The 134,203-nt window shown below is 33.9% G+C and overlaps 10 protein-coding genes, 2 long non-coding RNA genes and 1 pseudogene across 25 annotated transcripts; 8 read left to right on the forward strand and 5 right to left on the reverse strand.

Annotated features, from left to right (window-relative positions):
- Positions 1 to 7,169: 7,169 nt before the first annotated feature.
- Positions 7,170 to 9,451, reverse strand: LOC132616795 (protein FAR-RED IMPAIRED RESPONSE 1-like). The gene is made up of 3 exons (XM_060331460.1): positions 9,301 to 9,451; positions 7,382 to 9,263; positions 7,170 to 7,257 (listed from the first exon to the last, which is right to left on the reverse strand). Exons 1-3 carry the CDS (start codon positions 9,449 to 9,451, stop codon positions 7,170 to 7,172), a joined length of 2,121 nt encoding a protein of 706 aa, XP_060187443.1.
- Positions 9,452 to 16,342: 6,891 nt separating this feature from the next.
- LOC132621937 (ethylene-responsive transcription factor ERF003-like) lies at positions 16,343 to 17,344 on the reverse strand. Its single transcript, XM_060336458.1, has 2 exons — positions 17,144 to 17,344; positions 16,343 to 17,057 (listed from the first exon to the last, which is right to left on the reverse strand). The coding sequence occupies exons 1-2, from the start codon at positions 17,224 to 17,226 to the stop codon at positions 16,586 to 16,588; spliced, it is 555 nt and encodes a 184-aa protein (XP_060192441.1). The 5' UTR covers positions 17,227 to 17,344; the 3' UTR covers positions 16,343 to 16,585.
- An 11,158-nt stretch (positions 17,345 to 28,502) lies between these two features.
- Positions 28,503 to 31,303, forward strand: LOC132622014 (uncharacterized). Its single transcript, XR_009575802.1, has 3 exons — positions 28,503 to 28,845; positions 29,645 to 29,719; positions 31,094 to 31,303. It is a non-coding gene; the product is annotated as an uncharacterized LOC132622014 (long non-coding RNA).
- Positions 31,304 to 36,761: 5,458 nt separating this feature from the next.
- Positions 36,762 to 41,581, forward strand: LOC132598905 (uncharacterized). Its single transcript, XR_009566726.1, has 2 exons — positions 36,762 to 40,624; positions 41,416 to 41,581. It is a non-coding gene; the product is annotated as an uncharacterized LOC132598905 (long non-coding RNA).
- Positions 41,582 to 41,713: 132 nt separating this feature from the next.
- LOC132598885 (deSI-like protein At4g17486) lies at positions 41,714 to 45,195 on the reverse strand. Of its 3 annotated transcripts, none has more exons than XM_060312032.1 (3): positions 44,609 to 45,195; positions 43,013 to 43,300; positions 41,714 to 42,277 (listed from the first exon to the last, which is right to left on the reverse strand). In XM_060312032.1, exons 1-3 carry the CDS (start codon positions 44,739 to 44,741, stop codon positions 41,880 to 41,882), a joined length of 819 nt encoding a protein of 272 aa, XP_060168015.1. In that variant the 5' UTR covers positions 44,742 to 45,195; the 3' UTR covers positions 41,714 to 41,879. The 3 variants fall into 3 exon arrangements, with proteins under 3 accessions (XP_060168015.1, XP_060168021.1, XP_060168030.1); XM_060312038.1 differs by having other exon boundaries at positions 41,714 to 42,262; positions 44,609 to 45,192; XM_060312047.1 differs by having other exon boundaries at positions 43,013 to 43,304; positions 44,609 to 44,748.
- Positions 45,196 to 53,395: 8,200 nt separating this feature from the next.
- LOC132598912 (zinc finger protein 1-like) lies at positions 53,396 to 54,483 on the reverse strand. Its single transcript, XM_060312064.1, has one exon. The coding sequence runs from the start codon at positions 54,306 to 54,308 to the stop codon at positions 53,685 to 53,687; it is 624 nt and encodes a 207-aa protein (XP_060168047.1). The 5' UTR covers positions 54,309 to 54,483; the 3' UTR covers positions 53,396 to 53,684.
- A 7,476-nt stretch (positions 54,484 to 61,959) lies between these two features.
- LOC132598936 (large ribosomal subunit protein uL30y-like) lies at positions 61,960 to 65,899 on the forward strand (annotated as a pseudogene).
- A 3,425-nt stretch (positions 65,900 to 69,324) lies between these two features.
- Positions 69,325 to 71,239, reverse strand: LOC132598921 (probable CCR4-associated factor 1 homolog 7). 3 transcript variants are annotated; one of them, XM_060312082.1, is made up of 2 exons: positions 70,740 to 71,239; positions 69,325 to 70,406 (listed from the first exon to the last, which is right to left on the reverse strand). In XM_060312082.1, exon 2 carries the CDS (start codon positions 70,309 to 70,311, stop codon positions 69,484 to 69,486), a length of 828 nt encoding a protein of 275 aa, XP_060168065.1. In that variant the 5' UTR covers positions 70,312 to 70,406; positions 70,740 to 71,239; the 3' UTR covers positions 69,325 to 69,483. The 3 variants fall into 3 exon arrangements, with proteins under 3 accessions (XP_060168065.1, XP_060168057.1, XP_060168073.1); XM_060312074.1 differs by having other exon boundaries at positions 70,849 to 71,238; XM_060312090.1 differs by lacking the exon at positions 70,740 to 71,239 and adding an exon at positions 70,522 to 70,652.
- A 19,238-nt stretch (positions 71,240 to 90,477) lies between these two features.
- LOC132616802 (classical arabinogalactan protein 4-like) lies at positions 90,478 to 90,840 on the forward strand. The gene has a single exon (XM_060331474.1). It carries the CDS (start codon positions 90,478 to 90,480, stop codon positions 90,838 to 90,840), a length of 363 nt encoding a protein of 120 aa, XP_060187457.1.
- Positions 90,841 to 90,900: 60 nt separating this feature from the next.
- LOC132616806 (uncharacterized) lies at positions 90,901 to 91,893 on the forward strand. The gene has a single exon (XM_060331488.1). The coding sequence runs from the start codon at positions 90,901 to 90,903 to the stop codon at positions 91,891 to 91,893; it is 993 nt and encodes a 330-aa protein (XP_060187471.1).
- Positions 91,894 to 91,922: 29 nt separating this feature from the next.
- Positions 91,923 to 93,397, forward strand: LOC132616812 (uncharacterized). The gene is made up of 2 exons (XM_060331492.1): positions 91,923 to 92,960; positions 93,080 to 93,397. The coding sequence occupies exons 1-2, from the start codon at positions 91,923 to 91,925 to the stop codon at positions 93,395 to 93,397; spliced, it is 1,356 nt and encodes a 451-aa protein (XP_060187475.1).
- Positions 93,398 to 93,484: 87 nt separating this feature from the next.
- Positions 93,485 to 95,260, forward strand: LOC132616816 (uncharacterized). The gene has a single exon (XM_060331504.1). It carries the CDS (start codon positions 93,485 to 93,487, stop codon positions 95,258 to 95,260), a length of 1,776 nt encoding a protein of 591 aa, XP_060187487.1.
- A 1,666-nt stretch (positions 95,261 to 96,926) lies between these two features.
- LOC132598943 (sister chromatid cohesion protein PDS5 homolog C) lies at positions 96,927 to 112,866 on the forward strand. Of its 10 annotated transcripts, none has more exons than XM_060312142.1 (20): positions 96,927 to 97,272; positions 98,762 to 98,968; positions 99,087 to 99,268; positions 99,931 to 100,057; positions 100,139 to 100,306; positions 102,378 to 103,025; positions 103,126 to 103,215; positions 103,603 to 103,688; positions 104,073 to 104,124; positions 105,195 to 105,278; positions 105,672 to 105,785; positions 106,361 to 106,446; positions 107,590 to 107,641; positions 108,310 to 108,393; positions 108,788 to 108,901; positions 109,478 to 109,563; positions 110,824 to 110,875; positions 111,497 to 111,580; positions 111,682 to 111,725; positions 112,444 to 112,866. In XM_060312142.1, the coding sequence occupies exons 2-20, from the start codon at positions 98,783 to 98,785 to the stop codon at positions 112,490 to 112,492; spliced, it is 2,388 nt and encodes a 795-aa protein (XP_060168125.1). In that variant the 5' UTR covers positions 96,927 to 97,272; positions 98,762 to 98,782; the 3' UTR covers positions 112,493 to 112,866. The 10 variants fall into 10 exon arrangements, 8 of the variants coding, with proteins under 8 accessions (XP_060168125.1, XP_060168109.1, XP_060168092.1 ...); XM_060312126.1 differs by lacking the exon at positions 96,927 to 97,272 and adding an exon at positions 97,279 to 97,459 and having other exon boundaries at positions 112,411 to 112,866; XM_060312109.1 differs by lacking the exon at positions 96,927 to 97,272 and adding an exon at positions 97,279 to 97,459.
- Positions 112,867 to 134,203: the final 21,337 nt, after the last annotated feature.

Genomic DNA, 134,203 nt, shown 5'->3' on the forward strand with positions numbered 1-134,203 from the left:
GTATATTTTGATTTATTATAACAATTACTTTCAAGCACAAAGACCAGATAAGGGCATAATATGGTCATATTGACACTAACCAAACTCTGAGAAAGGTTAAACATGACCAATTGATCCATGAGCCACAAAAAAAAGAATCAAGTACCAGTCCAAGCGCAATAGAAACAAAGGCATACATGATATTCAGAACTAGAGAGCTACAACTGAGTAAGAACATAGACTTTATCGTATCATTTTAGAGTAGGGTTTATAGTTAACCAGGTTCGATTCACATAGAAGGACCCAACTTTTATAACTAAACGAAGAAGGGAGGACTGGGAGTAACAACTATGTTCACACTTAGTTTCTTCAACATAAAATGAGATATAACACACCAAATTCAGCATTTTAACCCTATTGATGCATTAGTGAGAGAGATTGCACCCCACCCCCATGATTCCACATAAGCTTCACATTGCAAATACAACTCAAATAGGCAAACAGGTGAAAGACTAAATGACATCAATACGCCCTTATTTCTAAATCAACTAAAGGGAATTAAACAGTCCGTTGAACAATATTATACAATTTGTTCAAAGCGTTCAATAGGAATTCGATATATCTACTAGTAAACCATTATTAATCATAATCATTTAGCGATTAATATCCTATCCTAACAGCTCCCAAACATCAAACCAATCAAAGAAACTACATAACTACTACAAAAATAGCAGAAATAAGCTAAAATTTTGACTAAAGCAGAAATTAAACACCAAAAGCAATAAATGTATCAAGGTTTACCTTTTTTGTGTGCAGTGAACAGGGTATGAGTCTCGGATCTATGCTCGAATACGACGAACCCGAACTCGAAAAAGTTATTCGAATCGAAATTTCAATATCAGCAAAAAACAGTATGCTTTTGTTTGAAAAGAAATTCTATTTATCTCAAATAATTTTCCAATGTCAGTCCCCAAGTATAGTGAAAAGTGTGAATATTTTAGGAAGGGTTCATGCGGCTGAAAAAAATTCTGCCTTTGTTGGATCAAATAGTGAATATTTATAGGATGATTTAGGGTTTGGCTTGGTTCCAAATTGGGCGGGATTCGAATTTTGGGTTTTGAAAAATGAATCAAAATGAGCCGTTGAAATCTGAGCAAGGTTCACGTGATTTGATTCGGTGTTACCGAAAATGGTTCAGCCATTTATGGTCTGTGAGGATCAACTCGTGTTTGTAGCTAGAAAAGGAATCTCTTCCTCTGTCAATGACAGAAAACTCGGGTAAAGCAACATAGGGACATTTTTTTTGTGTGAAAATAGTGTGGACAGAACTGTGTAAGGTTGAAGGGGGTTAGGTTTTAACCCTAAATGGTGAGAGGAGAGGAAGAGTTGAGAGAGAGGGGAGAGAGGACTGCGGGTTGGGAGGGAAGTGAAACCCTAGTGGTTCACTTTTGTTGAAAAGGGGATTGGGTCGGGTTGACGAATAAAACGTGGGCTGGTCGGGTAGGAGCGGGTGATGGGCTGGTTGGGTTATTAAAAGGATGTGGGTTGGGTCCGAAAGTAATGAATTGGTTGGGGCTTGATTGTTTGGGTCATTAATTGGCTGAAGATATGGATCTTTCTTCCTTTATTTTGATTATTTTTGGGCTTCTAATTTAATAACTAGTACAACATACACTATGATAATTAGTGATTAATCTGTAGAAAATAAAGGACCTGATAAAGTATAATTAATTTAACGAGTACAAAATCTGAAAATAAAATGATGACGAACCCTTTTGAAATTTGTGATAAAGTAATGCTAGTAATGTTGATAGTAAAATAGTGAAAATGAAAGTAACGATATTAATAGTAGTAGCAATAAAAAATAATAGTGAAAATAAAGCGTTTAGCTCGTTAATAAATTTAGAAGCTCCGGGAAATAAATTGAAATAAAGGAGGGACAAAATTGGGTGTCAACAATGATGATTTTCATTACTCAAATAACCCTAACGACAGATTCAATCGAGAATACAATAATAAAATGAGAGAGGAGTGGGATTGGCGTGTTGGGGAAACTGAAGCACTGGAGCACAAGTTAGCGTCAGTAGGGCTTAAACGCCCAAAAAACGTGCTATGTCAATGCCTCGTGGAACTACACAAGAGTTTAATTTGGCTCTTAATCATTTTCGCGAAGAGAACAATCGGATGCAAATACGTTACCATAGAGTAGAATATGGTATACATGGTAGCACAAGATTTAGATCCAAGTGGGATTCGGACTGTGAAATCTCCGATGAAGATTAATATTTTTCTTACAATAAGGTAAGTAGGTAGGGTCATAAAGACCCTCCCCCCCCCCCCCCCCCCCCGCCTTCCCCGAGGGTACTTGGGGGTTTGCAACTATATAAGTAGCCCTTTCTTTTGTTATTAGACTACGCCATATTCAATGTCGAGTAGTAGAAACTCAGCTTGGTCTTTACTCCTTCCAAAAGAACCAAATAGCAGTGATGATGAGAGTTCAAATCACAACAGTTTTTCGAGCGATACCAGTGATTTCAAACTAGATGAGCTAAATCCCCACCTTCTTATATAGCGTAATGATGATTTCTGCAGTGTGAAATATTCAGATCCGCGGGAATATCATTGCGGTTTACGCCGAGAATGGTCACATCGGCTTGCCGAATCATAACATCTTGTTCGTGACTTGGAAAATCTCAACGCTCCAATCCCAACAAGGTACTCCTTAACCATGCCTCAAGTAGGTCCAGAAACTTGTGAGCTTGCCGTGCAAAGGATTAGAAAAGAAAACAACAGAATGGTGGCAAGATGATGTAGATTTTACATGCTAAAGTTGGCCGAAGAACAAGCATTATCAACCGGTAGAGAACTAACTGCTACTGAAAAAAGATGTGTATTAAGAAACCGCCAATATTTTTCTGAGGACGATATTGAAGACTTGTACTCTGATGATGATTAAGAATGTTGTGATTTTAGTTTTAAGTTTAATTTATGATTATGCTGTTATTTTGAAGAATATTAGTATGTTAAGTATTTTCATCTACTCAAGGTTATGAATGAATGATGCAATTTAATTAAGTTTTTTTTTTTTGTATGAATGCTGCCATTTTGACTAACTTTTGATTAATTATTAATGAACAAGTTTAAGTATTCGTAAAGAACTTCAAGCTAATGACATCGAGCCTTCAAACGAAAATGGCGTTCGAGCACTTTTCAACCACTAAAATGGTCATCCAAACTTTTGTGTATCCTTGATGTATTGATCCTACCTTATTAATCGCACAAAAATAAGTAGGGTTCTATATAAAATATTGAAGTTTCGGGGTCCCGAAGCATGATTAATCTATGGTCAAAGTACGTTAAAAAGTGCAATGGAAGAAGGGTTAACCAAAAGGGCCGAAAAAAAAGGGAGGGACTATAGCGCAGTAATTTACTGCGCTATAGCAGTTAACGGAGCCGTCCCCGTTAACTGCTTTAGCGCAGTAAATTACTGCGCTAAAGGCATTTTGGTAACATTTTTTTTTGTTGGGGTATTTTGGTTCAAAATATTTTTTGGGGGGGCATTTTGGTTCCGGAGCCTTCCACCAAGCATTGGTGGTCCATTTGAATCGAGTTGGATCTCAATGTTGAAGTGGTTCTAGTCTCTATTTAATTTTGTTGACTTTTGTGTTGACTTGCTTATGTTGGATCAAATTGAAGATCAACAACACTTGACCTTGATATAATTAGAGTCATACCTTCATTCCACCAAGCATTGGTGGTCCAATTGGATCAAGTTAGATCTCAATATTGAAGTGGTTCTAGTCTCAATTCAATTTTGTTGACTTTTGTGTTGACTTGCTTATGTTGGATCAAATTGAAGATCAACAACACTTGATCTTGATATAATTAGAGTAATACCTTCATTCCACCAAGCGTTGGTGGTCCAATTGGATCAAGTTGGATCTCAATGTTGAAGTGGTTCTAGTTTCAATTTAATTTTATTGACTTTTGTGTTGACTTGCTTATGTTGAATCAAATTGAAGATCAACAACACTTGACCTTGATATAATTAGAGTCACACCTTCATTCCACCAAGCATTGGTGGTCCAATTGGATCAAGTTGGATCTCAATGTTGAAGTGGTTCTAGTCTCAATTCAATTTTGTTGACTTTTGTGTTGACTTGCTTATGTTGGATCAAATTGAAGATAAAAAACACTTGACCCTGATATAATTAGAGTCACACCTTCATTCCATCAAGCATTGGTGGTCCAATTGGATCAAGTTGGATCTCAATGTTGAAGTGGTTCTAGTCTCAATTCAATTTTGTTGACTTTTGTATTGACTTGCTTATGTTGGATCAAATTGAAGATCAAAAACACTTGACCTTGATATAATTAGAGTCACACCTTCATTCCACCAAGCATTGGTGGTCCAATTGGATCAAGTTGGATCTCAATGTTGAAGTGGTTCTAGTCTCAATTCAATTTTGTTGACTTTTGTATTGACTTGCTTATGTTGGATCAAATTGAAGATCAACAACACTTGACCCTGATATAATTAGAGTCACACCTTCATTCCACCAAGCATTGGTGGTCCAATTAGATCAAGTTGGGTCTCAATGTTGAAGTGGTTCTAGTCTCAATTCAATTTTGTTGACTTTTGTGTTGACTTGCTTATGTTGGATCGAATTGAAGATCAACAACACTTGATCTTGATATAATTAGAGTCACACCTTCATTCCACCAAGCATTGGTGGTCCAATTGGATTAAGTTGGATCCCAATGTTAAAGTGGTCGTAGTCTCAATTCAGGGTTTAGGGCAGGTGAGAAGATCAACCAACATATTAAATGCTTCTACATCATTAAATACCAAACCCTAACAAGGAAAATCCATTATCTACTTTCATTTTCCTAAAACTTTCCGAAAAAAGATGTCTTCCCAAAACATAAGTTCAACTACTCAAGGTTCTTCGGATGATCCAGTACCAGCTCCAGTATGGGAGATTGCGGCTTTGAAGGCTGAAGTGAAAGAACTTAGGCACATTGCGAGGAATCTTAGGAATGAACTTTGGGAGCTGAGGCGCAGGTTTTGGGCTTACATTGAAGAAGTCAACAATATTGATCTTTAGTATGGATGATATAGTTTTTCTACTCTAGCATGTTGGTGCTTTAGTCGTTAATCTATGTTTTGAAAGAAGTTGTTTTGATGTTAAGATGGTCTACTTCTGTTATATGTCTTAGTTTTTGTTTTGAAACATAGTAAGTTGGTTAATGTAGCAAAAAGCATGCACAATGTAAGAATTTGGCTCTATTATGTTGCTACTGTCTTTGTGTTCTTGTTGAAGGCTTTTTTTTTTTTTTTTTTTGGTTTGGTACACAAAAAATACTTAAAGAAAGTCTAACATTACTTGCAAATTCATCCAGATTGGGTCACTATTAGAACAACAAACTTGAAAAATATGATTGGTATTTAAATAGTCCAGGTTAATTATTTTATTTTTATTAAATTTAAAATAATCACGAATTTAAGTGATATTGTTTTTAAAGTTAAGTGACATTGTTTTTAAAGTTAAGTGGCATTATTTTTAAACTTATTACAAATTTAAGTTTTTTCACAGGTGCAAAAACTCTTAAGAACTTAAAACAGGATTCTATAAACCCAAATTCATAAAATATTGATATTGATATTCATAATTAAGAGCATACAAAGTTCAAAGACGTTTCAAACCAAAACGTCTGGTAATGCATTTGCAAAAGCTACGAACAATGGGTCGTCATTAACAACCACAAATTTAACAAATTCATCAGAGCTCCTAAACAATACAAAATCCAGCACATCTCCTTCTTCAAAACCTGCCCCTTCAACGAATTTTTTCCATCCATCCTGGATTCTCCTTCTTTGACCACAGGGTACAATTTTGGTTGTCCATACGACATTGTGATGAACAATCCTAGTGGTAGTGACTCGAGGTGGAATGTATTGAGATACAACCGTTGGCAACCACTGTAAAAAATAATAATTATAAATACATTGTAATTTTAACAAAGAAAAAAATAATGGAAATGTGAGTACTACATCATCCAACGTTGCATAAGATCTACTCAGCCTTATTCTGAAACGGGGTGGGGACAGTGACTCGGATGGACTTGAGTGAAATCGGCCATTTATCAACAAAAATTTTTGGTTTGCAAAACTACTTTGTATTGAAATTTTTTAGGGTAAATAATAAGTTAGTGCTGAATGTTCTTAAATAGGAGTAGTAAATTGGAGTGAGAAGGCACCTTTTCGCCTTTTCATTTTCCCTTCTAAACGTTTTTCAATCCCAAAAATGTTGAATTCCCTCCATTAAGAAAGAATAATTGAATTTTCCGAATTTTAAAATGATATTTTACTACGTTTTCTCAGATTTCTAATAATTTCTATTGAACAAGTAATATGGGAGAATTTATGAAACTATTTTTTTTAAAGACAATTTTTTCAAAATTTTGGCAGAACATTCCCAATTTTGTGATCAAATCACATGTTTGAAGTCAATACAAATAGAAAACTTCTCTTTGTTACGCAATACGTACAAAAACTTGCAATACTAACAAACAAATAATGCATCATCCAGTACATTAACATTTACACTATTTTGAAACACATAATAAAACTTCCAATTGAATCAATACATACAAAAACTTGCAATACTAACAAACAAATAATGCATCACTATTTGAAACAAAAAATAAAACTTCCAATTCAATTAAACGACTGGTTGGTCTGTTTGAACATCACCACCACTACTTCTATTATAACTACCGCCACTTGTACCACCCCCTACACCTCTACCTCTTGTTCTTGCACTCCTACGTGCAGGTCTTGTTGAACTTGTACCACCATTATTATCACCTCCACCGGCATTGTCACCATTGGCATTAGGTCCAGTTCTCGCACTCCCTTGTGCACGCCTTCGTGTACTTGTACCACCATTATTATCAACTGCATTAGCATGATCACATCCATTCTCATTATTTTCATTGGCATTAGGTACACATCTAGCCCTATACCCTGCTCCACCCCCTCGCCTAAAGACGTTTACACGTCCTCCTCTACGTCTGTTAATTGGTGGCCTTCCACGTGGACGAGTCTCTCTTGGGTTTCTTATGTATGTGAAATTATCATCGTCTGAATCATCTCCCCCAACGTCTAGCACCAGCATATCATCATCCTAATCTAAATAGGCAGCCAGTCTGGCTTTCATTACATTTTTAAAGTCTCTAATTTTCACTTCACTATCCAATGCAACATCAGAGACCCTGTCAAACCATTTGTTCAACATATAATATCTTTTGAACTCATCAGTCATGGTTGGGTTGCCACCAGGAAAGTTTCCTCAAGTGTGGACGAACGGCATCTCTTCTCCACCTTTTAATTATATACCTCTCAGGGATTATGTCAATCCGCTTTCTTGACATAACTTCTAGTATATGGCAACACAAAATATAAGTAGATTCAAAGTGTTTGCAATTACATTCCAAATATTCGCCGTTTGTTCTGTATTCCACCAAGAACACAAATATATTGCCATGAAAATCATTCTTATTTGAATAATCTGCAACGTCGAACTTCTCTACACCTTCCACCACTTCAGCATCTTCATGAATGCTCGTTTTACAGTGATACTTTTTCGCTACCTGGTCCATAAAAAGATTATATATTGTACGAGTGTAATGAGTTTGTATTTGTTCCTCCCACAAGAATCTAGAGAAAACTTTTGCTTCTGTATACCTAGAAATAAATTCAGAAGTTAACTCTTTATCAAACTTTGGTCTCAAGGCTATCTCGTATTGCTCAACAAACAGCTTTAGTGTGCTAGAACCACTGATATAGCCATCAAAGAAAGCATGCATACCCTCACACCTTTGTGTGGACAGCATACCAGCCCAAAAATAGTGTTTTAGGTATACAGGAACCCACTTCTCCCTTTCCAAAAACAAATTAGATAACCATCTTCTGTTTTGTAACTCATATATTTGAATAAATGCCTCCCATTTTCCAACAAATTCATCAATAGTAATGCTATCAAAGATTACTGCTTTAAATTCCCTCTTGGCAATTTTAGCATTATGAACTCGCTTTAGCCTGAAAGGCAACTTTGTGAAAATGTGCCAAATACAATACCTGTGGATTGCGTCTGGCATCACCACTCTGATAGCTGCCTTAATACTCTCACATTGGTCTGTCATAATAGCGGTTGGAGCTACACCATTCATGGCTCTAAGCCAAGTAGAGAAGACATATTTGTAAGTGTTAGCATCCTCGCTTGTAATCAAAGCACATCCAAGAAGTATGGACTGCTGGTGCTGATTCACATCAATGAATAAAGCAAACAGCATATGCCATTGATTCACAAGGTAGGTAGTGTCAAAACATATCACATCACAAAATTCAAGATATGCATACTTAGAATGTGTATGAACCCATACACAGTTACGTACCCTGCCAGAATTATCGTGGTCTACTGCATAGAAAAACTCCCTATCCTTAATCTGCATGTCAAGAAAAAACCTGTTTATTGCTTCTGCATCGGTGGAAAAGGTTCTCAACCTCCTCTCCCACAAAATATAGTTTCTGCAGTCCTTGTGGGTACATCCCAAATTCTCAGGACCACCAACTTCAACTTCTAAGAGTCTTATGCTCGTTGAAGGTCTCAAACCTGCAATGTCGTGAGCAACAAGCTGCCTCTTCAAACTCCTGCTCATTTCCCTGTGTGAAGGCATAAATCGTGATAGTCTGGCATCCAACACATGATTATGCTCACTTTCAACCTTAGTGACACGCCATGATGATCCATCAACCATCATAACAGCATTAACACGAGCTTTACATTCAATCCTTTTGCTCGATTTCTTTTGTTTTCCTTTCCTTAACCTATCACAAGCATAGACAACATAATTAACAAAATCACTATGTTTTTTTAACTCTATTTTTTTCACCACACCAAACCCTTTCAATCTGGCGCGCTCTCTGTAAAATGAAAACATTGAATCTTTACTTCCAAATGTCATCCCTTCAAGAGGACCTTGTAAAAATTGTTCATGTGTAAATCTCTCCCCATTCATTCCTCCTCTAGCTTCATCTTCATCTGTCACATCATGCTCAGGTTCATATTCATTCGTCAAAGGATCCTCTTCGTAGTCCTCAAAGTGATCAGGAGTATTTACCTCTTCCTCTACACACACCAAGTTGAGCCCTTCATCTTCGCTGTCCAAGTATGGGTCTGGACCTCCACCATTGAAATCCTCTGAATCTTCATCTTCATCTTCTCCAACATTAGAGAGCAAACAAACGGTCATTACCTTCAATCCCTAAAACATTATTCAAGGTTGCCCTTATATCACCGTCTTCAATGTTGTTAACGACATTTTCACCGTTGTAATCATCAGTTTCACTGTTGTAATCAACGTTTTCACTGTTGTTATTATCAACATTGAAAATGTTTGGGTCCATTTTATGTTTGTGATTTTGGCAAAGGAAGAAGAGAAAAGAGTAAGAGGCAACTGTTGTGGAAGATGAAATAAAATAAAAAAGAGGCACCTGTTGTACGTAGGAAAGACTTTATCCCAGCGAATAGAAGATACTCAGCTCCGCACAACATAGGGATTAGCACACTTTCGGGAAGAATAACGTAAATGTATAACGCCTAAATGTATAAAAACGAGATTGCTCATCTTCTCGAGGTGTTTGAAAAACGGAAAAGTTGAGCATGCCTAAGTGTAATTATGACTTAGTCTTGGAGGGAAAAAAAAATAAAAAATTGTTTAGAGCCATATTCATTAAGGGTAATTAGGACTTTTTAAGTGGGTTGTGCCAAGTTGTGCCATTTCGAGTTGTGCCAAATAGCAGCACCCAAATATTTATTCATACACGAAATTATACCAAATCACTGAATTTAACCTTAATTGTTAAAAATTAAATTGAGAATATACATCACTTAACCATGATCAACTGATAAACAAGTGTCGAAAAACATGTATCTTGCATTAATTGGTTTGATATATATATACCTGGTAAGTTCTCAATGAGAGGATATTGATACAGCTCAAGTATAATATGCATTATGCATAAGCGGTCCAATTATTTTCTTTAAGTTGTTATTTAGTATTCATTTAGTATTAGGTCGAAAGTCAAAGGAAGACAGATTGTTTAAAGAATCATTTTGCGGAATTTCAGTTTATTGTTGAAGTGAGAAAACCAGAAAGGTGTTGGGGGAAGAATGAGCATGCATGGGAACGTACAGTTTGCTGTAAAAGAGTTGGCTGATGGATGAAAATTAATTGTGAAAATTGCCTTGCTCTATGTGCCATCATTAAAGTGTAAATGAGGAAGACGCGTAGAATTAGTTTGCCTGACATTTATCTTCCAGTTGAGTATAGAAGGATAAGTGATGGCTCTTTCGGGATCTCTCTCTTCTTGTTACAAGTCCCCGTTTTGATTCATATAACATTATTTTTTTTATTATTGAGTTTAAAAATAAATAATATATTTTTGAATTTATAATTTTAATTTTTAAATTCTACTTTACATTTAACAAAAAGCTTTAGCTATACAAATACTTACTCCATTCCTTTTACTAAACTTGACACTCTCCTTAATTAAGAAATCATTTATTATGACATTTTTAAATCATAAATTTCAAAAACCTCAGTTTTTTCTTAAACTTGATCGGAAGTTTTTATTTAATTACTTCTTAGAGTATCAGTTTGCTTTGTTAGAAGCGGTTTTCTTGGTTCTGTAGAGTGTTTGTGTTGAGCAGCTTAGGGTCAATAGTACCAGGTACCACAGATTGGACTTGTAAAGCTTCTGTTTTTGTTTTATTTTCAATGTTTTTTTATGTCCAGGCCAGTTTCGCTGGGAGCTTTTTAAGTTTAAGTTATAAACCGAAACAATGAAAAACCGACTTAATTGATTTGATTTCATTCTAACATTTGAAAAATCGACAAGTTTATTTGATCATCGTTTAGAGGATAATCTATTCGAACCGAACCATGAACACCCTACCTCCGGGTCTTCTTCTAGGGTGGTTGAATATCTAAATGAAAATAGTCCGATTATGTTGAAGTGAATGAGACAATTGCTGACACAAATTCAATTTCTAAGGACAATATGGTGGGACCATAATCAGTCTTTTCAGGACAACTCCAGTGCTTTGCCCAGGTCTTTCACAGTGCCAAATTTGGTTTCTTCGGTCCTAGACCAGTCTTGTTGAAAATATAATTTTGAATATTATAAGTTCATGCACTTTGATGTTATCTATGTGGCTTTTAGGATATCTATGTGATTATATGCATAGAATTTAAATGTTATTAGGTGCATGATTTTGTGTTTATAAGATGACCAAGTTCATACTATGAGTGTGAAAGCATTTAGTAGTTTTCTGTCTAGAATTATAGGGCTGCTTATCGGGCGGTTAATTATGTTTAACGGTTCGGCTTATCGGTTATCGGCTTTTATATGTGCTAATCTGCTAGCCAACCGATAAGATATCGGTTGGTTCGGTATCAGATTAGCAATTATTGGGCGGTTAATGGATGGTGTATCGGCTAAATCTCAAAGACAATGAAATATTGATGCAAATTTGAAAAATACTGGAAATGAAAATATTGATGAAATTTATACGAGCTCCAGTGCCCCCAGCCTTAGCAATCATGGTTCTTCCTGTATAAGGAGGACCAAACAAAAGAATCAGCGCCTTAAATGACAAAGTTCAATTAGAACAATTTAGCACTCTTTTTTTAAGCTGAAATTAATTTCAAGTATATTGCAGGAGACTGAATAATGTTTATCTAATGGCAGTTATTACAAGTGAAAAAAATAGTGAATGGGGCTTTAGCATTAGGGTTTACGGTAGATATTTTATATATCTAGGACTAAAAAATAAATATAATAATTCTTAACGGGTTAACGGTTAACCCGATAAGGAAATTGAGTAATCCGCCCCCACACCGATAAACCATTAACTGTAAGATTTTAATCCGTTCACCATCCGTTAATCCGGTAACCCAATACTAAAAAGTCAATAAGCCAATTATGCGGTTGGGTTATTGGTTACGGTTCGATTTTGAACAGCCCTATAGAATTATCCTTTTGCACCTATATATACCCCTTTTGTAATGTTATTATGAAAGAGTGGAGTTTTAATATATAATGAAGTGAGCATAATGTTTCTCTCCCTCTTCAATCCTCTTTGTGCCCTATGATATTATCAGGGACCCATCTTATATTTCCAACAAGTGGTATTAGAGCATTGGTTCGATCCTGAAAGGTGTAAAGGTGAAATTTTGGTAATCTCCATTGAAGGTGTGTCTCCAGGTTTGATGACCTGTTGAGAGGCTGGCTATTTGCAAGAGAAGAGTGGATCCCTTTGGGTTTGTGAAGAGATGAATTAATAACCCATCGAGAAGGTGTGAGCCTTGAAGGACTTCACAAGATAATAAAGAAGACGAGAGAAGTCTTTCGTGAGTTTGTGTTTGCAAAAGCCAAAAGTTGAAGAAAATAGAGATCGAACCGCATGTATCATGTGATTGTTCAGTATGAGCCAATTTTGAAGGAATTGCTAGAAAAGTTGAAGTTATAACGAACAATTTGTGAATGTGGAAAGTTATGCCTAGATCACCTACCTAGATCATGGAAAGATTATGTTTGAAGGCAAATTTGGAAGGCGTACCAAAAGAGGATGTATTGGAAATGAAGCACAAATCATCAAAGAGCGATGAAGGATCGATATGAAAAGAAAATTCAAAATTAAGGGGGAGTGTTGAAAATATAATTTTGAATATTATAAGTTCACGCACTTTGATGTTATCTATGTAGCTTTTAGGATAACAACAATAACAACAACAACAAGCCTAGTATAATCCACCATGTGGGGTCTGGGGAGGGTAGAGTGTACGCAGACCTAACCCCCACCTTGAAAGGTAGGGCGGCTGTTTCCGAAAGACCCTCGGCTCTATGTAGCTTTTAGGATATCTATGTAATTAGATGCATAGAATTTAAATGTTATTAGGTGCATGATTTTGTGTTTATGAGATGACCAAGTTCATAGTATGAGTGTGAAAGCACTTAGTAGTTTTTCTAGAATTATCCTTTAGCACATACATATACCCCTTTTTAATGTTATTATGCAAGAGTGGAGTTCCTCATAATGATATGAAATGAGCATAATGTCTCTCTCTCTTCCATCCTCTTTGTGCCCTATGATATTATCAGGGACCCGCTTTATATTTCCAACAGTCTTCAGTGCATAAAGCGGTAAAAACCCCACGCCAACTATTACCTCAGTCAAAGAATAACTCCGTTGCTGTTATAAGTTGGTTTTATGCGATTTTGAGTTAACCTACTAAAATAGCTGAACATTTTTTGTACTAATTCTTTTGATTTTTTGAATCATTGTGAGGTTTTGGAGTTTTGATGTTCTTTTTAATACATTCTTGCTTCTGATGAAACGTGTTCTTGTCCTTTTCTTCAACCCATAGCTGTGGCATTTCCTCGTCGCATGTCATGTCATTTAAATTCAATGAATGAGAAACAACAAAAGAACGTGCATGCGGAAACAACTCCGTTTGAACCGTATGGTGCCTGCTATAGAAATTGATTAAGCTACATATATTGCTGCAAAAAAAATTTATATCATCAGATCATCTTTATTTGTTATAACAGTTAATATATCTTATTTCTATATTACAAATCTCTTATTTTACGAAGACTTATTACATATAAACATATTTTTAAGTGACTTAACAGTATTTTCTTTTTTTTACAAAACTAATGCATATAATTTAAACTCCAAAAAAAAAAAAAAAAAAAAAAAGTAAAGTGAATGCCATGTGCGGGAAGCCTTAGACAACATGGGGTTTGCACATGTGAGGAGATGGGACTTAGGAGCAGACAACACTTGCCCAATAAACACTGTTCATCAGTCAAAACTCATCACCCCCATCTGCTCCACATATTGTTTGAGTGTCGATTTTTCACCATGCATAAACTCTATGTATCTTGAAAACGAAATGACATAGAGGAATTACATCAAGATTTTCAATATTCAACCAGTTTGGCAAAAGATAATATCAGTTTATCACTGTTTAAACAACCTCTAAATCTTTCAATTAGGATGGTGTCGACGGAAGTGATTAGAAATAGATATTAAAATTAACTATATTAAAACTAACTGAACCTCAAATTAACTAGTGAAGTGCGAATCGCCCGAAATTAAAACCAAGTCTCCATCAACAACTACTGCAAGAAACTGAACATATCTCGCAGGTTGAGGCCACCAACTGGAGCATTGATAATATAAATATGAAAGTCCAACATGAAGGTTCTTGAAACACATCATACAAAAGTAACAATATGTTCAAGAAGGAATATTGAAAAATGAAGTGGAGTGACTATTCTTATTTTGGCTTTTCTATTCCCAACCGTACATGAGAGTTTTTTGGATCTCTATCTTTTTAGTGTTAGTTAAACAACTGTGTCATTGAATTCGATGCTCTTAGAGGATCAAAGTCAAAATGTCACAATCCAAATACAAATGTCATGACCTGAGTTTTAGTAATGGCCCTTTAGTAATTCTTTGGCAGCTATTATCTAGTTACTAGTACATCAATCTTTTTATTCCTTAAAAGACAGAGAAAAAGGAGAAGAACAAGATAGCACATACAAGTCTATGATGCCCATTTAAGTCATAAGAGAATAAAATTATACTCCCCATCATTCGATTTAATTGTTTTAGTACACTTTGGTTCGACAACGTATCTCAACCATTTCGTTAATAAGAAAAGTTCTCCACCACACAGAATTCAACTCAATTATACCCCCTATTACCCTAATATAAGTAAGCAAAATAATTTTAAAACTCCTAATTTGTTCATACTTTAAATGGGGAATTTATCGGGTCAAACCTCCAGATTTTGATTCGTATCTTCAACAAAACTACAAGTTGGAATATATGGATCAGAAAATAGAAAAGCACAAGACTATCTTGGAGTTTTTAGTGTTAAGAAATAAGTAGAGCGTATATAGCCTGTCCATCTCTTTAAACCTTTTAGTATTGTTTTGCCACGTTTCCAACTAATTGCCACAGAATATTTCTTTAACAAACTTATCCCTTATTCCCCTATTATCGTCCTTGCTAAGATTATTTCCCTGATTCCATACAAAGTCAACCAAGAAAAGCGAAGAACCGAGTGTTCCATAGTTGAAGATCTAGTATATACTATTCTATTCTAGTAGTAGTATTCTTTTGCTTGTCCTTTCTTTCTGATTTACTCTTTATGGTCCATATATTAGTTGTTATTACAAATTCTTATTATTGGAAATCAAGAAATATTTGTTACTTTTTCCTTTCAAATTCACCCTTTAACTCCAACTTGTAGTGGAGTGTAAATTAATCAAGAAATTGTCAGTAGAAAATAGTTGAGATCAATACTCTTATGAAATAAAAGTTGTAACATATTTTGTTTTGGAATTGTGCAAAATCTTTGAAAGACAGATAGACTTGAGGTGTAATACGTTAATTTTTAGGCTGGATGACCTAAAGATATCGTGCAACTTAGGTTAGCAAAATAAGGATGCAAAATTGTCGCGATGTGAACTCAACCAAACAGAAGGGACGCGACTTGGAAACGAAAAGGCAAAAGGTGATCTGATGGAGAATCAATAAATATGTTCACTAATAAAGTATTAATATAACAATTTTATTTACACTAACCAGCAATTTATACAAAACCAAACATCATGCGAAGCTGTCTACTACAATCAATTTAATGAAAGCTGGATTATTGCATTAATCTTTAGTTCTGAATTCACCAGATCATCAATTCCAGATAGTCCAAAAAAGAAACAACCAAATTTTGCAGTTAAACATATACAGCCTGCTTGGATGGGGTTAAAAAAAACAGCTTATAAACTGCTTTGGATAAGCTAAGTCAAATTGGCTCAATTAATTTTTTGGATTTATTTTAAGCACAAAATGACTTTAAGCTGGCCAGTCAAACACTCAAAAAAACTAAAAGCAGCTTATAAGCAACTTATAAGTCAATCCAAACGGGCTCATAGTCAAAAAGTAGCTGCTTTCCAAGGAATTTGTGTCGTCTAAATTGCGCCTCTTGTAAAGAAAGTTATTGTGCAGTAGTTTACTATCTATCAGTCCTAAAGCAAGTGAGAAAATGATTTAGCAACTTATAGTAGAAGTTCAGATAATTTGAAGAATATCGGCGTAACTTTATCAGTAGATTTGTAGTAGGTCGCTGTCTGCCTGCTACGAATTACGAACAGTTACTTATTCTTATCTTTTAGGTGAATTAATAGTGTAAAATAGAAAAGTTAAACTCCGTGAGAAAATTATGAGAATTCAATTTTCGTTTCTATACTCTGGAACCTATTCATTCTAACCCGTCTAGGAGTTCGAACAAAAAAAGGTCCAACTAATATTATGGGTACTGAAATGCCTGGAGTAGTTTCATCTTATGCAAGCCACTGAGTACTAACTATACATTAATAACTTGGTACAGAATGAAAAATTAGAGGGAAGAAGTAGGGAAGGATTTCATTACAAGGTAACAGTGTTACATTCGCATTCATGGCCTATTCTTGAAGAACAGAACATAACTCAATTGATCCATAATCTAACAACTCCTCAATCATCTGTTCAATATGGTGATCTTCCAGTGACTTGAATTGTTGTGTACTCTCCGCTTGGCCTTCATTATAACTTACCCGATTCACTGGCATTTCAACACCAATTTGCCCATTTTTTCTACCAATATGGCCAATGTCTCCCCTGTTGGAAGGCGCATATAACTGATTGTCGTCTTGAACTTCTAATTTTGTCGTTCCAGGTCTATTATTTGCCCTGCTAACTGACTTCATTTCGCATCTTTGTAGTTTAGCTATTAAAGCTGAAGATAAATACTTCGTTGATGATGATTGAGAATCACTATCATTAAAAGCAAAATTTGTGCGCGCTCTTGGTCCACACATGAGCCTTGCAGCTTCATCGTATGCTCGTGCAGCATCCTCCGCTGTCTCAAATGTGCCTAACCAAATTCTCGTCTTCCTGTTTAACAAAAATCAATCAATTTTAGTTCAGAAAAAAATTGACGACAGAAACTTCAGCAAAAAGAGAAAGGGTAAGGAAATTACAGTAAAGGATGTCGAATTTCAGAAACCCAAGAACCCCAATGTCGTTGACGGACACCTCGATATCGTTGTTGTGGTCTAGCCATGGAGAATTTGGCAGCTACAAATGTTTGATAAAAAGTGTTTGTGATATGTCTAAGAGAGAAAGAGGAGTCCCCAAAGCAGAGGTGATGCAGGGGATGGAGTTGAAAGGCTTTAAAGGGGTTTATGTAAGCGCTCTTTTCGGCCTTCAGCTGGCAATTGATAAAGGGATTGGGCCCACAAGGCTTTCTATACCTTTCTTTCCTTCCTTCCCAAAACAAAAACAAGAAGGAAATCTAAAGAATTTTAAGTTATGTACTGTACTGATAATATAAAAAATGTCACACTAATGTGTGTAGTTTCTTTTCTTTTCTTTTTTTCTACCTCACCTCTTAGGGAAGATTAGTAATATTCTCACTTACCCTCTAGCATGATGGTAGTCACAAAAAAAAAAAAGTTCTATTTTTCCGTTCAATGGCTATGTCCCAGTGAGCTGGTTCGGTGGGAATGAGGTGGGAAAATTATATTTTATAGCATAAATTTCCTGCTAAATGTTGGTGAAAAAGCCCTTTTTTTCTAGTAGTGTGTGACGCAAACCTTTAACCTACCGATTGATGACGGAGATGCTCAACCATTAGGGCTAGCCTCACTTGTCTATTGGATGTAGTTTAACAAGGGATAAAAGATCGATGAGTTATCATTTTATCAAGTTATCAATTGATAATTATCAAAGAGATTTACTTATAATAATATCATAATGTCTGATCAGGGGGTGCAAATATAGTTAATATCGATAGAGCATAAATCTTAACGGTTATATATAACAACTTACAATACTTTTTAAATGCAAAATTGGAATTATTACAGACAGTTACTTGTTATTGTATATTGTGTTGATTCGATAAGATAAAAGTATATTACTCCTATCGATTAATAAAAAATTAAATCGATAGAGTAGATAGTGCGGACATAATAATACCTATATATTTAAGTAATCAAGTATATTTTGTTGGCGAATGATAGTAGCAAAATATAGAATTTAAAAGAAGAGTAGAAAGAAATGCGAATAGTTGATAGAGTACTCGATACTAAGTAGTAATTACAAGACTAACGTGTTTTGGCAACTAGTCAATTACATATGCATGTGTGTGCATGATTGGCGGTATAAATTCTGATCCTTTAATACAAGTAAAATCCTTAATTTTTGTTACGTGAATTATTGTTTGTTTTTGTTGGTCAGCTTTTGAACGTTATTGCTAAATTATGTAAATGGAGTAATCAATATGTGAATGGATAGCTACGTCTCTCATGAATGATAATGATTTCAAAAAATAGGTGGAGGTACCTTTCTTGAGATTAAAGTTTCCTAACATTACTGGTATATATGGGGGAAAACTTAGGGACTTTTGTAGTCCTCCCAAGAATTTCCAAATTTTTGTAAAACTTTTTAATTAATTATTTTTAGGTCCTAATCTTATTTATTTAAGTTAATTTTTGTTTTTTGTTTTTAAGGACTACCTTTTAAAAGCTATCGAACCTCCTACCTCATTTTTCATGTTTTTTGGTTTTCTGTTTGGTGCTCGATATCCGCATTTGAGCCCAATTAATCCAAATAATTCGCACTGTATCGCGCTCATTCGGGGGAAGCGCTCCCTCCAAAGATTTTTTCCATATTCATGTTCGAACCCCTAATCCCTAATTAAGGGAGGAGGAGCTTCATCTGCTGCACAAGTTAAATTATGTATTTGTCTTAAAAGTTCATTAACTATGTATAGATTATTTATTTAGAACTAAATAACTTCAGAATATTAGGACACATAACTTATAAATGTCAAATTCTGGCTCCGCGTTGATTTGAAGTAAATAATTTCATCAAAATGGAAGTTAAAATATTAAAGGAGTGGAATGAAAATTTTGTTTTCATATATTAAAAATATACTTATATGAAATTTAATTATTACTAACATAATTACCCACTTGTGGGACTACAATGGATATATGGTTGTTGTTGTTGTACATTTATACTAACACAAATTATATTTCTTTAATTAAAATATTTACTTTTATATCTTGAATTTGGGTCCGGGCTTAGCACGGACCTCACATAACTAGTCAGATAATATATAGTGACCTTACGATACCACACAAGAACAATAATACTCGTAGAAGATATACTATAGGTATTTAATTGAGGACAGGATGACATGGGCACATCACATTTACTAAACATATGACATCTGTAATTATCTCTTGTCGTAAGGTCAAGATTTTCATGGCACAAACTACGTACTGGACTGCGTGATTTCTCAAAATATATCTAGTTATATTGCTGTCACTCACTCTCTCTCTCTAGTGTGTAGATCTGCAGCTGCAATTTTTGACCGTCATTTTTCATATGACCACTAGATTACGCAATATAAAGAGTAAAACAAGGATGTTGACATGCATGTTAGGGGAAATCTGTTTCCTCCCAGCTATTCAGGGTTAGGTCATTCCCACATGCATGGATGATGCAAGTTATGTGCCACTTAAAATGGCAACCGTCAATGGCAGTTGTTCTATATATGTTCAAGGTTCGAAAAAAAAAAGCTGGCAAGCAAGATGACATTGACCTCAGTGGCGGAGCCAGGATTTATGTCAAGGGGGTTCAAAAATATAAAGAAACCATAAATGAAGAAGCTAAGGGGGTTCAACGTATACTATATATACATAAAAAATAATTTTCACCTTATATATACAGTGTAATTTTTTGCCGAAGGGGGTTGAACCCCCTCGGCTCTATCTACGTCCGCCACTGATTGACCTGCTACATCATCTTTGCAAATGGCAAGTTGGGTGATTTTGGCCCCTAAAGAGCCAACTCTCAAGCTGTTGCAAAAGGCAATGGTGTAACATTAGAAATATTTAAAAATAATTAAAAAAATAAAATGGTGTAGCATTAATGTGTGTGTATATAAGTAAAAAAGGTGTCAAAAGACATTATAATGTCACGCTTAGAATTCGATATGTAACTAAAATAAAATTTTGAACCGCTTTTGTCATTACAAGATGGTCATAAACTTTAACAAGGAGATTCAACAGTTTCTATATAATAAAAAATAAATAAAAAAATCTCTGTTTGCGCTACATAATTTTTTCGGCTAAGGAGATTCAATTGAAGTAGCCCCTTACTCGCACGTAAATGTACACCTAGTAAGAAGGCTATCGTACCAAATTCTAAGGCGAAGGCTATCGTACCAAATTCTAAGATTTTGTACGCTTATCCGCACGGTGGTTTGCTTTATTTCTCAAGGTAACGAGTTTATTTATTATGAGCACTTATTTGTAATTAGTTACTCATCTTTTAAGCGACTTGATAGTATAACAAATCTTTTACAGTCAGATTAAACTCATAATTTATTTTCTCAAGTCTTATTGATCTTTCCGTAAATGAAAGGAAATTTAAAAGACCATTAAAACTTTAAGAGAAGCGTGGAAAGATTCTATTGGAACAACTGGCATTCCGTCCCTAAAATTCAGAGATCAGCAAGGTAAACCAAACATCATTTAGTGGATGTCTGCTCCAAAGGATTAAATGCATGTTTTGAAGCTAATCATTGTTGGCTTCAGTGGGACTCAAATGATCATTTGTGTCTTTCCACTTTTACAAATTGCAAGAAGTTAGCAAAGATGGGGTATTCATGCTCCCATAGTCTCAACTAAAATGTAGCATCCAAAACTAATCTGGTTGGAACGAGGTGCCCAACTTTCTTTCCTATGATTAATCTAGCACGAGCAATTTTAGATTCAACAAAAGGGGCTGAGGCATTCAATTGGTAATCATAGATTCTATATTTCCTTGGGTAGAAAATGATTTGCGTTATGTTTTATTAGGTCTTTCTTGGGTATGAAAAAAAAAATCTTTCTTTTAAAATCTTTTGACAATCCCAAGGCAGACATAAGAAAACATATTTCACTATTTTATACTCATGTTCCAATAAATATTATATTGGATTAAATTTATATAGACAGTATATAAACAATTTTACCCAATGCTAACTTAGCATGTTATCGCAGGTTTCTTACCTTAATTTCAAGGTAAGCTAGTTAATACTCTACCTATTACGGACATCATATATGCTTGGTATTTCCTTAGTCCCAATTAATATGATACTCTTTCTTTTTTAATTAGTTTAAAAAGGAATGACATTTTTTTTACATTTAATTTAGTAATAATAAAACTTTAGAATACTCATTTCCCCGTTAATGAGATGATTTATAGTCACATAAATAGCTATGTCTTAATTTAGATCACAAGTTTCGAAAATCCTCGATCTGATCCTTTAATTCTTAAACTCTGCACTCAATCAAACACCATCAAATTATGGGGTTATCTTCTAGTTGATCTCACTATCAATAACTATTACTATGTGGTTCATTGCTTACCTTAATTAGTTTTACTCTCGTAGTCCTAATATTCTAGAAATTACTGAACCTTTGTTAATAGGAGTAGTAAAAGATGCCATAAAAGGCCAGCATAAACCGGAAATGGTGTGGGTAAAGTAGTTTAATGATGAATGTGAAGTTTTACACAGGCAAAATGATGCAACTCATGCACAAATTTTCATGATGGGGTTCCCAACTAGTGCGAACTTTCCTCATGGTCTCTGTCTATTTGCCTCAAATGTGTGTCCAAACCTTTCAACTCCAAAATATTTGCCAAATCTTCATGTGATAATGATATATCACAGGGGTTACCACATTTTAAAATTTTGAAATATTCACCTTATTCACTTTTTAAAATTTTTATATTTAATTTATAAGGTGTTAAATAGCTATTATCTCTTGAGCTATAGTCACTAAAAAAAAATAGAATTAGCTACAAATTCCTTGTTAATTCGTGCTAAATTGCTCGTAGCGAGCAAATTTTTTTGATAATCCGCCGCTAAATAGAATTAGCAACAGATTTGATGTTTAGCTACAAATTTGTTCATCGATAATTTCCTTTTTTTTAGTAGTGAATATTTCCTAGTTAAAACTTCTCTGGGTTGCTAAGGGGTGTGTGTTAGCTAAAAATTAGGCAAAAAATAATAGCTACTTGGTAGTTTTCTTTTATTTTATCTTATTTAATTTTTTTGTTATTTTTTCTTGTTTAGTTTTCATGATTTCTTTTTTCTTCTTCATAACTCTATAACTTTGCTGATAATAGTAAACGAAATTGAAATCCACAACTTTAAAATAGAAGCAACATGACCAAAAAGAAAATAATTTAAAAAAAAACACACACAATACGATTATAAACCATGCATGAAAGCATCAAAATAAGTAATAGTTACTTTAGAAATTACCTGATTATGTAAATATAATCTACATTGTTCATGCACAGAACTTGACTCTTTTCTAAAAAGTAAAATCAGTAAATAGTTTTTCCTTATGAACTCTGGAAAGATGCACATTTCACGACTAGTTTACATTATGGAGTCGCGAAAGTTGAATTTAGTCGTAAACACTAGTTAGCGAAGTTGTAAAATTTTAAAACCTCACTATATCATCTTCTCACACTAGTTATTTCATCATTATATCATCTTCTCACATAATTAATCTGGGAAGTCAGATATGTTTCAATTAAGTAAAAGACTTAAATTAATTTGAAGTTTTGAACCGGTTACCTTATACAATAAACTTTGAACACTAAAATATGAAGATTGAATCTGCATATTTTCTCAACATATATAGGGCGGAGGTGGAAGACTGAAAAGCCTAAAATGGAATTATTCGACACCTATAGAGAAAAAGGTAAAGATTGCGCGTGCTTGGGAAAATCAAAAAAGATAAGATCAAAAAAATACCCATCATATGTTCCTGTCTTCACATTTACTCAAACTAAAGTTTCCCTTTAGAATAAAAGGGTTGATCCTCCTCGTTAAAATACATAGAAAGATATGCTAATTAACCTAGAATGTAAATAAATGATTATTAAGTGATTATCAATGATAATATTCTCTCTGTCCTTTGACGAAACTTGCTAGGGTTGTGTAACCAAATTGAAATTTCTAGATGGTGACAAGGCGAATCCTCAAAAGAAAACCACACTTGTTATGCAGTTGTGCTATATATTAACATTCCTAGGGAAATCATGACTCGGTTATGTCCGAGATTGCATTCATAATATTCGATAACCTACACCCTAAAGGCCTAAACCTATTACAAAGGAGCATACAAAATGCTATGGTCAAATCAAATAATTAGGAGTTGCAGAATTGTTCTCTTATAAAGCTAAAGAAACGAGTTTGCCGCTTGATAATATAATTTTAGTGTAAAATTACTTTGACTTATCACAAGCAACGGTAAGCACTACTTGTCAATTATCTCCTAAAAACTTTTGATAAATCTTTGCGGCCAAACTAGTACATACTGCTTACTAAATTTTGTTTATAAGAAGTTTGTAATAAGCCCTAAAGAGTCGATATTTGGAAATAGCCATTCACTTGTGCTTGCATAATTCGTTACACTTTTATATGAGTTGAGGCTTAGCTCGTTGGTTACTTTGGTAACTAGACAGCGTGCAGCACGGGCCCAACACTTTGGATTATAGTGTATCTATGTGTATGTAGTTGTGTTTGGGTAGTGATAATATATATATATATATATATATATATATATATATATATATATATTATATTGCTAATAAACACACATAAGTTTGCACTATTTTTATGCATATATAATATTATGTTCAAAACATGATTAATATAACATTATAGTTTGTGCTCCGTATCCAAAACTTTATTATTTTAATATTTGCTACGAATACAAAGTTGGCAAAAATTTATTAATACTTTTTACAAGAGAAGACTTGCTTAAAAGAAAACTATTTTCCTTTCTTTGAGATAAAACAATAGCAATATTTAAGCATCAATTGATACTTTGAGTTTTAATTTGATTAATTTAAAGGTGTAAAATATTCTATTGTTAATCTATGTAGATTGGACCTAAAAAATACTTATTATTTTTTATCAAATTTTGATTTGGACAATTGTAATTCAAATTATTAAAATAATTTACATGTTTAAAACGAAACAAAGTGATTTTCTATTTAAACGAAGAACTACTATTTTTTAATTTTTGGTAAATATTCTTGGTTTAGATCATTTTACTTGTTATGTTATCTTTTGCATGATTTTTTAAGGAAACGTCAATTAGAATTAAAATTTAACTAATTTACCTTATTAATTACTTGATCTCCATTTAATATTATTTTTTCTTTTACGACATTAATCTTTTTTCACATTTATTAAAGTAAGAAAAAAAATGAAAAAGTAATTAAATTATATCTTATTTTAAAATATAAATTAAGTTAACTAGCCCAAGCTAATTTGCCAACTACTGTACAACTCCACACAGCTAACTCCTATGTACGTACAAGCACAACTGGTTAATGCACTGTGGTGCAATTGGTCAATTCCTTCACAGTATGGTGATAGGATTTGTACAAAGGGATCACTCGTTTTAACACACGTACTCAATGAAGAGGAGGTTTATGATGTGAAAGGCGTCGCTGGTTGAAAATTATAAGTAGAAAAAAGTTATAATTCATGCCACACCAAATTTACGTGTGTCAGGACTAGAGGTGGCAAAATGGGTAAAAAATATGGTTATTCGTCCGATTCAACCCATTTTAAATGGGTTGGATTTAATATGGGTCCAATATGAGTCAACCCATACTATCCACTTAAAATATGGGTAAATTAATAGGTAAAATGGATAAAACCCACAACATATAGTGTGTTTGGTATGGAGGAATTGTTTTCTAATTTTTCCATATTTGGTTGGTCAAAATATTTTGAAAAATATTTTCTCTAGGAAAACAAGTTCCTTAACCACCCCCTCCTTACCCCCCCCCCACCCCCCACCCCTATACCCTCACTGCCCTCGCCCTACCCCACCACTTAACCACCCCCTCCTACCCCCCACTACCTCGCTCCCCACCCCTACCCCTATCACCACCTACCCCAACCCCTACCTCTCACCTCCCTACCACCACCCCCTATCTCTCAACTTTGCAAAACTACACATTTTGTGAAAGTAGTGACTTTCAAAAATAGCAACTTTACAAAAGTAATCACATTACAAAAGTAACCGCTTTTTCAGAATATTACTTGCGAAAAGTAGCTACTTTTCAAAAATAGTCATTTTGCAAAAGTAGTCACTTAAGAAAATAGTCATTTTGCAAAAATAGTCACTTAAGAAAATAGCCACTTTGTGAAAGTAGATAATTTTTAAAAATAGTCACTTTTTGAAAGTAGTAATTTTCATGAATAGTCATTTTATGAAAGTACTTACTTTAAAAACTTACTACTTTGCAAAAGTAGCCATTTTTTAAAATAGCTTCTTTGTGAAAGTATTAAAATAATCATTTTTGCAATGTGTCATTTCTAAGATAGTAGTCACTTTTGTAAAGTAGCCATTTTTTTAAAGTGACACAAAAATGGCTACTTTTGTAAAGTGGCCATTTTAAAAAAATGACAAAAAAAGTTGCTATTTTTACAAATTTGCATTTTCGGTCATTTTGCAAGAAATATATTTTTGCAAAAATAATTATTTTTATGTCACTTTTAAAAAATGGTCAATTTACAAAAATAGCCATTTTTGTGTCACTTTTAAAAAATGGCTAATTTAAAAACATAGTCACTTTTTGGGGTCGTCTTCAAAGTGCAAAGTAGTCATATATGAAATAGACGCTTTAGGAGGGGGGTGGGTGAGGGTTGGGTGGAGCGGTGGTGTGGGATGGGGTGGAGTTGGGGTGGGTAGGTGAAGATGAAGTGCGTTCGAGGGTGGTCGTTGGGTGGGGTTGGGATTTGGTTGGGGAGTGGGTGGTGGGGGTTGGGGTTGGGTGGATAGTTTCCAAAAAAGATTTTCTTTGAGGTCGTGTCATTGGAAAGGTTCGTAGTTCTATTCTTCCCAAAAATGTTGAGCAACTATGTACTGGATTTGTGAACAAAATGGTAAATTAATCTTCTTCATATTGGCTACATGAAGCCAACATCTTTGAAGTAGCTTTGGATAATATGGATATTCATATTATCCGTCGGATAACCCATTTTTTAACTGTGTTAAATATGGGCGGGTTGGGTAATTGATCCGTTTTTTATCAACCCATTTTCAACCCGACCCATATTCGACTCGACCCGCCCATTTGCCACCCCTAATCAGGACTTTATTTTCTTTCTGTTCCGTTTGAATTCTTCATTTTAACTTTTCCCTTTTCACCTAACTATGAACTAGCACATGGATTGGAAGAATTTAACTCCATTATAGTTGTCACGTTTTTATATATCAATACTAGTTTCATGTGGCCGTGATAAGTCCGGGCCTGAACTCTTAACATTTTAACTTTCATTGTTTTTTTAGCTTTCATTGTTAGTTTTACTTCAATTCAGATGCAGAGCCATGATTTAAAGTTTATGCGTTCTGAATTTTAATTTTTAAAGTTATTTGGTGCTAAATTAATAATCTATAGACAAATACAAAGTTTGTGAACCAAAACTACCGGATTAGATTGAAACCGTCACGGACACTCTAGCTCCGCCCTTCTTCAAAGTCATTTTGCCCTTATATAATAATATATATTTTATTTTACCTGTATTAACAAAACTCATGTTTCATCTTCTAGAATCATCGAACATGAAAAAAATTCAATAACTTCAAATCACTACAATATTTACAACCTTAGTTTAGAATATTTACACAAATTAGTCTAATGATCCTATAATTAGTAAATAATAATTATAGTACATTAATAATATAAAGGATTTTAAAACTATATTTGAAAATAATATTAGGACAGATCTTTATAAGAACATATGAACCCAATAAAGAAGCAAAATATTGAAAGTTTAAGGATAAAATATATTACAATATCTCATAAATGCTTTAGTTGTAAAAAAAGATTGACTCCAAAATTGTCAAAATTTTACCAAAACATATAAGGACAAATAATATATTCTCTACATCCCAAAATATAAAGACAATTCAACTAATTTCGAAGCTAAATTAAGTTAGATTAATTCAATATTTTAAAATTAAAATTTAGATATTAAAAAAATATACAGAAAATACTATAAATTGCAATTCTCCAATCAATATAATGTAAAGATTCTTAAAATATTTGTTAAAATTTATATAATTTGACTCTCAAAAAGTGAAATGTGACAAATATTTTGAGATAAAAGGAGAAAAAAGAAATTAACCAAAAGTTACTATATATATATATATAATATTGACCAATTACCAAAGCCCATCACCTGACACCAATTATAATGGCCCGGTGAATGGTCTTAAAAATTGAATGAGGGCAAAATGAGAATAAGGACAAAAGACAAAGCCACGTGTAGAAGTCTTATAGGATCAAAATTGAACGTGGGGACTACAAAATTCTTTGGTTCTCCCTCATTACATATACTGGTTTCATGAAACTCAAATATAAAAATAAATATTTTAATTAAAGAAAAATATAATTTATGTTAGTAATAATTAAATTTAAAATAAATATATTTTCAATATATAAAAGAAAAACTTTCATTTCATTCGTTTAATATCTTAACTTTCATTTTGATAAACTTATTTATTTCAAATCAGATGGGAAGCCAGAATTTGAAGTTTATAAGTTCTGAATCCTATTTATTTTTAAAATTAGTTCTAAATTAATAATCATACATATTTGATGAACTTTTAAGACAAATACAGAATTTGAACCAAAGCGCTACTGAATTCGATCAAACCCGTAGCTGACACTCTAACTCCGCCCTGCGTCAAACTCATTTTGTGTTTAAAAGATTAATTTTAGTTAACCAAACAAGAGATTTTAAAGATAAACTGATCTTGACTGATAACATTGTCTTCATTTTCAACACTATATGACACCATTTAATAATTTTTTAAGACTATCTGAAAATTGTTCTAGTACAAATCTTTGTAAACACACGTGAGTTCATTAAAATATAAATATAAAGTAAAAGAAATTGCTACATGTAACTAAAAATGTAACGACCCGTTTGGTCGTTCAGCACTTTGGACTCTTTTTCGTTAAAATACTTTTTCCGTAGCCTTAAATGGTATTCTTAACTTATAGGGAAAGGGGCACGGTTATATAATTGATGGGTAATTTTTGGATTCATTAATTTCTAGAAAACATGTCCCTTAACATTAATTATGGTATTAGTATTGGGTGGAAATGCACTTAATTAGTAATTTATTTTCCACTTCTGTTGGTGCTTAGCCGTATAATACTAGGATACAAAGTTAGTGGTTCAATCAATTTAAGGAATTAAGTGGAAGGTTGATGTTGCCAGGAATGAGTGAAAGACAAATAGTTAGTGGAAGTTTTTTTTTTTATTAGAAATAAATGAAGTGGGCAAGCCACTTTCATGATGTTGCCAGGAATGAGTGGCATAAAATAGAAGTTTTTTTTGGTTTACACGGAAAGAAGGCAAAAGATAGAAAAGAGAAGGAAACAGGCGAGAGGAATTGTGAGATTTCTATTCCAAATTAGGATGTGTTCTTGAGTATACATTTGTTTCAGTGCTTGCCTATTTTCCCATTCCCATATATATAAGTAGGGTTTGACATGCCAAAATATAACATTAAAAACAAATTAGAGCAAAAGTGACTGGACGGCGTCAACAACAAACAATTGAAGGCTTCAGGTAAGAGCTTAATTAAAAGCTCTGTATTTAGATATTTTGATTTCTCAAGTTTCAGTAGATGGGGTAGTTGGTTATATACCTACACATTAATTTATATTATATTATTGTGGTAGAATGAAATCAAGTCCTATGGTCTGTTGCACGAACAGTGACATTTGACTATTTTGAGAAAGGTGACAAGACTAGTGGATCATTATGGCAAATGATGATTAAATAATTGAACTTCTATTTGAGATAGTCATTGAGCAGTTATGATAAATGGGTGTATGGCTAGTTCCTATATTTTTCTAGTTGGCAGAAAGGTGAGAAAATTTGCATAGGAATTGATTCATACGTTTTTCTTTCTTTTACAAGGACGCTGAACAAATTGTAATTTGCTAATCTAAAACTTCTTTTTATGTTTTTCGTGTTTCAATTTCAATTCTTATATATAGGGTCTATGTATTTTTAATATTAAGTGTATTGGATTATATGTGTATTTTCAAATCCAGGGCATTTGAAATGTGAAAAGTTAGATTTTTGTCCGAAGTTAAAGATATTGGAGTAATTAAAGGTTTCGAGTCCTAATCCTAAGAAAGGAGAATTAATGATTAGATAGTCTATCTATGGATGAAGTTGACCAATTTTAATAATATATGATCCTTAGATAATGGGCGAAATTATTTTTCAAATAAAATTCCAATCTTGCCCTTGTGGGCCCAAGGCCACTTTTTGGGGTGCGTTTTCGGGTTTTGAGTATAAATATAACAATATGGGTGTCCTTAGATTCGTATTCTAACGTAGATCGCATATTTGATAGATTTTGATCATTCAGAGGCTCTACGCAAAGGGAAGGCATTAGTTTGATTGTTCGTGGCACCCGCTCGGCATTGAGGTAGGTTACAGTCTACTTTAGTTAGACTCTGATTAGAGAATCGTATGTAGTTGTAGAAAGTGACGGGGATAGCATATAGGCCTTCGGGCATGAAGTGGAGGTGGATTCCAATTAGGTTGGCTCTGTCAGCGGTTATGTGGGCTTGTCGCCATATGTGTTATTTTCTGTGATTATCACCTGTTTGTATCTCTGTCACATACTAGCTCACTCATCATATGAAAAGGAATGGTAACATTAATATGACTTGTATTTGTTGATCGTATATTAGTGATATTGATATCATGCATGACATGCCTTTCATATTATTCTTGTGATGATGGTGAGTTAAGTGATTGAGAGACTCCGAGGTTTTTGCCAGAGATTGAAAGTGACAGAGAGACTCCGAGGTCTTTGCCGGAGATTGAGAGTGAATGAAAGCCTCCGAGGTTTCTGCCGGAGATTGAGAGTGAATGAAAGCCTCCGAGGTTTCTGCCGGAGAGCACGAGTGGTACATGGACTTCGCGGGTCTCCCATGAGTCATGGCTTTGAGGCTCTGCTCTTGCATGTGTGTACGAGAGTGAAGTGAGAGAGGTGACTATTGCATTGCATTGCATTGCATTCATCCACTCAAATATGTGACTGATCATTTGGTGAGCTATATCTGTCTTGGTTGATTTCATGATTCCTTTATACTTTACTCGTATATGATACATGACCATACCTGTTTGCTCTATATGCTACTTGTTGGTTTCAACTTCTTCATGCGTTATCTAATCATTGTCGGCCTATGATGCTTACCGGTACAAGTGTTGTACTGATACTACTTGATACAAGCCGAGTTGCCTCAAGGACACTTCAAGGACCGTCCCGTGGAGTCAAAGTTTGGATAATAGCATGGAGAGGACGGATGGGAGATGGAAGAATATTAAAGTGGCCAATTCAAGATTTCCATCTCCACAAGACTAGCCAAACAAGGCCCTTACTTCATTAAGGGTATAATTGTAATAATGTTAGTCTTCTATTAGTTAGTTAGTATAAATAGCTAGTCTTTCATTTCATTAGGGACTTTTGACATTTGGAAGAAAAGATGAGTGATTTTTGAGAGAGTTGTCTCTAGAGAGAGAAACTTGTAGAGAGGCCATGGATGGCTCTTGTTGAACCTTTGATTGTGAGAGGATTGGTTGCTTGGGAATTCAATTCCCTTGAGGTCATCCTAAGAGGTTGGTGCTTGTTTATGCTAATTAATTGAGGTCTTTAGGTTTGATACACCTTTAGGTTGCTTTTAATTCCATTTTCTTGTGTCAATCTATCTATCATTTACTTTCCTTGTCATTTTATTGCTTCCGCGTATCCGTTATTGTATCACTACTTTTGCTGCACTTTTGTTGAGTGCAGAGTACGATCCAGGCTCCAGTTCTACACCCCGTGGCTGATACGCGAGGGTGATATCTTTCAATCATTCAGGGTGAGATACTTGTCATCCGTGGCCCCTGAAGGACCTCCTCTATTTCTTTCTGTTTTTGTGTTCGACAGACAATATGTAGCCTTCGGGTATTTTCAGACTTCTATTCCGTACTATGTTAGTGCTCTTGTACCCTTGACCAGATTTTTGGGATTGTCATGAAATTTCTAGTTATGATAAGTATTTAAGACTTGATAACTTATTCTTATTTAATTTTTCGCTTATTTAACGTGTTATCAGTAATGTGGTTCGCCTATTCGGAGGGATAGTGTAGGTGCCACCACGACTCGCGAATCGGGTCGTGACAAAAAAAAAATCAGAAATTCTCAAATTTCATAATACAAGTAAAAAGTAAAAGAAATGCTCATATGTAAAAATCTATAATAAGCAACAAATGAAAAAGGGAAAATGAGAGAGCAACAAGAAGCAAAAATATCTTGCGAAGAAATGACTATTTTTAGGTTAATAGATAAGATCAATAGAAGAAAGTAACATGAAAAATAAAGTGCAGCGGATGGAGTTGTTCCTCCCTTAATAAGGGGTCTCGGGTTCAAGCCTGTGTGTGAAAAAATCCAACCAAGCGCTTCCCCCAATTGGGCCCTACGCGACGCGAATCCGAATTAGTCGAACTCCAATACGGATACCGAACACGAAAAAAAAAAGAGGATAAATAAGATAGGAGGTTCAATAACTTTTGAAAAATGGACCATAAAAAAGTAAATTTTGACTTTAAAAGATAAGACCAGGACCTAAAAATTAATTAATTGAAAATTTTGACATTTTATTGAAATTTTTGTGAGGATTGCAAATGCCCGTTGGTTGTCCCTTATATATATTAGTAAAGTAAATAGTAATATCTTCTCTGTTTCCAAAATCAATATGAAACAGAGCAGTGTAAAACCATGGGTGAAAAGTAGGGGTATCAAATATGGCCCAAAAGATGATGGCCCGCTCAATCCGTTCAAAATTTTATGAGTTGGGCTCAAGATAATTTTGTATTGGGCTGATTTTAGCCTAACCCAATATAGCCCATTTTAAAGTGATCTCTAACTTAGCCCAATTCTAGCCCATTTTTTAAATTTATTTAAATTTGAGTTTATTGCTTGAGACTTACTTTATTTTTTTCCTATGTATTCACTTTTCTTGTATCATGTATCTTATAAGTTTGTAGTGTGTTTGATATGAAAGAAAATATTTTTCACAAAAATGTTTATCTCGAAAATATTTTCAAAAAATATTTTCCACGAAAAATCCGCGAAAATGTTTTTCGTAAAAACTATTTTTCTAGATAATATTTTCCACGAAAAATATTTTTCTATTAAATAGTCCCTTAAAAAAAATTGGGTCAAGTTGGGCGGGTCATGACCCTGTCCATTTTTAGCCCATTTCAACCCAAATAACTTTTGGGTCAATGTTAGACCAACTCATTTATTACCGGCGAATTGCCCTTCTTTTGGGGTGGTCTTTAAATTTTGCCCTTCGGCTAAAACCCATGGGTTCCAAGTTCGAACCCCCACACAATCAAAATTTTTAAAAAAATTCGCAAGGCAGAGTTTAAATTTCGCTATGCCCCCACCGGCATACACTTGTGAAGGAATTACCAAAGTTATGTCGGACCCGACATACTTATGCCTTATGGCCAGACTTGGCATAAGTATGTCGGGTCCGACATAACTTTGGTAATTCCTTCACAAGTTTATGCCGGGTCCGGCATAAAAGTTTGCCCATTAAAAGTTTGCCCCCACTGGCATAAACTTATTAAGGAATTACCAAAGTTATGTCGAACTCGGCATACTAATGCCAAGTCTGCCCATAAGGCATGAGTATGCCGGGTCCGACATAAATTTGGTAATTCCTTAACAAGTGTATGTCGGGTCCGGCATACACGCGACCCAAACCTTGCCTTGCAAATTTTTTTTTAATTTATGCTTGAGCGGGGGTTCGAACTCAGAACCTCATGATTTCTGCGTGAACGCTCAGAGTTGCAATGCGAAGAGCAAAAATTAAAGACCAGCAATATGAGGGGCATAATTTAAAGACCACAAATATGAGGGGCAAAATTTAAAGACCACCCCAAAAGAAGGGCAATCCGTGCAAAAAAACGTTATTACCTCAACCATTTTGATTGAGTCAATTTCAGCCCAGCCACCCATTTGACACATTTTTTTGCGCGGATTGCCCTTCTTTTGGGGTGGTCTTTAAATTTTTCCCCTCAAATTTGTGGTCTTTAAATTTTGCTCCTCATATTTGTGGTCTTTAAGTTTTGCCCTTTGCTTGGAAAGGTGGGCGAATACATGAAGTTCTGGGTTCGAACCCCCGCTCAGGCATAACATAAAACAATAATTTCGCAAGGCAGGACTGGGGGAGTGTATGCCGGATCCAGCATACAATCTTTAAGGAAAAGCTAAAGTTATGCCGGATCCGGCATAACTAAAAGTCTGCCCCATAAGGCAGAATTTTTCCTAAGACATAGTTTAGTTATGCCTTATGGGGCAGAATTTTAGTTAAGGCATAACAAAATTATACCCCATAAGGCAAGAACGTTTCTTAAGGCATAGACTTTTCCTTATAAGGCAAAGTTTAAGTTATGTCTTAAGGAAAAGTTCCGCCTTATGGGCATACTTTTAGTTATGTCTTTGGGGCACACTTTTTAGTTAAAGCATAACTAAAAGTTTACCTTGAAAAGTAAAAAAAATAAAAAAAAAATATATATATATATGCCTCAAGGCAAAGTCTGCCCTCTCCGGTAGACTTTTAGTTAAACATAACTAAAAGTCTACCGGAGGGGGCATAGCAAAATTTAAACTTTGCCTTATAAGGCAAACTTTTAGTTATGCCTTAAGGAAAACTTACGCTTTATGGGGCATACTTTTAATTATATTTTATGGGGCACACTTTTAGTTAAGGCATTACTAAAAGTTTACCTTGAAAAGTTAAAAAAAATACATATATATGCTTCAAGGCAAAGTCTGCCCCCTCCGGCAGACTTTTAGTTAAACATAACTAAAAGTCTGCCCCCTCCAGCAGACTTTTAGTTAAACATAATTAAAAGTCTGCCGGAGGGGGCATAACAAAATTTAAACTTTCCCTTATAAGGCAAACTTTTAGTTATGCCTTAAGAAAAACTTACGCCTTATGGGGCATACTTTTAGTTATGTTTTATGGGCACACTTTTAGTTAAGGCATTACTAAAAGTTTACCTTGAAAAGTTAAAAAAAAAAATACATATATATGCTTCAAGGCAAAGTCTGCCGGAGGGGGCATAGCGAAATTCAAACTCTGCTTTGCAATTTTTTTTAAAATTTTTGACTGAGCGGGGGTTCGAACCCGAAACCTATGAATTTTAGCCGAAGAGCAAAATTTAAAGACTACAAATATGAGGGGCAAAATTTAAATACCACCCCAAAAGAAGGACAATTCTGCGAATTGCCGACACCCCTAGTGAAAAGGATAAGTTGGGGACAGGGTGGCTAGAGCCTAGAGGTTGGGGTATTAAATGGACCTCTTGATTTAAATTTTAGAAGATCCAAAACAAATTTATTCGCATCATTAAATGAATTCGTTGCGTTAATTTGGGTTTAATCAAATACAAAATGATTTTTATGTACTTATGTCGTTCTTTATAATCTATTTAGTTACCAAATGGAGAAAATGAAAATGTAGAGAAAGAAATATGCATTACATGATATTAAAAAAAAAAAAAACCTTTTTGGCTAAAATTCTCTTTTGAATCATCTTGAATATACCAATGGACTCATCAATGAATATATCCTTATAATAACATTCATGATTGGATATAGCATGTTACTTTTTGTGAACTAAATTTAACACCTCTTAACCACACGAAAAATGTGGGAGGTTTCTTACTCTCTAAAAACAATTATAAAGAGCACGTTGTTAGTATTTAACTATATATTTGTCTATTCATGTGTGGATCTGATTCTCATATTTTTTATAGCTAAATTCTTTTAATAATGAATAACGGTGAGATGCGAAATTTGAATTTCTATCTCTTTTGTTATCACATATGTTGAGCTATGTAATCATGCCATGTAAAATCTTAACTAGTCGAGCTCTGCTAGGTGTTGGAGCAAGCTATGGCCCATGGTTCTATTTGCTTCAAGGTATTTAGATTAACATTTATATGTGTTAAATTGAATGATTATATTTTACACCAAAGAGGAAGGATGAGTTGCTTTGTTAATGAGAACAAGTGAAAAAAAAAAATTATCACTATATAACTTAATTTCTGCTTCATGCTCAAAATACTTGGTAATTTCTAGTAGAGTAAAAATACTACTGAAATACCATTGTTGTACTTCATTAGATACATTCAAGAACTACAATAACTTAATCTTAATTATTATTGAATAAATACTTAATACTCCATCCGTCCCAATTTATGTGTCTTAATTTGACTGGACACAAAGTTTAAGGAATAAAAAGGGACTTTTGAATCTCGTGGTCCTAAATTGAAGATGTGTGTAATGTACTAAAATGTCTTCTGAATCTTGTGGTTTTAAACTTGCTATGTAAGATGTTTGAATTGTCAACTTACTAAATATAGAAAAATTCACTTTTTGAAACAGACCAAAAAAAAGTACGATACTTAAATTGGGATGGAGGAGTAATAATCTAGAAGTAAAATTTTAAACTAATATTAATCTACAATAATTACATTATACTACCATTTTGGCAAAGTAGTTTCTATTTCCCATAATCTCCTTTTCGTTTTAATAGAAAAGTAAATGGTGCATATGCAGGAACTTTTTTTTTTTTTTTAAAATAAAAATAAAAAATAATAATTAAGGAATCACGTGCTTTCCATGTGACGCCGCTCGGCGAGAGCCGGAAGGTCGAGAAGAATGAAATGAGGAGGAAATAGTTAAAAGGATCTTTACAAAATGAATAGACGTATATGACCTTCTGTATATATAGGCGATTCTGACGTAACACAGAGGTGGGCTTTGGGAGAGGGTCATTTAATCAAGGGAAAACACCACTAATTGTCCCCAAAATACAAAATATTTACCCGCTCATGCCCCCTCCCAAACTATTTCGCTTCTACCCACCGGCTGAAAGTATTTACCGGACATACCCCTCGGCCAAATCCCTTTTCGTGATACCATCGCAGTATATTTATATATCATGATGGTATCATGGAGGATTAAGAGAATGACTAAAACAGTCCTCCATGATGCCATCTCAATATATTTATATACCATGATGGTATCATGGTCATGAGAAGTGTCTCATTGAAGGATTGAAGCAGTCCTTCATGATACCATCACAGTATATGTGTATAAGACAATGTTATCAGAGAGGAGTGTTTGATTGAGGACTAAGACAGTTTTTCATGATACCATCACGGTATACGAACATGATCATCCATAATACCGTCTCAGTGTATTTATATATCATGATGGTATCATAAAGGACTAAGAGAAGGAGTATATTTATATGGGAAAATTTCAGAAATATACAAGTTGGTCTCTTACATTACAAAAAAATAGCCCAAAAATTACATTACAAAAAATAGCCCAAAATATACAAACATATACAGACACTTGTACCAACATATACAAAGGCAGAGAGAGAAAGCGAGAGCGAGAGAAAGAAAAGTTTGGGTCATTTTTTGTAAGAATTAAAAAAATGGGTCAATTTTGGTGGCGATGTTGCCCCAATTAACATACAGTGTAATTTTCTCTATTTATATAACATGATGGTATCATAAAGGGTGAGAGAAAACTGAATCATGATATCATTTCAATATATTTATATACCATTTTAGTATCATAACGGGGTAATTGAAGCATCTCGGGTAAATATTTTTAATTTTTTATGGGTACAAAAGTAACGGCGGTAGGGGCAGGACAATTTTTTTTTTTAATTTTTTTTGTTTGAAGCATCTCGGGTAAATATTTTAACTTGGGATTTTGCTTCAGCTTTTCGTCCACTCCGTATGAATTCAACCAAGTAATCGGTTATTACCTTGTCTCGACTCGCTTTATTTCACCTTTTTACTCGCCCTGTCCACAAAATTGGTTAAGGAGGTAAATTTTGCATTCCAAGATTAATGATATAGAATGGCATTTCTCATTTTATCTATTAAGTCTTCGATCAATCAATCCCAAACTAGTGAGTGTCCGTTATATGAATCCTCTGTTCAGCCAGATTTCAATCGACGTAAATAATTTGCTTTTTAAGGCACTTGTAAGTTGTACCTACACTGACAATCTGACACAAAAGTTTATGACCAGACAATACAAGGACTAAGCCTTATTACCAAAATGGATCATATCGCGTTAATTGGTTACAAAGCACTTATGAGGAAGTAGCTAACAAGTGTTTTGATTCAATTTGGAAATGGAAGTTGATTTGAGGACTCCCGACCAAATATTATCGCATCTGAATCTCTTAACGAGTTAAAATACTGTTCAGATATTATCAGACAGTGAAGCTTCTTCGCTTTCCTTCCAATCTTCTAAGTTCTAAGTACTTGCTTTACTGAGCGTTGGTTGAGTTAATTGGACATCCGACAGATTATGACTCCAGGATATTGCAGCAGAGTCAATGCTTTTACTGTTGGAGGTTTGATTATGGATTTGTTGTCTAGAGGAAACTGATGTTAGGTGGATCAGGTTTAGATCAAATCATTAGTCTAATCGACATGAGGTGGCTATATATGAAGATGAACATGACAAGCCTCCAATCGATCTGGGCTTAACAAACCAGCTGAAGTAACAATCAGCGACCAGTCTTCAGGGGAAATACGTGAAAATGTTAAAGCTTAAAACAGAGAGATAAGTAGTCGTTCCCTGTTATGGCCACTTTGAGATATTCTCTGGGTCTTAGTCAAATATGGCCAAGGAACAGAATGAATCATCTCCTTCATGCGGTTAACACGGGACCAAAAGCTTTGACACGACTTCCTACTTTTGCGAGAAATACTTTGGACCAACTAAATCCACGAAGTTCAGCGGGTTTATCGCGTTTGATCCATCAACAGAAAATGGAAATTCTTTCAGCATTTCAGCAGGTTTGGTTTGATTGAAGACGATGAAGAATATCTCAATGGATGATGTGTCTCTAGAATTTGAAAATCCTGTGGATATGGATGGAGGAGACTTTTCTGTTATTGACGAAGAAACCACCTCGGTCTACTCTAGTGACCTTTAACATTCCTACCAGATCATCCTTGACTTAATCCGGCCATGATGAAAGAAATGACAATGGTGATGTTTCTTGCCGAAAAATGAAGTAGGTATGATGGGATACTCTTAGATAGAAGATGAAAATTCGGTAAAGAATCCTCAAGAGCACTTTTGCAGCATGAAATGCGGATAGTTAACCGTCCCCACACCCACACCCCTTAACTAGAAAGACTCATTTAGTATTGATTGAAGACAAACATGGTAGCTTTAGTTTTAATTGAATACAAACATGGTAATTTTACTTAGGCACACCTGGGTTCATTTTGATGACCCAACAGAATAAGGATGTGCTATTCTAGAGACAGAAAAGGCTAAAGGTTTTGAGCTGGATTGCAAGCAGCAAACAACTATAAGTGGAGGCCACTCTCGTGTTCTATGCAACATTGTTCACGGAATAGATCTAGAGTTGGCTGGCTGCCTAATGGTATTCTCATACATTCTGGTGTCAGTTGGAGGACATTGCCAATATACAGCAGAACACTCGGAATATGGAGGCTTGCAACTTCTGTGCTGGATTCCAAGTCAGAAATTGAAAATTGAGACCTGGAAGCTGGAAGATTTATTTTGTTTTATGGAGAAGTTCCTTTTAGTAAGCTTGTGGTCTTATGATTCAAGTGGTGTGAAATTTCTCTTCAGATACTCTAATTGCAGATTTTTCTTTAAAATCTCTCTCCCTCCTAATTGTCTGGAAGTTTTACCATGTTGAACCAAACTTTTTTTGTATAGGTCACCTACACAAGCTGGTGGGTGACATTCTTGCATCCATAGATGCACACAGTGAGGAAGTATGGCCCCAACTATTAAGTTTGATAATGCTAGTTGCTGGATGTACATCCTGAAACAAATGTTCTTCTGTGAATCTGATTTGAGATATGGGATGCCCATGTTATTGGATGATAGAAAAACTGAATGTCCTTGTAAGTAAGCTGCATTTCTAGGTTTATGTTATCAAGTTGTAAATGTACCATCAGAAGGCAGCATACTGATAAAGTGAAGTCTTCCTTCGTAATTGGAGCAAAGTCTGTTTAGCTGGATTTGACCTGTATGGTTGCTCAATACTGCCGATAAACAGTTTCCCTGTTACCAGTGGGTTGAACGTATTCATTTTCTTGCATAGGGCAGAAGTGAATTGAAAACCTTTTTTTTTTTTTTTAATTGACAAAGCATTCTTTTACTGGTAGGAGACTCCTGAAAATAAAAGTAATCCATTTGCAGACTTCATTATCTGCTTAAACGAACATTTGGTTGTTATTATAGCAGATTGCCTGTTGATGCAAGGTAATTCTCATTATCGAAACATTGGACTAGCTGGTTTACCGCTTGTGTCTTCCCCGTCCAGCAAACCTCTAAAGCCATATAACATTCGTGTCATGTTCATGTTCCTAACACTGGATTCTCTTGAAGTACTCCGCCCGAGCTTATCTTGACAGAGCTATTCTGAGGCCCTGTACCCTTTGCATCAAAAACCATGAATAGTTTCCTTTTTGTGATTTTGCTGTACCAGTCAAGATATTTTCTGAAATCTCAATCCTTAAAACTTGTAAAGAAACCAAGAATAATAAAGACAATGATTAGGATAAATTGGAACCTTACTTAGTATAGAAATTATGGTATAGTAATTACAAATAATCTTCCTTGTTGAAGATAAGTTAGTTCAACAAGTGAGGTGGAAAGTTATTTATTCTTAATATTGCTAGATGTATGCTAATATGTGTCTAGTAACTTCTCATTCTGTAACCTAGTTCAGAAATATTTAATTTCATTATGGCAGGATTGGAATGGGGACTGGGACTACTATGGAATGGAACCGGATCTTTATTTTATGTCATTGGATGATATAAATTTGAACGTTCTATCTCACATATGTCATGGTGAAAGCATGCCAGTGTCACATAAAACCTTCTCATGTTTGATAGATTATATTGTATCAGCTTAGAGAACTTTGTCCTTGGTTTACATTGAGGCAAAGTATCCCCTGAATTTTAGGTTTTAACAACATGGTTCGCGTGGATCCTGGCATTTACTGTTACCAGGAGTCCAGAGCTGTAAGTTGTAACTTGTAACTCATGGATGTTTGATTCCCTTTAGGTTGGTTTATTGTGTCAAGGCTGAAGAGAGATGCAGTTTGCTATGTCTGAAGATAGTGGAAATCAACAAATCAAGTTTAGCAAGCTGGTGTGATACCATATTTAAGTCAGCTAAAGCTAAAGCTTCCATGATTCCACATTTAAGGCACCCATCCCTGAAGAGGTCAGTATATGCGATTTCCTGGATGCTCCCTGTTTTTACATCTATAACTTTCAGTGGTAGTATCATACCTACCTATTCATCAAGCTTTGCCCATTCTGTTTTACAGCGGAAGTTTGCACTTGTATATGTAATGGAATTTTGAGAATACTCTAGTCATTGCTGAATTTCTTATCACCTTCTCCAGGACTTCTTTAATGTTTTTATTTAGCATTCTTCCCTTCCCCCTCCTTTTTGAGTGCTATTCATTTGCTTTTGTTGCTTTTTCACAGTTATGTACCCTTTTCCTTGTAAATAAGTTAGAACTTGTGATGTTTCCTTATCCTTTCTTAATAGGAAGGAGAAGGGGAGCCATTTATCTTAGATTCCTTTCAGTTCCATTAATAGCTTTTGTCTTTTTCTTTTTGGTCTATTACATGCTTTTAGGTACTCATGCGAGAAATGTTGAACATATACTATAGGATAAATGATATGAATGAAAACATTAACAGCACCAAAAATGAGGTTGGAACTTTTGAATAAAGTGATTGATGATATCTTTTGGTCAATTTAAGGTCACCTCTCAGGTATAGTATTGGCCTTTGGGACTAAAGAATAGGTTCACCAGAATAACAATTGGAGACAAATGTGACTGTTTGGAAATATCAAAAGAAAAAGTGATCTGATTTGTCCAAAGCTGCTGAAAGGCAAATAATATCTCTTTGCAAAAACAGCTCTCTAAAAGGAAAAGCACATAACATCACAGGCTTTCTGTCTCAATAGTATAACATTTTTTTTTCTTCACCCCTTTTCAGATGGATTAACAGTGACTTCCTCATCAGTGTGACCACATTGTGATTTGTGAAAGTTTCTCTTCGTTTCAAGTGTCGTCTTGGTTGAAACATGTATTCTCCCCAAGATTGTCCATAAATGAGGAGAATTGTTGAGTGGTTAATCAAATCGATTATGTCTTAACTCTAAGTAAGGTTGATTGACACTATATTTCTCTACGTCCATTCCGCTCAATTCAGGTTCATTTGAACTCAAGTAGTTCAACTATTTTTGTACGATGATTGTGATAAGCCTATTGATAGATAAAAGAATTAAAGTTCATTTGCTTGTTGCTGCATATTTTAGATTTTCATTTCACTGAAAGCATTTGCACATACAATATTTGAACTTTTGAAAGGCTACTCGAGTGGTTGTTAGCCCTATGAAGGAACGGGCAAAAGAATAAAAGTGAATCAAATGAAGCATGGCCTTTCTGCATCAAGAAATTTTATGATGCATTTGAATCTGATGTCAACGGCGAAGATGGAGGTAGCGGGCTTCTGTTTTTTTTACTACTTGTGGATTTGGCAATTGGAGGAGATTGCGAAGAAGCTGTTGAAGGATTTGAAGATGGAGTTGGCTTATTCGAGCTGCTCTGAGGTTTCTTCTCGTTGTCCCCTTCACCTGATGTATTTGAAGACGGAGTCAGGTTTTTTGAGCTGCTCCGAGGTTTTTTGTTCCCTTCACCTGATGGATTTGAAGACGGAGTTGGGTTATTCGAGCTGCTCTGAGGTTTCTTGCTGTCCCCTTCACTTGTCTTGTCCTCCATCCGATGGTGGCGTACTTTAGTAGACTTTAAGCTCATGGGAATGATACAATGGCAAAAGAAACCTACACCAATAATTACTAAAGTCACTCATATCAGCAAGTTGGAGAACACTACATTTTCAAACTTGATAACAATATAACCCGTAGAATTAAATGCGGAAGACTAGTTCAACCGTCAACGACTGCCCATACTCATGTTGAATATTCCTGTCGTGTTAAATGCTGCAAAAAATCTTCAACATGAGTTTGTGCAGCCGCTGAACTTGGTAGGAATCTTTCAAAATGGCTACGAAAAATCATGTCATTTCTCACTATAAGCAAATTTTATTACCGCATGCATTTCTATTAAAGTTCCTGGACTTTGTTTTCCTACTGTGGGTCCTTCAATAGGTTCTATTCATTCTCAACTTGATTACAAGTAAGAACAAACATCGAGACTTCTATGAAACTACTCAGAAGCTTCCTGATTCAACTACATATTGACAAACAAAGTAACAATAATGCACCAAGTCCAACAAAATATCAATCAACCATGATTCAAATCCAACTACTTGTAGTTGGGTCCCGCTATAATCAGTTCATTTTATTTCGATAGGCAAAACTTCCTCTACAATTAGAAGCAATCTGTTCTAAAAAAGTTAGAAGTATTTCGAATTGTTTGTTGATCCGGATAAAGTCAGTAAAAACCTTTGAACTAAACTGAACATGCTAGTTTTAAACTAAACTAAAAATTATTCTTAAAAAGGTGTAATATAAGTGAAGCAATAAATCTTACTGAGAGAGACATAAAATCTGAAAATCTGAAAATCTTACCAATCCTTGCAAGTCGATTAACCCAACTGGGAATTGGATTGCTGGTGAGTTTAACACAAGCATCACTACAAAAATGGTTGCAATTCTTTGTAATAAGGTTGTAAGCATTTCCTTTGTACTTATCAGCAAGTTCTTCCATAACTCCTCTTACTTCCTCAGTTGTCTTCTCTGTCCATCCAATCAAAATTGTTTTCCTGAAAATAAATCCCTCGCACTTTTTCGGCTCCCCTTCGAAAATTCCCGTAGTTGGATACTCATGAGCTCCAAATGCATACTCTACTCCATGAACTAGCTAACATAACCCACCACCATTAACAAATCTTTTACTGACAATAATTAAGTCTATTTAAGTAAAGAGATAATTGTTGAAATCACACCAGAACTCTCACTTTTTCATGTTTCCTTTTCATGTCTTTTCCTACCTGAACTATCATCATCTATGTAATGTTATCATTAAAAAACTACCACCATCTATGTATTAAAATACACATCGAAGATTTTTAGGCCAACTATCACTTATTCATTTTTCCTACTTAAACTATCATCATCTACTTAACTAGGTGTTTTTAATACATGCGAAATTGACATATAGGTACAAGTCGTACATAAAATTGGTATTCTATTGACCCAAAACGTATTTAGCAAAAGTAGGCCTAAAAATAATGGCACTGTGTAGCCAATCTGGTCTAACCCCTAAAATCATGCTAAGTGGAATGTCCTTTCTCCTCATTCTGACCATAATATTTTTCCCTTGAAATCACGCAATATTGGGCATTCTTAAAAATTAATATAACGTAATAATAGGGGCACAATCCAAAGTTAGTTCACCTTCTTATGAGTGAAATTAATACATTGTATACATTCTATGAATTCACAATATATATAACAATGTATACATAGTACTTCACAATACATATCAGAACGTATACATGGTACTTCACAATATATAGCAGAATGCATATATGGTACTTTAAAATGTATATCAGAATGTATACATGGTATGTCACATGTATTAGTATACATGGTATTTTAAAATATATATATATATATATATATATATATATATATATATATATATATATATATAAATGTATACATGGTACTTTAAAATATATATCTGAATGTATACATAGTATTTTTCACAATATAAATGTGAGTGTATACATAGTACTTCACAATATATATCAGAACGGATACATGATACTTTAAAATATATATCTGAATATATATATGGTACTTCACAATACAACAAATTAAAAAGACTGAAACTCGCCAAAGCCTATATCAAATCCGCGTTATCAGATGCCAATTAGTATCCCGCGTTGATAGTTCATGTAGGAAAAGAAAACTGATAGTTTAGATAGGAAACTAATAGTTCAGGTAGGAAAAGGGATAGATGTTGGTCGCTCAGGTAGGAGAAGGAAGCCGATAATTGGGGTATGAAACTAGCAAAAAAAAATGATAGTTAAGATGTGTTATTTACATTAACTCTCAAGTAAAAGATAAAATTAGATTTATTTTAACTCAGCCAAGATTTGAATTACAGATCTGATAAACTATGAAAAATTGATTAAAGTACAAGATTGAGTAACAGACCTTGAACACCGGAATGGTAAACCCCAAGACCAAGCCAATAAGCATAACCATTCATGGGAGTTAGATCGTATACATTTAAGTACACCGGCACCGATCCACGCACATTTTTAACTGAATTCTTGCAGCAAAGCATCTTGAAAACAGAGCAAATTTCAGCTTCCACTTTACTCTGTTACCCACATAGTGGAGAGAGAAATAAAAGACTCTGAATTTGGATGATTGAATTTCAAATATATATGTTGGTAGTACTAGTACTTGGTAGGTAAATAATTGAAGGACAAATGTGGGTTCTCTTTCCTTTTTCTTTTTTCTTTTCTACTGTTTTTTTCACTGGGTACCACCGGCGGTGAAACAGTGGCAGTACTTACCGGTTGGTGTAAGAAGAGGAGTAGGTTGGGTATATAAATATGTTGTGAGAAAAAGAGAGTAGAGATTGGTTGGAAAATTGGAATCTTTGCTGACACTGTTCTAAACTCAAGTGTGTGTATTATAATGGTGACTGAAGCGTATTATGGAATGATGATCTGTGATTTCTCTTGTTTTTTTTAAAGACATTTCTGTCTTTCCTTCCTGTGCACTGTGGACTCTACACAATTTAACAAAAAATTTGTTGGCATTTGGACTATTTTTGAGTTCAAGGGTGTGTCTGGTACCGAGGAAAATGTTTCTCATGAAAGTGATTTTTTGAAAATAAGTGAATTTCTTATTTATTTTTAGTATTTGATACATAAGTAAAAATATTATCTCAAGAGCATTTATATGTATTTTAGGGCAATAATATGAGGGTGGGGTGAGGGGGGAGTGGGAGGTTGGGGTTCTCGAGGGGTGAGATGACCATGGGTGGGGGTTAAGGAGGAGACAATGAGCTTAGAAGATCACTTATCAAAAAAAAAAAATCTAAAAAAAAATGTTTTTCAAAATAATATGACTAATCAGACAAGAAAAAAAGTGAAAATACTGAAAGACACCCCAAATTAGATATAGAGTATTGAGGTTGAAGTGGAAAATATGTTGGTAAAAATTGAAATATTTTGTAAATGAACTTTCTCTGGAAAACACAAAATGTGATATATAATTGAAGTTTTGTGTGTAAAAACGTCGAATCAAGTGAGTTGAAATACATATTTAAATTAGTACTTTTATGTTTTACTTGAAGTATAAATATTCAAGTTCTCTCTTCTTTTTTTTTTTTTTTTTTTTTTGGTATTTGCAAATTTTCATCAAACAACTAGTGAAACAATCCAAGGAATGCCCTTGTTTACATTTTCAAGTTCCATAATTCTACTATAATTATTTCTTTTGTAATCTATGGACAAAGTCGTATTCATTCCATCTCAATAAGAATGAAGCCGATGATAAATACATCTAACTTTCTAAAATTTGGATTTTGATTGTTTGAATCTTTTTAGGATAAAACTACATAATTAGAAGAAAAAAATACATATACAAATAAAATATTCTTACAAGTAAAAACATAAAAGAAAAAAACATGTAAAAATTAGACATATAAAACAACGTACTTGAAAAACCTATTTGATTTACCCCATAACAGTAAGGCCATTTATTTGGGACAAAGAAAGTACTTATAATTATCCACCGTTATTGATTAGTTTACACCCTGTCGTTTTCTTCCAAAAATTTCAAGGAGAATGCAACATATTTGTCCCCGTCTTCTCGTATTCTTCTTCTCTCTTTCTTTCTTCTTTTTTTTCGCTTTTTTCCTTTATCGCATATATATAAATTAAGAGGGAAGAAAGTTTTTAACCTGAGAAGTCATAATTCTCTATTTATTTTATTGATTACTAGAATAGACCCTGAATGTCATCATTTTCCTTATGATTAGTAAACTTTAAAAAAAAAAAAAAATCTAGGGCTTTTAGCATTTTTGTTTTACTTAACAAAAATATTTTCTTTTCCACCTAAAACATCAATGGAATACAGCCTTCATCGCCTAAGGTTTAGGGAGTGAAGGGGAATTTAGACTTTGTTACATGTATACGTGTGAATGGTCTTTTGATATTCTTGGTATTCGCTTTATTCACTTTGAAGGAATAGAATAATCATATATATATATATATATATATATAATTGCAAGACATAGGTCCGATGACGTGGCATGTCTCAAAAGCTTAAAAAGGCATTTATCTTTTTTTTCATTTTTTGCCTTTAGTCTATTTTTAAAAATTAGAAAATATTAAATTCGCATCCTTTCGGAAAGATTGAAACGTTGCCTAACTGAACGGCATACTGGAATGGTTTCAACGTTTTGAATAATTGCGATAACTACATTTTTGTTTACTCCTCTTACTTTGGACCTTCTTTACCACATGAGTTCTTCCCTGCAAAGGTTGCTATGGAGTGCACCGTTATAGCATATGGTAAATTCTCTTCAAATTTACAGTTTTTGTTGTATAATTCTCATTCTTTATTTTTGTATATTGCTTGATTCTGAAATTATTCATGTGATACTGATTTTTTTTTCCACAAAAGTAAGTACTTTTATCTCTGAATATTTTGAAATAATTGAGAGTGTTCAACTTCAGATTTTGGATACCCAAGGTAACTGCACAAAGATCCTTTCAACGTAACTGCACAAAGATCCTTTCTACTTTTAGTCTTACTTCTAATTAGACGTTCATTTTCATGTTGTAGGCTTTAGCAAAAAGGTTATCTAGATTTCAGTTTATCAACAGGTAACTTTCTCTTGCTAACAGAAAAGTATTTCGTCAAGGTTCAACTTCAAATTTTGGATACCCAAGGTAAATGCAGAAAGATCATTTCTACTTTTAGTCTTAGTCCAATGATTTGACGTTCATTTTCATGTTGTAGGTTTAGCGAAAAAAGTTGTTTAGAATTTAGTTTTTCAACGAGTAACTTTCTCTTACAATCAGAAAAGTATTTCGTGAAGGCCATAGTTAACAGAAAGTCTAGAGGTTTTTACAACCTAAGGTAGGGGTGTACAAAGTAAACCGATAAACCGTACCAAACCGATAAACCGAGTCAAATCGAGAAAAAAAACTCGACTAGTGGTTTGGTTTGACTTGCTTTGGTGTTGGAAAAAAAAAACCCGATCATAATTGATTTGGTTTGGTTTTAGCTAAAAAAAGTCAAACCGAACCAAACCAACCCGACATTACATGTATTCAGTTTTTAAAATATTTTATACATAAAAAAATTTATTTGTAATGTAATTTATAAATATTTCTTAATTTTTTTCATAGTTTTTCATCTATTATCATATTATTCAAGCTTGAACTTAGGATTTTGAATGTGAATAAGTTTTATATCCTATGGAGGTTAGTAACTCATATAAAGTGCAAACCAAAACCAACTCAACACTACTACTAACAAAAGAATTTCAATTTACCCATAGAAATGACAATAATGTTGGATATTTATTCTTTAGTTTTGCATAATTGGTTTAGAGAGTGAAAATACAAAACTTAAGTTTTTTTTTCTTGTCATGTAATTAATACTTATTAGCCGTACTTATTTTAGCATGACTTAGTATTTTTAGATTATGATCATTTTCTTTATGGCTTATTAATTAGCAATATTTATTTTAACCGATTTTATTATCTTTTGTTGAATATTTTAATACAATGTCATCACTCTTCTCACATTTTGTGTTATTTTCTTATGAAACACCTCAATTACATAGTTATATCTTATTAGGACTAAAGAAATATTTGACGTAAAAGTTATATGTTTTGTATCAAGATTAGTCTAAAAAAAAAACCCGAATAACCCGAGAAAACCCGAGGTTGAAAAACTCGAAATTGGTTTGGTTTGGTGTATAAATTTAAAAACTCGACGCAGTTGGTTTGGTTTGGTGTTTAAGGAATTCAAACCAACTCGGTTCATGTACACCCCTAACCTAAGGTCATACATCTTAAAAGTTGAGCCAATAAATACAAATATTCAATTGGCCATTTAAAAAGTAATTAATGAGGCATTAATCTATAAATGCATTGAAAGTTTGTAGGTATCTCTAAGTTAACATGTAATGTGTTAATTTAAGAAAATAATGTTACAACAGGCTATATGATAATTATAGAGCAATTTTTTTTACACTATATGATCATATAACTTAAAATTTTGATTTTAAAAAAATAAAAAACATCACTTATTACATCAATAAATTCAAGAATATTCTGGTTTAGAGAGAGGAAATCATTTATTGAGAATTATTAGGCCTTTTTTAATGGCAAGTTTGGTGATTATTTAGACTGGGTACAAATAAACTTATAGTCTGAGCTTTTAAAATTAGCTTATTTTAAAAAGTACTTTTTTTTAAAAGTACTTTTCAAAAAAATATTTTTTTTTAAAGTACAGTTTGTGTTTGGTCAATTGATTAAAAAAGCACTTTTGAGCAGTCATTAGTGTTTGACCAAACTTTTAAAAAGTGCTTCTATTTGTATTTTTCTCATAAGTACTTTTCAAAAAAGTGCTTTTGAGCAAAAACTGTTTTTTTTAGCTTCTGAAAAGTTGCTACTGCTACTCCCCAAAAGCACTTATTTTCTCCCAAAAACACTTATTTTCTCCCAAAAGTTTGGTCAAACACCTCACTTTTTTTTTTTTCAAATAAGCACTTATTAAAAAAATAAATACTTTTAGGGGAAAAATAAGTTTGGCCAAACAGGCTATTATTATCATATATGTTAACTGAGTGGGAGGAGTAAAAGCTTGAGAATTTCACCTTTTCCTTCGTATTATTTCTATATTCAAACATCTTCGAGGAGTTTTTCATTTCAAAATCACATGTTCTTTTTGTTAACTATATTCATGTCTCATGAAAGTGTTTGTATGAGAAATGTATCGACTGCAAGCTTTAGTAATGTTATTCATTCCTAGAATAATAGTTTTGAAGTAAATTTATGAATTGAAAAGTTAACCCTCCAATAGTGCTAAATGATTGACTCCTAAACGCTAAATCCTTAAGATGATGGTTTTTAATCATGTCCTCGCAGTTCTCTCGACTCTTTTTCTATCATAATAATAATAATAATGTTGAAGATGCATTCTAAATTAACGATTGAGCTCTGTTTTAGGAGAGTAAATCATAGTTATTTACTATATGCAATCTATTTGTCTTCTTTTTCTTAGTACTTTGCCTTGGTTTTTTTTTTCCTCTTTGCATTTTGCTATTAGCCAAAGAATTGAACTAATGCTAAGATTCAAATAATGACTTGAGGGGTGAAGATTGTGCCTAGAAATTTCCGATCAAGATAATCATTAACTTAGTTTTTAGTCAAAATTTCTTCTGTATCATTTATTAACGGGTCGGACTTATTTAAACTTACCATTAATTTTAATTGATGATAATCTTAGAAAACTTTAACATCATGAAATTCTTGAAAAAAAGAAGAAGAGCATATTGTACCTATATTAATGCTATGCTTTTCGTGTATAAAAAGATAGAAAAAATGATGATTAATTATTTCCTGAAAGATCAATCAATATTGAGAATAAAGATAGCTATGTCAATAAATAAATGTTACGCTTCGAAAAATATGTAAAAGACAAAATTGATAGAAAATCAAAACTTTTTAAATCATTCATTATATATGTACAAGTCTTAAGATATGTAATAATGTCAAATCATCTAAATTTTATTGAGTTGTTCTTAATATCTTTAGTTTTACCGATATTTACCTTAAGCTTATTGAGGTTATTTATGACGGCGCGAAGGGCAGATAAATCAACTAGTAATCTCTTAAAAGTAGAGACCAGATAGCATGACTGGTTTTGAGAGGAAACTTATGTCTCTAACTATCCTTTCTAGTACCTATGAAACAAACATTAGGGTGTTTAATTATTAGCAATTTTACAACTAAATGACTCCAAAAGGAATCTGAAAAATTGTCGTGTGATATCAAGAAATTAAACAGCATGTATATTTTTTGGTTTGATCTCAAAATCCACAAGATATAAGTCTGTGAATCCTTCGAATAATATCTCAATTTTTCGGCTTAAACATCTTTGTCAGGGAGACACATTGATTGAAAACAGCGAACTTCGATGGCTTTTTTTTGGATAAGTACCTTTAAATAATTCCTGTCCAGAAGAATAATTATCGGTACCTGCTTTTGACTTGCTTAAGGTGAAATTATGACAAATTGAATATCATCTAGTCTGATTCTCACAATTTTGACATGAAATTGTTTTAATTGATCTGAAGCAGGTAAATAAAAACAAATGAGTATTTTACTAAATTTAAAATAACTAAATTTATTAATAACTAAAGGAAGCCGATAATATTGTCAGATAAAAACAAATGAGCTAAATTTATTAATATTAATAAAGTGTGAAATTACACTGAGTATGTTGTTGTTGTTGCAGCTGCTTAAAATGCCCATGAAAGTCAAATGCTTTTCGTTTAGAACCTAAGACTAGTCTTCTTTACCTTTACTTAAAGAGATCTCAAGAGGAAAGATCCAATTTTATCTTGTCACTTAAAAGATGATTAATGCAACCACATTTGGTTCTATGAAAATTCCCTACTTTGAGCTCTTTTGGATTGACTTATTTTAAGTGTTTTAAAGCCAAAATAGCTTTTAAGTACTTTTGTAGTGTTTGAGTAAAATAAAAAAATACTTTTAAAAACTTGTTTTTAAGCCAAAATGACAAAAATAAGCCAAAAGTCATAAGCTACAATTCATAACTTATGACTTTTCATTTACAAGTTAAAAGTCATAAGCCCTTCCAAACCGGCTCTTAGTTACTCCATCTTATCAAATCTTATGTTTTACATTTTCCATACATTATTAGTGAGTGTACTGTGCATATATATGTTGTACATATACATATATTCAAAATCTGGTGCAACTTCTATGGGACTTTTAACTAATGAAGCATCGAATTTTTTTCCTGGTATAGTTTAATTGAAATCCCTTTTTCTCATTTATCTAGGGCAGAGGAGGGGGGGAGCAAGAATAATGAATTAAATCAGGCCAAAAAAAATAAAAAAAATTACAGAGTGAAGATATTTTGTAAAGCATGCTTAATTTTGGGAAGACCAATACATTGGATCAGCCGTTTATGAACTGGTACTGACCATACGTTTGCTGATCTTATGTGGGAAATGAGCAATAAGTTTAATCAACAGAAAATATGGAGAGCATAAGCTTATCCAAATCTTGATTACTCCTAATTAAATCCGTAATACAGGAAAGGGCTGGAATTAGGGCCATTTGGGCGAAGAATTAAGTGATGGATTTGGACATGCATTTTGACTCAATAGGCCCAAATGTGCCAAATTGGGTTAATTATTCTAGAATGCCCAAGACAAAATTGGGTTTTCATGTACTGCAGAAACAGAATCAAGATAATAAAAAAGCCTCAATACAATTATTTATACACAAAATCCAGGCCAACGTTATCATTTGTGCTCTTGAAAACACAATTATGGAGGAATATATTTCATTACTTCTCTGCAGTTTCCGTAACCCACCAACCCTACATCATGCACGTCACCTTGATAGACATTCTAGATTTTGATTTACATATATAGTTTGATCTTAATAGGACTCCCACCGTCCCAATTTAATCATGGGACTGGGTATAAAATTTAAGAATAAATGAAGATTTTTAAACTTGTAATATAAACTAAATCAGATATTTGTGTGACTACAAATAATTTTATTAAGAATAAATTGTCCCTTTTTAGTCTATTTTTGAGATGGACTAAAAGCGAAAGTTTCATGTGAATTGAGAGTGAAGGAGTAATAGATTTGATTGTCACGTACTCTTTACACAAACATATCTTCTGCTGAGCTGTACGCAGTTAGTGGAAGTCGGTTGATTTTGTTGTTCCTTGTGAGCTAGATTAGTACTATAAAATATCACATAAGTTTGAAATTTGGATGGATCACAAGGCTGATTGGTCCCACCAATTTGTTGAGAATGACTACTCATGTTTAAAATCATGCAATAAAGTTTACAAGATTATGACATGCTCAAATTAAGGATCATTATTCGGTTTTTTCGATTTTTTTTTTTGGGGGTGGGGATAAGGGAGCTAAGGTAGGGTCATTATTCAACCTCCTTTTCACACGTCTCCACAAACCATGATGAAGACCTCTCAATAGATGGTCTATTTTAACAACCACAAGGTGGATCATTTGAATGCAATAGTACCATTTGAAAGAATTCAGAGGAAACATTCTCTGCCCACCATATGCATAATTGCATGTATATAGATGGTATCGAAAATTAATATTGGTCCTACTAGTTAATAATTCATCAAACAGTACGCAGGGCGGAGCCAGCCCTTCGGGTGGGGTTCGGCCGAACCCAGTAACTTTTGTCCGAACTATATATTTGTATTAAAATTTTTGTCAAATATGTACAAATTATTAATTAAGAACCCAGTAACTTTAACACTTCTATGAAGCTTCTTACAAATTAAAGTTAACTCGTTGTGTCTTCAAGAAGCTAGCTGTAGCTTTGATGCAAGATTTGAGCATCAAGTCTTTTGCATACGAGAGAGAGAGGCTAAACTAGGATTCAAAATTTATAGGTTACGGTGATTTCTCGATTGCTACTGAATCCATAACTTATTATTGCTATTAGACTTTGAGTTTACTCTCTTCGTCCCAATTTATACGAGGGTTGACCTATTTAAGAAGTTAAATAATTTTTTTTTTTATTCAATTTCAAACATAGATTCTTCGAGTATTTTATAATAAAATTTACATATTTGAAAATTACATAAAAAGTACGTTCACAATTTATGAAAAGAGTTAGGAGAAAAGCGTAATCAAATTAAATTGTTAACGTACAATAAATTGTCAACTCTCATATTTATTACATATAAATAAATATTTACTTAATTTCTCAATACATATACAGCCCTACAAGTTCTGCCAAACCAAACCCGTACTACATGCTCTGCATTCCCCTTGGCTGACTGCAGCCAAAATAACATTTATAATCCGCCTAGGCTAATAATGAACCATTAATACCACTCTAATAGCAATTTTATAGGAAGAGATATCCGAAGGAAACTACAGTCCAACGAAAAGGAAAATATATATAAAAAATTACTACTACTACTTCAACGCAGTAACTACTCTCAGAGTTTGAGAGATAAATCCAGCTTGTTCAGATCCTCTTGATTAGTCTTCAAATGAGAACCAACAATTGCTGGAATTTTGTTCAAGTAACCAACATTCAACCTAGCAGCACTGTCATCCAATGATGCCATTCCCACGCGGTAACTTTCCGGCATAATCAGGCGACCTATCGCCGGCAGCTGATGAAGCCGCCTTCTGGACCACCCAACTGAATGCATATATAACGGTGGAATTGCGGGTGAACCAAAGATGGGAGCCTTTTGAATCATGGAGTGTGCTTGAATGCCATGAGACCTATGGAAGGAACCATGCATAATAGGCAGAGAAGCCATCATGCTAGAATTAGCAATATTCTTCTTTCTCTTGGCCATTGTAATTCTCTCTCGTTTATGTGCGTTTTGATGACCGCCAAGGGCTTGTGAACTTAAAAAATTCCTATGACAATAGTTACATGAATAAACCTGGTGCTCTGTTTCATCATCATTACCTTGCGAATTATCACTGGTTTTGAGTGCTTGATCTGCATGTTCCCAATTACAGAGGAGGCTTAGATCAAGAATGAGGCCATTGTTTTCTTGTCTATCATCTGGTTGTGGCCCTGATTGATTTTGGGAGTACTCCATGTCTATCTAGTGATGTAGTAGTACTTTTTTTAGGGAAGTAGGGGGAATTATAGGAATGGTGTTTCAACATTGGTAGAAGTCACATGGCTGATGATTTGATGGGGGAAACTTCATGTGGAGGATTTTGGGGAACTGAGGTGGGGCAGGGGTGGGACTATCCACTTCGGGTACTGTAAATAATCGATGAATATAATGTTGAATCGTGAGAATTATTGGTTTAATACATACCACTTCTACCGTCTCAATTTAAATGTCTTACTTTTAATTTTTGGTATGTCTCTAAAAGAATGTCTCTTTTATATGGCAATTTTATTACCATAAGATTCAAAGGACATTTACACGTCTTTAATTTGGAACTACAATATTCAAATTAAAATTTTTATTTATTTTTTAAATTTTGTCTCTTGTCAAACTAAGACACTTAAATTGGAACGGAGGGAGTAGTATACTAGCAATTGCAAGAAAAGATATCAATGTTTATTGATTAGGAATAAGACCTGCAGTTACAATGACTTACTATAGAAATTTGATGATACATAGGGATGCATGACAATTATAGTACACTTCTAGGTATGGGTATTTTTTCAGTAGAAAACAACCTCGAAAGATATTATGCCATAGAGAATCAACGTTAATCATGCATATTTTTACGCCTCTTACGTACTTTCCTTGTTCCACTGATGATGACTACCATTCTTTTTTGGTGTTTGGTATAAGCATGCTAAACATGTTTTTCCATATAAAAATGAACCAGAAAGAGTTGAACTTATATTAAGGACTGTTAATGGGTATTACTTACTATCTGATACCTAAAAAGAATTAGAAAGGAAGAACCAGCTGGCATAGGAATCTATTCACAGTATTGTCATTGTCTAATCATCTTGCATGATTTTTTCAAGATATGACTATCATGTTGCATTCTCTAGTATTTCAACTAGAAACGTAACAGCGCCCGCTATCTCTTTCTTTGTCTTGTCAACATTACACAGTGTAGCGCTGGCATATTCTAATTCAAATTTGTTCGACTCGTCCAATCAGCGCATCGCCAATAATTTGTATTCAATCTGTCGATTTAAAATTTTATGTCCATACATATTACTACGACACAGAGAAAAATATCCAAAATTGATCGTACTAATTTAAGTTTTCGATTTGAAAAAACTGATTTACTAACTAATTTAGAGTCGCGATACTCTAGTATGACATATTTCAGTAACAATTCATGATCTTTCAATTTGTTATAGAATTTAATAAGAAGTAATTTGCTGCACTTATGTCTTATTGATAAGTTAAGATTACTGTAATTTTAATTTGAAGACCAATCAATTTAGAGTGAGAATATCTGATGCAGTTTGGAGAAGACAAGTGGGGGACAATTAGATGGGAAACAGATGCTGAAAAGGGATCCGTAATGTGTGAGTTAAGTCTTACACTCTCGTTGTCGTCCTAAGGACACTCGAATACTCGATGAAAGATGATAAAAAAACATAACATGATCATTGTTTTCTCCTAAAATAAAGCCGTCCCAGATAAGCATCCTAAATATCTGTAAGGCGTGGGCTTCCTTAGTCTAATCATAGCATATATAGGGCTGAGACCCCAGATCTCTCAAGTCGTTTTAAATTTTATTGTTTGTATATCTTTGTACAATCAAATGCTTGGAAAGAAAGAAGACATTGCAAGAGATAACAGCACCAATATTGTATGCCATGGTTGGATCCATCAAATGACCTTATCAGCTTCCAAATATCTTTACGAGTAACACTTATCTTTCATCAGACTTTTGTTTTCTTGTATATCATGTGCACGCATAAGATGTGAACATTTGACCAACCATATAATTTTGAGAAGTTCTTTTCAATGGTTCTCTAATTGCTAGTTGTTCAATTATAGTCATCTCTATAAATTGAATTGGTCCACGTTGGCGCGCATCAAACATTTGACGTTCAAAAATGACCTCGTAATTTTGAATTAGTAAAATCAATCCCCCAATATAACTCCTTTCTAATTAGTTTTCTTTCATTACACAAATTCTAAAATCATGTTCGGGACTCTCAGGAGTATATATAACTGTAAATTTTCACAAACTAATTGGGTTTTCTTATATTCGTTCTTATTATCATTTACTACAATTACTAGTATAATACAATTTATTGATGATACAAGTTATTTGGCACGCAGAAAATGTACTTGTCAAGTTGGGGTCTGCTTTTCCCTTTTCTTAATGTAACAGGTAGATCAAATATATCTCAAATTAATTTTCAAACTCTTTGGAATATACACATTGCCTTTCAAAATTACAGCATATTTCAGTGGCCTTAGTTTACACCCAAAAAGTTGCTTATGGGTGCTATAATTATGCGTCAAAACTCTAAAATTATAAGGGAAAAGGACATATATGGCCAGTCGGGTGAAACTAATTCCACCCGGTGGCCAAAGTCCTTCTAAACCTAAATTATACCCACTAAACTAATCCATTCATTAGCCAAAACTTAAATTAGACAATTTTCAAATAAAAACCCAAATACAAAAATGTTTGAGGCGATTTTTATATATAATACATATCATTTGTGTATAAAATATGTATCAGTACCTATCTGTAATGTATAGAAACTGTATAAACTATGAATCACTAAGGTATGTATCATTTTTGTATATAATATGTATCATTTGTGTATATAATGTGTATCAGCACAGTGCAACTGCCCTGTATAGAATAGAAAATTGTATCATTTTTGTATATAATATGTATCATTTCTGTATAGAAAGTGTATATATAGTTCCAGCATGTGTATATAAACTGTATCAGTCTTGTATAGAAAGTGTATCATATGTACAAAAAAGGTATTATAGAAACCGTATCATTGTGGTATATAATATGTAAAAAAAAAAAATATCATATCATTATTGCATAATACGTGTATAATAAATGTATAATTAACGTATAATTTATGTATAATAAATGTATGATTAATTCCAGCATATGTATATAAACTGTATAATTCTTGTATATAAGTGTATATATAATTTCAACATATGTATATATGCTGTAGCAGCTATTAAGTTGTCACAAAAAGTCTTTTTTTTTTTAAGCGCCCGGGCTATTAGGCTGGCCAGCCTTGGCATTATTTTGGGCAAACCGGCCATTTTTTGGCATTAATTTGGGCCGACCGGACACCTAGTGGGATTAAGCCCAAACAATGATTAAATGTGAGATTAGTTTGGCTGAGTGGACACACCGTGTCATTTTCCCAAATTATAATTCCAATCTCCAAATGTTACAAATGAAACACACGAACAAATCGCTGGCCTTGAGTAGCTATTTTGCTAAATGGTGAACAATTGGGCCTTTGGTGTTTGGCCCAATAAGTTCCTATCATTTTCACAATTAATTGTTTTGTGCGGAGTGTCCTTCAAATGCATTGGTCTTTAATTTTTGTCCCTCAAATTGGTGGTCTTTAATTTTTGTCCCTTTCGCCTAATACCATGAGGTTTGGGGTTCGAACCCCGACTCAATAAAAAAAAAAAGACAATTTCTCAAGGCATAATTTTGTAGCAAAGTTAGGTCTATTCGGGCCAAAGTTAGGCCTTAAGGCAGAGTGTCTTTAAGTAGAGTTTCAGCATGCCTGAAGGCAACACTCTACCTTAAGGTAGAGTTAAGGTAGAGTTTCAAACTCTGACAGAGTATTCCAAACTCTACCTTGCGATTATTTTTTAATTTTTGACTAAGCGGGAGTTCGAACTCGAAACCAAGGGGCTCTAACAAAGGAAAAAAAATTAAAGACCACCCCAAGAATAAGGGCATTGCTGCCAATTGCCCTTCACAATTCTGTGGCGTAGCTTGCGGGAGATTGTACAAATAACCAATTTTAAGACCCCTATTTAAATAATAGTCAAAATTTACAAAAAATAAAAATAAAGTTTAACTGTCTCAGAATCAACGTGGCAAAGGCTTGAATTTTCAAACTTTCGGACCTTCAAGTATGAGATTAAGCTCTGTCAAAGCCTATATTTCAGACTAGGGGTGTACAAAGTAAACCAAAAAACCGCACCAAACCGATAAACCGAGTCAAACCGAGAAAAAAACCCGACTAGTGGTTTGGTTTGACTTGGTTTGGTGTTGGAAAAAAAAAAACCCGACCATAATTGGTTTGGTTTGGTTTGGTTTTAGCTAAAAAAAGTCAAACCGAACCAAACCAACCCGACATTACATGTATTCAATTTTTAAAATATTTTATACATAAAAATATTTATTTGTAAAGTAATTTATAAATATTTCTTAAATTTTTTCGTAATTTTTTTTATCTATTATCATATTATTCAAGCTTCAAATTAGAATTTTGAATGTCAATAAGTTTTATATCCTACGGATGTTAGTAACTCAAATAAAGTCCAAACCAAACCAACTCAACACTAATCCTAACAAAAGAAATTCAATTTACCACTAGAAATGACAATAATGTTGGATATCTATTCTTTAGTTTTGCATAATTAATTTAGAGAGTAAAAATACATAACTTAAGTTTTTTTTTCTTTGTCATATAATTAATACTTATTTTAGCATGACTTAGTATTTTCAGATTATGGTCATTTTCTTTTATGGCTTGTTAATTAGCAATATTTATTTTAACCGATTATATTAGCTTTTGTTGAATATTTTAATACAATGTCATCACTCTTCTCACATTTTGTGTTATTTTCTTAAGAAACTCCTTAATTATATAATTGTATCTTACTAGGGCTAAAGAAATATTTGAAGTAAAAGTTATATGTTTTGTATCAAGACTATTCCGAAAAAAACCCAAAAAACCCGAGAAAACCGAACAACCTGAGAAAACCCGAGGTTGAAAAACCCGAATTTTATTGGTTTGGTTTGGTATATAAATTTTAAAACCCGACGCAATTGGTTTGGTTTGGTGTTTAAAAAATCCGAACCAATCCGGTCCATGTACACCCCTATTTCAGACCTTGAATGCAGTTCAATTCAAACCTTTGATATGAATTAAATTCTGGGCCTAGTTTCATATTCGACAGTTTGAGTTTACTTGAAGGTCCGAAGAGGAAATAAAAGTAGTAGCGACATGCATGTTCTGGAATTTGTCAAAATTGACTAGATCTTAAATATATGTTTTGTTAAAAAATAATTGAATATGTTTTAAATACAGGTGTTCAGAGAGGCTAGCTGATGTCATTTCTACTAGCTTGCCTAGATGGAATAACTCTACTTTATGAACTCCATAAAGTTACATGTTTTGTCCCTAAAATGGGATGATTTTTAATTTTTGGCCTTAATGATCTTTAATTTTTTGCCTTTTAGCAACCAAATTTATGCTTAGTGGTACATAAATTATTTAAAAACATAACTTGTAAAATATTATGATACTAAAATATAAACTCATGTCTTGTGATTTTATTTTATTTTATTGTTACAAGGGTCATAAGGTATGGACCAACACAAAATACGACAAAAGTACAAATGACATTATGGCCTTTTTTTTTTTAAATAATTTTTTAATTACTTAAGGAGCAGGAAAGGGTAAAGGGAAAAGGGCCTGATTTACTCCTCTACTATTGGAAATAGTTCATATTTACCCCCCGTTATACTATCAGCACAGATTTGTTCCTGCCGTTACATTACTTGCAATATTTGCCCCCATTTCTAACTATGCACCAGCAAGGCTATTAAAATTCCACGTGGCTGACATTTGGATGAGGTGGGTGCCACATGGCATGCCACCTCACTGCCCTCTCCCCTCTCCATTTTTTTCTTCCACCTCCAACCACCATTAAAGCCACACAACCCCAAATCAGATTCAAGTAACTTAAAATTTTGTGATTTTGATTTTAAGCCACACAACCACCATTGAAGCCACATCAAGAAAGTTGTAATAGAACTCTTTTTCCTGGGGACATTTTAAGTTGGAACAACAAACCTAGAGATGACAATAAAATAAAACCCAGAATACTACTCCATAAGTTTTCTCCAATATTTTATTTTCAGCAATCAGCATCAGTCATAACAAGAGAGATTCAGTATATTCAGTATACAATCATTAACCAGCAAAATCACTTTTTTTATAAAAAATTAAACAACAAAATAACTAAATATTGGGGTTCCTGGTACATTACTTACATCATAGACCAAAACCTAATATCATACCAACATTTCCAGAGAGAAAAATAAAAGGATAAATTAAACCTACTACCCCATTTTTTCAGAATTGAAAAATAATCGCCACTAAACTCCAATTAGATTTGTAGATCACCAAATTCCAGATTTTTTTTATCTCTATTGTTGGCATCTTCAACATTGAGGGAGGTCTCTTTTTCTGTGGATTCAGTCAAGCTAGTCTCCGTTTGAGGGGTTGGTTCAGGGGTGTTTTGATTGGATGAAGAATCATTTTTTGATGAAGAGAATAATCTAATCTTTGAAGGAAAATTAGAAACAACTGGGCCATGAGTGATTTTACTGCTATTGAGATAATTGGGATTAGATTTGAAGTTTTGAGAGGGATGGAAATTGCGCGAGCAAAGAGAAAGAGCTCGTCTCATGGTTTTAGGGTGGAAGAAAGAAATGGAGAGAGGAGAGGATGGTGAGGTGGCATGCCATGTGGCACCCACCTCATCCAAATGTCACGTGAAATTTTAATAGCCATGATATAGCACAGTTAGAGATAGGGGCAAATATTGCAAGTAATGTAACGGCAGGGATAAATCTGTGCTGATAGTATAACAAGGGGTAAATATACACTATTTTCAATTGTAAAGGGGTAAATCAGGCCCTTTTCCCAAGGGTAAATGAGGGAGGTGAAAAGTTCATTTAACCAACCACGCGAACTACTAAGATCCTATGGACTCGTATTCGAAAAGCCCAATAAAATTTATCTGGAGCGACCCAAATTGAAATCCAAAACCCTATTAAAACCTTGGTCAGCTTCTCTCCTTTGAATTCTCCGGTGAACTCCTCGCCGGCGTAATTGATTTGTAAGTTCCATTCTTTCTTTGACTCTCTCTCCAAATTTTAAATCTTTCATGAGACCAAAATTCTATTTTTTCCTGGAATTTTAATGTTTATAACGGAAATTATAAGTTGGCTGGTACTGCTTTGTGTCCTATTACCGAAAGAAAGCGTCAATTCAGTTTTTTTTTTTCATGATTACTTGTGAATCTTCACTGTTTACATATAAACTAATTAGTTTCCCATGTGATAATGGCTTTAAAGATAGGCTATCCGTTTGGCCACGAGAATTATTCACTTTTTTTCCAGACTTTTGTTTATTCACTTTATTGAAAATCAGAATTTTGCGCTGAAAAATAACTTTATTTGTAATTTGAAAAACAACTAAAACCCTGTTTTCACTTTTTTTTTTAATCCCACTTTTCCACTTCAAAGAACCAAATATTCTTTGAAAATACTATAACCAAACACAACTCCATCTTCAAAAATTCCAAATAAAGTGAAAAATATTTGGTTTCTATGGCCAAACGCGTACCTAGTATCGAGTATTACTTCCACCCAATGTTCTGGACATGTCTCTAAACAAAATTAGAAAACAGAATAAGGCTATAAAAGAAGCTCTTTTTTTGTTTGTTAAAATTGTGTGTTAGAGCGATCCGACGATTATAATGTTGGCCGTTGTTTCTCTCAAAGATATCGTAGGTGATTATGGCGGATGAGGTGCCACATGCTTTGAATTATATACCAGAAGTGATTCTGAAGAAGAGGAAGAATAATGAAGAATGGGCAATTAGAAGGAAGCTCCAACTGGAACAGAAAGCTCAAATCTGATAGTTTTGTTATCAAGAAGCCCGAACAGTTTATTCGAGAGTATAGAGATAAGGTATTTTACATCTGAATTTGTTGTTTAAATTGCATCTATTGGTTAATTTGTTGGAATGTGTGATCTTTCTTCATATTGTAGTTAAAAAGGTCAAATTTAACTAAACTTTTTGGTTAATGCTTCTTAGAAAAGTTGGTAATGTGTGCTATCCGTAGCTGGTGTCTTCTCAACTTCTTTTTTCCTTTCTGCCTTTCCAATTGTCATGGCTTCTTCACTACCGTTGTTTTCTTTTTTTCGAACTGCTTTGAAATGCTTTTACTCGAGCCGAGGGTATATCAGAAACATCCTCTTTATCTCCCAAGTTAGGGCTAAGGTCTGCGTACACACTACCCTCCCCAGACCCCATTTGTGGGATTACACTGGTGTATAGTTGTTGTTGTCCCTTTCCAATTGTCTTCAGCTTTTGCTGTCACTTTTCAACAAGTGTGTTTTATTTGTTCTACCTTTCCCCAATTGGCTGCTTTTTCAGCATTGTGATATAGTCAAATGGCATTTGTAAGTTATCTGGATATTGTTTTAGGTATGATATAGTCAAATGGCATTTGTAAGATATCTGGATATATGTTTTAGGTATGATATATACTTTGGTTAACCTATCCTTAATTCGATATCTGTGGGAAATACTATTCTCGATTTGCCTTTCTATTTGACGGCAACTCTTCAGCAAGTTAATGTGAGTCATGCAGGCAAAAACCTCTCTGTTGACATTAATATTTTACAGGCTTCCGGACCGGTATCAGTAAGACACAAAAATATATATTCTTCTGGAAAATGACAGAAGAAAAACAGAAAACCTTCTTGGAGCACAAACAAAGATGCTATATTTAAGTGTTCAAATTTTGAGTAGCATGAGTGAAAGAACCTTTTCTTATGGGCTACAAACGAAAAATTCCCGGTTTTTTGAGCATATACTAGTGAAAAAGAGTACTACTGTTGTTCTGTCAGTGAACAAATTCTCAAACAAAAAACTTTTATGATATTGTTACAATATTATGAACACAAACTTTGCATGTGGTTTCTAAACATTTTATTTTTCAAAAGACGACAAAGGTCCATTCTTCTTTTTTTTTTTTTTTTTTTTTTTGATAACCGTGGTGTCCGGGCCAACTTGCATGCACCTCGACTAGTTCCACGGTGTACCTGCTACCTCCCACCAGCACAGACGAAGGTCCAGTCTTAGTTTAAATCTAATTGCCTCTAACTAAACAAAATAGAACATTCAAAATGACACCATTATTGTATTGTTGCGTTTCGAGCCTAAGTCACCTATTGCCCCCTGCAAGTGTAAGATCATCTTGGTAGATTTCATGCTGAATTATTAACTTTTAGTTGTTGTATATTGTACTTCGGTCCTCTTTAAATTGCCTTTGATCTTCTTATCTGTTTTATTTCTTCAGGAGATGGACCTTGTCCAAATGAAACAAAGGGGGAAAAAGGCCAAGCGAGCTCTGATTTCGCCAGATTCCAAACTTCTATTTGTAATACGCATTGGAGGGTGGGTTCATAGTTTGTTATCACAATTATACTCTTTTGCTGGCGTGACCAGCATTTGGTTCCTAATATTTGTGATTTGCTGCAGGAAAAGTGATATGCATCCGAGAACAAGGAAACTTTTATACTCTTTGAGGCTGCGAAAAAACTTCAGTGGGGTCTTTTTAAAGGCAAATGGAAGAATAATGGAGATTCTGCAAAAGGTGGAGCCTTATGTCACGTATGGGTATGTATACTAAATTAATTTCTTGTTGCTGCAATTGTGTTCACTCGTCAATCTCCTTACTGCATATCCTTGAATCACACAACCACTTATCAGTTAATGCCAAACCTTATGCTTGCTGGTAGGGGTGACCTTCTAAACGATTTTTCCTAATTCACCTTAGTAACATTTACTACTTCATGATTACTTGATGATCTGCACCAGTTACTAAGTACCGACCAGTTCCTAAGTTAAATCTGGTTCCACAACCTCTACTTCTGAAGGGGCTAATCACGCTGTTTATCTTTCATGATTTAGGCTCCAGCCAAAAGACTTAAACTTATATATGCCTCTTCAGCATTGAGTTACAGTTTTTATTTCTTCATGGTTAAAATGCATATTGCTTCAGTATAATACATATTCTAATTGGAAACCCAACATTCTAGCATTAATTGTTCTACCGAGCATATCTAAACAAACAACAACAGCATACCCAGTGTAATCCCACAAGTGGGGTCTGGGGAGGGTAAGATGTACGCAGACCTTACCTCTACCTTTATGGGATAGTGAGGCTATTTCTAGTAAATATTATGCATGCAAGGTGGAAGAAATACAGGAAGTGCCAATTTTAAATGATTAAATAAAATAAAGTTATATCACCATGAGCTATGGTCGTGAGTACCATCTTTTTGGAGGGAGACACCCTTTGCATTACTTTTTAAATAACCTCTATCGTTTCTCATTTTCTCGTGGCCAGTTATTCTCACTTCTATCCAAATTAGAGCAGCCAAAGGAACCTTATTAGAATTTTCTGATTAATTATTCAGCTCTTATATAGTTGTTTTCCCTATTTATTACTCCCTCCAACTTATGTGGATCTATTTCCTTTTTAGTCAATTTAAAAAAGAATGACCCCTCTCTAAATTTGGAAGCAGTTTAATTTAAACTTTCCATGTTATCCTAGAAGCTTTTACAGCCACATTGATGTTATGACACGTTTAAGAAGAGCACATTTCGGAAGTCTTATGGCCACACAAATGTTATAACATGTATAAATCACAAGTTCCAAAAGTTTTTCAAAACTCTATGCCTAATCAAAAATGTTCACATAAATTGAAACGGCGGGAGTAGTTATGTGTTGACAAGTATATAGTGGTTTAGTTTTAAAAAAATAAGTATCTTCATGTCCAATCAAACAACACCACGTTCTACCATGTATGAAGCACTAGGAGTTACATTCGTCCACCTTTATACTGGTTATAGGGAACTACTTTGCACTTTTAATTATGCCTATTTTAATGAGGAAATTCAATTCCAATTATAGAAATTAGAGGCAAGAGATAATACATATGATGGTAAACTAACCCATGTGATGTCAAACCGCCTTACTGATCAATGTGCTTTTCTTCTTTGAAGATACCCCAATCTGAAGAGCGTCAAGGATCTGCTTTACAAGAAAGGTTCTGGAAAAATTGACAACCAGCGGGTGCCTTTGACTAGCAATGACATTGTTGAACAGGTGCCTTTGTTTCCTTTTCATTAACCATCACATAACTACAATAACAGTTGAACTTATCACTCTTATGTTTTGTGGGCATTCCTTCATGTGGTATCTCAACTACTTATTTTGGCAGACACTGAGTCAGCATGGCATTATATGCTTAGAAGACATCGTGAGAGAGGTTGCTAGTGTTGGTCCACATTTCAAGGAGGTCACTAGCTTTCTATGTCCCTTTTCTCTCACCAAGCCAGAGAAAGCTTTGCAGGGCAAGAAGAGACGATACAACGATGGTGGCGATTCAGGAAATCGTGAGGATCACATCAATGAGTTGATCTCTAAGATGAATTAGCACAGACACCCAGGTTTCCTGATCAAATTTTGTTAGTGTTATCATTGTAGTTTGGGTGGGTTATTGGAAGAATGGAGAACCTAAATAGCTGCTAAAATGGCATAGCAGCTGAAGAGGTTAAATCTTAGGTGATATCCTTTACCTCTCCCATTCTTGTATCTCATAAACCGTAGTAATTAATTGTTGCTTATTTGTGTGTCAAAGGTATTATCGGGTCTTCTTTACATTACCGAACCAGACATGTTCCTACTGCTGAAGCAAGAACGCCAAAAATGTTCTTAAATCTGTGAGGCCATGTGGCATGTAAACACATACATAAAATAAGTAAAAATGTATTATTACCAAAGAAAAAAAAAAAGAAGAAACGTTTACAAATCATGGCGAATTCGGAAGACAAGGCTTCTCTTCTGATAGTCGGGGGAAAAGGATGGACAAAATCAGAGACAACCAAAAGAAACATATTAGATAACTTTGCTTGGCGCAGACCACATTCTTTTTCCAAAATTTGTTTGCATGCTTCAACCATGAGGAAAATGAGTTGATTTGGCTGATGGCATTTCATATGCTCTGCATCTTGTCGAGTCACTTCTGATTCAGCTTCCATCTGTATCATCCTTACTTCTCCAGAGAACATCATCTTGGTGGAGCGAATACCCATTCGGCCATGGAAATATTCACTTTTTCCCAAAAATTATTTCACTTTATTTGGAAATTGGCATTTAGCGATGAAAATTTCAAATACAACTTGAAGTTGTGTTTGAATTTTGGAAACAGCTAAAACTTTATTTTCACTTTTTTCATTTTCAATACATTCAAACAATCAAATATTCTTTGCAAAAACTATAATTAAACAGAACTCTAGAATTCAAAATAAAGGGAAAAATATTTGGTTTTCATGGCCAAACGCCTACTAAGCTAGCGTTTGTTTATAGATTTTGTGAAACTTTTTTAAGAAAGTTTTTACAGTTGTGTTGAAAAACAGTTTTTGGATCTTGAAAATTTTTCTTCAAAATTGATCAAATTCCATAGACAAACAATGTTTTCAATTTTTCTCTTTTGGAAAACAGCTTCCAAAATCGATGGCCAAATGGGAGCTGAGACGCAACTGTCCCCATTTTATAAGCAAAGACGTGATTTACTTAATGAGCCAATAAGACCTGTGAAACCAAAATGAGGAATGATGTCCGTTATCCAGTCCATGTAGTTGTTTATCTAATCATCAGTATCTCCCTCCAACACTGACAACAAACTCCGAGGCTAGGAGCATGATTCCCAGGTATCTTTTCTCGTCTCGTTTATAGATTTGACTCATTGATTGCTTCCAGAACAAGTTGAATTTCACCTCCAATTTAGCACGGAAAGGGACTGAATATGCAAAATAACAATTCAAGGTTGTATACCCAAGTGGAGTCATGTATCAAGATATACAAAGAAAGTGTTGAACAACAGTAAGGTCTTAGCCGCCAGCTCTTTACTCTGCTGGTCAATCTCTATTAGCAATTTATTTTTCAGCAAGTACACAAGTCAACTTTACCGTCAAATTAAGTTTGGTGACATCAGATTTCACAGGTTGAAGGAACATCGGGGTATGTTTCTTTCAAGAAGCCATAGATAGATCGTGCTAGTTGCACAAGTCGTTGAGCAAGGTGAGATCATTATGTATTTCCATAATTATGTTTTAACTCTTACGCGGCTTCCAGGCCTAATCAAAACACACATTTACAATATCAATGAACTGTGACAAACCTCTGACTATCTGCCTGGAGAGAAAACGACCTATCAGTATCAACTGAAACCATAAATAAACAAGTTCAAGAACATGTTGGTCATGCACTCTGGGAGAGAAATCAAAGAGGGGACTGATTTGCAACTCACAGATTACAGCAGATAATTCCTAACTTTATCTTTCAACAGCACAAGCGGCAATACCACAATATTGGACTTTGAATGTCCTGCTTCAAACACACACAAGATAGGTTGAAAGAACTCATTGATCAGCAACTCTAAAAGTCATACTTGAGGAAACTATATGCCACACTGCAAGTCTTTTCTAAACCCATTAAGAGAAGTTCAAGCAAGAAAGGTAAGGACACAATTCCACAAACCTAAGTCAAGAGACTTGAGATCACTCTCGCTTCTCCCTCTCCCCAAAAGAAAATAAGGACACCATACAAGCAAACTAGAAATTTTTGCACACATGGCAATAGCTAATATATAATCTCCCTCTCCCCAAAAGAAACTAAGGACACACTACAAGCAAACTAGAAATTTTTGCACACATGGCAATAGCTAATATATAATGTTCTAATATATGAAAGCTTCAGCAACAATGTATATCTTAGTCAAAGATTTAACTTTTTTGAAGATAGTAACTATGTCAACCGTACTCTTCAAAAAGTTCATTCTACAAATCAACATTTCCATCAAAGCCTTTTTTTTTTCTTTTCATAAAGGTAGGTTAAACATTTCCATCAAAGCCTTAAGATCAGTACCGTTAGGATCCTTAACTGGTTAACAGGACATTAGGGTATTCTAGTTGTAAGAAGCCATGAGCAAGTGCTTGAGCAAAGTAAGATCACAACAATTTCCAAAACGTTTAACTGCTGATCAGCTGCCAGACCCAGTCAGGACTATTTACAATAAAAATGAACAGCAACAAACATCTGACAATCTGCTAAAATGATGAAAAAAACTGCCATTATCAGCTCAAACCAGAAATGAGCATGTTGACAGTTCATCAGGGATACACTGTGATGGAATTAAAGAGGGAGGCATTAGATTTTCACCCCAAAGAATAGAAGAATATCTCGTAATCACCTGATCCTTTTTCTTTTTGACGAGTCTCCTAATCACCTGATCTTTCAACATCAACCAGCAACACATGCTCTAGAATTTGTATGTCCTACTTCAAACATCATAGTAGATAGATCCAAAGACTCGTGACTTAGAAGTCTTAAAGTAATTATCATTGCCAACTAAATGCGAAACTGCAAGTCTGCCAAAATGATGCTATCACTGCATAGACACACAAACCAAGCTACAATGCAACAAAATGGCACGCACAAGATGACGAAACAGGAAAGACTGGCTAACAATATTTGTAGCTTACCCCACTTGCGGAAAGGTAAGAGATTCTCCAGGTTGATTTTCTCTATCCATTCATTTAAAAATGTGCCCGAGCAAATACTTTGATAGATCCATTTATCCAGTTTATAGGCAATGCAACAAATATATTCCTCCTTGTTTAGTCTAGGATTACCATTATATCAGGATAAGATATCTAACATTAATCACGACCACCACCTACCTCCATTCCAATAACATTTGTTTTAGACTACAATGAACTGGATTTCACAACTGCATTAAACCAGTTCCCTGCGTACAATATTCTATCCTGTTATGCTCATTTGTCACATAACCTATCTCAGATAAAGGAAAAAAGTCAAGCAACAAGGGGAAAGAAAACTGTGACCAACTATACATCCCACATAAGAAACCATTGAGCAGCAGACTAAATCCTGGAGAAAAAGAATGGGTTGACCATGATAAAGACAGTAAGAGCTTTAATGAGCGCAGCACTTGAAACAACAACACCACACAAACGTAATATCCTAGCAATAGAATGACTTGAATTTAGCCAAAAGAAGGGTTATATCATAAATGAAGAGCAAACTTTCTTATCAGAAGTTTACAGAGTAGTGCGGCATCATAAGCACACACAAATGCTAAGCATCTATCATTTTTTTTTTGGTTTTGTTTTTTTTTTCACATTTTTTTTATTTTTTTGTTCATCAATGGACACTCTGTCCATTCTCAACAACACCTAGACCATACAAGACACCGACATACTTCTCCATTGAACCACTAAAGAAGTTCTCTTTCAACTTCTTAAAAGTACAAGCTGTGAGCAAGCTATCCGAACCGGCCTGATGGCAAACACCAACTCTCTCAACCTCCAACAGCTCTGCAAGCTTGTTCAATCCACCATGAAGGCTGTTGCAGAACTTCATCAAATGCTTAACATCATAAAGCACGGGAAAGTACATGTTGATCAGGTTGAAGAAACCTGCCTGAGTATCAGGCAAGTCCTGGCATGTCAAGATCTTCAACAAGTACCCGAAATCATAACCACTATGAAATGTAACCCAATACACATTATCATTCAGCACAATTCCTGAAGACATTAAAAGCTCACCAAACCTCTTACCATCAATTCCATTTTCTATGTTCTTCTTGAAATCAATGCCACTCTGTCTCAACAACTCAATCGAGTCGTTAGCATAAACATCCTCATTCGGGTTAAAATCACAGAAATTGAATTGCCAAATGCAGTATTTATCAGTTCCACACTTAGGCAAATTCCCATATTCATCAGAAAACGTTAGCCCCAACTGGATCAACTTCAACAAATCCACGTTATCCTTCAATGTTTGGTAATGATAATCGTTACTGTTCTTAAAATTCCCAACAGGTCGAAGAACAACTCCTGGAAACTCCGTATCCATCGCGATAAACGGATAATCATCAACGATTTCTCGGATCAAATCGAACTCTTCTTCTAGATTGTCGTTCCAAACTTCTCGAATATGAATCGAATCGCTTTTTGGCAAAAGCGACATTTCCCAGAACTTTTTAGTCACCAAATCAAAAAACACAAAATTTCAATCCTCAAACCCAAAAATGTTCTTGATAATCGTCAAATCCAAAACCAGATCTGCAAAAAAGTCGAAAAGAAACAAACTTTACCAACAAAGATCAACAAATCTAATGAAAATAAAACTCCCACAAAATATAAAGCAGAAAATAAACCAATTAATTTCTAATCTTACCTTGTAATACATAAAGATGTGAACTTTTTAACATTTACCAACAAAGATCAACAAATCTAATCAAACTAAAACACCCACAAAATAAACTAATTGCTTTCTAATCTTACCTTGTAATACATAAATATTTGAACTTTGTAACATTTACCAACAAATCTAATGAAAATAAAACTCCCACAAAATATAAAGCAGAAAATAAACCAATTAGTTTCTAATCTTACCTTGTAATACATAAAGATTTGAACTTTTTAACATTTACCAACAAAGATCAACAAATCTAATGAAAACAAAACTCTCACAAAAAACAAACCAATTGATTACAAATCTTACCTTGTAATACATAAAGATTTGAACTTTGTAACAAAGATCGATGAGAAACAAGTGGGGTTGATTAAATTTATGAAAGGAAATGATAGGAGGCGGTTAATAGGGATAAGAACTTGAGATTTTTTTATTTTAATAATATATAGCTTTTTTGTTCAAGAAAATGAGCTTCTTATAAAGATTGATGATTGGGTAATTTTGGCGTGAGGTGAGGGGTCTGGACCACCTCCTTCACAACTCCAAATCTTTGATTATAATAAAATCAAAGACTTCTTAATGTAATAATCTTTCATTGGTTTTGTTTTTCCATTTTTTCTGCATAAACAAAAGGGATGCAGATGAAGACGAAGTAAATCCCCTTTTAAATTGCAATAGTCTGGTTTTAATTTTCTTTATAGAGTGGTTAAGAAAATGAATATTGAGGGGGTTGGTGGCTTTGTAATAATGATAATGGGGACCACTTTTTGTTATGTGGTGTTTAATGGAAAATGGGTTTTGAGAAAATGAGAGATTTTTTTCTTTTTGGGCTGTAGGGTTTTTTTTTTTTTTTTTTTGTACTTTTTTTCCTTTTTGTACTTTTTTTTTTTTGTTTTGGTTGATGAATGTTGAAAAGTGGTTTATATAGGAGAACGTGGAAAAAGGAATTGAAATATATGGTTTTTACTTAAAATAAAGGGCACATTTTAATAACCGCAAAATAGACCAAAACTTAAAGATAGTAAAAAGAACGGAAAAGGTTCAAAAATATCCCTAACGGAAAATGGCTCACAAATACCCTTCATCCATCTATTGGTCCAAAAATACCCCTCCATCCACCTATTTGGTCCAAAAATACCCCCAACCTATTTTTTTGGCTCAAGAATACCCCTCAAACGAAAAAAAATAATTATTTTCCTATTTCGTTTTTATATAAATGAAATACAAAATATATATATATATATTTATCCTATTTCATTGGTATATGAAATATATATATATATATATATATATATATATATATGTATTCCTATTTCGTTTTTATATAAACGAAATGAAAATAAAATTATTTTCCTATTTTTTTATATAAACGAAATACAAAAATACAAAAAAAAATATTTTCATATTTAGTTTTTTAATAAACGAAATACAAAAAAAAAAATACTATTTCGTAGATATACCAACGAAATGCAAAAAAAAAAAAACATATATATTATTTTTTTTTCCAATTTCGTTTTTATATGAACGAAATTAAAAAAAAATTATCCTATTTCTTTTTTTAATACACGAAATGGAAAAAAAAAAGATATATAATTTCCTATTTCGTTTTTTTATTCACGAAATGCAAAAAAAAAAAAAGCAGTTTCGTTCATATTTGTTGATTAATTCACGAAATACAAAAAAAAAAAATTTGTTGCATTTCGTTGATTAACTGACGAAATGCAAAAAAAAAAAAAAAAAAAAAAATTGTTGCATTTCGCTTCAACTTGTTACAAAATGGGTTAGATTAAATGGGTGGGGTTTAATTTTTAAATTAAATAATATATGTGTCCAATCAAAACAAGTCACGTGGCATTTTTAAATTAAAAAAATACCATCAAAATTAGGGTGTTAGTTTGAGGGGCATTCTTGAGCCAAAAAAATAGGTTGGGGGTATTTTTGGACCAAATAGGTGGATAGAGGGTATTTTTGGACCAAATAGGTGGATAGAGGGTATTTTTGGACCAATAGATGGATGGAGGGTATTTGTGAGTCATTTCCCATACGTTAGGGGTATTTTTGGACTTTTAAAAGTTGTGGGAGACTCAAACTAAGGCGATGAAAGTAATGATCCTCTTGCGTTATGTCAGAATAGCTCATGTATACGGAAGATCATATGAGTCATATACTTCTATTATTTTTGTAAAGACCCTTTTAATTAATTTCCTGTAAAGTTTTGCATAAAGCTAAAACCATCATTGTCTACAGTGGCGGAGCCATGATTTTAAATAAGAGGGTTAAAAAATATAAAGAAGTAGACAAACGAAGAAGTCAAGGGGGTTCAACATTTACTATACATATAAAAAAAATTACCTTATATATACAGTATAATTTTTCACCGAAGGGGTTTTGGATGAACCCCGGTCCGCCTATATTTGTCTATGTGTTAAATAAAACTAGAGAATTGGCCCGTGCTTCGCGCAGTGATTAAAGGAAATTATAAATTTTCTAACTAAGAAAATAATCTTTACTCTCCGATCAATGTCATATTTTCTTTGTTCTCCAATTGTAACATTATCAACTGTTCTAATTATACTATCAAGATTGATACCAAATGATAAAACAAAACCAAACTTAATAAATTTAACATCAAACAAATGAGAGAGAATTTATTCTTAACTAATAAGCCAAAATATATATTCTTTAATACATTTCATTTCTATTTTCGTAGTAAATGCTTTGGTCTTTTTCTTTTAATCTAAATATTAGTAAAAAAAATATTTTCTAGATCTTTTAAATAAAATAAATATGAAATGAAAAGTAAAGAAAGAGGATTACATTCAAGTCATATACTCTTTCCCTATTGGTTTTCCTTGTAATTTTTTTCTTTAACTGTTTATCTTTTTCTTTCGTTTCCAATTCACTAATTTTGGTTCCTTTTTCTTCCTATTCCCACCTTACCCCTCCTCTATAAATATGCTGTCTCCAAGAGTGCTATTTTTTTTTTCTTTTTTTTCTTTTTGCAATTACCGTGCAAAAACGTTAAAGAGACGAATAAATCTTTTTACCTCTTCCGATCTAATCTTCAGAGTTACATAGTATACATCTTAAGTAGTGAAGAGAAAAGAATTAAAAACATTATTCTTTTAATTGGGTAAAATGATAAAAGAGTTCAAAATAATAATTAATTTAATTTTATAAAAGTGTCATGACCCACGTGATCTCCCTATACTAATCCGACACAAGCCATATTATTCACACAGTGACAACAAAGATGAGAAAAATGTTTTGACACCACTGCAACACACCTATGACCAATATACTGCAACACAGACCAAAAAATAGCAACAAAATGAAATGAAAGTAAAAAGTATATACAAACTATAAATTAACAGTGAATCAATTTCATTAAATAAAAGCTTGCCAAACTTGTTCACCACCTAATAGAAGTTGATACGGATCTTGATCTAATATTTAATTTTATTTACATACATACATTTATTTTGATATGTATAGGTGAGGCCGTGAGGGTACATTTCTTGAAATATTTAATATCTTAAAAATAGGTAATAAGAATATTGTTAAGACAAAAATAATTTGGAAACTCATCAAAATGTAGTTGAGATAAATCAGTGACCACAATATATATAAAGCTGAATTGGAATTTGGTTTTGGGATAAGGTAAAGAATTGAAAGGGACAAAGGATAAATGACAAATTACATTACAATTTAATACTCATAATCGTATAATACAATTCAATACCCATAATTGTATAGTAATTACTTTTGACAGTTGGAGAAATGAAACAAATCCGTTACTAATTTGAATGCTACTGCTTATGACCAAACTAAAATTGATCTCCTCTTCCTCCTCGTAATTATGTTTATAGTGAAAGTTGTAATGCAATTTCAAAATCTCGTCTCTTGCCTTTTATAAAATTCATAATTATGTACATGAAGAACATTTTAGTAAGGACATCAAAGATAACATTTATAATACCAAATAGGATAAACGAAAAATGAGGAAAATTAAGATCATTTTTTAAAATAAGACCAAATTTGTACAAATCATATATACTATAAATAACTCTCATACTCCTAAAATTATATCTACACATATGCTTCGAAGTTTAATTAACAGTCTCTCCTCATTCCTACTTTGAGCCTATACCAAGCTACAAAATTTATTGAATGGGGGGGGGGGGGGGGGGGTGAATGGTTTGAAACGAAGATCAAAGATCTATAAAATCAAGTTTGTATCTCATATGGAAAGCAAACAGACAGGAGCTTTAATAGGTAGTTTGTGTTTCATTTTTTTCATGAAAAAGAGTGTGAATCTCCCCCTTTTTTATTATTAATAAATATAACCTTTATAATCCCAGAAAATCTTAAAATATTTTCCACCAGTTAGATGATAGACGAAGAGAAAAAAGTGTAATTAAGAGATATAACTAACAGAATTAAGAGAATGATTTTGAATTTTTTAATATACAACACATTAATTTTAAAATGAGAAAAAGATACATGATCTTCTCGGCCATAGAGATGTATCACCTCTTCAAAGCCTAGCTTTATATAATATATAGAAGATTACTTGCAGGCTTGCTGCAAATGAATAAAAAAGATCACAAAGAAACCAACAAAAAAGAAGAAGTTATACCTGCCTTTCGTTCTCGGTACGTATATGCCTTTTGATTCATAAGCATTATAATGAATGTGGACTTCCGCAACTACGATAGTCACCTGAGACTACAATAAACCACAGATATCAGATTCATGACATTACCTTTTAAAAAAACCAACCGCAGCAATGGCAAAAAAACTAAAGAGAGAAAGCATCATAAAAATAAGAAAATATAAGAAATTAACATATAAATTAATAGAGGAAAGCATCATGCAATGCAACACGTAAAAACTGGAAACAACCTACTATCATGAAACTAACGCAGATTAAAAAAAAAAAAAAAAAAGACACATTAACAGAATCGAAGATGGCAACCTTTTTATCTGCAGAATGCAGCACTTATAATGATGTAATGATAAATGAAATAACAAACATTATGAGGACTTTTGCACTTCCAAAAGTTGTGGGAGTATAGAAATAAAGATCACTAAATTTTTACATTAAAGATATGAAGTAAATGAAGGAGTAGTAATTGACACTTTTTTTTAATAATAAAAAATAGAAAAGTTAGAGAAATTGTCAAAAAGAGGAGAAAAAAGATAAATAGGAATGAAAGTCATAGAGAGGTGCCACATCAACTTATCTATGCCTAGCTTTATATTATATATAGATGGGGATGATGCATCTTTAGCCACATATAATTCTTTCATTTAAGATCTCCTCAACTATTGGCCAACTAAGATTTTGCTGTGTTTGTACAGAACAATTTTAAATGCCTATAATTCTTGAACATAGAAGATGCCGACATGAAGAGTACCAGTATTGTTTGAATATATTAAATCTAGGAATCAATATATAATATAAAGCTAGGAATAGACAATCATATGTGACACCTCTCTATGGCTAGGAAATGTATTTATCTTTTTTCTCCTTTTTTTTGGGCAATTTTCTCTATTTTCCTTATTTTCTAATGCATATATGTCTTTTTGTTTTCCACATGAGATCAGACGTATTAGTGCTTAATTCTTCGCAATGATCCACGTATTAGTGCTTAATTGATCTTAATGATCCAGTAAATGCACTTTTTCAGTTACTAACTCTGTTGTGATTACTCCATTAAAGAGGAGGAATAAGTACCACAACACACTAAAATCAAACACTTAAGAGCGAAATATCTCTTTAATCGAAGACTAAAAACTGATTCCAAGGAGACTAAAAGTTTTTCCATTCTCTAATTAAATATCATCATTAATGCATATATATATATAAATGCATATCACTACATATATTTGGCATATAGGCTGCTCGCCATTTTGTGCCTCCTTTTGTTCTAATTTGGGTTAATTTTCTTTGCGTTCTCTTTGGCTGCAGGTTGTTTGCTTGCAAATATGAATTCATATCCTCATTTCTTCTCGGCTTTTCAATTGTGTATGTGCATTCTTCATTTGAATTTCTTACCTTTTTTTAGATCATGTGAATTATCTAATTGTTAATCTTTTTTATTTTTGTATCCTTTAACAATTTAGTATTGTATATTTTATTTCTGCACAAAAAAGTAGTATCTATGTAATATACAGGTATGTCAGACAAACTTAAATCTAAGTGTTTTTCATGTTCTCCTGCGAGATTGAACACATTTTCGGTAATGTTAATAGCTTAGCTTATTTGGACTACTCTGTGAGAATATATTTGAATTAAAATATTGAGTTTTGAATGATTGTGAAGCAACAGAAATCTTGATGATCCCGTGAATGTTGTTTTAGTTTAGCTTTCACCTTTTTCGCCTTCTGCTAATTATTGCTTATGATAATTACCATGACGAGAAAAACGAAAGTCAAGTTTTGCATGAAACAAAAAAAGTTATGAGAGTTCTGGACAATTGTTTTGAAATATTAGCTAGGTAAGGTGGGTGCCTTTCTAACACTCCATATTTTTTTATTTCGAAGTTATATGTATTTTAAATAATTGAACAAAAAGTGAAGCTAATGTTTGAGACGAGTACATATTTATTAATGATAACTTCAAGAGTTTTACTAATGACGTGATATTTTCAAAAAAGAATTTAATTATAGCGTATAGTTGTTTGTTGGGAGCTATCAAAGACTTCTTTTTTGGGTACAATTTCAATGCATGCGTTATTGTAACCGTAATATTTTTTTAGATTATATAAATTATTTTGTTTATACGTTAAGAAACAATTCAGTCTAAAGGAATTTTCAATACTACCTTTAAGACTTTTATCTTTATTATGTCATTGGTTCTTTTTAAATACCTACTTATATTTATTACTTGGAAGTTAGAGAGCAAGAAATCAAAGGATAATTGAATTTTTAGGAAAAAATGAATAGGTAGGAAAGTAAGAAAAGGAAAAAAATAAAACAGGAAGAACAAGAGGAAAAGGTATGGTCGTATGGATTCGCCACAAAATGAGTCAAACATCACTAAGAAACAAAATATCCTGAAATGCAAAAAGTTGAAAGAAATGTAAAATGTTAATGTTAATAATCTAATGGATTAGAACTTAAAAATGATATATTTGGACTTGAACATATTTTTTTTTTTAAATTCAAATATAATACGCTCGGTTAAATTCATTAGTCATTCAACATACCTCAACAACTGTGTGTAGAAAACTTATGGCCATTCAGTTGATTCTTTGCAATTCTCATCTAATATGTAACCAAATGTTTATTGCCCTCATAACTTTTCATTGCCTCACACCTCTTAATTATTTTAGTTATATTTATTGTAACCATTATTTCTATTACGAATTATGAATATTTAACTCTTTTTTTTTTCAACCAACAGTTACAATCTTCTTGTAGGAAAGAAGAGAACATATCTAATTTTCAGAATTATATAGATGTAGATTTAATGTGAGTTATGAATATTATTAATTAATTAAGAATAAAAGTTATGAAGGCAGAGGTGTGAGTTACGGAGATGAGTTCTTAATATAAAATAATCAAGAAAAATTAGATAAAGGGCAAAAAAGAAAAAGAAAAAAAAAAAGATAAATATGAATGGTGGTCATAGAGAGGTGTCACATCACCTTGTTTATGCCTAACTTTATAATATATATTGATTAAACTTATGAACCAGACGTTATGTTTGATCATCACTTTGACATGAGCCGTCCCTGGCCCATCATGCCGGTGTATCATAGACCTTACTGTCACACGAAAAGTTATAGCTAATAGCAAGGACGTAACTTTATTTCTTACCCAAGCTCATTAAAGAAGCGTCATATTCAATGATAACTCTGACACGAGCCACCACTTGAACCTCGCCATCGACAGGATGTGTTGGGATCGAAATAACAAGGTGCGACATGTGAAAGCTAACAATTGCAAATCTTGTACGTCGATAAATCATACAACAAAGGAAAATAGACTAAAAGAGGCAAAAATCTTAATATATTTTTGTCAGTTGACCTATACATATGATAAATTAGTAGGCTTATGGCCATAGATTCCAAATATTTTGATTTTATTAGAAATTTATGGAGCCGGAGTTGAAGATGGGGTTGTGTTTGATTATACGTTTTTGCAAAGAATATTTAGAGTAATGTTCATGCTTGAATGTACTTAAATACAACTATAAAAGTGAAAAGTGCATTGGAAATATATGTCATTTTCCAAATTTGAAATGCACGTTAAATTGAATTTGAAATTTTCATGACCGGACACTGATTTTCAAATAAAGTGAAAATCATCCCAAAAAAATGAATAATTTTTATGGCCAAAAGCGGTCTTTAATATAAAAGAAAATATAAAATTATGGCACCCTAACAGCATGTTGGTTGTTACCCAACATTATTATTGCCTATTACTTTAACTCTGTACATGTCTCAAAGCATTATTAATAAGAATAATTTAATAAAAATATTATTATGCTAGATACATAATGAATCAAGAGATCATCTTTATTTCTTCTGTGATTAGGGAAGCAATTGTGGGCAAAACCTCAACATTGGATGCAGTCTCACTCCTTACAAACTCACTCTTGGGATCAACATCTCTATGAAGTTACTAAGTGTGCAAAAGGGAAAGACACAAAAAGCTCAAATCTTCAGGATGGTTTACACTGAGTTTGTGCATAACCTGTGGTCTGGATAGAAAGAAATATAAGGACTTTTGACAAAGTTGAGATTCACTACTAGAAATAGAGGTTTTTTCATCTGATATTTAGTGAGAAATTTGTGTTATAAAATATGATTTTTCCACCTTATTCCCACTGAACCAGCTCACTGGGAAAACGAATCACAGAAAACAGGTTCCCGTTGAAATGCTCGAAAAATTGGTAATTTTTCAGTGTGAAAATACTACTATTTAGGTTTTTTTCACTAACATTCAGTGGGAATAGCCACCGAACATTTTCCAGTGAGAAATTTCGGAAAATAGTGATTTATTTTTTTAGTAGTGATCATGCTGTCATTGCTAGAGAAATAGCTATTGTCTGTTGTATTAGAGCCCCCTCTGCTATGTCTACTTTCCTGTTTTAATTTATCCCGAGCATGAGAGCTCTGTTTACCCCTTTTTATTTTATTTTTTTGATTGCTTGATTGTGTTTGTCAGTTATGGTGCTTGTAATAGTTTCCACTGGTGAATAAATAGTTTGTTAAGGGGAGTTTCAAGTCAAAAAAGGCCAAGTAAAAAAGAATGGAGGGATTATATGAGTTGCTCATATTTTAAGTTGTACATTAGGCCAAAAAATCAGGACTTTGCAAGTTTTGAGGCTGCAGTACCAATAATGTAACATAAGGGGTCAAAAAATTAAAGAGCATTCAAGTAATCAAAAATTGCATTAATGTTGGAAATTTCAGTTCATGGAAATTTTAGGTGGCAAAGTAAATTGTAGCAGTGGTTGCTAGCAAACTACATTAAATCTATATATAATATAAAACTAGGCATAGATAAAGTGATGTGACACCTCTCTATGACCACCATTGCTATTTATCTTTTTTCTCATTTTTTCGACATTTTTTTTTCATTTATGTGCTATGTTAAAAAAAATCAAAGTCACTCATTTAATTAAATCTCCTAATTACGTTAAATGTGATGTTAATTAGCTTAGTCTTTTAGTTTATGCGTTTTTGTATTCCAAGCTAATGGAGCACTACTCCCACGTTTCAGCATTGAAAATTGTATTCATTTGTCTTAAAGTTCTATTAATTAAGAATGGTATTTATTAGTCCTAATTTATTATTAAGAGTGATTACTTCTATTGTGATTGGAGTCTTTTTGTTTTCAATTTTGTTGAACAAGAACATGTCGCATTTCTGGTACGAAAACATGAGCAGAGTTTTGAATCAAATTTGCACCAGGTATGAAATTTTTAAAGGACTACATAGAGTGTATGAATGGAATGTTTATCTTTGTTTTCTCTTTATTAGATATCTTTGATTTGACATGCTCAACACAATATTTCTTTTGTTGGAAACCAACTGAATGAGAAAAAGAAATAATTCCTCCCCATTCTGTCCCCTAATTCATCTTTTACATGTTGTTCGGACAATTGTTACTTACTGTGTTGTCATTTTAGGTATAATATATGTTTCAACTATTATTTAAGATTTTATTTTATCGTATTGTATTGTGAATGATGAAAATACCCATTTTATATAACAATCAATTAGTGCGATTGCATGAATTCGTATTTCTATTTTCCATTATTGCCTTACTTACTATTTCATAGTTTTAGTTTACCCTTTAACCTAATTATATATTTAAGTACTCTACCGTATAGTTTATTTCTCTTTCTTATTATGCCCTTACTTTTATTCTCTTTCCCATTGTACTTGTGCTTACTATTGTTTTGTATTATGCCCCTTTATCTTTGTAGGTAAATTTCTTACTTTTATTGAGGAGATATCTCATCATGAAGAGCACTCTGAAGTATCATGTATCTATGCATGGATTGATTTGGTTTTACAATAGAATGGTTGAGGTGGGGTATTTTTTCTAAAAAATGTGTTCAATTTTTCTTTTGGTTTTAATTTATGAAATATCTTTATTTTTTTTAATTTTTTTATTATCATTCGATGTCCGATATTTGTTGTGAAGCCTGATTAACTTGAATTCGCGCTAAAAGTATCCATTTTGGAGAGTTTTTTTACAAAAAAAAAACATTTTATTTTTCGAATTCGAACGCGAGACCTCCAATTAAGAAAGTTAAAGGAGTACTTATAAAACTTATAAAAAGTTATGTTTATTTTGTTATATAGAAAAGAAATTACTTAACACTTTTCATTTCTACTAGTTAGAGCGTGAATTTTTGTTTGATCAAAACAAAGAGATCCTCTTATATATTTTGGAAAATATCATGTTTACTTTCTTAAAACAGAAAGTTCACAGCCAAATATAACTCCTTTCTAAAAAAGGTTTTGTTTGAATACTGAAAAGGCCAAATACATGTTCCTATTAGATACTTTAATTGAGTTTAAGATCGTTCAAAGTAATACCTACTAAACACAAATTGCTAATGTGACATAGTGTGCTACTTAGAGTTTGTTTGGCCTAGCGGTTAAAAATTGTTTAATTCGAGCAGTGCTTTTTTAAAAAATATTTTTCAAAAAAGTACTTTTGGTGAGAAACAGTTTGTATTTGGTTAATTCATTTTAAAAGTGATTTTGACTGCTTTAAATAAGCAGATTGTGTTTGACTAATCTTCGTAAAAAAATGCTTTTGAGTATCAAATTACAAAAAAAGACGAGTATCAATCAACGTTTACTATCAAGATTAATTATTTTACAGAGAGAAACTATTTTGAATTCTATTATGAAAGTTTTTACTTTTATTTAATTAAAATTTAAAAGTTCATATTAAAATTTTCAAAAAATAATAAAGTACATAGATAAATAAAAAAACAAATATTAAATATTGATATAATATCAACATGATGATTTAAATATACTAGAAAACTACAACCAAAATAAAATTCAAAATCATTCCACAAATTAAAATTCAACACAAAGGATTATTAATCAGAAATAATGGGTTAATGAGCGATATATTTGGTAAATACGTATTTATGGAAAGGATATTTTTGTCTTGAAAAAAAAAATCCTGCTTCTGCTTTTTTTAAGAAGCAATTTTTTTTGTTTTTCCTCAAGCGCAGAGAAATTGCTTTTACTGAAAAGCAATTTTAATAAACGGAAAATGGCCAAATTGTAACACCTCATATCTTAGAACTCATGTTAGACTCGTAACGTTAGAATTTTAGAGAAAAATTTGAAAGTTTGTACGTATTACGAAAGTGGTTGACCAGTCTACTTCGGGCACCCATAAATACTTGATTAGTTGATAATTTGAGAAAACTTAAAACATGAAAGTTGTAGCCATTTGGAATAGCTTTCCAACGGTATCTTATGGAGCTCAAACGGAGCCCTGTGCTAAGAGTTATGTCTGTTTTACTATCACTGGTTGGAGCAGAATTTTCAGATTTTGGGTTACATTTTTAGCCTTTTCCTACTCGAATTGGGACTCCTTATTTTATTATTGTATGAAGTAAAAACGTCCCTAACACTGTTCTAAACCCTAAGAGACTATTATTTTTCTCTCTACCTCCATCGCTAAAGAACCTAGACACTTCAATCTTGCAAGAAACTCATTCTTGCAATCAAGAAACCTTCAAGAATTTGGTTTGGCAATCTAGTTTCCTAAGGTTTCCTCCAAGGTAAATATTTTAATCAAGAACCTTTGTATTCTACAAGATTTATCATTTATAAAGACTAGAATAAATCCATCCATCCCGTTACCCTATAAAAATCAAGAGTTGTAAAAAGTTGAAGAAAACTCTAGTATTTTTCTTTCTTCTTTCTCCTCTTATCTCTAACCCCTGTTTGGATGGTGGTTGTTATATCCCGTATTTTTGAACGTCAGATTATTAACTGAGGTGGGGCCCACACGTCAATATTTTTTTTGGGACACGTGACAATTTATATGAATCGCATATGTAAAGTAAAACACAACTTGTGAAGGGCCTTGGGGCCAAATCAAAGTGGAAGCCCTCCAAACGAATTTTTTAAGAAAACGTTTTCGGATGACCTGACTTGGAGGGGCAAAAACGGCATTATAAGTCTGGAATTTGGGAAAACGCCCAGAAATAAAAGTTGTAGATAATTGAAATAGCTTTCCAACGGTAGGTCGTGGGCCTATAGGTGACATCGGGATAAGGAGATATGAACATTTTAAGGCGGAAAGGTCAAGCTGGGCAGTGAAATGGGCCCAACCCGATTCCAATCCGGGTCAGGCCCATTTCCTTGTTATTTAAGGGAGGTTTCAGCCTCCTCCTCCACATTTTCAGATCAGAAAAGATCCAGAAAATTCTATAGAGATAGAGGGAGGAAAGACTTAGAGAGATAAATAAAGTTTGATAAAAATCTGAGCCCCGAAGTCCATGAAGAGAAAAGTGTTCTACGTCGCGTTGCCTTCGATTTGAGCTAAAAATCAACTAAAAATAAGAGGGTGGACGTGGTAGCTGTGCACTTAAGGTATGATTAAGGCTCTTTTTCATTGCCAACAAGTTTATTTAAAGTTTCAGCGGAATAGAACGGGAAAATAGCGATATAAATTCGTCCGTTGGTATTGAAATTGATTGTAGAAGATTATGTCATTTTAATATGATTTTATGATATTATGGAAATGAAGTTGTTAAGATGTGAATTATGATTATGGTTGATGAAATTGGAAGGTGGAAATATGTTATGAATATGTATGTTGAAGATTTGAAGTTTTGGATGGATTATGGTTTGGTGGAAAATTTGTATATTTTGTATATCATGTGAATATTGTATAGAAATGATATGAAATACTTCCAAATCACATTGTAATGGTCTTGATTAATGATGAATATGGAAATGTTGATACTAGTTTGGGTTTGTGAAGTTGAAGTGGAAGTTGTTGGACCATGTGGAAAACAAGGCTAGTTATGCCATACTATGTGTTTTGTAATGCTTGTTGTTGTTAGTGATGTTGTTGTTGGGTTGCTATGTTGATATATTAAGCCGAGCTAAGTCTCGGGGATGTCATATATATAGGGAAAATGCTGCCGAAATTTCGGTAGGCAATTATGTGATTAAGCTTAGATTCTCGAAAAGCTTGAAATTGACAATTGGTAAACATGATCATTTGTAGATTCTGGACGAAATTGGAATTGAAGCCAAGCGAGCGTAAGGCGCAATCGAGGTATGTAAAGTCTTCCCCTTTGTTCTTTGGCATGTCCTAGATGTACTAGGTCAAGATCGGAGCCTCGGGGGCGATTCTGCTCATAGAAACTCGAGATTGATTTTTGGTACTATTAATTCAATTCAATTGAATTTCAAAAGGCGCATTTTGCTAGAAAAGTGGTTAAACCTCCATAACTTGTACAAATGTAACCCGATCACTATGAAACCTTCCTGGATGACTCCGTAGAGTCTAATGGGCGTGATTCTTGTCCGCCGCCTCGACTTGGCCCGAGGTGGGCCCGCTATTCCCCGATGCCTCTCTTATTGTTCTGTCTGTCTTATTCCCATACGATAAGTCGAGGAAACTTATGGCTATTGTTCCGACTACTAAACGGGAGTTATTTTAACGAACCTGAATTGATTTAATGTTCATGGAAACAATTACGGGGACAGAAACCCTGATATAAATTCTGTATGGCTTTAGCCAATGTACTCGTGTCCGGAGCTCGCAGGTAGCTCCTGGTTATTATGTTGTTTACTATACGATAGGTGCTATGACCACCTTTATGAGCTTTATAAAATATTTTTTTTGACATCTAAAACGTTTTGAAAATATTACCCTGATACTACTTACCTCCCGTACTTACTGATATACGATTTTGGTATACCTGAATCTTGTGTGATGTATGATCCTGGCGTGTGTGATTATGTTGGGAAAGTGATAATTTGGCATTCTGTATGGTTGTTTTCTGTTTTACCGAGTCCCGGGCTAGTTATGTGAATATGCGCATATGTAATATTGGCCGCTGGACCCTCGACCGCGGCGTGTCCGACATTGACAGCTGGACCCTTGACCGCGTCATGCCGGACGTGTGGCATTGACTGCTGGACCCTTGACCGCGTCTGCCGCACTTGTGATTGTGCCTGACATAGACCGCTGGACCCTTGACCGCGGTATGTCAAATGTGTGATTGTGACCGCTGGACCCTCGACCGCGGTATGTGTGATTATAACCGCTGGACCCTTGGCCGCGGTACGTGTGATAGTGACCGCTGGGTACTTGGCCGCGGTATGCGTGGTAGCGACCGCTGGACTTATGGCCGCGGAAATTGTGCGTTGATTCTTTTATATGTGTGAAACAAAAATGTTTTTCAAAAGAAAGTAAAGCATTTTGACATTCTAACTGCCGTATTTGCCTGCTGGAACCTCTTGGGTATGACTTGTGCACTAGAGGCGACCCTGTGGCGACCTGGTTATTCGTGCACACCCCAGTGCACTGTCCATTGCGCCCCTCACTAAAGGGCCGAAACCTGAGGTAAATGTATACTACCTGTGCTTGTGTAAGTTTATGATTCTGCATGCATGGTTCTGCCTGTTACATTTCTGGACAGCGGATTCGGAGAATGATTCTGTTGGTGTTGCTTCTGCATGATTGAGCCGGACTATGCTTCAGTAGGCTATAGTTCTACACCCCTAGCTTCGGTTGCGGGTATGTCAGTCGCACTCTGTGCCCCGATCCGCACGATGATCCTGCCAGTTAGGCTTTGTACCTCTGTTTCATATCACGATTCAAACGGCTACACCCCGTGCTTATGATATATATCGTGGTCCTGGCCACACACTCTGTATTTCCGTTTCGGACTTGGATCCGATACTACCTGTTCTATTTCTATACTTCTGGCTCGGTTTTGCTTATATTGTTATATTTCCGCTTTACATACTCGGTACATTTCCGTACTGACCCCCTGTTCTTCGGGGGCTGCGTTTCATGCCGCGCAGGTACTCCCAGTTGAGTTGAGGACAGATGGAAGATGTTCCAGTGCAGATGGCAAGCTCCATTTGTTCCCGGAGTGCTGCCGAGTCAGATTCTGTATGTTATGCTTTTGGGATCTTATTAGAGACTTTGCAGACAGTGTCGTGGGTATTGGTTGTCGGTCTGTGTACGTAATGAATTTTGTATGATCACAAATTTGTTCGACTTGAAAGCCACGAGAAAGAATATTTCTGAAAGAAAAGTTTTGCTATGTACTTTATTATTTGTTTTAAAGAAAAAAAAAAGTTGACGTGATTTTATGTGCAGCGAGAGTCTGAGGGTTCGCTCGGCCCTAAGTAAGGGTCGGGTGCCCATCACACCCCAACGAGGTCGGGGTGTGACAGTGGTTTCCCGTGGTTCATTAATGTATGGTTTTCTATGAAATTATATTTGTTTTCATTATTTTTAAATTATGTGGTATGGTGTTGTAAACCCGTGGTTCATTTCATGGTTATATAACCATGAAAAGTCCCAATTTTGTAACTACGGATTTGGTGGTTTTTCCGTGGTTACGTATTTCATTTCTCCATTATACCCCACCCTCCACCATCCACCCCCGATACTCACCCCACCCCACTCCCTGCCCTACGACCCACCCCCACACCCAACTACCCTATTCCTCTGCCACCCACTACCCCTCACCACCGCCTAACCCCACCCCCCAATAACTCACCCCCCCTCGTCCCATAACCACCCGCCCCTCCACCATCCACACCCACTACCCTTCACCACTACCTAACCCCACCCCCACAACCACCCACTCCCACCCACGATCTATTTATTTTTTAAAGTTCCTATTTTATTCTTTACATGAGTTTTATTAATATATATAAATTAATTTATAATTAAGAGTTAAGGGTATTTTAGTAAACTTACAAGTTATTATACAACACCATACAGTCAAACCAAACAATACAAATGTTATTAAACGACAACAAATGATACAGTCTATTCAAACATTGTGTTCATTAATACAGTACAGTCTTTCAGTTGTTGGATGCGCAAAACAACCTATTCCCCTTTACGACGACTCGGTGACCTTTGACACGTTACACCAATACAATACAACACAATACTGTACCATACCATACTGTACATTAATGAACCACGGGAAACAACCATCCAAACAGAGGGTAACCCTCTGTTTGGATGGTTGTTTCCCGTGAACCCTCCGTTTGGATGATTGTTTCCCGTGGTTCATTAATGTGCCATTAATACCATCACCACCCTTCCCCTTTCCTCCTATTCTTCTGGCAATTTTTCCAATTGGCAATTGCAATAAATATTTGGAGCAGATCCGGTATCTCCAGAGGAACAAGTCCTTTTCTTGTATTGAAAAAGACATCATTACTCAGATTATTTTGCAAATAATTTAGTGCTCCCAATGGTTTAGTAGAAGGAACGGGGTAGTTTTTATTCATCCAGAAGTTCATTATAATGAAATGAAAAGTTAATTAAGATAGATTTTATAAGGTCGTCATATATTCTTTAAAGAAAGAAACGCACAGATTTTGTAAGCTCGTCATATATTTTTTAAAGAAAGAAACGCACATTCTTTCTTAGGTTCCACCATAGTTTACTACCTAGAGTTAGGTAATAATTTAAGTATAATTTAAAGTCCTTCCGTTGTTAGGTAGCAAATCTTGCTCCTTCCGTTGTTTGGTAGCACATCTTGTTCTAATGAGATGGTTAATTTGTAATAACAATTTAATTAATAGCATCCCAAAGAAAATGAATAGAGTCTACGTTAGTGGAGGTGGTGGGGTTGGGGCAGACGATGTAACAGAGGGAGTGGGAAAATGATATTGCAGGGGTGGTGTGAAAGTGAAAATAGATTTTACATTTTTTGGGGATTCATAATTTTTTTTAATCTTATATATATATATAAATACAGGATAAAAGTCCTTTGATGTGACACTCTCTAAAGCAAGTATAAGTATTTATCCCTTTTAATAGAATTTTGCCTTCTTTCAATTTTAAAATGGGCAAATTTTAAATGCTGTTTTCCCCTTCCAAACATTGTGAACCGGTGCCACCTCCTTTAGGGCCTGTTTGGAAAGCCACCCAGGTAATTGGAATTGAGTGTAATTACACAGTTTGACCTGTTTGTTTGACCAGATAATTATACAGTTAGGTGGGAATTGGGTGTAATTGAGAGGGTGTGATTACACTCTCCAATTCTCAAGGGGGGATGGGGGGGGGGGGGGGTGCGGGAGGGGGCTGAGAATTGGGTGTAATTACACCCTGTAATTACAGGGCTACCTTTTAGTTTATTTCTTTTTAATTTTATTTTAATTCCTTTTCTTTTTTTAATTTATTTTTTATTTCTATTATTTAATTTAATTTATTTTATTTTAGTTTCTTCTCTTTTCTGATTTATTTTTTATTTCTATTATTTAATTTCTTTTTTATTTTTACTTTTTAATTATTTTTATTTTTATAGTATTTATATTTCATTTCATTTCTTCTCATTCCCAACCTTTACTTCTTGTGGTTCCATATAATTGCTCGTATTTTTTTTAGTTTTTTATTTTATTCATTTAGCATAATCGTGTTAATAGTCTAATTTTTGAAACTACATCTCTTAATATTAGAAAGAATGAGTCATTAACAAACTTGGCATATAATGACGTTATTAAAGTAGAATTTCATTGTGAATGAGGTTATACACTTATATTTTCCCTTTCTTTTGAATTATAGGAGTATTTACTTATGTTACGTTAAAACTTACTTATGTAACGTTGGAATTTGACTTAAGAGTATTGTGTTAAATTTTTTTCTTTTGGATTTTTCTTTTGGGTTATATTTTTTATTTTAAAAATATTTGCTTTAGTACTATCGACTTGTTATTTCACATTGCATACTGTTTATTTTTCACTTACAATTGATAGAATTTTGTCAAACATTTGAATAATGTTATGGCATTATATTTATAAATATTCTTTTTTTGTCAAACATCCAATCGCATGATGTTCTCACAAAAAAGGTATGCTTTTAAATTTTATAATCAATTAAAATTAAAATATTATTAATTTGAAATTATATATCAATTATTTTTTACAATATTAGTTACAAATATATGATTATTAATTGACATATTTTCAAGAAACAATGTGTTATTAAATAACTAATTTAATATCATTTATAAAGGCACATATATTTTAAATATTAATTTTAAATTTTTTATAATCAAATGTTATTTTTAAATTAAACTAATTGTGTAATTACACTTGTGTAACCAAACAAAACGCTTGTAATTACACTATAATTACATTATGACAAACAAACAGGTCATTGTAATGACTTTTCAAATTCTCTTAATTACTCCTCCCACTATCTATCTAACTTTCCCCCCATCTATTCCCAAAAAAAAGTAACTGGTAAAACTACAAAGCCAATATTCATGAAACGATGCCCAAAACGTTTCAAATTCATGTAGAACAAATAGCACCGTATGAAACTAAAGTATTAAAACACCATACATCTTAGTCAAACTCCATAATACATTTGCTCTTCTAACTGCTCCATTGCATAAACACCGAAATATATATGTATATGGATAAAGCTCACCCACAATTAGAGGCTCGGCGATTCTACCAGCGATAAAAAATTCAACAGTGGCAAAAGAGACGAGAAATGAAATTGAAATTAGTCTCTGTTTTTGAGTTTCAAATAACGAAGAGGTTGACGGCAGTGGTGCGTACACAATTTTTTTTGTAAACGATGTTGATATTTGATGAAGTTAACAAATATATCTGTATCTTGGGCCCTTGGTTTATTCTTACTTTGGACGCAGTGCCTGGCAGTATCTTCTATCAAGTGAGTTCATCATTCGCTAAATAAATATATTTGTAATGTACATTGTTTACGACGAAGTCATTTCTAACGTGCATAACTGCACCAGGTTGATGTTGTTTTTATCTTATTATCTTCATCTTTTTCTTTCTTGAAAGAAATAAAATACTAAAAATTTCCGCATAAATTTGGTGCATCTTCACGCATCCAATATATTTAGGTAATAAATTTCAAATAAAAAAATTATCCAGAGAGATTAAAAAAGAAGAGTCAAATTGATCAATTTCATGAATTTTTCCCTTTCGTTATTATATTATATGAGAATTATCTTTTAACTTTTTTAAAAAAAAAAAAAATTGAAGAAGTCATGGTTACAAAAAGATGAAAGTTAAAAATCCGAGTTTTGTCGTAAACCTGCATTTTCACATTGTAGTCACTCATATTTCATTTTCATGTTTTATATAAAAATATAATTTGCTAACTAATTAACCATTTTCTGGAGTTAGGAGAAAGGTGCTCTACAGGCGCCCGTTTAGCAAGGCACCACTAACGTGAGCCATGGCCCGTCGGAGAAGGGCACCACCGGATCCGACGCCACCAAAACCACCTACACCTCCACCTAAACACACTCCACCACTAGATCCCACTCCACCACCAGAGTCTATTAAACAGCCGACTAGCACAACTAGAATGGTTACACCGGCATCGGGAATTGCTCAACCCCTACCCCTTATGCAACTGTTTCACTATATGCCCGGGATGGGCAGTGCTCCCACGGTGCTACAACCTCAAACCAGTGCTGGATCTATAATTCCTGACCCTCCGGTGACAAACTCAACAGTAGCGGCGAGAAAATTAACATATTCCGCTGAAGGTGAGGAAAAGGGTAAATCCTTAGCGGAGGTGGTTAGGGGAAATTGAAAGCAAAATCAAGGTATGCAGCTCAAATTCTATCCACCTGAGGTCAGAGACGGTAAAAAAATGGTTAAGCTTAATCCGAAGGAACTCGAACAACAATGCCAAAAATGGAACACATCGCTGATTGGATATGTGATTGGAGGCAACCCAACATTCAAAGAGGTACTGAAATTTGTCTATGGGGTCTGGACATTCGTCGATACACCTAAGGTACTTCTTCACGATGACGGGTATTTCATCTTCCGATTCTCATGTGAAGAAGATAAGAATGCAGTACTGCAAAGTGGCCCATACACATTTTATAATCGTCCTATGATTTTGAAGGAGTGGAGTCCTACATTTCATATTGATAAGGAACCTATGCGAGTGATACCACTATGGGTTATGTTCCCAGGGCTGCCAGTTCATTGTTGGGCGAAGGAGAACTTAGGTCGCATTGCTAGTTACCTAGGCAAACCTCTGTGCACTGATAGATTAACGGCACAATATGAATGTATCTCATATGCTCGTATGCTGATTGAAATGGACATTACTCGGGAAATTCCCGATGAAATGCCTATTGAGATGCCAGATGGGAGCATTCGGTATCAAGTTATCGATTACGATTGGAAACCAAAGTTTTGCCAAGATTGTAATCACTTTGGGCACATTATTGGAGCATGTAGAGAACCTGTTAAATCTCCTGAGAAACCAACAACTCGCAAGAAACGTAATAGAACAAAGAAGAGGAATGAGAAGAAAGAATGGCAATCAAAGCTGGTGCAGGCTACTGTCTTGAATAATGCTGAAACTGTCCCTGTAGCAGGTCCTGGAAAACCTACAGAGGACTATGGCAAACCTGTGGAGGCCAAAAATGGGAAAAAACCTGCTGTGCACCACGAAGATAAAGGCCAAAACAGAGTCGATGTTGAGGAATTGGAAAACAGACTTCAACAGGGAGGAAAGCTTCAGATACGGGAACCTAGCCAAAGTTCCCAAACTGGTATAACGAATGTTGATCCTCCAATACAAAGGGATAAGAGAAATGATCCCAAAACCCATCCTCCTACATGCTAATTTGTTCATGGAACATTAGAGGACTTAATATGTCCTTTAAACAAAGAGAGCTAAAAGAGTTTCTAAAGAAGAATAAGGTGGACTTGTTGGGCTGTTATGAAACCAAAGTCAAACAAAATAAAGCAAGTAAGGTCCAACAATGTTTTGGCTCAGGATGGACCTATACTTGTAACTATGGTTCGGCTGTAAATGGGCGAATTTGGGTAATGTGGAATGCAGGTGTGGATGTCCTAATCCTAAAGGAATCCAGCCAAACTATGCATTGTAAAGTGAAAGACAGAAATTCCAACTTCTCCAGCTTCGTCACGTTTGTTTATGGTCTTCACACCTTAGCAGATAGACTACCACTATGGACTCAGTTGAGAGAAATAAATACTATTGTCAGTGGCCCGTGGTTGGTAGTGGGTGACTTCAACAGCGTACTTACAGTAGATGATAGGATCAACGGAGCACCTGTGCACCAAGGAGAACTTTTCGATTTCCAAGACTGTGTGGATGACTTAGGTTTGGGAATTCTGAACAAAAGTGGCAGTACATACTCTTGGAGTAATAAAAGAGATGCAGGTGAGAGGATATACAATTTGATAGACTGGGCTTTGGGTAATGCAGCGTGGTTCCAGAATTTTGGTGGCATTGGGGCTTACTATATGCTGCCCCACTGCTCAGACCACACCTCAATCTTAATCAATACTACCTTAAGTAGATCTGTTGGCAAAGCGCCTTATCGGCTGCTACTTGCACTGCTGCAACAAGAGCAATTTAAACAAGCTGTTCAGCTTGTATGGGCCAGGCAAATCAGAGGATACACTATGTATGCTGTATGGAGGAAGCTTAAATTGTTGGAGCTCTACACAAGAGGCATGCACAGAGAATTCTCAACTATTGAAACAAAGCTGCTAGAACTTAAAGGGAGATTGAGAGAAGTACAAGAGAAACTAAATGCAGACCATTTCAACCAGATACTCATAGAGGAGGAAAGAAATATAAATGTACAGGTTGAAAAGTGGGACTCTATACAGGAAAAAAAATACTTCGACAGAAATCTAGAGCTACATGGATCAATCTCGGTGATAGAAACTCTAAATACTTTTACGCTCAACTTAAAGCCAGACAAGCTAGGAACAAAGTCACAAGCATATGCAATGAACAAAACCAAAGACTCACTGATCCTATGCTTATCCAACAGGAGTTTAGAGATTTCTTCCAAAATTTACTTGGTGAATCTGCTCCGCGATTACCTGGTATAGACATCACTACTGCGAGAGATGGACCATGCCTGGCCCTGAGTCAACAACAGCAACTGATAGTACCAGTTACCAGACAGGAAATAATTCAAGCTGTGAATGATCTACCAAACGACAAAGCACCTGGGATAGATGGGTATCCAGCCAAATTTTTTAAGCAAAACTGGGAGATAGTAGGCGAGGATATCATAAATGCAGTTGGCCAATTCTTTGTATCAGGGAAACTACTGAAAGAGGTAAATTGCACAACCGTCACATAGATTCCAAAGGTGGCGAACCCTACTTATGTGAAGGAATTCAGGCCCATAGCATGTTGCTCAACTATATACAAGATTATAGCCAAGGTCATGACTACTAGACTGAAAAAAATAGTAGATTACCTGGTTGGCCCTTCTCAGTCAACTTTTATTGAAGGAAGGAACATCTTAGACAATGTGATTTTGGCTCATGAAATTTTCAAAGGCTATACTCAAAAATCAGTTTCACCCAGATGTGTCATCAAGGTAGATATTAGAAAGGCATATGATTCAGTGGAGTGGAGCTTTCTTAGGCATCTACTTACTGAATTTGGCTTCCCCCTCAAAATGGTAAACTGGATCATGGAGTGCGTAACAACTGTCAGCTATTCATTATTGATCAATGGGGTGCTTACTCCCAAATTTGCAGCAAAAAAGGGATTGAGACAAGGGGATCCTATGTCTCTTTATCTCTTTGTACTAGTAATGGAATACCTCAACAAATCTCTGAAACAACTCCAACGATGGCCAGCCTTCAAGTACCACCCTAAATGTGCAAAACAAAAAATTGTTCACGTTTGTTTCGCTGATGACCTCCTTATGTGTTGTAGGGCTGATAAGGAATCAGTACAACTGATGATGCAATCATTTGAACATTTTTTGACAGTATCAGGTCTCAAGGCAAATATGGAAAAGAGTAACTTGTATATTGCTGGTTCCACTCCTCAGGTCAGGCAACAATTACTTGATGAGTTGCACTTCACAGTAGGAACGCTGCCTTTCAAGTATTTGGGAGTCCCACTGGCATCCAGGAAGTTGTCTATCAACCAGTGCATGCCGCTAGTTGAAAATATGATCGCAAGAGTAAAGTGCTGGACTTCCAAGCTGCTCTCATATTCAGGCAAGTTACAACTCATAAAAAGTGTATTATTTGAAATTCAAACGTATTGGAGCCAAGTCTTTCTTCTACCAAAAATAATCCACAAAATGGTCATAGCTATCTGCAGAAATTATCTTTGGAGTGGATCAAATGAATATGCCAAAAAAGTTCCAATTGCTTGGGAGACTTTATGCCAACCAAAGGCCACTGGTGGACTCAACATCATCAATTTTGGGCTTTGGAATCAAGCAGCCATCAGTAAGCTGCTATGGGCCATCGCCAAGAAGAAGGACAAGCTATGGGTGCGCTGGATACATATACACTACATAAAAAACAGAAATCTACAGGACATGGTTACACCAAAGCAGGTCACATGGCTAGTAAGGAAAATATTCGATGCCAGGAAATGGAGGCCGAATCTGGACGATCTCGACAAATTTTCAGTAGGAGGCAAATTCAGCATTAAACAGGCTTACCAGGATTCTATTCCTCAATACCCAAAAGTCCAATGGAAAACACTAGTTCTTCTAAAAGGTCTCATACCCAGACAACAATTTATTCTCTGGATGGCAATCCAGAATAGGCTGGCTACAACTAATAGACTGGCTCATTGGGGGATACAAGTCGATCCAATCTGCAAGCTATGTACGATTGGTGCCACTGAAACCCATCAGCACCTGTTCTTTGAATGTTCGTATTCCAAGTTTATTTGGCAGACCTTACTACACTGGATGGAGATCAAAAGGCAAATAGGGGACTGGAACACGGAGGTTCAGTGGATGGCAAAACGAGTGAACAACAAGAACTCTAAGTGGACGATATTGAGATTTGTTTTTACAGCTACTGTCTATCATGTTTGGAGAGAAAGAAATGCTAGACGATTCCAACAAACAAGCAGGAGTAGTATGGATAGAACGAGAGAAATAGCACTACAACTCCATATTGCAGGTCAACGGTATTGTAAATGGCATGACTGCTTAGTTAAGTTAAATAGTTTTCCATGTTAGATGGCTACTGATTTACTGAAAGAAGCTAACTAAATGTAACCTTTGGCGAGTGAAATTTAGCCAGTGGACAGTAAATTGGTAACATAGAAATGTTTAGACTCATAGGTTCTGCTTGAGGTCCTGTCTCTATAGTCCAATGAGCAGGCGGTGTACAAATTCTACTTGGTTGAAATAAAAAAATTTCAGTTTTGACCAAAAAAAAAAAAATTTAATTTAATTTTCATAATAATAGTTTTTCCCCCAACGTAGTCCCCATATTTTTAGAGTATGTTATATTTGTCATTGACAACTTATATAAAACTATTAATATTTCGTAAGTTATATTTTTTATTTTCCACTTATTCATTTTCGTATTCGAAAAATTTAACTATTAAATTTTTAGATAATTACAACTGTAATTAAATTATCTTTATAAATACAGTTATTTTTAATACATTAGGGAATGCACTGGCTTACTTGCTAAGTGTGAACCATTTTACGTCATTATTTGAACGATCTTCTCCTTTATTCATTATCCTTAGCCACTTCTATTCATTCATCCATGAAATGAGAGGTCCGGCAGTTAAATATAACTTCAGTCTTCTTTATAGGAATTAAGAAAATTCTATTATTTGTAGCTTTCAAATATTACGAAGTTGTACTTTGGTACTTTTGCTTACAATTCTTGAGATGCAATTTGACAAAAATTGTCAAAGAGCTATTATAGAGTATACAACAGATCACACATGGATTTTAAATAAGTTTATATTGAGTTTTCGGGATGACTCTTTAGCAACTGTTGTTGTATATGCACTATCTCAGAAATTATGAGTTTACATATTGTATTTTTCTTCAAGTTAGGTAGATATATTTGATTATTCATCAATTTATGTCAAGAGAAAAAAAGAAAGTGTTACTGTCCACTTCATGTTATAGACCTCTTTTTAATAAAAAAAATAGAAATAAATTAATTAACAATATACTTTAATTTTATAAACCGCGCAAAGCGTGGGCAAATTACCTAGTTTTAAATATAAGTGGGTTCAAAGGCCATGTGTCCAAATCAGCTGTGTGTGTATCACAAGCACCTTAGGAGTCGTTTGAGATAACTTATCCCACCAAGAAATAATTCTAATTCCATGGGATTAATCCTATCTCATCCTATCCCTCCTATCAAATGATCCCTTATTGTTTTGACTGATTATTAGAGGTGCTTAGTAGATACACCCCTTATATTTATTTTAGGTATCTAATCGAAACAAGCTGCAGTTGAGGTGTTAAAATGAAAAACCGTGACAACTATAAGGGGCTGCTTATGTATTTGGCCTACTTAAAACTTATGATTTCATATGCATCATTAGAGTTCAACTCATTGTTTTTCTCTTAAAGATTGTTATTGCAACATACATTATTTTACGACTTTAATGGAATAAGTGTTAGGCTTTACTTTTCTTTCTCCCTTTCCCCTAATATTGTTTGTAAAATTTAACCTCAACGGGAGGCAAAAGCCATCAAGATTTACCGTATTTCATGTACAATTAGCAGCCAGATCTACGTTGCCGTTATTCTGTTTCCCCCTAACAATACCTAATACGTAATAAAATCCTAAGAAGAGGATAATCAGGCGCCATTTTACTGCCTACAACATGGTACTTTTCCAAAATTAGACCTACTCTCGGACAAACACGACACTACCCCCAAGTATTCTAAGTTCCAAAATACATCAAAAGGATAAACCTGTCAATTCCTCTCATCACTCATCAGTGATTTCTCACTTCAACAGCAAAGTTGAAACTCTCAATTTGGCAATATGCTCTGTTTGTACTTTTGGGTAATCACGTTGATAGCGCCATTGCATAGAACTAAGCACAGGAAAAAAGTACTAACAAAAAACCACTAAAAATAAATAAATCACGGATTCCAAACCTCAAATTAGGCACAAAAAAACAAACAGGCACAATAACCAAGAAAGAATCCTGTAGGAATTGACCACTGCATGCTTGCCATTTTCCACTTCACTCTCTTCACTGAGGGTATTTATCAATTTGCTACACTATTTTCATTCAAGTGTTGTTTTTGGTTGTTCTTGGTTTTGAGATTGAATGAATGGCTGCTTCTTGTTCTTCCTGTACTGCTTCACTGGAAGAGGAGCTCACAGCTTATGGAATTCAGCTCATGAATCCTCCCTCTTCCACTGATGAGCTCTTCAACCTTCTTCATGTAAACATCAAATTTTTATTTGTCTTTGCTGCTGTTTGTAGTGATAGCTAGCTTCTGAATCTTGTTATGTTTTGTTAATGGAAAGACTTATAGTATCAATGGTTGTCTGTAAATTAGATAGATCTTGAAGCCTTAGTTCAATCTTTTTTATCAAGTAAAAGTTTTCATTGATAATAACAAGGCAAACATGGCCGTATACAAGTGGCATACCAAAAAAGGAGAAACCTACTATACAAACAGGAACTATGTGCACCAAAAGAAAATAAGGGATATGAGACTACTCCTCAATTGAGGAAAGCTCATCTCCATCCCTTGAAAAACTCTCCTATTTCTCTCTTTCCAAATGACCCACATTAAAGAGAGAGCAGTAACATTCCACGCCTTGAGCCTTCTTCTCCTAGCCCCACTCTTCCAACTGAACATCAACTCTTTCACGGATCTTGGCATTACCCAAGAAACGCCAAACCATCTAAAGATTTCCCGCTATAACCCCGTGGCTAGCTTGCAACGTAACAAATTATGATCCACGTCCCCACCATCCTCCTTACATAGGAAACAGCAGCTTAAGTAGACAACCTTCCGTTTCCTAGGATTCTCCGGGGGTAACCATGTGAATTCGAAGCCTTAGTTTCATCTCTGTTAGTATTTGTTAATAGTCATTGCACAGAAGTATTTGAATGCTCTTACACTGTCTAGCAGGATGACTAGCTCTTTATCTCTAAATGAATGTATTTACTGCTGTTAAATATTGAATGAGATGGAATTGCATATTATATGAGGTGGTGGGGGAATTGCAGTTTTACTGTAACGATTTTCGACTTGAAAATGGAAGCCACAATCTGTTTATCGCTAAATTCATGCAGTTTAGGGCTTACTATTTATAAAACTACAACTGCATTTCCCAATTTAATGTGTATATTAGTTTCTCAGAGTTGTTTGCTCGTATGCCATTAATTTAGGCATTATATCAAGCTAACTCCTTTTATTTCAATCCCCCCTCTTTTGGTCAGAAAGTTGAATCATTTACTGATAATGGTAGGTTAATTATGGAATCAGATGGAATTGCATAAAAATGAGATGAAAGTGGGAATTGCAGTTTTACTGTAATGGTTTTTGACTTGAAAATGGAAGCGACAATCTATTTATCGCTACATTCATGCAATTTATGGCTTACCGTTTATAAAACTACAACTGCATTTCCCAATTTTACAAGTATATTAGTTTCTTAAAGTTGTTTGCTCATATGTCGATAATTTAAGCATCAATTGCTAGCTAACTCCTCCATTTTCCCCTTTTCTTCAGAAAGTTGAATCCATATTGATAATGGTGGGTCAACGCCCTTCTGATTCGACGAGAAGCGCACTTCAACCTGTAATGAAAGCATTAATTGGCAATGAGCTTTTGAGCCATATGAACGAAGATGTCAAAGTTTCAGTTGTCTCTTGTATCACTGAACTTTGTAGAATAACTGCCCCGCAGCACCCTTATGATAATGATAAACAAATGAAGGTAGAAATATACCATTCTAATTTATCCTTTCCTTTTTTAAAGCAGGCCAATTTCTTTGTGTGGAGCTTATACAGCCATTCACATTTTCTTTTCACATGCATGTATTCACAAATCTCAGGAAATTCTCCAGCATACTGTAATGGCATTGAAAAAGTTATCTGATGTTTCTGGCCGCAGTTACTATGCGGTGGTGAAAATTCTTGAAAGTGTTGCTAAATTAAGGGCCTGTGTGATGTTATTGGACCTTGAATATGACACTTTAGTTATCGAGATATTCAAACTTTTCCTCGGGATCATCAGGTATTCTGTCAAAATTCTCTTTCCCATGGCTATTATCATCAGTCTCTCATTCTTCAATGTTATGTAGAGTTTGGTTCAGTTCTTTCATGCAATGTAGTCTACTTACTTTAGATTATGATTGGGTGAAATATAAATTTCATTAGGATGTTGTAGTGTGCTTTGAATTTAGATATGCCTATCCATTGAGATGAACCTATAGCCATCAATGAATATGCTTTATGACCTTTGCAATATATTATCATGGTTGTGGTTTCTCATGTCTATATATAAGCCAAATCACACAATATCCGTTTGGCACTGACAGTGGCGGAGCGAGGATTTTCACCAAGGGAAGTCAAAGTATAACAAATAGCAAATCGAAATAATAGATTCATCTCAGATGGCAAACCATTTCGAAATCAAGATTTTTTTAGTACAATAAAGAAGTAAGCACGCAAAGAAGCCAACGGAATTCAACATATAGTATATATACAGAAAAAAGTTTTTTAGACTAGCCACATAATATAATTTATCAACACCCTTTGGACAAACATGTAGGAGGCTGTTGACATTGTAAACCATATCATTTTGTCCCAGTGGATGAGAATAAGGTTATTCTGGAGATAATATTTCTCTGACGGTTGCTGGCTATGGTTAATATTTATGTTATATTTTCTATGAAGGCCCTATCATCCTCATAATGTATTCACTAAGATGGAGGAAATCATGACTCAGCTCATAGAAGACAGTGATGAACTCTCAGTAGAGCTTCTATGGCCCCTTCTTGATAGTGTCAAAAAGGAAAATCAGGCAATAAACAATCTCCTGTGAACCTTTTTGTTAAAAATATTTCTTCGGCACTTTCCTAATCCAGTATTTTCTTTTTTCCAGATTGCTTCACCAGTTTCATCAAAATTGGGGGAGAAAGTCCTGGAAGACTGTGCTGCCATTGTTAAACCTTATCTTGCAGAAGCCTTGATGTCAATGAGCTTAAATCTTGATGATTGTGCTGAAATTGTTGCCTCAATATGCAATGAAATTCCAAAAGGACAAGAAATGGTACGTTGTATCCATAACTATCTTGTCTACACCTATAACAGCGGCTGCTTGTTTTTCTAGAAAGAAGTGTTTACTGATATGATGGTTTCATTTAATGTTGATACTTAACTTTCATTGTCTATATAGCCAAGCATTCATTTACACATACATGGGGGGCATAAACATCATTATTAAAAATGTAGGCTTTTACTTCATTCTTCTGCAGGACGGTAGACGAGATTGGTCCTCAGTAACTTCATGTTTGTTGATAAAACTAGAACCTCTGTGTCATTCCTGCAGTTTTGCTCCAAATACATGCCAACCACATCCTTAGTTCATTATGCCTTGGAATTAGATTTTTATCTTGCTTAGGCCTAAACCTAGTGCAGCATAATTAGCACCATGGTCAGTTACCAGTTTCAAAAAAATAATTAGCACCATGGTTGCCAGTTGCCACTGTCAAATTGCACAGAAAATGGTATCATTATATGCAGTTAGATTTGAAAAGTACATGACACAATAAAAAAAGATACCAAACTTCGAACCCCCAAGGAGGCAACATGAAGATGTACCTTTTATTTTATTTTCTTTTGGTTTGTCGGATGATTAAAAAAACATAAGAGTTAATACAGGGAACGCTACTGGTACACAAATTGCAGGAGTGCCACCCCTTAACTGGCGGGATTTCTGATGATTTGACTTAAGATTTCTATAACACTTCAAAATAAAGCTAGTGGAAGTTTACAGTATGTCCAAATGAGGAAGTCATCGTTCTTCTCAGGTATTAGGTCTATTTGAAAGGCTAGGAATATGGGTTTTTCAAATAATGCAAGTCTTCCAACCTTAACCTCTCTAGTTGCAGTCAGAGACATAGTACTGTTAAGAGAACATATATTTCTGTCTCATAGTGTCTGGCACATTTAACTGGAAGATTTATAATCTGGATGCATCCGTCTTGCACTAGTGAAAGAAAATAAAACTGATTTCCTCTCTTACAGGTGAATAAATTTTTTATCATTATATACCCTGCTGCAGTCTCTGATGTTCCAGACCTGTTATTGTCTTAACAATAGAAACATACAGTTTTTAACGAACTTTTCTCTTTAGATACTCTTGCCAATTATCCTTATTTCCTTATTGTGAACATACATCACTCAAAGGAATAGTTAGAGCCAACATTAGAATAACTCTACTCAACTTTTCTCCTTTGCATACTCTTGCCAAATATTCTTATTGTGAACATACATCACTCAAAGGAATAGTTAGAGCCAACATTAGAATAACTCCACTCAACTTACGTTAGAATACTCTAGTGTTGAATGTAGTTAGCAAGATTTGAAACAAAAAGTGCACTCTTGCTGATTGCAGTTATTCTAGTATTGGCTAAAATGCAATGTTTGGCCAAAAGAGCACGGGGGTGCCAAGGAGACTAAGTGCTTCTATCGTGTTTGTTAGAGTGAGTTAGAATTTCACGTTGGTTGGGGAATGGACTGGTGGTCTGCTTATATGGACTTGGTTAATCCCCCCCTCATGAGCTAGCCAGGTCCATCTCTTTTGGGCCCCCGATCCACGTTCTAGTTGGGCCTGGGCATGAAGGGGGTTGCTCTTCATATTGCCTCAAATGCGGTGTATCATGAAAGAACTTTACATATTGAAGTTGACTGTCATTTTATTCGTGAAAAGATTCAGGAAGACACGAGAGCAACTAGCTGATTTATTCACAAAAGCATTGAATGGAACTCGAGTTGATTGCTTTTGTAACAAGCTATCAATATCTATGCTCCAACTTGAAGGGGAGTGCTCCAGAATGAACATAGACACCTTTAGGTGTAATGTACATAGCTTAGCAAATATGTAGGGATCTAATAGGGTGTCTTTTGATTCTTTCCTTCTTTAGCTTTCCTTAATAAGAGCTCATTGTATTTGTATACGTACTTCTAACATAATGGAATAATACACAAGTTATTCTCCCTAGCTTATGTATTACAGTGTTTAATTATAATTAGTAAGCTACTACAATTTCGCATGTGAATAGTTAACAGTATTAACAGATTTCATTCTTTCTTTTCTCTTGTATTTTTTTTTTAATCAGATGGCAAATGAAAATGCACCTGATACTGTACATCCTGTAAAAGTTGGTCCGTCCGAAGCTAAATTTTTTGAGCCAGCACTGCAGGATGACACTCACAGGGAGAAGCTAAAGGATGCTTGTAGAACAAACATCATGAAACCTGACAATCCAGAAGATGTGCAACCAGCAACAAATGCAGAAGTAGTTTCAAGGAGTAATAAACTTACAGGTAGTAGTGGCCAGCGTTGTTCGGCATCCAAAAATCCTGATATTATCAGTGGAAGTCATGGTCATTGGGGTCCACCCAAGAAAAAAGAGAGCCCGACAAATGAGGATGATCACCTGGGTGTGTTAGTTCCAGCAGGAGATGTGTCACAATCCCAAGTCAAGAAAAAAGATTCTCTTCATTTAGGTCTCACCTCGGGAGAGAGAACCAAGGGCCCCCTATGTGCCAAAAGAAAACGAGGAAGGGACTCAAGGAAGATTGAGTCTGTTTCCAATTGTGATAGAGAGAGCAAATCTGAATTTAGCATAAAAAATGAAGAAGGAAACATCAAGGAAAAGGAGCCATCACTGCAACAAATTGATGGAATGAAACAGCAGAACAACGAATTTGCTATTAAGATACACAATATTGAAGAATCTGGAGATAAGGTTGACACCCGGACAGTTCAGTAATAGTTTCAAAATCTTTGCTAATTTATTTTTAGCGACGTAAAAGTTATTGCTTTCCTTTAGCAATTATCTTTTTTACTTGTGAGCTGTACAGGCTACTAAACTATCAGACAGAGATGAAAACCACTTAAACAAATGTACTAATTATAAATCCGGGAGGAAGTCGGCTACAGGGAAGCATGAGGTACTGCTCTATCAGTATATGTAGATGTACCTCCTATCTGTGTAACCTCCATATATGCAATTATCAGAGCTTTGTATGGATGGATGGATGTAAATTGTTGAAACGCTTCATATACTGATTTGGTATATCTTATATTTCGCTCCTTCACTAAATTTTCTAAGAACTTCCCTCATAGGAAAACTAGTTTTTAGCTCTTCAATGTGACAGAACTTACAGAAAAATCATTTTCCCTCTTTTGAATTTAGAGCAGATACCAATATTTCCTTTATTTCATTAGATTTCATAGAACTGATGGTGATTCCTCTTTAGACCCTATTCTTTTATTCTAAAAGTGGTTCTGAGTTCTTTCATGTCTGATGCAGTCATGGCTCTAATTTTTTCATTCAGGATTCTAAAAGGCCTCGTACCATTAAAGATCATGGTGAAGAACTGGTTGGCGCTAGAATAAAAGTTTGGTGGCCATTGGATGATGCGTAAGTTCTTTAGAATATTGATGTGAGGACTGCAACACCATTGCAAATTTGCTGTACTAATCACACTCAACAGGCTTATGTTTCTGGAAGTATTACTATTCTATTTCTTTAATACATTATGAGTTATTCTTTATGCAAGTACTCATTGGCTCACAATTCCTCTACAAATGTAACACTGAAAGAGAGAATGTAAAAAGTTGATGGGTTGCATTGGATGTGCTCAGTGTGGAGTGTGGACTGTAGTTTAGAAACTGAATATTTTGGCTCATTGTGTGTCAGATGAAATCTTCAATTTCATTTCTATCAATTGGGATTTTAATTTATCTTGGACAAGAAGGAAGAATCTAGCTAGCTTCATATTCTCATCTTAAGTTTCTCTTGTAGGTTTTATGAGGCAGTCATTTCTTCTTTTGATCCTGTGAAAAAGAAACATAAGGTGACGAGATTATTATAAACCCTTGTCATTATTTCTCTAATTCCTATTTTTCTTAAGTTACCTTAGATGTTCCATTTTATTTTAAACACTTGTCATTTTGAGATATATTCAAATATTTAATGCTCGTACAACACCACTGCCACCACACCACAGCCAAAAAGAGATTAACAATGATAATAATAATTCAACATCCTTGATCTGTTTGAACCCTTGTATTAAATGTTTCCTTATCAAAAAAATTTCAGTTAAAGACTAACTAAAAAGAATTCTCCTACTACTGCTAATAAATCTGTAAGTAAAACTAACTCTATCTCCATATTGAGTCAAATTGGTTCACATAAACTAGGGAATAGCCAACTCTATTTAACTATTCAAATTCAACATCTTCTACATAAATTTTACATCTATATTGCTCGGATTCGGGCACAAATCTAGAGCTAGAATCTTCGATCACATAAATTTAGGATTCGGTTGTATGGATCTGAGTGCAGATACGTGTGCTTAGATACGGTCAATAAATGTATATTACGATATATAAAGTATTTTTTATAAGGTCGGTTTATAACGTATAGAGTATAGATTCCGATTAATTGAAGTCGTTGAATTAAAACTAATAAAATCTAATTCTTTATAAGCACCTAATATTCTATTCATAAGATATCTCGTGTAATAGCTAAGCATTCTCATACTTTACACAACTATATATATATATATGACATAAGCCTAAAAGTCAAACCAAATATCCAATCAATCTATGCTTCTCGGTCATAGATGTAAGTCAAAGCACCCAAGGTAAGTTGACCAAGTCCGGTGTGGACCCCACACCCATGTCGTGTCGACAAGGGGTGCGGCAGGGATTTTGAGGATTCCGAGCAGCATAGATTTACACATATGTATGACGTTTACAGTTTAGAAGGCCTCTTTGTTGTAGACCTTATTCATAACTACCCTTCGAAGGGAAATATATACTGATCGTGAAGTAGCAATCTTATATACTTTGAACCATGTTTTATTGGCTTAGCATTTTGCAAAGTTTCCTCCTGAAGGTTCTGTTGCTGTTTCTTTTTTAGGTTGTATATGTTGATGGTGTGGTAGCACACTTGACTCTACAAAAAGAACGATGGGAGATGCTTGAAGACAATTCATCTCAAAAGGTTCTTTGCCCATCTGATATACTGTTGTCTTTGACAGATTTGAATATTAGAATAACTCCACTCAGCTGACGTTAGATACTCTAGAGTTGAATGTAGTCAGCATGATTTGAAACGAAGAGTGCATCTCATGCTGATAGCAGTTATTCTAGTATTCGCTCTAACACAATATTTGGCCAAAAGAGCATGGGGATGCCAAGGAGACTGAGTGCTTTTATCGCGTTTAATTATAATTAGTAAGCTACAACAGTTTCTTATGTGAATAGATAACAGTACTCACTGATTCCGTTCTTTCTTTTTCTGTTGTATTATTGTTGATCGGATGGCAAATGAAATACTGTACATCCTGAAAAAGTTGGTCCTTCTGATGCCTAATTTTGTGAGCCAGCTCTGCAGGTTGATACGCACAGGAAGCAGCTAAAGGATACTTCTGCTTCTGGAATTAAACAGAAGAAGAAGAAGAAGAAAACTAATATTAAAGTGCACAATATTGAAGAATCTGGAGATAAGGTTGACACTAAAACAGCTCAGTAATAGTTATCTCAAGCTCTTTTCTAATTTAATTTTTGCAATGTACAAATTATCAATTACTTTCCTGTTGCGATTCTCTTTTGCACTTGTGAGCTATACAGGCAACTAAACTATCAGTCAGAGATACTGCAATTCTTGTCTATGTAACCCCACTGGCAAAAGCACTATATATAGCTGTAGTTCTTGTCTATGTAACCTCCATATATGCAATTCTCAGAGCTTGCACGTATGGATGTAAAATGTTTAAATGCTTCAGCTACTGATTTGTTGTCTCCCAATTTGCTACCTCACTGCTTTATCTAATAACTTTCCTTCACAGGAAACTAGTTTTAGCTCTTTAATGTGCCAGAACTTCAAGAAAATCATTTTTTCTCTTTTGAATTATTGCAGGTACCAATGAAATAAAGTTTTGTAGAACTTACAATGAAATAAAGCTTGCATTTTGTTCTCATTTTTTGTTTCATGGGGGTGATAAGGGGATTAAAAAGGATTTTAATAGAAGTGGTTCTGAGTACTTTCATGTCGGAAGCACTCATTCTAATTTTTTGTTTCAGGACTCTAAAAGGCCTCGTACCATCAAAGATTACGGTGAAGAACTGGTTGGCGCTAGAATAAAAGTTTGGTGGCCATTGGATGAAAAGTAAGTGCTTTAGAATATTGATGCGAGCACTGAAACACCATTGTAAATTTGTTGTACTAATAGCATGCATCCACCCAACCATCCTGCACGCACAGACTTTTCAGCAACTTGATGTAGCCTTCAGTTATCGAGTTTATGCTCTAAAATATTGGCTTGCCTGCTATGCCTTTGGATTATAATCGTCTGTCCTGTTAATTATAGTGCAGTATGTCTTTGGATTTGATGGTATTGACGGAATACTAGCATGTGTTTATTTATGACTTGTGTCATTCCTTGGTTCATTCAGCATTTCTTGAGTTACTCCCTCTATCGCAATTTATGTGACGGTTTTTTATTGGGCGCAGATTTTAAGAAAGAAAGACTCTTGGAACTTGTGGTGTAAAACATGCCATAGATATTATTCCTGCATATGATGGCATTCGTAGGCAGAGCCAGACTGTAACCTTTTGTGGTTAATGGGTTCCTGAGTTTACAATGCAGCTCGTTAGTCTAAAAAGCTGCTGTTTTCTTGTGTTACATATTTTTGGTTAGGCTAACCAAAGATTTATGAATTACAATAGGTTGTGCCTGTAGCTTTCTAGATAGACTAACTATCCTTTCTGTTCTAATCACAAGCATGTGAAAGAATATCTTCCTTCTATGATTACTTAGACGCTCCTAGATGTCATTTTTCAATTACTCAAGACCATTCTTACTATTTTATCTACCACATGGTCCTTTTCTGTTTTCCTTATTTTTTCTCTCTGCCTCATTCTTCATTCTCAAAAGGATCAGTCACCTATCAAACAACAACCTCCACTGCAATTGATCGATCATAGTATTTATCTTTTCTAGATATCTACTGCCTCTTCTATAAAACAGGCTCATGATCCTGGCAATGTTACTACTCTATTTCTTTAATACGTTATAAATTATTCTTTTTGCAAGTAATCATTGGTTCACAATTCCTCTCCAAATGAAACACGGTGAGAGAGAACAATCTAAAAAGTTGACGAGTTTGGAGGTGCTCAGTGTGGAATAATTTGACTCGTTGCATATCAGATGACGTCTCCAATTTCATGTCCACTTGTTTGAGTTTTACTTTATCTTGCATAAGAAGGAAGAATCTAGCTACATTTTCTCATCTTAAAGTTTCTCTTGTAGGTTTTACGAGGCAACCATTTCTTCTTTTGATCCTGTGAAAAGGAAACATGAGGTGACGAGATCATTATGAAGCCTTATCATTATTTCTCTAATTCATAGTTTTCTTAAGTTACTCTATACGTTCCATTTTATTTTAAACACTTACCATTTTGAGATATATTCGAATGTTGAATGCACGTACGACGACACCGCCACCACCACCACCACCACAACAACAACAAAAACAAGAATTACACTGATAATAATAATTCAACCTCCTTGATCTAATAAAATCTACTTCTTTATAAGTACCTAATATTCTATTCATAAGATATCTCATGTAATAGCAAAGCATTCTCATACTTTACACAACTATATATATATATGACATGAGCCTAAAAGTCAAACCAAATAACCAGTCAATCTATACTTCTCGGTCATAGATGTAAGTCAAAGCACCCAAGGTAAGTTGACCAAGTCCGGTGTGGACCCCACACCCATGTCGTGTCGACAAGGGGTGCGGCAGGGATTTTGAAGATTCCAAGCAGCATAGATTTACATATATGTACGACGTTACAGTTTAGAAGGCCTCATTGTTGTAGACCTTATTCATAACTACCCTTCGAAGGGAAATATATACTGATCGTGAAGTAGCAATCTTATATACTTTGAACCATGTTTTATTGGCTTAACATTTTGCAAAGTTTCCTCCTGAAGGTTCTGTTGCTGTTTCTTTTTTAGGTTGTATATGTTGATGGTGTGGTAGAACGCTTGACTCTACATAAAGAACTATGGGAGATGCTTGAAGACAATTCATCTCAAAAGGTTCTTTGCCCATCTGATATACTGTTGTCTCTGACAGATTTGAATATTAGAATAACTCCACTCAGCTGACGTTAGATACTCTAGTGTTGAATGTAGTCAGCATGATTTGAAACGAAGAGTGCATCTCATGCTGATAGCAGTTATTCTAGTATTCGCTCTAACACAATATTTGGCCAAAAGAGCATGGGGATGCCAAGGAGACTGAGTGCTTTTATCGCGTTTAATTATAATTAGTAAGCTACACAACAGGTTCTTATGTGAAAGATAACAGTACTCACAGATTCCGTTCTTTCTTCTTCTCTTGTATTATTGTTGATCGGATGGCAAATGAAATACTGTACATCCTGAAAAAGTTGGTCCTTCTGATGCCTAATTTTGTGAGCCAGCTCTGCAGGTTGATACGCACAGGAAGCAGCTAAAGGATACTTCTTCTTCTGGAATTAAACAGAAGAAGAAGAAGAAGAAAACTAATATTAAAGTGCACAATATTGAAGAACATGGAGATAAGGTCGACACTAAAACAGCTCAGTAATAGTTATCTCAAGCTCTTTGCTAATTTAATTTCTGCAATGTACAAATTATCAATTACTTTCCTGTTGCGATTCTCTTTTTTACTTGTGAGCTATACAGGCAACTAAACTATCAGTCAGAGATACTGCAATTCTTGTCTATGTAACCCCACTGGCAAAAGCACTATATATAGCTCTAGTTCTTGTCTATGTAACCTCCATATATGCAATTCTCAGAGCTTGCATGTATGGATGTCAAATGTTTAAATGCTTCAGATACTGATTTGTTGTCTCACAATTTGCTACCTCACTGCTTTATCTAAGAACTTTCCTTCACGGGAAACTAGTTTTTAGCTCTTTGATGTGCCAGAACTTTAAGAAAATCATTTTTCCTCTTTCGAATTATCGCAGATACCAATGAAATAAAGTTTTGTCGAACTGACAATGAAATAAAGCTTGCATTTTGTTCTAATTTTTTGTTTCATGGGGGTGATAAGGGGATTAAAAAGAATTTTAATAGAAGTGGTTCTGAGTACTTTCATGTCGGAAGCACTCATTCTAAATTTTTGTTTCAGGACTCTAAAAGGCCTCGTATCATCAAAGATTACGGTGAAGAACTGGTTGGCGCTAGAATAAAAGTTTGGTGGCCATTGGATGAAAAGTAAGTGCTTTAGAATATTGATGCGAGCACTGAAACACCATTGTAAATTTGTTGTACTAATAGCATGCATCCACCCAACCATCCTGCACGCACAGACTTTTCAGCAACTTGATGTAGCCTTCAGTTATCGAGTTTATGCTCTAAAATATTGGCTTGCCTGCTATGCCTTTGGATTATAATCGTCTGTCCTGTTAATTATAGTGCAGTATGTCTTTGGATTTGATGGTATTGACGGAATACTAGCATGTGTTTATTTATGACTTGTGTCATTCCTTGGTTCATTCAGCATTTCTTGAGTTACTCCCTCTATCGCAATTTATGTGACGGTTTTTTATTGGGCGCAGATTTTAAGAAAGAAAGACTCTTGGAACTTGTGGTGTAAAACATGCCATAGATATTATTCCTGCATATGATGGCATTCGTAGGCAGAGCCAGACTGTAACCTTTTGTGGTTAATGGGTTCCTGAGTTTACAATGCAGCTCGTTAGTCTAAAAAGCTGCTGTTTTCTTGTGTTACATATTTTTGGTTAGGCTAACCAAAGATTTATGAATTACAATAGGTTGTGCCTGTAGCTTTCTAGATAGACTAACTATCCTTTCTGTTCTAATCACAAGCATGTGAAAGAATATCTTCCTTCTATGATTACTTAGACGCTCCTAGATGTCATTTTTCAATTACTCAAGACCATTCTTACTATTTTATCTACCACATGGTCCTTTTCTGTTTTCCTTATTTTTTCTCTCTGCCTCATTCTTCATTCTCAAAAGGATCAGTCACCTATCAAACAACAACCTCCACTGCAATTGATCGATCATAGTATTTATCCTTTTTAAATATCTACTGCCTCTGGCGTAGCTTATTTTTCCATTTATTTGGTCTAAACACCGAGGACCCTCTTTTGGAGACCCGTCGTGTGTATTAGCCCATTGATTTTCCAGGAATTGACGCACCGGCAATGTGGCTATTCTATTTCTTTAATATGTTATAAATTATTCTTTTTGCAAGTAATCATTGGCTCACAATTCCTCTCCAAATGAAACACGGTGAGAGAGAACAATCTAAAAAGTTGATGAGTTTGGATGTGCTCAGTGTGGAACAATTTTACTGACGAGTTTGGATGTGTTCAGTGTGAAATAATTTTGCTCGTTGCATATCAGATGACATCTCCAATTTCATGTCCACCTGTTTGAGTTTTACTTTATCTTGCATAAGAAGGAAGAATCTAGCTACATTTTCTCATCTTAAAGTTTCTCTTGTAGGTTTTACGAGGCAACCATTTCTTCTTTTGATCCTGTGAAAAGGAAACATGAGGTGACGAGATCATTATGAAGCCTTATCATTATTTCTCTAATTCATAGATTTCTTAAGTTACTCTATATGTTCCATTTTATTTTAAACACTTACCATTTTGAGATATATTCGAATGTTGAATGCACGTACAACGACACCACCACCACCACCACCACCACAACAACAACAACAACAAAAACAAGAATTACACTGATAATAATAATTCAACATCCTTGATCTGTTTGAATCTTTGTATTATATGTTTCTTATCAAAATAATTTCAGTTAAAAACTAAGTCAAGAAAAATTCTCCTACCACTGCTAATAAATCTTTAAGTAAAACTAACTCTATCTCCATGTTGAGTCAAATGGGTTTACATAAACTTGGGAATAGCCCAGTCTATTTAACTATCCAAATTCAAGAGCCGTCACATGCATCCCTTTTTACATATAGGTACGACCTTACAGTTCAGAAGACCTGTTTGTTGTAGATCTTATTCATAACTACCCAAGGGAAATATTTACTGATCGTGAAGTAGCAATCTTATCTAAACTTGAACCATGTTTTATTGGCTTTAACATTTTGCAAAACTTCCTCCTGAAAGTTCTAAATTACTGATGCTGTTTGGTGTTTCCTTTTTAGGTTTTATATGTTGATGGTATTGTAGAAATCTTGTCTCTACATAAAGAACGATGGGAGATGCTTGAAGACAATTCATCTCAAAAGGTTCTTTACCCGTCTGATATACTGTTGTCTCTGATAGATTTCATATTCGTGTTGCATTTTATCTGTTTGTGATGGTATTCTTTTCGCTGCAATCTGTACAGGACCATGGAATAGACTTTCAAGGCCTTGCTGTTTCATCTGTTACGTAAGTATTGATTCTAACTTTCATTATAACGTTTAGGATATCGAGCTTTTGTTGTCGTGCTTCCCTTGTACCTGCCAAATTATTTGTTAGAAGTCGTCCAGTACATCAGAGGCGGATCCAGGATCTTAACTCTATGGTTCAATCTTTAAGGTTCTTAGCATTCAACCTGTTAAAAATTTGAAATTATGGGTCCAAACATACTAATCATTTTAATCTTAGTGAATTTTTGAATTTTACGCATAAATTTATACTCCGCGTCAAAAGTATTGGGTTCAAATGAACCTAGAGCTAGTAGGCTGCATTCACCCCTGCATCTTAACCTATCAATATTCTTTTGCTGCTCTGAGAATAGCTCCAGGTTTCTTCTCCCTGGGAAGAATTTACTCTATTTCCTAAAATAATTATGCCTTCTCCTGCAATTGACTATGGAGGCATTCAGGCATCTGTGCTGTGCTTTTGTAGGCAAGCTTTTTTCTTATAGTAGATGTAGCTCAGATAGAAAACTTCTGTTGACATAATTTTTGTTTGGATATTCAAGTTAACGCGAAACAAACTATTTATGCATGTCTCTGTCTAGAGAGTCAGAGAGTCAAGCCTATTATCAGCCTTCTTTTCTTAAATGTTGTCAATGTGTGACTCATCACAGCAAATCTCACCACCTGAAAAGAATTGTTATTCCCTGAAGGTATCTAAGATAGACGATTCACTTCGAATACAGGCTAAGTGATACAACACCACCCCTGAAGACTTATTTTAGAAGAAAGTGAGAAAGGGGAGACAGATTTGGGAAGCATTTGACCGAGTCCAATTTCTTCAGAACTTTTCGAAGAGCAGGTGAGGTGAAACCAATCAGCCAAATCAAGAAGAAACATCTCCTTGTTCCCTCCAGCATGTCGCCACTATCCAGCCCGCTATCATATCAGACTTTACAGTTCGCTTAGTTGTTTGCTGTAAAAAGTATGTATCCTCTATATATCTAGTTAGGATTAGTCTTTGGGGCATTTAATGTGAGTATGTTTTGATAGTTGTATCTGGGGGTTTTGTCCACTCCATTCGGACAGATTAATTGGTTGTAAATTGTGTTTTAAGATTCTTGCACAATATATATTGCCAATAGAACAGAGTCTGCTGGTAGCATTTACTGAGGGAGGTTGACCTATACTCATTTTGCAGATCCTTTAATCCTGTCAAAGTTTGAAATATCATGCTAGTCACACCACCTAAAAGAACTGGTATTCCCTCCTCTAAGATGAATGATGTTCAACATATTGTGAAGAAATGATGGACCTTGTGTCTAACTCAACGCAAAAGCTAGCTCGTGAGCGAGAATTTCTTAAGACCATATAAGGAAACCACAAGTCATTTCCTCAATCAACGTGGGTCTTGATTTCAAGCATGGGATCAGGACAATCTTTCTCCCAAAAAAAAAAAAGGCACTAACCTGTTGCTAGTAGGGGTGTACATGGATCGGGTTGGTTCGAATTTTTTAAATACCAAACCAAACCAATTGCGTCGGGTTTTTAAATTCATACACCAAACCAATAAAATTCGGGTTTTTCAATCTCGGGTTTTTTCGGAATCGTCTTCATACAAAACATATAGACACCATTACTTCAAATATTTCTTTAGTCCTAGTAAGATTCAACCATATAATTAAGGTGTATTCGAAGAAAATAACACAAAATGTGATATGAGTGATGACATTGTATTAAAATATTCAACAAAAAAGATAATAAAATCGGTTAAAGTAAATATTGCTAATTAATAAGCCATATAGAAAATGACCATAATCTAAAAATACTAAGTCATGCTAAAATAAGTACGGTCGGTTAATAAGTATTAATTACATGACAAAGAAAAAAATTATATATATGTATTTTCACTCTCTGAATTAAATATGCAAAGCTAAAGAATAGATATCCAATATTATTGTCATTCCTAATGGTAGAATTGAATTTCTTTTGTTAGCATTAGTGTTGAGTTGGTTTTTGTTTGGTCTTTATTTGAGTTACTAACATCCATGGGATAAAACACGTATTGACAATCAAAATTCTAAGTTCAAGCTTGAAATAATATGATAATAGACAAAAAATTATGAAAAAGTTTAAGAAATATTTATAAATTACATTACAAATAAATATTTTTATGTATAAAATATTTTAAAAATTGGATACATGTAATGTCGCGTTGGTTTGGTTCGGTTTGATATTTTTTAGCTAAAACCAAACCAAACCAATTATGGTCAGGGATTTTTTTTTTTCAACACCAAACTAAGTCAAACCAAATCACTAGTCGGATTTTTTTCTCGGTTTGACTCGATTTATCGGTTTGGTACGGTTTGTCTGTTTACTTTGTTCAAACAAGAAAGCAAATAAGGAACTCCTCAACAGGACTATTTAGTACGAAAAATTGAAGTGAGTGCAGTTATGGGAGCTGTGTGATCCAACTGATATGAGAGATGAGATATTAGAGTAGAACAAGCAGCAGCAAAAAAATGAATGCTAGCGCCAGTACCTTTCATCGGGCATATTTGATCGGACAAGTATTTTAGCTTGTCACGTCTGTAGTTTATCGTATGAAGCTATATGCTGTTCTTTGTGTTTACCAATGCTCTGTTTATATCTTATCCGAATGGCTACTGGCTAGTAAAGTTTTCCACGTCGTTCTTCGAATATACCATCTAAATACCATTAATCATGGAAAGTTTTTCTGAAAATTATAATCTGAACACATCATATTCCAAATATAGATTTTCGAAATGAAAAACTGCTGATTTAGTAAATGTGTAAAGATAAGAACAAGACTAGGTAAGATCAAGAAATTCAGATTAAACAAAATTAGGGGAATTTGGATTTAGAAAACGTTAAACTCGTTTGTTTTTGTGGATAAGGCTAATATTAGCTTCCCTATGCTGAATAGAGCCTGTCTTGTTTATGGCCTAATTCATTGCAGGGATTGGTTAAGTCAGGTTTCCAATGGATCAATGAAGTAGGAAGCCCTGCAAAATGTAAAACCAAATCATGTTTTGATTCTAATCTCAGCCTGACATGTAGAAGTATTCATAGTACAGTTGCGTGCTTTCATATCTTCACCACACATGCCATTCGGAAAAACTTTTTCCTAAATTTCTAGTATACTTATTGGTTAGCTTTCTTTGTGCTACCATATATAATAGTACTAGTTTCTGAACACGTGTGTTGCACGTAGACATCCAATCACATTTGTCTATTTTCACATCATTAAACTGTCCAAAGTTTAGTAGGTATTGTGCTATATATGACAACAAATTAGGATAAATAAGTGATTGTTGAGTTATTTACAATAACTTCTCACATGGAAAGCACTTTATTTATATCTCATCTTTTCTGCCAACGGAAGTAGTTGCAGAGGCGGATCCAGGATTTGAACTCTATGGGTTCAAACTTAAGATTTTTAGCATTGAACCCATTATATTTTTAAAGTTAGGGGTTCATATATATTATTTATTACAATATTAGTAGGTTTTTACACATAAATTTATGCTCAATATCGAAAGTTAGGGGTTCAAATGAAACCCCTACATACTATGCTACATACGCCTCTAAGTAGTTGGACAGCCACAAGTCGTTCTTTATCCAATTGTAGTCAATACATGTTTAAGCGTCATATATCTTTTGTCCACTAAATGACCAATACAATACAAAAATATATCACATGCACCTCAATTCTTTATACTCGACTATTATAACCCGTCTCTATGCTAGATGTTGCTCGCAATACTGACCAATTCGAGCGTTTATCACCAAAAATAAGGAAGAAAAACAACAACTTAAGCATGGTGAATGGAAGTTATTAGATGAAAGGGCAAGGGAGTATAGAACAATAAAGGAAGAGCACTCTTGACATACTTTCAACAGAAACCACCAGTACCATTGGAATGGATAAAAAGAGCAACTACAATGTAAGGATACAGATCTCAAATAGAGTTCCATAAGATATGTAATGAGATGCAGCCTTTAATATTCATGGAAAATGGGGAAGAAATAAGCATGAACAACACTTGATCAGCTTGTTCTTCAAGCCGGAAAATGGAAACTTCGTAAACATTTCTTAACCAAATCAAGATTTCATGAATTTAGGTTGGGAATGCAAAAAGACATCACCATAAAAACAAATGTCTCCGCAAATATTTTCAAATTCTGAAGGCATATGTCTCTCAATCGAAATGATGTATTTATAGGCCACAAATAACATCTAAACTCATCTAGGAATTTACACAGCCAAGCTTTAGAAAATGAAAAGTTAACTCAAAAAACGTTAAGGTTTTACATACATGATACATCCACGAGAATAATACTAATTGCATAATTACTAATGCAGTTTAATTAGTCTCTTCAGTTGCCCTCATGTTCAGATCACGTAGTCAAGCTATTAATTGTATTTTCTACTACTTAGAAGAGGGAGTTTGGTCGTCCCTCTTCGTCGTCCGTTGATGGGCCCCATTAAAAAAAAAAAAACTTTTGGGCGCTATATTAAACAGGCCCTACAAAAAAAAAATTGTAAAAAAAAAAGATTGTGGATCCCATATATATTAAACAACAACTAATATTTAAAAAAAATTATGGGCCTCATATTAAATACCAACCAGTATTATAAAAAAAAAAGTGAATCCAATATTTAAAAAACAAACAATGTTAAAAAAAAAAGTGGGCCTCATATTAAACACCATGCGTATTCGTAGCAAACACTAATATAATAAAGTTTTAGATACGGAACACAAATTACAATGTTATATCAATCGTGTTTTGAACATAGTACATATAAAAAAAAAAAATTGGGCCTCATATTAAAGAGGCCCATAAAAAAAAATTGTAGGCCTCATATATATTAAACAACAACTAATATTAAAAAAAATATGAGCCCCATATTAAACACCATCCAGTATTAAAAAAAAAGGTGGAACCCACCACATCTAAACTCACGGGAAAAAAAAAAGTGAACCCCATATTAACAAAATCAAGTAATATTAAAAAAAAAAAAGTGAATCCCATATTAAAAAAACAAACAGTGTTAAAAAAAATTGTGGGCCCCATATTAAATACCGTGCGTATTCGTAGCAAACACTAATATAATAAAGTTTTAAATATGAAGCACAAACTACAATGTTATATTAATCTTGTTTTGAACATAATATCCCATATTGACAAAATCAAGCATTATATATAAAAAAAAAATGAATCCCATATTAAAAAAATAAACAATGTCAAAAAAAAAGTGCAGACTTTGTATTCTTAGCAAACACTAATATAATAAAGTTTTAGATACGGAGCACAAATTACAATGTTATATCAATCGTGTTTTGAACATAGTATATATAAAAAAAAATAAAAAAAAGTTGGGCCCCATATTAAACAGGCCCATTAAAAAAAATTGTAAAAAAAAATTGTGGGCCCTATATATATTAAACAACAACTAATATTAAAAGGGCAATTCGCAGAATTGCCCTTCTTTTGGGGTGGTCTTTAAATTTTGCCCCTCATATTTGAAATCTTTAAGTTTTGCCCTTCGGCTAAACCCCATGGGTTCCAGGTTCGAATCCCCACACAGTCAAAAATTTAAAAAAAAATCGCAAGGCAAAGTTTAAATTCGCTATGCCCCCACCGGCATACACTTGTGAAGGAATTACTAAAGTTATCCTGGACCCGGCATACTTATGCCTTATGGGCAGACTTGGCATAAGTATGCCGGGTCCGGCATAACTTTGGTGATTCCTTCACAAGTTTATGCCGGATCCGGCATAAAAGTTTGTCCATTAAAAGTATGCCCCCAACAGCATAAACTTGTTAAGGAATTACCAAACTTATGCCGGTCCCGGCATACTTATGCCTTATGGGCAGACTTGGCATAAGTATGCCTGGTCCGGCATAACTTTGGTAATTCCTTCACAAGTTTATGTCTGGTCCGGCATAAAAGTTTGCCCATTAAAAGTATGCCCCCACCGGATGAGGATTTACATATCCAGAAATGTTTTTGCAAGAGAATATTGGTTGATTTAATATTTCACCATGAACAAAGAGCTGCAGAATGAAGTAAATATGTCAGTAGAAACTTTTAACGGTTCTAAAAATTGTTTCCTATTCCACTCCTCACGAACATCCATGAATTGATATCAATATAATGCATAGAACTACAGAATCTTCACGTAGATATGTGTGTGTGTTTGTATGCATTAGAACACACCTCCTTTGAACCGACTAACTCTTAATGGCGGATCCACCTGCTCCTATTCAACTATTTCGACCAGTTTTTAAATCAATCCTCAAAAATATAGGAAAATCTAGGCCATATGCTACAGCAACAACAAAAGAGATATAACCAAGTAGTGAAGCACAATTCGACTAAGAAAAGATTGAACTGAACTAAATGTTTGAACTATCTCACATCACCTCACGATATCCAGCTTTATCAAACGTGAACAGTGGGAAAAAAAATACCGAAGCTTATTAGGTTGTTATGCCGGATCCGGCATAAACTTATAAAGAAATTATCAAAGTTATGCCGGATTCGGCATACTTATGCCAAGTCTGCCCATAAGGCATGAGTATGCCGGGTCCGGCATAACTTTGATAATTCCTTCATAAGTTTATGCCGGGTCCGGCATACACGCGACCCAAATCTTGCCTTCTAGTTTTCTTTTTTAATTTATGCTTGAGCGGAGATTCGAACTCACAACCTCATGATTTCTGCGTAAACGCTCAGTGTTGCAATGCGAAGGGAAAAAAATTAAAGACCAGCAATATGAGGGGCATAATTTAAAGACCTCAAATATGAGGGGCAAAATTTAAAGACCTCAAATATGAGGGGCAAAATTTAAAGACCACCCCAAAAGAAGGGCAATCCGTGCAAAAAAATGATATTAAAAAAAAATGTGGGCTCCATATTAAACACCATCCAGTATTAAAAAAAAAAAGTGGAACCCACCACATCCAAACTCACGGGAAAAAAAAAGTGAACCCCATATTAACAAAATCAAGCAATATTAAAAAAAAAATTGTGGGCCCCATATTAAACACCGTGCATATTCATAGCAAACACTAATATAATAAAGTTTTAAATACAGAGCACAAATTACAATGTTATATTAATCGTGTTTTGAACATAGTATCCCACATTAACAAAATCAAGCAATATATAAAAAAAAATAAAAAATGAATCCCACATTGCGGGCTCCATATTAAACACCATCCAGTATTAAAAAAAAAGTGGAACCCACCACATCCAAACTCACGGGGAAAAAAAAAGTGGACCCCATATTAACAAAATCAAGCAATATTGAAAAAAAAAAGTGAATCCCATATTTAAAAAACAAACAATGTTAAAAAAAATGTGGGCCCCATATTAAACACCATGCGTATTCGTAGCAAACACTAATATAATAAAGTTTTAAATACGGAGCACAAACTACAACGTTATATTAATCGTGTTTTGAACATAGTATCCCATATTGACAAAATCAAGTTATTATGTTCACTAAATGTACTTAAAATATTTATATTTTAAAATAAGATAGAATTTAATGCAAAAGACAACATGACAAGTTAAATGAGCTAAACCGAGAATATTTACCAACAATTAAACAATAGTATTTATTCGTTTAGATAGACAATCAATTTCTACAACAAGTCTTCTCTTTTAAAAAATATTAATAAATTTGTCAATTTTGTATTCGTAGCAAACATTAATATAATAAAATTTTAGATACGGAGCACAAACTACAATGTTATATTAATCATGTTTTAAACATAACATATACTCTCTCTCTCTCTCTATATATATATAATCACTATTCAAAGACAACTACATACACATAAATGCACTATAATCTAAACTGTTGGGCCCGTGCGCAGCACGGGCATAAGCCGTCTAGAAGAGTGAGTTTTACTCACTCTTCGTCGTCCGTCGTGGGCCCCTCCATAAATAAATAAAAAAAATTGGGCCCCCCATAAATAAATAAAAAAAATTACCCCCTCCCCCCCCAATATTAAACAGGCCCACAAAAATAAAAAATAAAAAATTGTAAAAACAATAAAAATTTTGCCCCCCCCCCCCCATAAATAAATAAATAAAAAAATTGCCCCCCTCCCCCCCCCCCCCCCCCCATATTAAACAGGCCCATAAAAATAAAAAATAAAAAATTGTGGGCCCCATATTAAACACCAGCCAGTATTAAAAAAAAAAGTGGAACCCATTACATCCAAACTCACGGGAAAAAAAAAGTGGACCCCATATTAACAAAATCAAGTAATATTAAAAAAAAAAAGTGAATCCCGTATTAAAAAATAAACAATGTTAAAAACAAATTGTGGGCCCCATATTAAACACCATGCGTATCCGTAGCAAACACTAATATAATAAAGTTTTAAATACGGAGCACAAACTACAATGTTATATTACTCGTGTTTTGAACATAGTATCCCATATTGACAAAATCAAGCAATATATAAAAAAAAAAAAAAGTTAATCCCATATTAAAAAAATAAACAATGTCAAAAAAAAAAAAGTTCAGACTTTGTATTCTTAGCAAACACTAATATAATAAAGTTTTAGATACAGAGCACAAATTACAATGTTATATCAATCGTGTTTCTAATATAATAAAATTTTAAATACGGAGCACAAACTACAATGTTATATTAATCGTGTTTTGAACATAGTATCCCATATTGACAAAATCAAGTAATATATATATATATATATAAAGAAGTTAATCACATATTAAAAAAATAAACAATGTCAAAAAAAAAAAGTTCAGACTTTGTATTCTTAGCAAACATTAATATAATAAAGTTTTAGATACGGAGCACAAATTACAATGTTATATCAATCGTGTTTTGAAATAGTGCAAACTAATAATGTTCAAAAGGGTGGGTCCCATACTAAACAACACCAAGCAATATAAAAAAATAAAAAAAATAAAAACTATATAAAGCATGGGTTTAGACCCATGCTTCATCGTCTGTTATCCCTTTAAAAAAAAAAGGGTGGGCCCCAGACTAAATAACACTGAGCAATAAAAAAAAAGTGAAACTCACCACATTCAAACTCACGGGAAAAAAAAGTGGACCCCATATTAATAGAATCAAGCAATATTAAAAAACAAAAGGTGAATCCAATAAAAATAAAAAACTATATAAAGCATGGGTTTAGACCCATGCTTCATCGTCCGTTGTCCCTTAAAAAAAAGGGTGGGCCCCATACTAAATAACATCGAACAATAAAAAAAAAAGGAAAAGAAAAAAGTGGAACTCACCACATCCAAACTCACGGGAAAAAAAAAATGGACCCCATATTAATAGAATCAAGCAATATTAAAAAAAAAAAAAAAGGTGAATCCCATATTAATAAAACAAACAATGTTAAAAAAAAGTGCTTAGAAAATCAAACAATTAAATCAATAATGATGGATTCATTGTCACATGCGTATCAACCCATTAGTGGGAGCACATGAAATTATTGTACAACAACATACTTAAAATACTTATATATTAAAATAAGATAGAATTTAATTACTTTTTCATTTTTTCCTTACTCTAATAAATGTGAAAAGAGATTAATGTCATAAAAGAAAAAATAATATTAAATGGAGATCAAATAATTAATAAGCTAAATTAGTGAAATTATAATTCTAATTGACGTTTCCTTAAAAACAGTGTAAAAAACAACATGACAAGTAAAATGAGTTAAACAAAAAATATTTACTAAAAATTAAAAAATAGAAGTTCTTCATGGCCCCATATTAAACACCAACCAGTATTAAAAAAAAAAAAAAAGTGAAACCCACCACATCCAAACTCTTGGGAAAAAAATGTGGGCCCCATATATATTAAACAACAACTAATATTAAAAAAAAATGAATCTCATATTAAAAAAACAAACAATGTTAAAAAAAAAAGTGCTTAGAAAATCAAACAATTAAATCAATAATGATGGATTCATTGTCACATGCGTATCAACCCATTAGTGGGAGCACATGAAATTATTGTACAGCAACATACTTAAAATACTTATATATTAAAATAAGATAGAATTTAATTACTTTTTCATTTTTTCCTTACTCTAATAAATGTGAAAAGAGATTAATGTCATAAAAGAAAAAATAATATTAAATAAAGATCAAATAATTAATAAGGTAAATTAGTGAAATTCTAATTCTAATTGATGTTTCCTTAAAAAACATGTAAAAAATAACATGACAAGTAAAATGAGTTAAACAAAAAATATTTACTAAAAATTAAAAAATAGAAGTTCTTCATTTAAATAGAAAATCAAATTTCTACTTCGTTTCATCTTAAACATATAAAATTAATATAATAATTTGAATTAGAATTATCCAAATCAAATTTTGATAAAAAAATTATATGTATTACTTTACTATTACTACTATATAGAAGAGCCAGTTTATAGAGGCAACATCGTCGTCCGTGTTCGGTCCTATTTTTTTATTTAAGAGTAAAAAAATCCTTCGTGGTCCCACCCACTTTTTTATTTAAGGCAAAAAAAATGACGTTTTATACTTTATATTACCAACTCTTCTAAAAAGTAGATAGAAATACTTTATTATATTTTTATTTTTCTACTCTATAGAAGCATCGGTTTACCCATGCTTCGTCGACAGTCACTCTTAAAAAAAAAAAAAAAACTGGACCCCACCCTCCCCAAACTCATGAAAAAAAAGTGGACCCCACCCTCTTCAAACTCATTAAAAAAATGGATCCCATATTAAAAAAAAAAGGCAACGTCAAAAAAAAAAACGTGCATCTCATATACTAAAAAATTAAATAATATTCATATAATTCCCAAAGTATCCCCATCAAGTCAATAATAGTAGATTCATTGCCACATGCATATTAACCCATTAGTGAGAGCAAATGAAATTATTGCACAGCAAAAAACATGGACCTCATATTATTACTTTTCTTCAAAATATTTAATTGCTGTATTTTCTATTCCGCCATGTCATTTATTTATTATGTTTACTAAAATAAATATACTTAAAATATATATATTTAAAAAATAACATACAATTTAATTACTTTTTTATTTTTATTCTTACTCTAATAAATGTGAAAAGAGATTAATATCAAATGAAGATCAAATAATGAATAAGATAAATTAGTCAAATTATAATTCTAATTCGCATTTCCTTAAAAAACCATGCAAAAGACAACATGACAAGTAAAATGAGTTAAACCGAGAATATTTACCAAAAATTAAAAAATAGCATTTCTTCGTTTAAATAGAAAATTAATTTCTACTTTGTTTCGTTTCAAACATGTAAAATTAATTTAATAATTTGAATTAGAGTTATCCAAATCAAAATTTGATAAAAAATAATAAATATTTTACACTTTTAAATTAATCGAATTAAAATTGAAAGTATCAACTAGGCCTGTCAACCGGTTCCAACCGGAACCGGACCGGGAACCGGTTAGGAAACCGGCCGGTTCCGGTTCCAAAACCGGAACCGCCTAACCGGTTCCGGTTAACCGGTTTTAAAATCCAAACCGGAACCGGTCCGGTTTGGATTGGTTAAAATTTTTTGTTTTTTGTTTTTTGTATTATATATATATATATATATATATATATATATTATAGTATTTATTTGTATATTGTAGGTATATTTACATATGTTATACAACTTTATAATTAAAGTTTAAATATTTACTGACTAACAGCCTAACAGCAAGTCAGCAATACAGAATAGTGCTTTTCGTACACATATATATACTATATATATGTATAGGTATAGCTTAATATCTATATATAGGTATAACTTAATATATATACTATATATACATATCTACTATATATACAATTTATACCTAATATATATACTATATATATTTATATAATATATATACTTATATACTATATATACTTATATATGTGTATAACTTAATATATATATTCCTAACTTAATAAAAGTAAAAATATGAACACAAGTAAATAGAAGAAAGCTCAATGAGCTATATATTTTATTCAATCTTGGATAACATTTATTTGCAAGTTGTATTTTTTTTTTAACTTGCAAATAATACATGAGTTATACAAAAATAGTAGAATAATAAAATCACCAATTTTGAACCATTTCGTTAATTTCCCCCACATCATATTCGGTCATGGAAATATCTTCAAAGTCTTCCATTTGGTCCGGTCCACTAGCTATCAAATCTTCAATTTCTTCCTCTTCGCCTTGCTCCGCTTCTGAGTTTTGGTTGCGTCGCTCCGATCTAATCCAATCTCGAATGCACACTAGTACTTGCAAGCTAAAGCCGGATAATGAATGTCTATGGTCTCCAATTTGTTGTCTTCCTTGGCTAAATGCGCTCTCCGAAGCCACGGTTGATACTTGAACCGTAAGGATATCTCGAGCCATTCTTGAAAATACCGGATAGCTTGCCTTGTACTTATTCCACCATGCTAAGACGTCCAAGTCATCCTTGATATCCACATTTGGCTGCATCAAATAAAAGTTAAATTCATCAAAGTTTGCAGTAGAAGAAGAAGTTGGTTGTGAATGTAAAACTTTTAAACCCGACAAGCCCTTTTTGCTACTCTGAGAAGTAGTAGGGCGTGGAGCAACGGGTGTAGCACGTTCTTCCAAACTAGAATAATGAGTAAAAACTTTTCTAAACTCATCATCAATAGCGAGATCGGCTTCAGCTAAAGATGGTTGAACTCCCTCTTCAATTTCTAAAAATGTATAAATTTGACTAACCAAATTTTTAGTATAAGACACTTTTAAACAAGGATTTAAAAGGGAACCCAATATAAATAAAGTTGGGATGGAAAAAAAATACTTCTTAAATTTGATTATCATTTCAAAAATAGCCACTTGATAATCGAGTTTATATTTATACTCTTGTAAAACTCTAGCTATTTCCGCTAAGTAGGCTAAAATTCCGGTTACCGTGGGATAGAATTGTCTAGAAAAAGCAAAAGTTGCATTATAAAAAATTTCTAAGAGTTCAATACATTCTTTAACATCTTCCCAATGCCTAAAAGTTAACCAATCCTCACTATTAATATTATACTTGTTGTGAACTTGTTGTATGAGAATCCTATACTTATATGCTTGTTGTAGCATAATGTAAGTGTAGTTCCATCTAGTCTCAATTTCTACTTGAATTTTCCTAGGTCTAAGGTTATTTTCCACACAAGCATTCTTAAAATCTCTAATTCTTCCCCTATTAGCATTACAAAAAAGAAACGCAACAACATTTCTAACTTTTTGAACAGAATCATCAAAATGCATAAGACCATCTTTAACAATTAAATTTAAAATGTGACAGCTACATCTTACATGAAAAATATTTCTTAGAGCAGGGTTTATTTCTCTTTTTAAAAGATCAATTGCCTTTGTATTATTAGAAGCATTATCTAAAACAATACAAAGTGTTTTTCTATAAATGTTAAAAAATCTCATTATAGTAGACATTGAATCGGCTAAAAATTTTTCATCGTGACGACCTTTTCCTTCGTCGTATAAAAAAGCTATAATTCTTTTTTGCATAACCCAGTTGTCATCAACCCAATGACATGTAATAGCAAAAAAATCTAAATGGTTAATACTAAGACCCAAATCAGCGGTAAGACAAACATTACAATTTAAAGAATTAAATACATGGCGCAAATAAAATCTATATTTTTTAAACAAATCTATAACATCGGCTCTACAAGTACTTCTAGGAATACCCTCAAATAATGGGTTATAACAACGTTGAATGTAAGTAACAAACCCCAAACCCGAGGGAAAGGAAAATGGTAAACAATCATAAGCTACCATTTTAGCTATTTCTGCGCGTTCTTTTTTCTTGTCATACTTAAAATTTCTACCGGTTCGTGGGTCTATCGTCATTTGAATCCCCCCCACATTTGAACCCGTTTGTTCTCCCCAAATATCCATATGTTTGGTTCTCATATGAGCATTTAGTGTACCCGTTCCACCATCCTTACCAGTTCCTTGCTTAAAACTAAATACTTGTCCACATAGGGTACATGTAACTGATTGGTTTTCCCTATCCTTAGTCATAAATTTCCAAACTTTAGCTGTTGGCTTACGAGTTCTAGGCGGTTTGTCTTGTGTATGTGATTGTGCAGGACCTGTAAGTCTTCGGGGGATTGTGTTTCATCATCATCATCATCTAAGTCTTCATTAAAAGTGTCGGTAAAATGTTATTGCATTGCCTCATGACCTAAAAGTGGATTATTTCCACCAACATCAATACCTAAATTAGGTGTTTCTTCCACAAATGTTTCCTCATTAAGCGCACCCCTAACAGTACGACTACTACTACCGGCACCACGTCTTAATCTCTTTGACATTATTAAATAGAAATAATTTAAATCACAATCAAATAAATCACAAGAAAATAAATTACAACAAATTAAATTTGCTAGAATTAAATTGCGTAAATTAAATTTCGAAAAATAAATTGCGTAAATTAAATTGCGTAAATTAAATTTCGAAAAATAAATTGCTAGAATTAAATTGCGAAAATTAAAGATAGAGTTGGAACGAAGGTACCAAATTGCCGGATTAATTTCCAACAAAGCGAAGGCGGCTAGAATTGCAAATCCACCAAAGCTACTTCGGATTGTTGCAAAATCACCAACTCCACCAACAATATTATAATTGCAAAATTAATAATTGAAAGTTGAAACTATAATAAGACTTTGTGGCTAATTATTGCAAAGTAACTATAATTGAGAGATTGAGATTTGAGAGAAAGATGAAGAAGAGTGAATTGAAATGAAAAAGAAGAAGGGTTTATATAGGGGTGGGGGAGGGGTTAAAGTGTTAAAAAAAATAATTTGGGGGCCAAAAATTAAGAAAATGACCGTTTGGCAACGGCCATTTTTGCAAATGGACCGTTGCCAACGGTCCATTACCGAGGCCCAACGGCTCTTTCCTTTTTTTTTTTTTTTTTTTAATTTTAACCGGTTTAATCGGTCCGGTTCCGGTTAAAAAAAATTTGAAACCGGACCGGTAAACTAATATCCGGTTTAACCGGTCCGGTTACCGGTTACAATGAACCGGTTGACACCTTTATATTGAACTTTTAAAACTTCACGCTTTCAAAGTCAATACGCATTTTTGTTCATAGAACCTTCACAACTTAATTACTCAATCAATTTAATATGTACATTATATTTCTTAATCATCAAAACATCACACGAGTCAACAAAGGTAGACTTACTTTTTTATTAATTAGTATGCCTAAAAACGAAACTACAACTAACAATAACATGACCGGAAAAATTAAACAAGACCGCTGGAATCTTCACAACATATCTTAAGGGTATTTATCCTTGACATAATGGAAAGATTTAAAGACATAATTAGTATAATTTTTACATTTTTGTACATAAATGTAGAAATTAAAGGATAATTTTGTTTTAAGAGTACCGTCTACATGAGGGGTAAAATGGTTGTTTATTTTTTAATGGCATTTTGGTAATTCAACTTTGACATTAGTAGCTTCCCACTTTTAGTATAGTATGATAATCAAACTCGCACTGCACATATTTTCCCTTTTAGTCATGTGTCACTGCAGCGATATGTTACGTTGAACGCGCAGGGCGGCTCACTAAGATCAGTGGCCTAAAGCCAACTTTAGCGGGAAGCCTTATTTTTTCTGCTCAAGGTCTTTTAAAAGAAAAATTAACGTATAAATCTATCATAGGTAAATACTATGCCTCATCCTCCTTTGACTAGATGTCTTGGATTCAAGCATCATAATATAAAAATTCTTGCTAGGAAGCGATTCCCTCTTTAATCAAGCTTGTGTGTCTCGAAATAGAATTAATCAGGAAATTCAATATAGATACGAACACCGGATGAAAAAAATGGATCCCCCAAAATTTTGGGGCCTAAAGCCCCCGATTCAGCAGCTTGGCCCTCTGGTCGGCCTCGTGAACATGGCATTGGTCGAGTAATATTCGACTCTGCTTTGGTGGCCAAGTTCCATTTCTCCCTTTCTCTACCAAGACATTCTATTTATAACCGATGTTCACATCAACTCAATGAATATATTGTATGTGTCTATAAGTATTATTATCACTTGATTAGTTAATTGATCATTCTCTCCTCAATATTATCACTTAATTATGATAAACTATTGCATAGTTTGGAGTAAACATCAAATGTGAATAAACTTTTTCTTTACGAAGAGCCTCAAATATATGGCGAACTACTGTCGAAATTACCTACCTTAAACATCAACCTTAACAGACTTAAAAGGCTTTGGTTCTTTTTATAAAAGTCTGTCTAAGGCTTGAATATGAATCAATCATCAACCACTTCCGCAAATCACCACAATCAATCACCTCTACCTCTAAGCACCTCTACTACTAGTTAACAGTACCACCGATCACTTTCATCATTAGGTGCACACCACACTTCAGTATCGAATAATTTCCTAGTAATTGGCTGACTCCCTAACCATCTCAAACTTATTAATAAATTAAAAAAAAACGATAATGGGACTGAACTTTATTCCTTTTCTCTATCTCGGGACTCGAGGGGTCAAGAGCCTAATTAGGTACCCTCACCATACCTTTTTGATGTTTCTTTTTATCACAAAATTTGACCACAACGCTAACGATAGTAATTGAGTTTAACTTTTATATAATGATAATAGTATAAAGAATTTTAACACCACCAATTAAGTTTTTTTAAAAGTGACTATAGGTAACTGATTGTATTAAGTGGAATTAATATTTGAAAAATAAGGAAGGTAAGTTACTATCTTAAGTTAATTTTGAAGCCACACAAGTAAACAATTAACACGATTGTTCCATTATTGGAAGTTATCTTTATTAAACCATGTATATTGAACTTCACGCTTTCAAAGTCAATACACATTTTTGCTCATAGAACCTTCACAACTTAATTACTCAATCAATTTAATAAGTACATTATATTTGTTAATCATCAAAACATCACACGGGTCTAACAAAGGTAGACTTCCTTTTTTATTAACTAGTATGCCTAAAAACAAAACTACAACTAACTATAACGTGAACGGAAAAATTAAACAAGACCGCTGGAATCTTCTTAAGTAACATATCTTAAGGGTGTTTATCCTTGACTGCTATATACCTAAACTTGATTAATAATTAATAACGTCTTTAAACTATTGTCTAAATTATGTAAAGAAAATTCTAAATGATACAACCCCACCCCTGAAGACTTATTTTAGAAGATTCTTTGTTCCCTCCAGCGTGTCGCCACTATCCAGGCCGTTATCATATCAGACTTTACAGTTTGCTTAGTTGTTTGCTGTAAAAAGTATGTATCCTCTATATGTCTAATTAGGATTAGTCCTTGGGGCATTTAAGGTGTGTTTTGATATTTCTATCTGGGAGTTTGGTCCACTCTATTCGGATGGATTAATTGGTTGTAAATTGTGTCTCAAGATTCTTGCACAATATATATTGCCAATAGAACAGAGTCTGCTGGTAGTATTTTCTCAGGGAGGTAGACCTATACTTATTTTGCAGATCCTTTAATCCTGTCAAAAATATCAAGCCCGTTACACCACCTAAAAGAACTGGTATCCCCTCCTCTAAGATGAATGACAATCGACATATTGTGAAGAAATAATGGACCTTTGTGTCTAACAAAACTGCAAAAGCTAGCTCGCGAGTGAGGATTTCTCAAGACCATATAAGGAAATCACAAGTCATTTCCTCAATCAATGTGGGTCTTCATTTCAAGCATGGGATCAGGACAATCTTTCTCCAACAAAAGGCACAAAGTTATAGTTCTTGCTTATTATTGACATTTTAAAGGTTTTTGGTTTATTTACTGGAGCAGGTGTTCAAACAAGAAAGAAAATAAGAAACTCCTCAACAAGACCATTTAGTATGAAAAATTAAAGTGAGTGCAGCTATGGGATCTGTGTGATCCAATTGATATAAGAGATGAGATATTAGACTAGAAGAAGCAGCAGCAAAAAAATGAACGGTAGCGACAGTGAAGCTGCAATCGATTTCACGATAATGAAGATTTTGTCCAAAGTACTACATGTGGAGATGAATTTCAACCATATTTTCAACATTATATTCCTGCTGCTACATCTTTAAAAATAAAGCAAAATATTTTTAAATCAATTTTTAACTCATGATATTTTTAATCTTATTTTTAACCATGACAAGCAGTAGTGATGAAGATTATGTGAAGAAGGAAGATGAAAATTCAGGCAAAAAGGGGAGATTTGTTAGGGTTTTTTGCCCTGATTTTCTTATCAAATTTGAGTTTTACTTTTCTTTAGAAGAAAATTCAAAGTACTTACCATAGTTGCTTTTGCTTTTCCTGAAAGTAAAATAAAATTCTCTTCCAGAAAAAGTTTTGGACATCTATAAATTGAAGACCTCCTTCCCACAACTAGAACACATTAACATCCACAATGTAGTCATTAAAGAGTCTTGTTTAGGGAGAGATAATTCTCTCAATAGGTTTTATGCTTTTTTGTGGAGTATTAGTTTTTCATATGTAGGTCAATTGACCAAACCCTATTAGAATATTATGACTTTTTAGTATACTTTTCTTTGTCGTCTTATTTATCGTCGTTCAAGATTTGCAATTGATAGGTTCCGCATGACGCTCTGATATTTCGATCCCAACAGAATTTCCGAAAATATGATCCAGACACATTTATACCCCAAATATTGATTTTCGTAATCAACAACTGTCTGATTTTTAATAAATGTGTAAAGATAAGAATAAGACTAGGTAAGATCAAGAAATTCAAATTAAACTAAACTAGGAGGATTCAGATTTAGAAAACATTAAACTCGTTCATTTTTGGCGGATCATACCGAATAAGAGATGACAGGTGACCTGATTTTAATAATTGCTGGGGTTGGTTAATGAAGTAGGAAGTCCTGAAAACGTAAAACTAATCATGTTTTGATTCTAATCTCAGCATGATATGTGGGGTAAAACCAATCATGCTTTCATATCTTCAGCACACATGTTATTCCTAATCTATATATATATATATATATATATATATATATATATATATATATAGGCTTAGATAATTCTATATAATACCTCTCTATGACCTCCCTTGGTATCTTTTTTCTCCTTTTTTTTTTTGGAGTTTTTTTCTACATAATAAATCAGGTAAATGATTTAAAAAAAGGCCTCACAAAAATGAATGCTCCTACCGTCCATGTTTGAGTAATCAATAGAGTCTTTTAATACAAACCAATAAAGGTTCTCCTAATTACACATTTTCCTCTTCCTCTCAACTGTTGAAAATGTTTAAGAAAATTTCAAACTTGCAAAAATCAACGCTTAATCCTCATTCTGAAAGCAAGAGGAACAATTAACATTTATTTCCCTATAATTAGCATTTATTAGTACATATTACTTACTCTGCTAGCTAACCACAGGAAATAAAGAGGCACGTAATCCTCCTAATAATTAACCTCATGCTCACACGACTTTCTAACTTCAACTTGGACTCTATTTAGCATGTTTTAGAAAAATGGCCGTCCAGCTAATTGGTTGAGCTAGTAACATCTCCTCTCTCTCAAAAAAAAAAAAATTAAAAAAAATCTCTCTCTCAATATAGATAATCTCATCTTTTTACTGTATTTAATTTAAATAATTGAAATGTGGATGTCATATTTATTTTATTTAATTGTAGTAAAATTAAGCTGAATTTGATTGAAGTAATTGTTGAAATATATTTGTAGAAATATCATCTGGATTAAAAGTGAGTGATTATATTTGCAAGGATGAAAAGGTGTCATCCTTGGTCTTTTCTCCTTGGTCACAACCCACTTTACAGCTGGTCTGCAATCACAACGAATTTCAGACTTCACTCAACCTCGAGCACAAAGCCAGTCCCAAAACACTGTATAATAGGATTTTTACACTGTTGAGTAATTTTTTTCGCACTGTACAATTGTACTTTTACATTGTTCAAAAGGAAATTTAAGTATAACTTCATAGAGAAGGAAAAGGATCCTCACTCTTTCGTAACAACACACCATTATTGAGTTCATATGAAATATCACAAGTACTCCATTTTACTTCTAGTTCTTGCCTATTTACTTTATGTCATTTATATTCTAGCTTTTATGTGTACTTTTGGAGTTTTTTTGAGTTTTTTTCTACATAATAAATCAGGTAAATGATTTAAAAAAAGGCCTCACAAAAATGAATGCTCCTACCGTCCACGTTTGAGTAATCAATTCAGTCTTTTAATACAAACCAATAAAGATTCTCCTAATTACACATTTTCCTCTTCCTCTCAACTGTTGAAAATGTTTAAGAAAATTTCTATGTTTGAACTATACACTTCACTTGTTGAAAATGTTTAAGAAAATTTCTATGTTTGAACTATACACTTCACTTACTTGCAAAAATCAACGCTTAATCCTCATTCTGAAAGCAAGAGGAACAATTAACATTTGTTTCCCTATAATTAGCATTTATTAGTACATATTACGTACTCTGCTAGCTAACCATCTATATATAATATAAAGCTAGGCATGGACAATCCTATGTGGCACCTCTCTATAGCCTCCATTAGCATTTATCTTTTTTCTCATTTTTTTGGCTTTTAAGTAATTTTTTATTAGAATTTAATATATTTATGTGATTATTATAGAATTTAATGTTTACCTATAATGACAAAATTAATATCAATAAAGGCAATGACTAATTATGAAGTTAACAAAGAAAAACAAAGAACTTTCCCACTCCCCACGTCTGATATAACTTACTCCTCTTGACTCCTTCCGGTAATTAATTGTGATTAATTTGTAGTAATTTTTTCTTAGTAAAAGCAAAGGACTCCCCCTCTCCCCACTTCTAAGTTTACTAATTGCTGAAATTCTTCTTCGTTAGTATTTAAATAGTTTAGTTTTGTGTTGGTTTTAAAAGTGCTCCAAATGTACGAATTTATAAATCATAATCTATTATTTCCATAATCGTCTTCAAACTAAATTCAGGTGAGAATTCTCTTTACATATCTCTCCGAATCATTTTTGTTAGTTTGTTTCCTTTGAATTGAGTTGATTTTTTCTTACCAACTTAATTATGATTATTAGAAATTCTGATCATTTGGAAAATTAATTGTTGAAGCTTTTTGCTCCTTTCTTTTTGTGTTTGTCTGTTAATTATGTATTGTCGATATGTAAAATTCTTATATGTAAGGTGTTTTTATTATACAAAATTGCATTTTAGTTGGATGATTGCTTTTGTATTTTGTCTTTTTTTTTTTCTTTTTTCCTGATGGAAAGATAATGTTTGGATGTTTTTTTCTTAATGCACTTTTTTTACCTTTCAGTAGCATCTAATCTATATAAATGTATAAAGCAAAGACATGGGGCAGGTGATGTGGCACTCCCTTAAGCTAGAATTTCTAAAAAAAAATTCTCAATTTTTTGAGTTTTCTCAAGCACAAAAATTACTCTTTTAAAATGATGGTGCCTTTTCGGAACCAAAACCGTTTACTACTTTATAACTTCTGGTGCCTTTTTACTCTCTAGAGCGTGAGTTACATTAATTGTCTAACTTTATCTTTTACTATCCCACGCACCGTTTTGGATTTATTCTCCCTTTCTTGCTTCTATTTCATTTTCACCTATTCAATTATTTATTTTTATTTTAATGACAGATTTCATTCATCTTACTGTTCCATCTAATTCTCACTTTCAGTTTTCACCGCTAAATTCAATGTGATAAAGTGAAAGTAAATAAAGGCGTAATGGCTCTCCTCACCATAAAAATGAAGTGCCAATGAAAGAGTAGTACACTTTCTCTCAAGTTCTCATTTAAAATTATGGGGAGAGCTTTTTGGTGTTATGAGGCTAAATCTTAAAAAAATGTCATACCCATCGATAGAAGATACCAAAATTTCACTCAACAGTATGAGATTAACGACAATTTTAACAACAAAAAATGACTACATGGCTACGAAGGCGGCAAAAATGATTGCTTTGAAGGGAGAAGCCGTGGAGATGCAGTAACACTCACAAACATTTGGGTATGTGATTAGTATCGTTACATATAAATCATTTAATATAATTTTATACATGATAAACAAATCGAAGTCTCACAATTTTTTTTCTATTCATAATCTCATATTATACTCTTTTTTTTTGTTTCTGTTGAACTTTGACTCGTGATGCCTTTATTTTTAGATTAGTGTGTTTATATGTAAGAAACAGATGAAAAGTTGTAAATGATAAAGATGGTTTTTTAAGATATTGTTGTATTAGAAGTTACGTTTTATATTTAGTGCCATTTCAAGGAAAATTGATTTTGTTAATGTTTAGAGGCTAGAGCAATGATTTTAGTTGCTCAGTATGTGCCAAGTTTGGGGGAGAAAGAAGAAAGGAAGTTGAGCAAAAAAAAAGAGGGAATTTTACATAAATGACTACACTTTGGGGGTTTAAATTTTGCCACAGAC

This window comes from Lycium barbarum, chromosome 1 (genome assembly GCF_019175385.1).
Source record: "Lycium barbarum isolate Lr01 chromosome 1, ASM1917538v2, whole genome shotgun sequence".
Lineage (NCBI taxonomy): Eukaryota > Viridiplantae > Streptophyta > Magnoliopsida > Solanales > Solanaceae > Lycium > Lycium barbarum.

What these genes read in the sequence shown, in the direction of transcription:
- LOC132616795 (XM_060331460.1), bottom strand. Translation starts at nt 9,451, where the DNA reads ATGGACCCAAACATTTTCAATGTTGATAATAACAACAGTGAAAACGTT. An exon ending in TAATGTTTTAGGGATTGAAG is followed by an intron (nt 9,264 to 9,300) that starts GTAATGACCGTT and finishes ATGTTGGAGAAG; the next exon opens with ATGAAGATGAAGATTCAGAG. An exon ending in ATTGACATAATCCCTGAGAG is followed by an intron (nt 7,258 to 7,381) that starts GTATATAATTAA and finishes ATGGTTTGACAG; the next exon opens with GGTCTCTGATGTTGCATTGG.
- LOC132621937 (XM_060336458.1), bottom strand. Translation starts at nt 17,226, where the DNA reads ATGGCTAGACCACAACAACGATATCGAGGTGTCCGTCAACGACATTGG. An exon ending in GAAATTCGACATCCTTTACT is followed by an intron (nt 17,058 to 17,143) that starts GTAATTTCCTTA and finishes TTTGTTAAACAG; the next exon opens with GAAGACGAGAATTTGGTTAG.
- LOC132598885 (XM_060312032.1), bottom strand. Translation starts at nt 44,741, where the DNA reads ATGCTTTGCTGCAAGAATTCAGTTAAAAATGTGCGTGGATCGGTGCCG. An exon ending in TTACCATTCCGGTGTTCAAG is followed by an intron (nt 43,301 to 44,608) that starts GTCTGTTACTCA and finishes TATGTTAGCTAG; the next exon opens with TTCATGGAGTAGAGTATGCA. An exon ending in TAATCGACTTGCAAGGATTG is followed by an intron (nt 42,278 to 43,012) that starts GTAAGATTTTCA and finishes GAGTGACTTTAG; the next exon opens with TAATTATTGGTGTAGGTTTC.
- LOC132598912 (XM_060312064.1), bottom strand. Translation starts at nt 54,308, where the DNA reads ATGGAGTACTCCCAAAATCAATCAGGGCCACAACCAGATGATAGACAA.
- LOC132598921 (XM_060312082.1), bottom strand. Translation starts at nt 70,311, where the DNA reads ATGTCGCTTTTGCCAAAAAGCGATTCGATTCATATTCGAGAAGTTTGG.
- LOC132616802 (XM_060331474.1), top strand. Translation starts at nt 90,478, where the DNA reads ATGGCCCGTCGGAGAAGGGCACCACCGGATCCGACGCCACCAAAACCA.
- LOC132616806 (XM_060331488.1), top strand. Translation starts at nt 90,901, where the DNA reads ATGGTTAAGCTTAATCCGAAGGAACTCGAACAACAATGCCAAAAATGG.
- LOC132616812 (XM_060331492.1), top strand. Translation starts at nt 91,923, where the DNA reads ATGTCCTTTAAACAAAGAGAGCTAAAAGAGTTTCTAAAGAAGAATAAG. An exon ending in AGCTACATGGATCAATCTCG is followed by an intron (nt 92,961 to 93,079) that starts GTGATAGAAACT and finishes CTTATCCAACAG; the next exon opens with GAGTTTAGAGATTTCTTCCA.
- LOC132616816 (XM_060331504.1), top strand. Translation starts at nt 93,485, where the DNA reads ATGACTACTAGACTGAAAAAAATAGTAGATTACCTGGTTGGCCCTTCT.
- LOC132598943 (XM_060312109.1), top strand. Translation starts at nt 97,346, where the DNA reads ATGGCTGCTTCTTGTTCTTCCTGTACTGCTTCACTGGAAGAGGAGCTC. An exon ending in AAGACAATTCATCTCAAAAG is followed by an intron (nt 108,394 to 108,787) that starts GTTCTTTGCCCA and finishes CCAGCTCTGCAG; the next exon opens with GTTGATACGCACAGGAAGCA. An exon ending in TGGTGGCCATTGGATGAAAA is followed by an intron (nt 109,564 to 110,823) that starts GTAAGTGCTTTA and finishes TTTCTCTTGTAG; the next exon opens with GTTTTACGAGGCAACCATTT.